This window comes from Pristis pectinata, chromosome 16 (genome assembly GCF_009764475.1).
Source record: "Pristis pectinata isolate sPriPec2 chromosome 16, sPriPec2.1.pri, whole genome shotgun sequence".
Taxonomy (NCBI): Eukaryota; Metazoa; Chordata; class Chondrichthyes; order Rhinopristiformes; family Pristidae; genus Pristis; species Pristis pectinata.
Genome location: NC_067420.1, coordinates 8,019,214 through 8,163,392, shown reverse-complemented (window position 1 = coordinate 8,163,392; position 144,179 = coordinate 8,019,214). Strand labels below are relative to the sequence as shown.

The window sequence follows — 144,179 nt, the reverse complement described above, 5'->3', positions numbered from 1 at the left end:
AGCTACTCAGTCAATTCTGCTGGGCTGACCACGTTGATCACACACCCAACACAGGACTCCCCAAAGGGACATTCTATTCCCAGCTCAGTGGTGGGAGGAGATCCCCAAGCGGGCAGAGAAAGAGGATTGAATGTTCAAAGCCTCCTTGAAGAAATGCAACATTCCAAAATTCTCCTGGGAATAGCCAGCATAATCAAAGACCCCACCCACCTAGGACATTCTCTCTTCTCTCCCCTTCCATCGGGTAGGAGATACAGGAGCCTGAAGGCACGTACCACCAGACTTAAGGACAGCTTCTACCCCACTGTGATTAAGACTATTGAATGGTTCCCTTATACAATGAGATGGACTCTGACCTCACGATCTACCTTGTTGTGACCTTGCACCTTATTGCACTGCACTTTCTCTGTAGCTGTGACACTTTGCTCTGTACTGTTATTGTTTTTACCTGTACTACATCAATGAACTCTGTACTAACTCAGTGTAACTGCACTGTCTAATGAATTGACCTGTACAATCAGTTTGTAAGACAAGCTTTTCACTGTACCTCGGTACAAGTGACAATAATAAACCCGTACCAATGCCAATACAGAATCCCTGACCTGTGTCCACTCAGAGTGGGGAAGGAGCATCCAGGATGGTGCTGACAACCTCCGGTCCACACATCCAGAGCGCGTAGGTGCTCTCCACCTCATGAACTGCACACCCGCCCACCCCACCTACTACCTCTTGCCCCATCCATGGAAGAGTCTGCAGTTCCCACAGCGGCCTTAGTAGCTGCAGCCGAAGCAAGTCGTCCTCCATCCCCAGGGACTGCCGAAGGAGAACAAGAAAAAGGAGAAGAAGACATGAGGGGAAAGAGTGGCATTGGAATCCGTAGCTCAATATGGTGGAGGTAAGGGGTTAGGGATAGAGATGAAGGGGTAATGGGGATCTCAGTGCAGTGGTTAGCTGAAATTCCAGAGTGACACAAACTAATGAAATGATCTTTCCTGAATTTCTTCCCCAGAAAAAGAAAATATCAATTTTCAGTTGCCTAATGCTGAAAAAGCAAGAGTCAATTGAATTTCTAGGCACACGCTTTTGCAATCCATTCTTTGCAATTTTATTATTATTTCCACAACCATTCTCAGACAATTGAAAAGATCACATCTGCCTGTTAATCTCAATCAGCATGTCTTCCTTATCTAACTCGAAAGCAAGTCTAAATCTTTCCACTTTATTTATCTTGGCCTGTCTTCCAGCTGACTGGAAGCTGATTTATCTGATGGGCTAATGTGGAAAGGAACCATTACTGCTTCTTACCTGCACTGCTTCCATTTTTCAGGGATTTCCTGCCTGTGTTTACTCCCCATTGGCTCACAGCAAGCTCTACGCCTGAGTTCTCTATGACCTTCCCTCAGTCCCGTTAATGAAGATTTCCCACAGCTGCCGCTTCATTGTATTAACATCTATTAAAGCAACTCAGGATTAGACACCAAGAACTGGTTTCCATCATCGATCATCTCCCTGACAGCTTCACTGCTGTCTCAGGCTGCTGTGTGTTCCCCTCACCCATTGCCCTACTGCTTCATTCCCTCTGCCTGACAGTAACCATGGTTGGCATGGACACCGTGGGCCGAAGGGCCTGTTTCTGTGCCAAGAACAAATTGACAATGAGATGTCTGAATTCAGTGCAAATATACTTTTATCTTTTTGTCAATACGGTGTTCCACATTCCCAAAATGATAACAACCAGCTGCGGCGATCTTGAAAATGATGGTGGGATTACAGTGGTTGGAAGAGCAGAGAACGCAGGTTGCACAGGGCTGGAAGGTCGTGAGGGTTCATGAGGGGGCAGTCAGGGGTCACTGTGTGAAATCCTGTACGAGGAGACGACACAGAGCGGCATACCGGGGGATGCAGCATGCACAAATGAACTCTGGCCAAACCCTACAGAGGAATTGTTGCAAATTTGCATGAGTTATGGTCCTAATGAGGAAGTAATTACTGATCTATAAGGCCAGTAAGTGACAGAGGCACAGCTGGTGGAACTGCTGCCTTTCAGCTTCAGCAACCCAGATCCGACTGTGACCTCGGGCGCTGCCTGTGGGGAATTTGCGTGTTCTTCCTGTGACCGTGCACGTTTCCTCCGGGTGCTCCGGTTTCCTCCCACATCCCAGAGGCGTGCGGGTTGGCGGGTTAATTGACCACTGTAAGTTGCCCCTATTGTGGTAGAATCTGGGGGGGGGGGGGGGGGAGGTGATGGGAATGCGGGGGAGAATAAAAAATGGGATTGCTGTAGGATTAGTCCAGGTGGGGGAATGGGATTGACGGTGCAGAATCAGTCAATTATTGCACATTCATGAATGTGAGTGACAATACTGATGTGTGATAGCACAGTGTGGGGGAGTCTGTGTGATGGATCCCTGCCTCACACAATGGTCTCTGGCTGGGTCACATGCAGAGGAATCCAAAACTAGTCACCATAAACCTGAGGTGGTCACAAGTAAATCCGATGGGGATTTCAAGAGAAATTCCATCACCTAATGAGTGGCTATCATTGGAAAGTATGGAGTGGCCAAAGTGAATATCTTGGGGGCATTAAACAGGCTCGGTAGTGTAGCGGTGAGCGTAACGCTATTACAGCATCGGCGACCCAGGTTCAATTCCGGCCACTGTCTGTAAGGAGTTTGTACGTTCTCCCCGTGTCTGCGTGGGTTTCCTCCGGGTGCTCCGGTTTCCTCCCACATTCCAAAGACGTACGGGTCAGGAAGTTGTGGGCGTGCTACGTTGGTGCCGGAAGCGTGGCGACACTTGCAGGCTGCCCCCAGAACACTCTACACAAAAGGTGCATTTCACTGTGTGTTTTGATGTACATGTGACTAATAAAGAAATCTCATCTAAGTTGGGAATAAATGATAATGCAGGGTTTGATAAAGTAACATAGCAGGAGAGCATGAAATTGGGTACAGGTTAGTTGGGACAACTGGGCCAGTCTTCGAGACAGGAAAGGGTTTCATTCCCTGGTCCGGTGCTCCCAGACAGAGCACTGGTTGAAGAGTGACTGTGCCACAAGCCTTAGCCACCGCACCATAATGGTACTCAGGCAGTGCAGGGGCGGGTAATGAGCCCCATGGCTTGAGAAGCAGTAGGGTGTCTGAAGATGCAAGAGAGTATATAGTGCCCGGCACACAGAACAAATGTTGTGCAGGGCTTGAAGGGCAGGCAGAGGTTGCCGCTGTGAAATCCTGTACAAAGAGCGATCACTCAGCACCCTGAGATGAACAAGTGAGCTTTGGCCAAGTCCTTCCGAGGAATAGTTACAAATTTGCATGAATTATAGTTCTAATGAGGAAGTAATTAACAATCCGAAGGGCCAGTAAATGACTTCAATTACTGCCCATTAGTGGAAGTAAATGGCAATGTTCGTGTGCGATGGCACATTGTGTGGGAGCAATGATGCACCAGCTCGACCCCTACATCATACTGTGACCTCCAGCTGGCTCACCCTGGTCACAGATAATAATCTCCAACACAAATTCATTCAGTCTCTGCCGTGGTTCAGGGACACACCTGCCGGCAACCACGGCAGAGAGATTCCACCTCAGTGGCTTGCTTGTCGCTGAGCTGAAGAGAGAGAGAGAGAGAGAGAGAGAGAGAGAAGGAAAATATCAACCAGGGTTCCTGACCATCCCTTCAGTGGTTCCTGTCACAAAGTGCATGGCTCTGGTTTACACATGTTAGCTCAGGATTCAGCCATGCCAATGGTCTCTTGGCTTCAGTCCTGCTGCAGTCTCAGGATGAACAGTCAGCCACGTAAGAGACTGCACTCTGAGGTTTGTGAATCTTTGGCATTCTCTATTCCAGGAAATCCTGGATGCTCAGTTGATAATTCTATTCACGTCTGGCACCACTGGATTTAAGGATGGTAAGGAAGGTGGAAGTGGCTGTATCATTTCAGCCATAATTTTACTGAATCCCAGAACTCAAAGGATCACGTAGCTTTACTTTCTTAGGAGGTTAAGGAGGTTCGGCCTGTCACCAAACACTCTAACAAACTTCTGCAGAAGTACTATTGAAAGTATCCTGACTGGCTGCATCATGGTCTGGGATGGTAATTTGAATGCACAGGAAGCTGCAGAGAATAGTGGCCTCAGCCCGATACATTACAGGCACATCCTTCCCCGCCATTGAAAGTATCTACAGAAGGCGTTGCCACAAGAAGACAACATATATTTTCAAAAATCCCCACCATCCGGGCCGTGCCATCTTCTCATAGCTACCGTCGGGCAGGAGGTACAGAAGCCTGAAGTCCCACATCACCAGGTTCAAGAACAGCTACTTCCCTTCAACCATTCGGTTCTTGAACCAACCGGCACAACCCTAATCACTACCTCAGTAAAGCAACACTGTGACCACTCTGCACAACAATGGACTATTTCTTCTGTTCTAATTGTGTTCTTTCTTGTAAAAACTGTGTCTAATTTATGGTTTTCTTGTGAATGCTGCTTACATGATGCTATGTGCCTGTGATGCTGCTGCAAGTAAGTTTTTCATTGCACCTGTACGTACATGTACTTGTGCATCTGACAATAAATTCATTTTTTTTTCTTTTCTGGATCTTGTACCTTCTTATATTCCACCTCCATCAGAGCAATCGATGCTGCCCACACCTCAATGAGCAGTTATCCTGTGGTTGCCATCAGAGCAATCGATGCTGCCCACACCTCAATGAGCAGTTATCCTGTGGTTGCCAGCAAGACTGGCTCTAAATGGGCTGCAATATATCAAATTCAAAATCCTCACCTTCGTGTTCTAACCCTTCCAGGACCTCATCCCTCCTCCTGTAACCTCCTCCAGCCCTACAATCCTGCATCTCTGGTCCCCGTTCCCCATCTCTTTTGTCCCACACTGGTGGTCACACCTTCCACTGCCGACACCTACTCTCTTGGGTTCCTTCCCTAAACCCCTCAAGGTCTCTCTCCCTGTCTTCCTTCTTAAAACCTCTTTGGTGTCTTGGAGTCATAGAGCAATACAGCACGGATACAGACCCTTCAGCCCAACCAGTCCATGCTAACCACAGTGCCCACCCACCTAGTCCCAATTTCCCGCATTCGGCCCATATCCCTCCATGTACCTATCCAAGTGCTCCTTAAATGTTGTACCTGCCTCAACCACTTCCTCTGGCAGCTCGTTCCATATACTCACCACCCTCTGCATGAAAACATTGTCCTTCAGCTCCCTTTTAAAACTTTCCCCTCTCACTCTAAATCTATGCCCCCTAGTTTTGGACTCCCTTGTCCAGGGGAAAAGACTGTTACCCTTCACCTGATCTACACCTGTCATAATTTTAAATACTTCTATAAGGTCGCCTCTCATTCTCCTACGTTCCAAGGAATACAGACCTAGCCTGGCCAACCTCTCCCTATAACTCAGGCCCTCTGAGCTGTAATATCTTGCTTTAATATCTCCATCTCTGGCTGGGTCTGAATCTGCCCTTGGGATGCTTTCTTATATTAAAAGTCACCAATATTCCAAGATGTTGCTGCTTTAACAAACCCAGCCATAATAATCCAATTCAGAACTTACTTCAGTGGACTACACACATCAGTGAGGTGATAAACTTCCTTGAATTTTTCCACTCCCCTCAACCACTCCAACCTCACCCCCTCTGAATGTACTGCTCTCCACTCTCTGTGTACCAATCCTGTCCTCACCATCAAACCCGCAGACAAAGGTGGTGCAGTTGTAGTCTGGCGGACTGACCTCTACCTTGCAGAGGCCAGACAGTAGTTCTCAGACACCTCCCCTTACCTAGCCCCGGACCAGGACCCCACCAACGATCATCAGGTCTCCCACTTCATCACCTCTGGAGATCTCCACTCCACAGCCTCCAACCTCATAGTTCCCCAACCCCGCACTGCCGGTTTCTACCTCCTACCCAAGATCCACAAACCTAACTGCCCCGGTAGGCCCATTGTTTCTGCCCTTTCTACCAAACTCATCTTCTTGTATCTCGACTCCATCTTGTCTCCCCTGGTCCGGTCCTTTCCCACCTACATCCGTGACACCTCACATGCCCTCCACCGCTTCGACAGCTTTCAATTCCCTGGCCCCCACCCACCCATTACACTTCCATTCCCCATCAGGAAGGCCTTAGGGCTCTCCGTTTCCTTCTGGAACACAGACTCAACCAGTTCCCCTCCACCCACACCCTCCTCCGTCTGGCGGAATTTGTGCTTATCCTCAGCAGGCCAGAAGAAGGGTCCCGAACCAAAACGTCGACTGTCCACTTCCCTCCACAGATGCTGCCTGACCTGCTGAGTTCCTCCAGCATTTTGTGTGTGTTGCTCCAGACTCCAGCAACTGCAGAATCTCTGGTGCCTTGATAAGTATTCTTGTTCCTGCATGTGTCAATTTGGCCACAAGGTTGCAAGGTGAAGCTGGGCTTGGAGCTCAGACAGAGGACCTTTAGCCACCGGGATTCACAGCTGACAAGATACTGGGACAGAAGTAGGGTTTTAGGAAGCATCTTTCACAACCTTAGGACATCTGAGGTGCATTGGAGCCAACGTGTGCAGGCGCTCTTGTAAAGCATGTGGTAAAAATGGGGCCACCTCATGTAAAAGACAGTGCCCCCAAAACTGCAGCATGCCCATGGTATTGAACTGGAGTGTCAGCCCAGTGTTTGTCCTCAAGTCTCCGTGTTACTCCCAGTATGGTTTGGCATCGTCAGCTGAAGGGAGAAGGAAACCAGCACCTGCCACTGCTTTGGCCAACAAGCGAAACATTTTCTGCAAGAGAGGGCAGATTAGTATTGGTTTATTATCGTCACTTGTACCGAGGTACAGTGAAAAACTTGTCTTGCATACCGATCGTACAGGTCAATTCATTACACAGTGCAGCTACATTAAGTTAGTACAGAGTGCATTGAGGTAGTACAGGTAAAAACAATAACAGTACAGAGTAAAGTGTCACAGCTACAGAGAAAGTGCAAGGTCACAACAAGGTAGATCGTGAGGTCAGAGTCCATCTCATCGTATAAGGGAACCGTTCAATAGTCTTATCACTGTGGGATAGAAGCTGTCCTTAAGCCTGGTGGTACGTGCCCTCAGGCTCCTGTATCTTCTACCTGATGGAAGAGGAGAGAAGAGAGAATGACCCGAGTGGGTGGGGTCTTTGACTATGCTGGCTGCTTCACCAAGGCAGCAAGAGGTAAAGACAGAGTCCAAGGAGGGGAGGTTGGTTTCCGTGACGCGCTGGGCTATGTCCACAACTCTCTGCAGTTTCTTGCGGTCCTGGGCAGAGCAGTTGCCGTACCAAGCTGTGATTCATCTAGATAGGATGCTTTCTATGGTGCATCAGTAAAAGTTGGTGAGTGTCAAAGGGGACATACCGAATTTCTTTAGCCTCCTGAGGAAGTAGAAGCGCTGGTGATCTTTCTTGGTCGTGTCCGTGAAGTGAAGAAGAGGAGATGGAGGGTGTCAGGTCAGGAGGGAAGCTGAGGGTGAGTGCAGAATGGGGCTGGGTGAAAGGGGTCAGGTTATAACCAGGAATAAAGCAGCAGTGGAGCAGCTCCCACCTCACTGGCCGATTCCTGTCTGTCACATCCCCCCTCACCAGCAGCACAGCACAGAAACAGGCCCTGCCACCTATGCCCACCAAGTTGCCTGTCGAAGTTTTTTCCTGCGTTTGGCCCATATCTCTCTAAACCTTTCCTATCCATCAATCTGTCCAAATGTCTTTTAAATGTTGTAATTGTACCCGCCTCTACCACTTCCTCTGGCAGCTCATTCCACATATCCACCACCCTCTGTGTGGAAAAACTTGCCCCTCAGGTCCCCTTTAAATCTCTCCCCTCTCAACCTAAACATATGCCCTCCAGTTTTAGACTCCCCTACCCTGGGAAAGGACTGTCAATATCCACCCCATGTTCCTTGTGATTGTATAAACCTCTATAAGGTCACCCTCAACCTCCATCACTCCAGGGAAAAAAGTCACTGCCTATGCAATCTCTCCTTATAACTCAAGCCCTCCAATCCAGGCAGCATCCTTGTGAATCGTTTCTGCACCCTCTCTAGCTTAGTTACACCCTTCCTATAGTGTGGCAACCAGAACTGCACACAATACTCCAAGTGCGGTCTCACCAATATCTTGTACAGCTGTAACAAGGCTTCCCAACTCAATGCCACAGCCAATGAAGGCAAGCATGCTGCATGCCTTCTTCACCACCCTGCCTACCTGTGACGCCACTTTAAGGGAACTATGTACCTGTACTCCTAGGTTTCTCTGTTCTACATCACGCCCAACCGTGTACGTCGTGCCCTGGTTAACTTCCCAAAATGCGTTACCTCGCACTTGCCTGAGTTTCAGGCTGGTGACTCACAAGCATTCCCCAGGTCAGTGAAATAACCCAGCATGAAGTTTCAGTCAAGGAACATGCCTCTTCCCCGAACAGAGTCATTGGCCTCTGCTGAGACCTCTGCTGCATTCTCTGAAACCATTCTTATCTCAAAAAATTCCCGTCTTCTTCCATTGGATCTGAGAGCTCAACAACCTGGAGTGGAGCAGGACTGGGAAGCAAACTAAAGGTGGTGTACCACCCAGTAAAGCCCAGTTAGTAAATAGAGCATAGAAGCAGAGCCTCACTGATCCTTCTTTCAGAAGTTTGCCTGTTCCCAATGCTCTTGGTCCAAATGTGCCCTGGGCTGAATCAAAAGCGGCTCTATTGGTGGGGCTCTTGCCTAAAGCAGTAGGTCGTAGCTTCAAGATACTTGAACACTAAATCTAGGTGACAGAGTGGTGAGTGGGGACAGCCCTCCTCAGCGCTGTTTTACAAATGAGATGTTAAAGAGTATCTGTTCTCTGAACAAACATAGAAGATCCAATTCCACTACTTTCAAGGGCAGGGATGCTCTTCCCAATACTTATCCCGCAAACAACATAACTAAGAGTGCAATACCTGTTCATTATTTCAATGCTGCTTTCAAAATGGCTGTTGTGTTCCCCTCATTTCGATGGTAACTAAACTTCATTGCCTGTAATGTGATATTCCCAGATCACGAAAAAAAAGTATTTTATGAATGCCCTCCTTCCTAAATGATAATTTGAATTAAGCCGAGACCCACAACTGGCCACAACCAGCCAACTGGAAAATCAAGAGGACACTTAGAGCCCATATTCGTCCTTTGCCCAGCACTACTGGATGCCCACAGGTGAAGAGTGGCTGGCTTTGTGTGACACCAGCTCCACCTGCTGGGCAGAAGTCTTTCTGCAAGACTCACACCATTTCACGAACAAAGACACAGTCCTCAAACCCACTCCATGGCATGGAAGGCACGCTGAACAGCTAAGGACCAATATCTGTACTGTGGGCAGGCCCTTCACCGCAACGTTCACCGCGGCCTAACAGATCAGATCAGATATCTTTATTAGTCATATGTACATCAAAACACCCCGTGAAATGCACCTTTTGCATAGAGTGTTCTGGGGGCAGCCCGTAAGTGTCGCCACGCTTCCAGCACCAACATAGCACGCCCGTAACTTCCTAACCCGTACGTCTTTGGAATGTTGGAGGAAGCCGGAGCTCCCAGAGGAAACCCACACAGACACAGGGAGAACGTACAAACTCCTTACAGGCAGCGGCCAGAATTGAACCCAGGTCACCGGAGCTGTAAAGCATTACGCTAACCGCTACACTACAGTGCCTGCCCTCAGATCAGGGTTTGCAGAAGCAAATCCACACACCAGTCTCCCTTCCACCATTTTCTTTGGGGTCATGTAATCAGGCCAGAGTCAGGTGGTGGCCCACAGCAGACACAGATATGTGGTAGCAAGGGGTACATGATAGCAAAAGGGGTAAGCAGATAACTGAAAGGGAGATAGCTGTCTTTGGTTCCAAGTGTTAGTCTCCACGATCTTAATGGACCAAGTTCTATATGAGTGGCTTGTGCTGATAGCATTTCATGTATCCACACACGAATTTTAAGTGAGTGTGATCCAAACAGATAAAGAATGTTGCTGTGTCTGTCTGGATGCCTCTGCCTCAGATGCTGAGAACTGGGAAGCCACTTTAGTTAAAAGGGAAAGTTAAAGGTGTTATTTCTTTCTGCATGCAACATTTGCAACAAGGTCGATGAATTAATGGAAAAAGTAGAAGTAAATTCATGTGATCTAAATGTCATTTCAGAAACAAGGCTGCAGGTGATCACAGTTGGGAGATTTATATTCAAGGGTATCGAACATTTAGGCAGGAAAAGCAAAAATTACAAAGAGGTGGGCTGGCAGTATTAATAAAGATAAGGTCAGCGCAATAGTGAAAAATGATCTCAGCCTGGCAGATCATAATGTAAAACCAGAATCAGGAATGGAGCTTAGAAACAGCGAAAAGCAGAAAACATCGATGAGAGATAGCTTTTCAGGTTGTGTTTCAGATTGGAGACCCATGACCAGTGGTGAGCTGCAGGGATCGGTGCTGGGTCCACTGCTGTTTGTCATCCATATTAACGATTTGGATAAGAACGTCGCTGGCAGGGTTAGTAAGTTTGCGGATGACACCAAAATCGGTGGTGTAACGGACGGTGAAGAAGGTTGTTAAAAGGTTACAAGAGGATCTTAGATCAACCGGGAAAGTGGGCAAAGGAATGAGATTTCACCAAGTACAGTGCGTGTGCTGTTGTATTGTACAAATGGAGTCAATGACCAAAGACAAACAACTTCCCATTGTCTCATAATGCAGATGCTGCCCCAGAAATGCAGACCCAGAAATGCAGATGCTGCCATCTCAGACACACACCATCAGTGAGCCTGCATTTCGTGACTGGAACATCTTGATAGTGGTCTGTGACTGCCCTCTGTTGGTGATCAAGGGACTGTGACACCGCACTGATCCCCGACTATACTGGTGTCAAAACTATGACCGTGAGAAAATATTATCCCCGTGTAAAAAATACATTACAAAATAATATGCAATATGTGGAGGGGTTCACCATCATCAGACTTCAAATTACCGTGCCCCACATTCCTTTCACTGCATGACTGAATATGCTAAGCTAAGCTGGTGGGCACTGATCACAGATTTCCATATGAACCCTGGAATTAGAACATAGAAGAGTACAGCACAGTACAGGCCCTTCAGCCCACAATGTTGTGCGAACCTATATAAACCTACTCCATGATCGACCTAACCCTTCCCTCCTACACAGCCCATAACCCTCCATTTTTCTTACATCCATGTGCCTATCTGAGAGTCTCTTAAATGTAACCGCGATCTGCACCTCCCCATTGCCAGTCATCTCAACTCCCCCTCCCACACTATCACTGATACGTCAGTCCTCGGCCTCCTCCACTGCCAGGAGGATTGCAAGTGCAAACTGGAGGAACAGCACCTCATTTTCTGTCTTGGAACCTTGCAGCCTAATGGCATGAACATTGAATTCTCCCACTTTAGATAATCCCCACCCCCCTTCCCCACAAACCCTCCCCCCCCCCCCCCGCCACAACCAGGCTTCTTCTCTTCTTCCCTTTCCTAGCCTCTTTTTTCCCTCTCTCTTCTTGCCTTTGGCCCATCCCCCAGTGGATCTGCTCTCCCCTCCTCCCCCACACCTGCCCATCACTACCTCTTACCTGCATCTACCTATCACCACCCTGTGCCCACCCCACCTCCCCTCTTTTGTCCACCTATCACAGCTCTGCTTTTCCCTCCCATATATTGGGCTTCCCTTTTTCCTATCTTCAGTCCTGAAGAAGGGTCCTGACCCAAAATGTTGACCACCTGTTTTTTCTCCACGGATGCTCCCTGGTCTGCTAAGTTCCTCCAGCATCATGGTGTTTTTCATCTTAAATGTCCCTATTGTATCTGCCTCTACCATCACCCCCGGCAGTGCGTTCCAAGCACCCACCACTCTCTGTGTAAAAAACCTAACCCTGACATCTCCCCAAAACTTCCCTCCTCTGACCTTACACTGATGTCCTCTGGTATTGTCAGTTGCCGCCCTGGGGAAAAGGTGCTGGCTGTCCACTTGATCTATGCCCCTCAGAATCTTATACACCTCTATCAAGTCGCCTCTCATCCTGCATAGCTCCAAAGAGAAAAACCCTATCTCACTCAACCTTTCCTCATAAGATAAGATACTTTTATTAGTCACATGCACATCGAAACACAGTGAAATACATCTTTTGTGTAGAGTTCTGGGGGCAGCCTGCAAGTGTCGCCACGCTTCCAGCGCCAACATAACATGCCCACAACTTCCTAACCCGTACGTCTTTGGAATATGGGAGGAAACTACAGCACCCGGAGGAAATGCACGCAGACACGGGAGAACATACAAACTCCTTACAGACAGCAGCCGGAATTGAACCCGGGTCGCTGGCGCTGTAATAGTGTTATGTTAAGCGCTACACTACTGTGCCTGCCCATGTTCTCTAATCCAGGCAACATCCTGGTAAATCTCCTCTGCACCATCTCTAAAGCTTCCAAATCCTTCCTATAATGAGGTGACCAGAACTGAAAACAATACTCTAAGTGTGGTCTAACCAGAGTTTTATGGAGCTGCAATATTACACCTGTCCATCAGCGAGAGCTGTTGATCCCAGGAATTACCCTCTGCTTCACGGATTGGCAGTGTCACAGGAATTTCCCTGTTCGTCACAGCCTCCTCCATTCCCTCCTGCTCCATCACACAGAGCGAATTCTGACTGCGCCCACAATGCTGGCGAGTGAGGTGCAGGAGTTCTTCTGTACCACACGGTTTGGGGTCAGATGTGACTGGGGGGGGGGGGGGGGGGGGCTGCAGTGGTCAGGGCAGCCAATGTGGGTACACACCTGGGGCAGGGACTGTCCAAAGGAACGGAGGTGGTGGATACAACAGGACATGAAGACCTAGCAGGGGTGGTTAGACAGAAGCAGCCACTCTCCAGCACAGAGCAGAATCAGCAGGAACCCTCTGGGATTGACTGGTCTCCAGTCATTTATGAAACAAGTCAGGTCGCTAGAGATTAATCCCAAGTCAGCGTCAGGCATGCGGGGACCTGTGTCTTATAACCAGCTCTCCGTAAAAATTCCCAGCAGGAGTGAGATAGGATCAGGCAGAGGAACAAAGGACTGCAGATCCTGGAATCTAGATGAAAAACACGATGATGCTGGAGGAACTCAGCAGGCCAGGCAGCATCCGTGGAGATAAGCAGGCAGTCAACATTTCGGGTCAGGACCCTTCTTCAGGACTGAAGATAGGAAAAGGGGAAGCCCAATATATCGGAGGGAAAAGCAGAGCAGGACAAAAGAGGGGAGGTGGGGTGGGCACAGGGTGGTGATAGGTGGATGCAGGTAAGAGACAGAGATAGGCAGGTGTGGGGGAGGAGGGGAGAGCAGATTCACCGGGGGATGGGTCAAAGGTAAGGAGAGAGAGGGAAACAAAGGGTAAACTAAAAGAGAGATAGGCTAGGAAAGAAGAAAAGAAGCATGAGGGGGGTTTGTGGTGAAGCGGGTGGGGATTACCTAAACTGGGAGAATTCAATGTTCATGCCATTAGGCTGCAAGGTTCTAAGAGGGAAAATGAGGTGCTGTTCCCTGCCTATCTCTGTCTCTTACCTGCATCTACCTATCACCACCTTGTGCCCGCCCCGCCTCCCCTCTTTTGTCCACCTATCACTGCTCTGCTTTTCCCCCCTATATATTGGGCTTCCCCTTTTCCTATCTTCAGTCCTGAAGAAGGGTCCTGACCCGAAACGTTGACCGCCTGCTTTTCTCCACGGATGCTGCCTGGCCTGCTGAGTTCCTCTAGGATCAGGCAACCTTGGGGAACAACCACAGAGGTAAGGGGGAACAATCCTCCAGTCAGCTTATCCACTGCCATTTAGTGAATATATATTTATCTAAGTTAACTGATTGACAACTGATCCCAGTCAGAAAATGAATCATTCCACTGAGGCAGATAATTATTAAGTTAACCCATCTAGCTATTGATAAATTCATTATTTATACAAGATAAACCTATGTATTCTATTCAGCCAGAGAAGATCTGATTACTTATGCATGTATGTGGTTGCTTCTCCCTACAAGGACACACTGCGTTTAGAATCCAGACAGTTCATTAATCATATTATTAGAATTTACACATTAATTTGAGTATTTATTTCCATGTTTGTTAAACAAACCAGGCTTCACTGAGGCAATTATCAGTGAGGCAGCTTGAGTCATTATTTCTCAATTTCAGGTGGTAAGTATCCCAGCTCTGGAGGCAGTAATGAGGGACCAGACCTGAGGTTAGATCTCGGGCCTGGAGGTTGGAGCTGGGACAGAACTGAGGAAAGGTCTCAGGCCTGGAAGTTGGGACTGAGCCTCAGGAAAAGTTCATTGAAAAGGGGAAAATAGAGGTACGTAAATGATTGGAAGAGGTAGCTAACACCAGAACAAGAAATGACAGGTTGTTACACAAGGGTTAGAGAGGGTATTAATTTTTTTTTTAATTTTATTTACAGCGTGGTAACAGGCCCTTCCGGCCCAATGAGTCCCAAATTAACTTACCCTTACGCCTTTGCAATGTGGGAGGAAACCGGAGCACCCGGAGGAAATCCACGCAGACACGGGAGAACATACAAACTCCTTACAGACAGTGACGGGAATCGAACCCTGATCGCTGGCGCTGTAATAGCTTCGTGCTAACCGCTACGCTACAGGTTGTTACTCTCTAGTCCAGCATTCTGAGGTCAGGCAGCTCCTGTGTTTCAAATCTGCAGAACAGATCTGTACTAATTAACTAATTCTAACTAAAATCTAACTAAGATCTGTAATTAACTAAGATCTGTACTCGTCTATAGCTGATTAATCTACCATTGCAGCTTTTGCAATCTCAGCCGAGAGTGCTTCTGACTTATTGAAACTTTGGGCTACCTACAGTGCACAACCCTGGAACCCTGACGTGACCCGGGGAGTGTCTGTACTTAAAAAGACAGTTCTTCTGCTCAGAGGAAGATGATCAAGGGGAAATTTTTGTGGTCCGTATTTTCTGTGGCCCAGTACCAGTGAGGTCCGAAGGGTGCCAGATGAGAGAGTTTCAAGCTGTAGAAGATCTAAGACTGGTTTACAGTGCATGTATGTTAATGGAGGAGGCATATTAAATAAGGCTAATGAGCTACAGGTGAAAGCAAGCCACTGGGATTTTAAAACTGTGGCAATAACATTGAGACCAGAGTAAACACCAACAGCTGGAATGGGTTTCAAGTATTCTTGGATATAATGCGTTCTGGCAGAGGGAGTGGTACTATTGGATATACAGTAACTGTGGTGGAAAGAGAGGATATTCTGAATCAATCAAGCACATAGTCTATCTGTGAAGAGCTGAGAAAGAATAGAGATGGGATTATGCTACGGGGGCTATTTCATGGCTGCCAACTAGTGGGAAAGATATTGAGGAGAACATTTTCAGGGCGATTGCAGGGAGATGCAAGAGCCATAGAGTAGAGGTAACAGGGGACTTAGCTATCCAAATGTAGACTGGAGTAGCAATAGCATAAGAGATAAAGTCGGGGAGGAGAACCTTCTTGATCAGGGCAGGCACGGTAGTGTAGCGGTTAGCGTAACACTATTACAGCGCCAGTGACCGGGATTCAAATCCGGCTGCTGTCCGTAAGGAGTTTGTACATTCTCCCCGTGTCTGCGTGGGTTTCCTCCGGGTGCTCCGGTTTCCTCCCACATTCCAAAGACATATGGGTTAGGAAGTTGTGGGCATGCTATGTTGGCGCCAGAAGCATGGCCACGCTTGCGGGCTGCCCTCAGAACACTCTACGCAAAAGATGCATTTCACTCCGTGTTTCAATGTACATGTGACTAATAAAGATATCTCACCTTATCAATATCTTTCTGCCTGGACGTGTTTCTGGGAATAAGCCAGGCCAAGTGGACCAAGCGAGGAAAATGTGATCATAATATCATAAGGATTTGAATAGATATGGAAAAGAGGATATGGATCATTCGCAGGTAAAAATAATCAATTGGAGAAGGGCTAGTTTGAGAGCAGGTCTGAGCAGAGTAAACTGAAGACAAAGGTTGGCAGGCATAAGAATAAGATGCCTTTGAAGTGGAGATGTTGCAGCTACTGTGTGGGCAGAAGGGGAGGGAAACTAATGCCAGAGCTCCCTGAAGGAGCAAAGAGAGAGATCAATGCAGAGAGAAGAGCATTTGACAGATGCTGGATTGTTAACATAAATGAGAACCAGGCTGATTACAGACAGTTCAGGGGGGAAAGTAAAAAAGGGGCAAGGATAGTGCATGAGAAAAGATTGGGAGCAAAGGAATAAAGAGATCATAAAATAAGTTGTGAGCACATTAATGGGAAAAGGCTTACAAGAGGAGGGGGGGTGGTGGTTGAGCACAGACAAAAAGGAAGTCTGCTCCTGGGGCAGAGACAATGCTGGGGTACAGGGGGGGGTTGTTACATCAGTCTCCACCAAGGACAAAGCTGCTGGAGTCTTAGTGTGGGGTGGTATCATTGATATTGCGGAAGGGCTAATAAAGAGCAGATACCAGCTGCACTGAGAGGGGACAAACCAGGTGGCTGAGATAGGACATGTCCTACATTGCTGAGGGAAGGGTGGAAACTGCAAGGCCCTGGCCATGATCTTCCAAAGAGATTCCGGGTGGTTTTGGGGGAATGGAAAATTGCAGACGATACAAGAGAGGGTGTAGGGGTAAACTCAGTAACTATGGACCAGTCTGTCTAATCTTGGGAATGTCCTAGGAACACAAACCAGGAACGGAATGAGCACTTAGACAAGTGTAGATTAGAGAAAGCCAGCGCGGATTTATTAAATGCAAATTGTGTCCAACTAATTTGATAGAGTATCAAATTCTCTTAAGTATCAGAGAAGGACATTGAGGGAAATGCAGTTGACGCGATATATATATGGACTTCCTAAAAGCAACCGATAAGGTGCCGCCTGGTAGGCTTGTTGTCAAAACATAAGACCAAAGGAATGTAGCAGCACAAATAGAAATTGGCTAGGTAACGGGAAACAGAGAGGTAACGAAGGTTGGAGGATTCTTATCCACCTCTTCTCTTCCAGTATTCCTCACCTTTCCACATAGGTAATGAAATCATTTTGCCAGCTCTCTTCTGCATCCTCTCCAAAGCATTCTCATCTTTCCTAAAGTATGGCACTCACTGTCAACTGGAGAGGAGAGCATAGCACGAATCCCCTGGGCTCGATACCAACCTCACAACTTTTCGGTTGATGGCTTTTACTTGAGTGTAATGTGAGGCAAAAGGGAAGCGAGAAATCGTCAAGAATTTGGTTCAGCCCCAAATGGAATACGGTGCCCAGTTCTGGGCTCCACAGTCAGGAAAAATGTGAAGGGACGAGGGAGTGGAGGTCAGTGGGTAGATGGAGAAGCTGGGATTGGTTTCCTTGGAACAGATCTGCAAGGGGATCTGATGGAAGGAATTCAAATCATGAAAACGTTGGGTAGAGAGAGACCGTTCCCATTGGTGGAGGGGTCAGGAATAAAGTCCCATAGAATAGAGGCCATTGGAAAAGAACCAAATATGACTTGAAGACAAATTTTTTCATTCAGTGAATGGTTAAAGCATCAAGTGCACTTCTAGGGATAGGATGGGAGGTGGGGAGGTTCAATTGCCCTGCTCCAAAGGGATCTAGAGGAGTATCCGGGAGGAAATAATTTTCTGGGCTGTGAGGAGAGGGTGAGGGAGTGGGACTGACAGGATTGTTTTTCTGTACTCAATAAAGGGACGGCCACCATCCATACTGTGACCATCCTGTACTTCTGTACTTCTGATTAGCATCTGGGCTCGAGGCCAGACCTCAGGACTGGAGGAAGCCATTAACAGCTGTCCTGCATGTTGAGATTAGTGACAGGGCCCAAGGAAGGTGCTGTGATTAGTAACTGGGTCTGGGGGATGGTCTCACCACCGGAGGCAGCCATTCGGGACTGAGCCTGGGGGAAAGATCTCTACCCTCATGGTTATGATTAGGACCTTGGTCTCAGGAAGGCTCTCAGTTCTGGAGGCACTGGTAGGGGGCTGGGTCTGCTATATTGTCCTGCTCTGGATGTTGTGATTGGGTGCTGGGCCTAAGGAGGGGCCAGCCCCATTAGAGACTGAGTCTGAGACCTAAAAAGAAGCTAGTCAGTAATGGTGAACATCAAACTACTGGCTGGTCATATATACCCTGACCACCCTCAGAGAAATGATCTGCCACCATTAGCTGACTGGCCTGGGTTACATGTGGCTCAGGACCAGCAGAACTACTCTCAACTGTCCTCTGAAATATCCCAGCAAAACATTCAGTTGGTAATTGGTAATTGGTTTATTATTGTAGTGTACGTAGTGTAGCAGTTAGCATAACACTATTACAGCGCCAGTGACCCAGGTTCAATTCCGGCCACTATCTGTAAGGAGTTTGTACATTCTCCCCGTGTGTCTGTGTGGGTTTCCTCCAGGTACTCCGGTTTCCTCCCACATTCCAAAGACATACGGGTTAGGAAGTTGTGGGCATGCTATGTTGGCACCAGAAGCGTGGCGACACTTATGGGCTGCCCCCAGAACACTCTATGCAAAAGATGTATTTCACTGTGTGTTTCGATGTCCATGTGACTAATAGAGACATCTTATATGTACCGCGATACAGTGAAAAACTTTGTTTTGCATCCTATCCATACAGATCTTTTCACCACATCAGTGCACTGAGGTAGTACAAGGGAAAAGCAATAACAGAACACAGAATGTAGTGTTACAGTTGCAGAGAAAGTGCAGTGCAGGCAGACAATAAGGTGCAAGGCCATGACGAGGTAAGTTGTGAGGTCAGGAGTCCATCTTATCATACAAGAGGTTGTGAAAAAAACACTATGTTTAAACAAAGTACAACCCTCACTGAGAGACCTGCAGAGGTTCAAGGCCAATCACCACCAACTTGTTTGACCTGCCAGCAACACCCACATCCTGTAACTCGACAAAATCCATGTAAATCCAGAACCCCACTGACCTTGGCAATACCTCAGCTGGCTGCTTTAGATAAAGCTGCTCCAATGGAAAGCAGCAGAAATAAAAACCTGATGGACCATGGATCATAGATCAATATACAAACAGCCGAAGATGCATTAACGATGTAAATGGATCAGTGAACAACAGCCCTGATGTACAGCAAGCTTACAGCAATTCTCAGTGGAAGGGTATACTTGAAGAAATATTGTGCCTGCCACATTTAAACTTTAGACTAAAAGTATAATAACATCCCCTTAACGTTACTACCTGTGCTGCCTTCAACCAAGTCTGCCACTCATGTCTTTCACTGGGGTAGACTTAGGAGGGACTTCTGACGTCTTTTGATTTAAACAAAAAAAGCTAAAGGAATAAATCTTGCTTCCAAGTTGATCCACCCACCTAATCTCTACTTAAAATGGCACGTGTACAAATTGAATAGCTTCCAGGGAATAAATAACTGATTTGTTTCCAATCCTTGGGAGAAGCTTCAAGGCCTTTCTCCCACCGAGATCATTACAGAAGCAATTAAACCAGTCCATTGATAGTAAGTTTGAAAATGCTGATCATAGGAAAGCAGGCAGCTGGGTACTTACACATGTCAGTCTGCTCAGTGGCTGGAGAAGACCTCCAAAGATCTGGGCCTGTCCCTGTCAAAAGTTTTGTGTGAAGAACCTGGTTTTAACAGTCTCCAAATAATAGGACTCTCTTGCTGCTTCCAGCAAGTTCTGGGCCACCCTTTGTGGAGAAAAGAAGCTTATTCTTAATCATTTAGACTGAGGAAGGGTCTTCAACCTGAAACGTTAACTTTCTCTCTTTCTATAGAGGCTGCCTGGCCTGCTGAGTATTTCTGGCATTTTTTGTTTTGATTTCAGATTTCCAGCATCTATTTATTTTTGTTGCACCGTATTACACAGGAACAGCATTATACGATGTGTACCATTCTGCCAGTGACCCTGTTGCCTTGGGAAGTAAGACTTGCATTTCTATACCACCTCCCAAGACCACAGGATGCACCAAGTGCTTCACAACCAATTACTTTTGAACTGTGATCAGTCCTGTATTTTAGAAATTACTTCAGCACACACTTGTGCACAGCAAGCTCCCACAACAATGAACCAATGCCAAAGAACTGTGTCCGTCTCTCACAGTCGCAGAGTTGTACAGCACAGAAACAGACCCTTCGGCCTGCTATGTCTATGCCGCCTGTTGCACCTCTCTACACTAATTCCATTTATCCACACTAACTCTGTAGCCTTCTTGGCCTTGGTGTAGACTTCTAAGTATGTGTCTAGATCCTGTTTGAATGTTCTGGGAGTATATGCCTTCACCACCTCTTCAGGCAGCCTGTTCCATACTCTAACCAACCCCTGTGTAAATAAAACTCTCAGATCCCCTCTACACCTCCTACCTCTCAGCTTAAACCTATGCCTTCTTGTCTAAAAGCCCCACCGTGGGAGAAAACAAAGTTACTATGTCCACCTCTATCAGGTCACCCCTCTGCCTTCTCCGCTCCAGGGAAAACAAGCCCAGCCTATCGAGTCCTTCCTTATAACTGAAATGCTCCAATCCAGGCAACATCCTGGTGAATCTCCTGGGTGCTCCAGGTTTCTCCCACATCCCAAGGACATGCTGGTAGGTTAATTGGCTGCAGTAAATCACCCCTAGTGTAGGTTAATGGCAAAACAATCAAAGGAGGAATTGATAGACAAGTCTTCGGGCTCCTGTACCTTCTCCCCTCTTCTCGTTGGAAGACCCACACTTAACGATTCAGGAACAGATTCTTCCCCTCCGCCATCAGATTTCTGAATGGTCCATGAAACCATAAACACTATCTCAATATTCCTTTTTTATGGCACTATTTATCTTGTAATTTATAGTAATTTTGTGTCTTTGCACTGTGCTGCCGCTGCAAAACTACAAATTTCACGTCATAAGACAGTGATAATAAATCTGATTCCAATTGTGAAAGATGCGTGTGAGAGAGAGTAACTTGCAGGAGTACAGGGGAATAAAGACAGGGGGAGTGGCATTAATGGGATCATTCCCCTGGGGGTCAGCATGGATCTGTTAGGCCACATGGCCTCCTTCTCTCTAGGTGTTCCTGAGGATGAATCGCAGAAGGTTTGGGGGCGGGTGCAGGAGGTGGTTAAGGTAAGTCACATACTAGCTTTTATTGTAAAAGGGGTAGGAGTTTAGAAATGGTAAGTATTGTCACAAGTGCTGGTGAGGCCACACCTGGAATACTGTACACTGGTCTGGTCCCCTTACCCAAGAAAGGGCATAGCAGTATTGGAGGCGGTCCAAAGGAGAGTCACCAGGCCAATTCCTGGGGATGAGAGGGTTGTCTGATCACAAATAGTGCAGAAAATGCAGCTATACTCTTCGGAGTTCAGAAGAATGAGGGTTGATTATATTGAAACATACAAGGGGCATGACTGGGTAGATGGCGAGATGTTTCCACTAGTAGGAGAGCCACAAATGAGGAGACATAGATACAAGAGGGTGGTCATTGAAAACTGAGGTGTGTAGGAATATCTTCTCCCAGAGGGTGTTGAACCTCTGGAATCTCTACTCCGGAGGGTTGTGGAGGCTGGATCTCTGGAGGCATTTAAACAGCAGGTAGATACATTTTCGAGGGCAATGAGGGTTATGGGGAACTGGCAGATATTGAATGGTAAGGCAGGCTTGAGGGGGATGACCTGCAGGGATCAAGCAGCAGTAGCCAGGTCTCTGGCACTGGGACCGGTCCTGCTGCTCAGAAGGGAAGGGAGGAGAAGAGGAAGGCAGTAGTGACAGGGGACTTGATGGTCAGAGAAACAGATAGGAGGTTCTGTGGCAGTGAGCATTAATCCCGGATGGTATGTTGCCTCCCAGGTGCCATGGTCCGGGATGCCTCTGATCGGGTCCACAGGATTCTTGAGCGGGAGGGAGAACAGCCAGAAGTCGTGGTTCATGTTGGTACCAACAACATAGGTAGGAAGAGGGATGAGGTCCTGAAAAGTGATTTTAGCGAGCTAGGCAGAAGGCTGAAGAACAGGACCTCAAGGGTAGCAATCTCAGGATTGCTGCCAGTGCCACACGATAGTGAAGATAGGAATAGGAGGAGATGGCAAATAAATGTGTAGCTGAGAAGTTGGTGCAGGAGGGAAGGTTTTAGATTTTTGGATCATTGGGATCTCTTCTAGGGAAGGTGGGACCGGTACAGAGAGGACGGGTTACACCCGAACCTGAGGAGGAGCCAATATCCTCACAGGCAGGTTTGCTAGGGTGGTTCGGGAGGGTTTAAACTAGTTTGCGAGGGGGATGGTTACCAGAGATGTAGGTCAGAGGAAAAAGGGGATGGGGAAAAATCAGACCTAACAGGCAGAAAGGCTTTGAGGAAGAAGCAGAGTACAGGGTAAAAAAATAGTAAGGCAGATGGGCTAAAGGGCATTTACTTAAATGCAAGAAGTATCAGGAATAAGGGTGAGAACTGAGAGTACGTGGGACTACGATATTGTGGCTCTTGCAGAGACTTGGCTGACACCAGGGCAGGAATAGATATTGAATATTCCTGGTTTTCAGTGTTTTAAAAGGGATAGGGAGGGGGTGAGAAGAGGAGGAGGGGTGGCGTTACTGGTCAGGGATACTATTACAGCTGCAGAAAGAGTGGATAATGTAGAAGGATCCTCTCTAGAGTCAGTATGGGTGGAAGTTAGGAACAAGAAAGGAGCAGTTACTCTACTGGGAGTATTCTATAGGCCCCCCGGTAGCAGCAAGGATACTGAGGAGCAGATTGGGAGGCAGATTTTGGAAAGGTGCGAGAATAACAGGGTTGTTATCATGGGAGACTTCAACTTCCCAAATATTGATTGGCACCTGCTTAGTGCCAAAGGTTTAGATGGGGCAGGGTTTGTTAAGTGTGCCCAGGACGGATTCCTGTCACAGTATGTTGACAGGCCGACTAGAGGGAATGCCATATTAGATCTAGTTTTAGGTAATAAACGAGGTCAGGTGACAGATCTATCGGTGGGAGAGCATTTGGGGGACAGTGGCCACTGCTCCATAACCTTTAGCATTGTCATGGACAAGGATAGGAGCAAAGAGGACAGGAAGATATTTAATTGGGGAAAGGTAAGTTATGAGGCTATTAGGCTAGAACTTGAGAGTGTAAATTGGGATGACATTTTTGAAGGGAAATGTACTATGCAGATGTGGTCGTTGTTCAGGGATCTCTTGCAGGTGTTAGGGATAATTTGTCCCAGTGAGGCAGAGAAGGAATGGCAGGGTGAAGGAACCGTGGGTGACAAGAGAGGTGGAACAACTAGTTAGGAGGAAGAAGGCAGCATACATAAGGTGTAAGCAGCAAGGATCAGATAGGGCTCATGAGGAATATAGGGTAGCAAGGAAGGAACTTAAGAAGGGGCTGAGGAGAGCAAGAAGGAGACATGAAAAGGCCTTGGCGAGTAGAGTTAAGGAGAATCCCAAAGTTTTTTTCTTGTATGTGAAGAGCAGAAGGATGACGAGAGTAAAGGTAGGACCGATTAGAGACAAAGGTGGGAAGATATGCCTGGAAGCTGTGGAAGTGGGTGAGGTTTTCAATGAATATTTCTCTTCAGTATTCAATAAGGAGAGGGGTCTTGATGATGCTGAGGACAGTGTTGGTAAGGTTAATGTTCTAGAGCATGTAGATATCAAGAGAGGATGTGTTGGAGCTGTTAGAAAATATTAGAACAGATAAGTCCCCGGGGCTTGACGAAATATTCCCTAGGCTGCTTCGCGAGGCGAGGGAGGAGATTACTGAACCGTTGGCTAGGATCTGAGTCCTCGTTGTCCACGGGAATGGTACTAGAGGATTGGAGGGTGGCAAATGTTGTTCCCTTATTAAAAAAAGGTAGTAGGGATAGTCCAGGGAATTACAGACCAGTGAGGCTTACGTCTGTGGGGGGCAAACTGTTGGAAAGGATTCTTAGAGAAAGGATCTATGGGCATTTAAAGAATCATGGACTAATTGGGGATGGCCAGCATGGCTTTCTGAAGGGAAGATATTGCCTCACAAGCCTGATAGGGTTCTTTGAGGAGGTGACCAGGAAGATTGATGAGGGTAGTGCAGTAGATGTGGTCTACATAGATTTTAGTAAGGCGTTTGACAAGGTTCCACATGGTAGGCTTCTTCAGAAGGTCAGAGGGCATGGGACCCAGGGAGGCTTGGCTGTGTGGATTCAGAATTGGCTTGCTTGTAGAAAGCAGAGGGTTGTGGTGGAGGGAGTGCATTTGGATTGGAGGGCTGTGACTAGTGGTGTCCCACAGGGATCGGTTCTGGGACCTCTACTTTTCGTGACATTTATTAATGACTTAGATGAGGGGGTAGAAGGGTGGGTTGGCAAGTTTGCAGACAACACAAAGGTTGGTGGTGTTGTGGATAGTGTGGAGGGCTGTCGAAGCTTACAGAGGGACATTGATAGGATGCAGAGCTGGACTGAGAAGTGGCAAATGGAGTTCAATCCGGAGAAGTGTGAGGTGGTACACTTTGGAAGAACTAACTCCAAGGCGAAGTACAAGGTTAATGGCAGGATTCTGGGCAGTGTGGAGGAGCAGAGGGATCTGGGGGTTCATATCCACAGATCCCTGAAAGTTGCCACACAGGTGGATAGGGTAGTTAAGAAAGCTTATGGGATGTTAGCTTTATAAGTCGTGGGATCGAGTTTAAGAGCCGCGAGGTAATGATGCAGCTCTACAAAACTCTGGTTAGACCACACTTGGAGTACTGTGTCCAGTTCTGGTTGCCTCATTATAGGAAGGATGCGGAAGTGTTGGAAAGGGTGCAGAGGAGATTTACCAGGATGCTGCCTGGATTGGAGAGTATGGATTATGAAGAGAAACTAAAGGAGCTAGGGCTTTACTCATTGGAGAGAAGGAGGATGAGGGGAGACATGATAGAGGTATACAAAATATTAAGAGGAATAGATAGAGTGGACAGCCAGCGCCTCTTTCCCAGGGCACCAATGCTCAATACAAGAGGGCATGGCTTTAAGGTAATGGGGGAGAAGTTCAAGGGAGATATCAGAGGGAGGTTTTTCACCCAGAGAGTGGTTGGTGCATGGAATGTGCTGCCTGGGGTGGTGGTGGAGGCTGATACATTGGTCAAGTTCAAGAGACTGTTAGATGAGCATATGGAGGAATTTAAAATAGAGGGATATGTGGGAGGAAGGGGTTAGATAGTCTTAGAAGTGGTTTGAAGGTCAGCACAACATGGTGGGCTGAAGGGCCTGTATTGTACTGTATTGTTCTATGGTTCTATGGTACTACACCTCCATATATAGTAGTGGCAATCAGACCATACTTACTTCTATTTGAAGTGCATATTGTTTCTTAAATGTTTGCCTTGTTCATCACCATCACGTCATTTGATCAAACTTCCCGACTGTAATATCTCCAGAAATGCACTCAGACACAGCACATTTATGAATCCAGGAAGTGTAAAGGTTTATTGAAAAGGCTACACAAAAAAAAAGACACTATTCACATGTTGAGTCTTTAAGACATGGTGCAGGCTGAAGATTCCAGCCTGTGTGTGACAATGTTACGTTGTTGTTGCACAGGCAGCACCAAGAATGTCTTGTCTAATCAAGACCACAGTAAGAAGATGCATATCGGCATGTCAGAAAACAACATGACTAAATATACATTACACCAGTCTACCTCTGGCAACCCTTGTTACTTCGTTACTGGCTTTTTTTGAACTTAGAGCTTAGTTACTGGCTTAACCACGCCAATCAAATTTAATATGAAAACCTACTATATTAGGATCCCAGGATAATTCTTTATATAAAGATTTTTTTTAAACTAACCCTAGTCAACACACAAAATAGCATGCTCCTTGGTTGGTTGATCGAGGGAACTGTCTCTAATCCATAAACTTTTCTTCAAGCTCCTTTTGCTAATTTGGTTTGTCTGGACTTTGTGAAGTTTAAAGCTGCCCAAGATTATGTTCTTTCTGATATGCCCCTCCAATTTCCTGATTTATGCTTTGTATAAAGCAATGATTATATTAGTGTGTCTATCAACTATTCCCACCAGCATTTTCTGTCTTTTTTCTCTTAACTGACTCTACAACTTAATTTTCCAGCCATCCATTCCACACAATGGCTTGACTTTATCCATTGTTGTCAAGGCGACCTCCATGCTCTTTACAGTTTATCTACATTTTTAGAAGTCACACCTTGGTCACCCTGCAACCAGATATCAGTGAAGGCAACTTAATCAATATCATTTATCTCTGGTAGTGACATTTATACATCAGACTGAAACGCCCCCGATGTCTGGCTTGTTGCAATGATTGCACTTCAGACTCAAGCTCAGCAGTCTCTGCCAAAGTTGGAGTTGCAAAGACTCCTTGCAGATTCGATTACAATGCTTCAAACATTTAGATGCAGTGCTTCCAATTTTACTATTTTTCCATGTGACCTCTGTCATTAATATCTGATTAATGTTGTTAAAACACTTTGGCTTTTCTAACTTGCTTGACTTTACTTCACTTACAGACTCTTCGCTTCTGATTTATCACTCTACCCCTATTCACCCTTGAGTTTCCTTTGGTTTAGAGCCCTGTCTCCAATCTGGATTAATTCAATTTTGCAGGAGATTGGCCCCAGTCCAGTCTAAGAGGAGTCTGTCCCAATGCCCCAGTAAATAAAGCACCTTGTCCCACTCTGCCTTTATATTTACACCTCTAGTCTTTGTCAATGTCAATTAATCTATAGATTTATTACCTTGCTTTCAAATTTGTACCAAAGCTCCTCAAATTCCCACAACAGAGCCTAAATTTTAGCTCGACCTGCACCTTGATTCCAACATGAATGACAAATGGAGCCTTTTTCTCCAATCACAGCTCCAGCTGCAACCCTGGACCATTGTTGCAGAGGCCAGTATCTATCATCCTGAATATATTATGCTCAACCACTTCCTTCTTTTATTCCTTTAACATGGTGCCTGTTGTATCACACCATGGTCTTTTCAGTCACCAGTAACAGAGCAGGAGTTGGCAATCTTGCCTCTTGGGTTTGCTTCTTCATTCAGGTCATGGCTGGTCCATTTTCCTCGCATTCGTGATTCTCGGCCAGATACAGCAAGTACCTTAAGGATCTCAAACAACGGCCATAGGTGAAGCTCTCCCAGCACTGCTTCTGCTTCACTGGCCTGCTGAGCACATCACAAACTCCTGTCACGTAGCATGAACCAAACCTAACCTATGTGACTGGCCCTTGGCTCTAAGTGTCCAGGTTACACCCCACCATCCCTGATACATGACAACGTCTGCACTTCAGACTCAAGTTCAGCTTCTCTGAGCCCAAGCTCCTCAAAGCACGGACACTGAAAATTTGGGTACCCAGGATCTTCAAACACCCACATTCTGAAAAGTGGAACCCATCTCCTGTGCTGTCATCCTTGCTTTGATTATTCAATTAATGTTCATTTAATTAATTATTTAATAAATTCAATTTGTCTTCTAGCTAATTAGTTTAAGTTTATTTAACTTAGTAAGGTTTTAGTTTTGGTATACCAGTTTAATGCTTGAAGCTTAAACAGACCACGATGCACTCAAGACACCTCACGGCCCCTCTGCTCCAAGCTCACAACCTGCCTCAGTAACAAGAGCCTTTGATCAATGTTTCTATGTGGCTCCCCCAACAAAAAAAAATGCAAAATCATGCTATTTATAGTTGTAGTAAACTCAGACTAATGTCATCGCCTCCATTATAGCAGCTGAAAAATCTTCAGTGAGATATGTAAAAGAAGATTGCCATTATTGTGAATTATTTAACCAATCAACCAGTGAAATCATAGAGATGTGAGTTTGCAAGTGGTTTCAATGCAATGAACAGCGATGAAGTTCGAATGGCTTCACTCTCATCCGATTTGGGGTTATGTTCTTGTCATTGTTCCAGCTGTATTGTTCTCCCCTCCTCTCCTGCTGAATTTAGTCCTTGCTGGAGGACAGCTCCACCTAGCACAGTCCCTCAGGAGACTAAGAAGCACTGGCAGTCTCGCACTGGCCGATGCCCTGTGACCACTGGCGGCTTCTCTGAGACCTCAGCCACTGACAGTTCATTCCATATCTTTATCCCAAGCCACAGATGTTGAGAGATCACTGTGATGATGAGCTCAAACCTCTTTCCTGCAACACACACCTTACCTCAGGTGGAGGTCAACAACCGGACTTGGTCCAACCCCGCTGAGCCCATTCCCGAGCACTAATCGGCAAGTCTCTGCACGAACCTTGAACAGTCAATGGAAGAGATTTGTCATGGATAGTTGCAGCACAAAGGACTTTAGAGCAGGACAATCAATGTCTGTGGACTTGTCTGCATCGAGAGTGACCACTTTGTAGGTTCAATGCTGTTATTAGAAAAGGAATCCCTTAGTACGCTGATCCAATGAGTAACATTACTGGTGATTATACTGCATGGGGTTCATTGGGTACAGCATTATAGAAATAATGTGTTGAAGGCAAAATAAAATGCTCTGGATTAAAACAAAAGCCACAATATTTCAAGGGAAACCTGTTGAAGTCTGAGGGATATTGTTTCAGCCACTGATTCACGACAATTCAAGTTCTCTGCCTATCCACTGCCTTCCTGCACTCCCGTTAGCATCCTGTCCACACATGAAGTCTTCCCTCGCCATCGGAGTGGCAACATGATTCTGCTCCTCCTCAGAGGGGTGGCTGTCCTTGCCCTCTTCCTGGATCCCTGCGTGCAGCCCACTCTCTGGTGTGGGCAGACCATGTAGCAGCTCGGCTTCGGGGATTCCATTCTCAGGGTCCTCCTCTTCATTTCCTCTCGTCATCTAAAAGACACAGAGGCCACGTGAGACAGATCTCATCCTATTAACCACGAGGCGTTTCCTAACCCTGCCTCCTACAGCGAGAATCCAGCAGATCGCCACTGCAAGTGGATCCCATCATGTAGTCACACAATATCCCAGTTCATCCACAGGAGATGAAGTGCAATGGAAGTCCACTAGAAGGGTTAACAACCAGGCAGCATAAATATTAGGTGAGGGACAGGGCTAGAAGGGAATTGATGAAAAGAAACTTTATCTAGAGTGGCAGGGCTTTGGAGCCCATTGCCTGAAAAGGTGAGGTGAGGTGAGGTGAGGTGAGGTGAGGTGAGATGAGATATCTTTATTAGTCACATGTACATCGAAACACACAGTGAAATGCATCTTTTGCATAGAGTGTTCTGGGGGCAGCCCACAAGTGTCACCACGCTCACAGCACCAACATAGCACGCCCACAACTTCCTAACCCGTACATCTTTGGAGACATTTAGAAAAGACTTGCATGAACACTTAAAGGCCAGCATTTATTGCTCATCCTTAACTTCCCTTGAGGGGCAATGTCATGCTTCAGAACAGGGCTACATTCTGGGAAGCAATATTGAGTTGGGTAGATCTTTATCTGCTAGTATGGACACAATGGGTTGAATCACCTCCTTCTGTTATAACTCTGTGTGAGTCCACTCTGTCAGCTGGCAGAGGGAGGCCCAGGACAGCTGGGACTGTGGCCCTTTGTGCTGACCAGCTGGGATTAGCTGGACTCGGACCACAGTTTGGGAATCTCCCAGATACACCGGCGTCTGGGTCCTGGAGGATTGGTGTGCTGTGGACGGGGTGCGAGTCCCGAAGCGGGGGAGCCCTGGACAAGCTGGGCTGGCTGGATGGCTGGGATACCTTTGAAAGGCTGGGAATACTGGAACCCTCTCCAGTAGCTGGGAGTTCTGGGCCTTAGTGCTGTGGATGTCCTGGTAGGGCTGAGATTCCGGTGGTTGGAACTATCCTGAACAGCTTGGTGTTGCTGGATCCCTGGGAACGTGTCGGACAAGCTCAGATCACTGGGACATCCGTTGGCTCAGTGTACCAGCCAGACCAAGTAAGTGGGGTACCCAGTACTAAAACAAAATGGTGGTGCCACCTGTCAACCACTCAGCTACAATCCCCTGGTACTGAGAATGAAGGCATTAAAGTGTGAGATGCTCATAGCAGATCAGCAGGAGCACCATCTCCCTGTTAGCCACTACTGGTCCCCGCAGAATAATACTCACCCGCCTTCGTATGGCATCCTTTACAGTGTTCAGATAACCTGCAGAGAAAGACAAGCCACTTGTTAGTGGAATACGAGCACCTTCATCCATTGCTGCACACAAGTTGCTTCTCTTATCAACGCACTGAAGGTTTTTATGTTTTCTGATCGATACCAGAGACAATTTTATTTTTATTTATTCTTTATTCAGGACCTCTGTGTCACTGGCCACACCCATCCATAGATGTCCTTGAGGAGGTGGTGATGGGTCACATTGGAGTTACTTGGAGTATTGTGTTCAGTTCTGGTCGCCTCATTACAGGAAGGATGTGGAGGCTTTGGAGAGGGTGCAGAGGAGATTTACCAGGATGTTGGCTGGATTGGAGAGCATGTCTTATGAGGATAGGTTGAGTGAGCTGGGGCTTTTCTCTTTGGAGAGGAGGAGGATGAGAGGTGACCTGATCGAGGTGTACAAGATGATAAGAGGCATAGATCGAGTGGACAGTCAAAGACTTTTTCCCAGGGCGAGAATGGCTAACACGAGGGGACATAATTTTAAGGTGACTGGAGAAAGGAATAAGGGGGATGTATGGTTTAAGTTTTTTTTACACAGGGAGTGGTGGGTGCGTGGAACGCACTGCCAGTAGAGGTTGTGGGAGCAGATACATTAGGGACATTTAGACACATGATCTTTTTTCAAGCTTTTTTTTAAGCTTTTTTCACTTATGTGAAGAGCAGCAGGATGACGAGAGTAAAGGTAGGACCGATTAGAGACAAAGGTGGGAAGATGTGCCTGGAAGCTGTGGAAGTGGGTGAGGTCCTCAATGAATACTTCTCTTCAGTATTCACCAAGGAGAGGGGCCTTGATGACGCTGAGGACAGTATTGGTAAGGTTACTGTTCTAGACCATGTAAATATCAAGAGGGAGGATGTGTTGGAGCTGTTAGAAAATATTAAGACAGATAAGTCCCCGGGGCCTGACGGAATATTCCCCAGGCTGCTGCGTGAGGCGAGGGAGGAGATTGCTGAGCCGTTGGCTAGGATCTTTGAGTCCTCGTTGTCCACGGGAATGGTACCGGAGGATTGGAGGGTGGTGAATGTTGTCCCCTTATTCAAAAAAGGTAGTAGGGATAGTCCAGAGAATTACAGACCAGTGAGCCTTATGTCTGTGTGGGCAAGCTGTTGGAAAGGATTCTTAGAGATAGGACCTATGAGCATTTAGAGAATCATGGTCTGATCAGGGACAGCCAGCATGGCTTTGTGAAGGGCAGATCATGTCTCACAAGCCTGATAGGGTTCTTTGGGGAGGTGACCAGGCAGATTAATGAGGGTAGTGCAGTAGACGTGGTCTACATGAATTTTAGTAAGGCATTTGACAAGGTTCCACATGGTAGGCTTCTTCAGAAGGTCAGAGGGCATGGGATCCAGGGAGGCTTGGCCGTGTGGATTCAGAATTGGCTTGCCTGTAGAAAGCAGAGGGTTGTGGTGGAGGGAGTGCATTCGGATTGGAGGTTAACATTTGGGAGGGAAGGGTTAGATAGATACTAGAGCAGGATAAAATGTCGGCACAACGTTGTGGGCCGAAGGGCCTGTACTGTGCTGTAGCGTTCTATGTTTTTGAACCACTCCAGTCCCTCTTCTCTGCCAAGTGGGTCGGTCCCAGGAGTGCACACTGAGACAAGTACTACCTGCTGCTGAAAGATATCAACTCAGTGAAAGCCACCCTCTGGGTAGCCGGAAACTCGCTGATATACCATTGCAAGGAATCATCCACGAGTAGATAATGCTGACTGGCACGTTCCAGGGTGCAGGAGTACGTACTGAGGCTCAGATCAGCTCTGTGGGGAAGAGGTCACAAAGCCTTCCCACCACTGGGCACTGAGGGGCTAGAACCCTTGCACACAAAGGAAAATTGATGTTACGCTGCTGTGATGTAATCATATGGCCTTCACTGATGACATCACATCAGCACTGATCATCTTTACAAATAAAGTAACATTTCTGAATTTCTTTTTAAAAATTGTCCAGTTGAAACGTAAGTCACTGGGGAAACGGGATAATTTAATTCGGATATCCGGCTATGGGAAAGGCTGAAGGACTGGAACATACAAGCCTCTCAAACCAAGTGGGAAGGTGACCAGCTTGTATGACATATACGTGTATTCAGAAATTTATCATGTGACAAGAACAATTGCAAAAGGCAATGAGGACTTGCCAACTGGTAAGTAATGGTTGATTCTACTAACCAAGTTTGGTGCTGATAGAGATAACCAAAAAGTCATAACATATTATGAGGCAAAGTGCTGTGGCTTGGTATTTACTTCACCTGCATTTGAAACTCTCCGAGCCAGAGAATAGTAAACCTCAATTAAATGTTTGGCTGATTAAAGGTGACTGGGTACAATGTAGACCCTGCTTTAGTTACAAGAATGCAAAATGCTGGATGCACTCATCAGGTCAATCAGTATCCATGGGGAGAAAGAACAGTCTCTCTCTCCCCACAGCTGCTGCCTGACCTCCTCAGTGGTTCCAGAATTTTGTGTTTCTGTTTCGCATTTCCAGCATCCGCTGCTTCCTGACTCGCTTTGGTTACATTGCGAGCTTAACAGGTCTTATTGTAAACCACCACAAGAGGCAGGGTAACTGTCAGAGCAGAACACTCACCCAACTGGCTGCAGACAAACAGAGCTACGAAGATGACAAGAATCAGAGCCAAGGGGATAACTGCACCTTTGCAACATCCATCACCTTGTAACGGAACGCCTGAAATAAAAAGTCAACCTGTATTAACCTGGTCTTGAAATGTACATTGAAACCTGTCAAAGTTCTTCTCAACAGCCAGAGGCTCTTGTGAGATCACCGTGCCTAGACCGTGGACTTGGAGGAGGGCTGCTGCCCACTCCCTATCCTTGTGAAGGCTTCGTTCTGAACGGCTGCAGTCCATGGGGGAGAAGGGGCTGTGGGGTGGGCCTTTCCAGGATTCTAACGATGATGGAATGGCAGCATGTTTCAGCGTTAGGGCCTTGTGTAACTTGGAGGGAGTGACAGAATCATGAATGGTTACAGCATAGAAAGAGGCCACTTGGCCCATCAGGCCCATACCGGATCCGTGCAAGGCCAATTCACTTGGTCCCACCTCTGTGCCCTCGCCCCAAACCCTGCTTTCCTATCAGGTACTTGACCAGCTGTATTTGAATCTGCCCCAATACTGCCCCTGGCAGTGCAATCCTGACCCGAAACACTTGCTGTATACACTCACTTCCCCACTACGTCTTTGGCCAATCAATTTCCTTCTCTGTCTCCTGGTTCTTGACCTCTCTACCAGTGGCAACACTCACTGTCTACCTGTTTTTACTGTCCATGATTTGAAATATCTCTGGATCCCCTTATAACCTTCTCTGTTCTGAGGTGAACAATCCCAACTTCTCCAGTTTGACTGACTCTGCCAAGTTAGCGAGACACAATTTGCCTTGCTGGCTTTCTCTGATCAATCCACACAAGCACCTGCAAAGTCTGCAGCTGATTATTATTTGTGGAACTTTCCCCACCACTGAGGCCCAATCAGTTTTTGACTATTCTCTTTTTTAATCAAGAGTGTAGCATTTATAATTTCCTAATCTTCAGGCACCTTCCCCGAATCTGCAGGTGTTTGGAAGATTGTGGCTGGGGTCTCTGCAATCCCCTCCTTTCCTTCCCTCAACAACCTGAGCTGCATCCCATCTGGGCCAGGTGATTTATCCAGCTTTCCATCACCCTCCTCTTTGTCAATTTCTGGCCCCGTTGCATCTTCCTTTGCTGAGGCTCGTAGCATCTCCTTCCTTGATGAAGTGTTCATTCAGTACCTCAGCCTTGCCCGCTGCTTCCATAAGTAAGTTCGATTTCCAGTCTTCGATCAGCCCACCTTTCCTTTTACAATCCTTTCTCCTGTTCCCATAACAGTGTACCAACATGACCTGCCATTCAACAGGTTTGAGAAGTTCTGCAACAATCTTAATGAGGTCACTCTCCCTCTTACCTACTCCCCTCTCTGAACTTGCAGCACTCCCACTCATGAATGACCAACCATGCATCTTCAGCAAACCTACGTTGCTGTTTATGAACTGATCCTATCTTCCAAATGCCATAATCAGCTCTCAGACACTTCCTCACACCACATTCTGGACCATGACCCTGCCACTAATATCAGGACATTACCTCCAGACACTCGGGAGATCTTCCCTCTGCAGTCGCCAGCCTAATAGTCCCCAACGCGTACATCCCCCTTCTAGCCTCTCCCTGAGATCAGGAAGACCTATTGTCTCAATGTGCTCTTGCCCAGTAGAATTTATTTTCCCTGCTTTAATTCCATCCATTTTCCCCTTGTTCTTATAGTGAACTTCTCCTTTTCTCCAAGTCAAAGGTGTAGCTATGGGAACTCACATGGGCTCAAGCTAAGCCTGTCTCTTTGTGGGATAGTGGAGCGGTCCTTGTTTCAGTCCCACTGCCTCACCTCTTTGTCCAACACATTGATGACTGCATTGGTGCTGCTTTCTACACTTGTCCAGAACAAAAATTTCACTACCCTTGCTGCCAGTTTCCACCTGCTCCCACCTTCGCATGGTCCATCTCTAACTCTTCCCTACCTTTCCTCGACTTCTCCATCTCCATCTCAGTGAACAGGTCCATGACCAATACCCATTGCAATCCGACAAACCCCCACAGCTACTCTGAGTACACTTCCTGCCCGTTTCTGCAACTCCATCGTATCTGTTCTAATGATGAGGCTTTCCACACCAATGTCTTTAAGATGCGTTCTTTTTTCCGTAACCATGACTTCCCTTCTACCATTGTTGAGAGATGTCCCAATCCAGTTTCCTCTGTTTCCCACACTTCTGCTCTCATCCCTTCTCCTCCCAGACAGCAAGGATAGGGAACCATCTGTCCTTAACTTCCACCCCACCAGCATCCACATTCAATTCATCATCATCCATTAATTTCCATCACATCAAGATGCTGGTCTCTTTGTGACCTCCTGGTCCCCTCTTCACCAATCACCCCTTGTCCCACTGCGCTTTCCCATGCAATCGCAAGAGATGCAATACCCAACCTTCAACCTCTTCCCCTTCCCACCATCCAGTGACCCAAACAACTCCTTCTGGGTGATGCAGCGATTTACTTGCAGTTCTTTCAAATGAACTGCATTTGGTTCTCATGATGTGGTCTCCTCTGCGTTGGAGATCAGGCAACCCCTTTGCAGAACATCTCCATTCAGTCATAGGGGTGACCTGGAGCTTCCAGTCCCCCATCACTTTAATTCTCTATTCCACTGACCTCCTACACCATCTCAACAAAGCTCAGAGTCAACTCAAAGAATATCACCTCCTCTTCTGACTAACCCCCGAAACTCGATGACGAATTCAACAGTTTCAGTTAACCAGCCTTTCCCGAATATGCCAGAACTGGCCAGTAACATTAATACAGTTTCTTTCTCTCTCCACAGATGCTGCCTGATCTGCTGGGAGTTTCCAGCATTCTCATTTATTTTGGATTTCTAGCAGCCGCCATGTTCTGTATCTCACAGTTCAGGTTTCTTTTCCATCTCCACTGCCTTCACTTACACCTTTCCAGACAGATGAGCTGTGATTAAAAAGTATTTGGTCATTTCCCTCTCCAGTAATGCAGCACTCCTGCACCGACTGTTACTTCCCTCTCCTGCACAACACCAAAAGCAATTGCTTCACCTGCTCTACACTCTGCAATAGATCCTCCTTCCCTTCTCCACACCCTCCCCCTCTCTGCAACATGCCTCACTTTTCCAGTTTTGATGAAGGGTGCTTAACCTGAAGCATTGGATAAGATATCTTTATTAGTCACATGCGCATCAAAACACACAGTGAAATGCATCTTTTGCGTAGTGTGTTCTGGGAGCAGCCCGCAAGTGTTGCTACGCTTCCGGCGCCAACATAGCACGCCCACAACTTCCTAACCCGTACGTCTTTGGAATGTGGGAGGAAACCAGAGCACCCGTAGGAAACCCACACAGACACGGAGAGGATGCACAAACTCCTTACAGACAGCAGCCGGAATTGAACCCAGGTCGCTGGCACAGTAAAGCGTTACACTACCCGCTACACTACCGTGCCTGCCCTGTGTCTCACTCCACAGATGTTGCCTGACCTGCTGAATATCCCCCGCATTTTCTGTTTTTATTTACGATAACCAGCATCTGTAATTTTTTTTGTATTTTAAATACTAGTTTCTTGACTCAGGTCCCAATTATCCAGAAGATCAGACCCCTTCTGCCAGAGAATACTCACTGCATACAACGTCGGCCTCTGAGCTGCCAGGTTTGGTTTCAATCAATCCGAGTGCTGCACAGCTGAAAGGGAACAAACAGCCTTGAGACAAATGATGACTGCTCCCACACCCCAACCCACAGGTTAATCAGCACTCTCCCGTTCCCCCAAACACGGCACGATCAATTAAAGTGTGGCTTAGGGTTGGTAGACCTGGCCTCAGCTGAGACCACTGTCTAAGGGAAGGGGGTATCCAGCTACAGGAATGAACTCAAGTAAGACCTGGGATACTCCCGGCTGCAGGGAATTCTTCAGTTTGATTCCTCGGAGGTGGCCGAGGTGAAGCGTGTAGATGGATACAGGGGGACGCTGGACAAGGATATATGGGAGAAGGGAATGGGAGGGATTAGATGAGGAAAGACAGGAGTGAGCCTCGACTGGTTGGGCCAAGTGCTTTGTGGCAGCAAATATCCCACCTAGTCCTCTCCTTCTTCTCTCCCAACTCCCCCTGGAATCCATCAACACCGAGTGCCAGGCAATAAAAGAGGACATCGCAGCCAAACCCTATCTTACTCGTGCCCAGTAACTGCACATCAATTTCCAAGCATGTTGTCGGTTGGCAATCAGCGATACTGGTCCCAGGGTCCAGCCCGAGGACAGAGATCTGCTGAAGGCAGATAACTCAGCACAAAGAGCAAACCTAATCTTACTGTGCAACAATATTTAACTACCACATTGTGTTTGTAACTGGTAATTGGTTTATTATTGTCACATATACCGCGATACAGTTAAAAACGTTTTGCATGCCATCCAGACAGATTATTCCGTACATAAGTAAGTTCTGATTAATTTAGGATGGTTGAGGTTGTTACACGTTATGTTAGTTGAGCGGTATGCTGCAGGGATGTCAAAGGGAACAGTTTTGCTAAATGAACCCTCTTTCTGAATGGGTCCCAAGCTGTTCCCATTGCTGGGACAGGGGTGAGCAATACTACCATTAGTCTCATGATGGCAGCAAAGCTCAGCTGTTATAAACTTGGCACCTTTTACAAAAATGCAGTTGTTTTCCCTGACCTGTAGTATATTTCGATTCTTACAGATCTACGGAATGGGAATATTGCAAGATCTCTACATTAGCTTCATTCATGGTGGACATTTAGCAAATTCCAGCTCTGCAGGATTCTGTAATATGCTGTGAGAGACACATACATAAAGCACATTCATATACACACTCAGTCTAGATCAATAGGCGACTGGCTCTGTAAGACAGGAGCACGTGACAGCAAATTATCTGAAGAAGGGCACTTCAAAATAATAACCAGCTGTGAGCAATGTCTATGCATCCAATACTGTCTAATAGTGTGTGTGTGTGTGTGTGTGTGTGTGTGTGTGTGTGTGTGTGTGTGTGTGTGTGTGTGTGTGTTTATGGGGGGGTTGCGTGTGTGTGTGTGTGTGTGTGTGTGTGTGTGTGTGTGTGTGTGTGTGTGTGTGTATGGGGGGGGGGGTTGCTGCGGGCAGTGGGCAGTGTGCCTATGCTTGGTTCCTGCTCTAATCAGACACAGCAGACAAGCTCCAATCAACTGAGGGAACTAGTCCTGGAGAGAGAGCTGCCTGTGGTTGGACAAGCTCCTGGGAACGGTGGATATGACAGTCAATTTTAAAAAGAATATCAATGAAAGAATTAAACGAGAGGCCCAGACCAAGGTCTGTCCCAGCTCAGAACATCATTGTAATTCTCTTCGTCCACCATCACTTCCCAATCTTTTGGTATTTCCCATTTTCCAATAGCCCGCACAATGTATTCTGCAATTTAATGGCTCAGGAGTGGCCTGATAACTGGACATGGGTAGTCTTATACACCAGGTGTCTGGAAGGACACCATCCCATTGTACAATGCAACTTTCCAAGATCGCCCTACAGTCTCTATCAATGAAAGACAAATTTCTAAGATATTACTACAAGCAACTGAGAGAAACATCATAAGGAAATTAAAAGTCGGTGCTTTCTAAAAAAAAAGTAATCTTTTTAACCTTTAGATTATTGGATAAAAAAGAAATACGAGATACTTTCAATATTTCCAGTTTACTTTCGACATCACCACTGAACACTTCTGGTGTCCCCATTCAACAGCCCAAAGAGTCAGCCCCTCTGAGTGCTCTATCTCCAGACACATCATTCCCCTTCCCACGGCACCTTCCTGTGCATCTGCAGCAGGTAGAAAGCCCACCCTTTCCCCTCCTTCTTTCTCCCCATTAAGAGCCTCAGACACTCTTTCTAAGTGAATTTGTAACAAATGTGCCTCCTTCAGTGTAACAGCTACATTTTTTTTGCTCATAATGAAGTCTCTCTGACATTGGGAAGACTAAACGAAGCTTGCTGAACACCTCATTGCCAAGTATGATCCCAAGCTTCAGATCGTCTGTTAAGTTAATCAAATTAATTCCCCACCTCACTCTGTCCTCAGCTTCCTACACTGTTCCAATGAAGCTCAGCAGAAACTTGAGGAGCAGCTCTCAAAAAAGACTTCCAGAATCAAATTCAAAGCTTTTCAGATCATAAATCTGACAATCCCTTAATTCCTCCTCTTGACTAAATGTCCTTTTAAAAATCAAAACCTGCAGTTTTCTTTTGATTGCAGTGTTTGACCAGAGATATTAACTCGAATTCTTCGTAGATGATGTCTGATCTGCTGAGTATGTCCAGAATTCTCTATTTTGTCTGAGAAAGGCTTTTTAACAATAATCAAATATAATATGGAAAAATATCCCTATCAGTGCACAAAAGAGAAGAGCAGAGTATCTTTTAAATCGTGACCGACTGGAAAATATTGATGTTCAAAGGGACTTGGGTGTCCTTGTACACACCTCACTGAAAGCCAATGAGCAAGTGCAGTAAGCAATTAGGAAGGCAAATAGTACATTAGCCTTTACTACAAAAACATTTGGATTTATGAGTAAGGCAGTCTAATTGCGATTGTTTCAGGCCATGGTACAACACACCTGGAGTATGGATTATAGTTTTGATCTATTCACCTAAGAAAGAACATACTTGCCCGAGAGGGAGTGCATAAAAATATTCACCAGACTGGCACCAGGAATGGTGAGATTGCCACATGATAAAAGATTGGGTAAACTGGGCCTATATTCTTTAGAGTTTAGCAGAATGAGAGGAGATCTTAATGGTGTACAACGTTCTTACCGGGCTCAGCAGGGTGGAAACAGGGGATGTGTTTCCCCTACCTGAGGAGTCTAGAAGCAGGGGTCACAGAATATGATAGCATAGGATATAGGATATCTTTATTGGTCACGTGTACATCAAAGCACACAGTGAAATGCATCTTTGCATGGAGTGTTCTGGGGGCAGCCCGCTAGTGTCGCCACACTTACGGCCCCAACATAGCATGCCCACAACTTCCTAACCCGTACGTCTTTGGAATGTGGGAGGAAGCCGGAGCACCCGGAGGAAACCCACACAGACATGGGGAGAACGTACAAACTCCTTACGGACAGCGGCTGGAATTGAACCCGGGTCGCTGGCGCTGTAATGGTGTTACGCTAACCACTACAGAGTACTTAGGACTGAGGTGGGGAGAAATGTTGTCACTCAGAATCTTTGGAGTGCCCTGCCCAAGAAGGCTTCATAGGCTCAGTCACCACGTTTGTTGAAAACAGAGATCGATAAATTTCAGGATATTAAGGAAATCAAGGGATATAGGTAGAGTGCAAGGAAATAGCACCGAGGCAGAAGATCACCCATGACCTTGAGGCTCAGTCATAAATTGGCCAACTCAGTTCCTAATTCTATGTTCTTAATTGGGAATCTTCCAACAGAGATCATGGTTGAAATTTCCAGAAATACATCTAACTAGATTTGGCCACCCTGAATCACAAACATAGAAGTACCTTAGAGATTACACATGTAACCAGGATTGTGTGACCTTGGTGATGGAATATGAGGCAGCAAAGGGTCAAGTATGCTGCCAGTGTTGTGAGGATGCGTCTCTGAACCTGGCTACTTAGAGATATAAAGTCATACAGCGCAGAAACAGGCCCTTCGGCCCAACTGGTCCATGCTGACCAAGATGCCCCATCCAAGCTAGTCCCATTTGCCAGTGTTTGGTCCCATAACCTTCTAAACCTTTCCAATCCATGTAGCTGTCCAAGTGTCTTTTAAACGTTGTTATTGTACCTGCCTCAACCACTTCCTCTGGCAGCTCATTCCACATGGGTGTAAAAAATTTGCCCCTCACGTTCTGATTAAATCTTTCCCCTCTCACCCTAAACCTTTGCCCTCCAGTTCTTGATTCCCCAATCCTCGGAAAAAGACTGAGTGCATTCACCGTATCTGTGCCCCTCAAGATTTTATATGGCTCTATAAGATCACCTCTCAGTCTCCTGTGCTCCAAGGAATAAAGACCTAGCCTGTCCAACCTCTCCCTATGACTCAGTCCCTCAGGTCCTGGCAACGTCGGTGTAAATCTTTTCTGTACTCTTTCCAGTTTAATAACATCTTTCCCACAATGCTCCAAGTGCGGCCTCACCAGCGTCCTGTATATCGCACCATGACCTCACAACTTTTATATTCAATGCCCTCACTTATAAAGGCTGACGTGCCAAAGGCCTTCTTCACCACCCCGTCAACCTACCTCATCCATTTCTTGCAGGGGTCGGTGGAGGACGACACATTTGAATAGAATCCTTCTTTGCATTTCTCACACACTGTTCCATTGTATTTTCGATCACCTGGCCAAGAGATTAGAGAAGATACTGTCATTACAATTCGCCAACAGCCACTGTCAGACCAAGCCCGTTGGTCCATTATCCAAAAGCTTCAAATTTTAAAAAGTCAACAAAACTCCAGGGGATCTGACCAAAATGGTGGACGGGCTTATAGTCCCACCAAAGACGTCTCCAGCTCTGCCCCCGCCCCCTGCAATTATGTTTTTCTCTTTCTTTTCGTGTATTTATTCAATTCCCTTTTAAAGTAATTACAGTAAGACTCCAATAATCCACTACCTGACCACTCAGAAATTCTGATGATTCTGCAGCTGGCTCACCGGGTAACATTCCCCATACTCCCTGGGACTAACTAGGGCCTCAGTCCCCGCACTGCCCCGGGACTCACCAGGACTCTGATCCCACACTCCCCCGGGACTCACCAGGTCTCCGATCCCACACTCCCCCGGGACTCACCAGGAATCCGGTCTCCACACTCCCCAGGACTCACCAGGGACTCAGTCCCCGCACTCCCCCAAGTCTCAACAGGGCCCCGGTTCCCGGGTACCCCAGGACTCACCGGGGCCCTGGTTCCCATGTACCCCAGGATTCACCTGGGGCCCAGTCCCCACACTCCTCCAGGACACTGGGGCCCTGGTTCCCATGTATCCAGAACTCACCAGGGCCCTGGTTCTCACACTACCCCAGGACACTGGGGACCTGGTTCCCATGTATCCCAGGACACTGAGGCCCAGTCCCCACACTCCCCCAGGACACTGGGGCCCAGTCCCCACACTCCCCCAGGACACTGGGGCCCAGTCCCCACACTCCCCCAGGACATTGGGGCCCAGTCCCCACACTCCCCCAGGACACTGGGGCCCAGTCCCCACACTCCCCCAGGACACTGGGGCCCAGTCCCCACACTCCCCCAGGACGCACCAAATTCAATGAATACTGTGTGCCATCACAAAAAGAATAATTTAAAAATGTGTTAGGGAATTAATGAATAACATCCAGTGGTCCTGAAAATCCACCAAAGCCCTGAACATGCCAGATTATCTGAGTTTCACTGCATCTGCTTCAACCAACCAGTTAAACACTGCATTCGTGATCAAACTTGTTGCTCAGTGGAAGAAAATGATTCTCCTCATCTGTCACTGCTTCTTGTGGTAATTATCTTAAGCATCTACCCTTTTGTTACCAACCGACTGCCAGTGGAAGGAGATAGCATCTTACTCTTTGAGGATCTAAAATAAACTTGCAAATCTCACACTTGATAATTATCTAAAAGAAGTGCTGCAGAAGCTTTTCTCTCATGTCAGAGGATTTCTGGTTTGTAAGCAAGAAGTTCCACTAACATTCTGGTCTCTATCGGATGCACGACCTACAATGTGATGATCCCAAAACATACTGGCTCCCAGGAGACCCAAGCTCTGACAAACAGTCTCTGGTGGGTTGGGAAGGTGGACAGCTGACATTCCTGACCCAAATAACAAGCCAATGGAACTACTCAGTTGGAAAGATTCAGTCAACAGGATTGAGAATGATTGGCTATGCTCCCCATGGTTTTTCCCAAAACCTAAACTCACATTTGACCATTCAGCACATCGTTACAAAAGGGGAGTGTGGGGCCCCACACTAGGTAGTGGGTGGGAACCAGGGTCCTGATGAGTCTCAGGGGATATGGGAGGGACCCGAACCCCAGTGAGTCTCGGGGGAGCATGGGTGCAGTCAATAAGGAAGAGACACAGTGGATGACGTGCTCTCTGAATGACCCAACAAGGTCATTTCATGATCAACTGACGGTGAGTGTTATTGGCTGATGTAATCACCGATAGCCACATCATATTAACAAATACATTTTAAACAACTAGGACACCATGAAGAACAATAATACGTCGATCTCATTTCACCTCAGGTCAAGTACAACTGCTGCATTCTCAGCATCAACAGGGACCCATCACCAGCCACAGCTTCTCCTCTCCTCCTGTTCCCCCCCCCACCCCCCCAACTTCCCAAGGAGACCACTCTCTCCATGACTCCCTGGTCCACTCATCTGTCCTCAATGCAAATCTCAATGCATTTCAACTCCCCTTCGCATTCCGACATCGATCTGTCTGCCCTCAGCCTTCTCCACTGCCACAATGAAGCCAAATGCAAACTAGAGGTACTTCATGCTGTACCTGGGTAGTCGATGACCCAACGGCATAAACAATGAATTCTCCAGTTTCAGGTAACCCATACGCCCCCCCCATGTTCCTTTCCCACTCCCACCTTTCCACCCTGGGTCTCCATCACTTTTTTCATCCCTCCCCCGTCATTACCTCGACTCTCACTGGGTCCTACCTGCCCATCACCCACCTATCTACCCGAGTTTCCTCTCACCTTTCCCATCCGGTCCACCACCTGGTTCGATCTGCCCATCATCCCCCACCTCACCTGGTTCCACCTGCCACCTACCAGCCCGTCTCAGCCCTCCCTCTCGCTTCTATATACTGGCTACCTTCCCTCCACACTCTCCGTACTGATGCAGGATGCCCGCCTGAAATGCCGACCATTTCCTTTGCATCCGCGGGTGCTGTGTGACCCACTGAGTTCCTCCGGCAATTTATTGTTTGTTCCGGGTTCCGGTATCCAGTCTCGTGTCTCCTCCACGGTTTTCACCTTTGGGACACAGAGGTGAAGACCTTCAGTTGGAGATGTTGATTGCTGGATTATGCTGGATGATATAAGGTAATCCCTCCTACCATTCCAATACGATTTTAATCCATGCTCTCACTGGGCCCCACTTGCTAATAAATAAACAAGCAATTTCTCCCAATGGCCTTTAACAGATCGCTCAGTGCCAAGAGATGAGCTGTGGTGTAGGAGAAGCCTTGAGCATATTTAACTTACTTATTTTAACATACTTAGTGTTCCCTGCAAAGCAAACCCATCAATCCCATTCCCCATTCATTATTTCTCTGTAGATTCTCTCTCTCTCTCTCTCTCCCTCTCTCTCTCTCTCTCACATGCTCATCAACTCCCATTAGATTCCTTGTGTCATTTACCTACACTAGAGGTAAATTTTCAGCTTCCAGTTATCCTACCAGCACACTTAGGGATGTGGAAGAAACCAGAGAATCCCAGGGAAACCCACATGGTCACAAGGAGGACGTGCAAACTCCACAGAGACAGCACTGAAACTGCAGAGAGTTGAGGGCACGGCCCAGTGCGTCATGGAAACCAGCCTCCCCTCCTTGGACTCTGTCTTTACCTCTCGCTGCCTTCATGAAGCAGCCAGCATAATCAAAGACCACACCCACCCAGGTCATTCTCTCTTCTCTCCTCTTCCATCCCGTAGAAGATACAGGAGCCTGAGGGCACATACCACCAGGCTTAAGGACAGCTTCTACCCCACTGTGATAAGACTATTGAACGGTTCCCTTATACAATGAGATGGACTGTGACCTCACGATCTACCTTGTTGTGACCTTGCACCTTATTGCACTGCACTTTCTCTGTAGCTGTGACACTTTACTCTGTGCTGTTATTGTTTTTAACTGTACTACATCAATGCACTCTGTACTAACTCAATGTAACTGCACTGTGTAATGAATTGACCTGTACGATCGGTATGCAAGACAAGTTTTTCCACTGTACCTCGGTACAAGTGACAATAATAAACCAATACCTATACCAATACTCAACGTCAGGATTGACCCTGGGTCGCTGGAGTTCTCCAATATGCCACTCAGTGGGTGAAGTCAGTTGTGTGAGTGCTTCACTCTCTGCCACATCGCCAATACTTTGGGATTGAGGGCATGTCACACTTGACAAGAACATTAAGCATGAAATTAAACAACCTATTCCCGCTGCACACTACAAGGCAGCACAGCGCTGCAGCAATTAGTGCTGCTGCCTCGTACTCTAGCAACTCAGGGGTCAATCCTGATCTCCGGTGCTGTCTGTGTGGAGTTTTCATGAGTTCCCCACCAACCCCCCAACCTCCCCGGAGTTTCCTCCCACATCCCAAAGAGACATGGGTCGGTGGATTAACTGGCCGATGTAAACTGCCCTGAGTGTAGATGAGTGGCAGGTGGGGGTAAGGTGTGGAGTTAATGGGAATGTGAGAGAGCATAGGTTACAGTGGGGGAATGGGATTGCTCCAAGAGCCACCATAGACATGATGGACTGAATGGCCTCCTCTCACATAGCACAAAAAACATGAATTGTTATTTAATAAGCCCATCAAAGATTGCCCTGGTCATTCAACCTTTGCAAGTTAAATTGCCCCTGAGATCTTTTGCCATGTTGGGATTGGTTCAGCTGTTGCCTTTTAGCGCCGCGTCTCACCTGGGGTTTTGACTCCAAATCCTGGCAGACAAACGTCATCGTCCCTGCAGACCTCGCAGTCTCTGTTAGGGCAGTGCTTCCCTTCTTTACACAAGCACACCACATCATTGACTGAGTCACCGGTTTTTATGACTTCAAATTCACCTGAAAAATAGACATCAGCTTAGACAACACATCTCAGAGAAAGAGGACACGACTCTCTTCAACTCCCGAACCTACCCTAAAAAAACCTGGGCCTCATTGCCTGCACAGGACCCAGAATTAATCCGCGTTCCTTCTCTTTATTTATTTGTTCGCTAGATGTAGATGACAACTTGGAATGCCAGTAGTTCTTGTCCATCCCTAATTGCCCCTGAACTGATACTAAAACTATTTTGTAAATCCAAATTCATTTAGTTACTTGAATTAACATTCCACAGATGTTTCTGGATCTATGGGTGCAGAATTCTGACTGCTAGTCCAGTAATTTAACCAGTAACTACACTGTAATAGGGTGGAATGAGGAGGCTGTGTGCACTTGCCATGGATTCTAATTCCCTCCAAGCTGCATCTCATGAAGATGTCTGAGCACTCCTCTCAAATTCTCCACACGTACTGATCTTTGCCATCAAGGGATGGCCGTCTCTTGCTGAAGTATCCATTGCATTTGCCACTCTCTCTGTCCTTGGGGCACTGGCTGCCTCTGCTAACCTAGGACACAGCTTTGTTGAATGTACCATCCTTTCCCTCCACCCAACCGCTAAGCCTCCCGATCCTGACATCCTAGTTCAGGGTTTCAACCCTTTTCAAAATGGCTTTGAGCAAAGCTCATCACCGTGATCATTAACATGGTAACACCAGCTGAGTCCATCTGTGATAAGCAATCGAGTACATCTTTAAGTTTAATTCAGTTGGAATCTTCTTTAGCTCGTCAAAGGGGTTGGCAACATTGGTTCTCAAAATTAAAAAGCATTTTTTCATGATTAGTTAGTGTGCGAATGTGTCCTCCGGCTAAACTGTCTAAACATTGGACAGATTTCAGGGGACTTCCAGCCATCTCCCAATATCCTGCTTTGAATCCAAACGCAACGAACTGCAAATGCTGGAAACCTGAAATAAAAGCAAAAAGCATTGGGAACACTCAGCGGGTCAGGCAGCATCTGTGGAGAAATAAACAAGAGTTATTGTTTCAGGTCCGAAACCCTTCATCAGATCTGTAATCATGAAAGGTCATTGACCTGAAACCTTAAATCTCTTTCTACCTTCACTGATCCGCTGAGTATTCCCAGTGTTCTATCCCCTGCCTGGAAATGACACCAAAAGATTCCCTGAAGGAAGCTGAGAGCAAAAAGTGAATTTTGGCCTCAGTCATACACCGGGATAATTTATTCAATGAATAAGTTAGTTTGGCAAAACATCGTAGACCGAAGGCCCTCCTCCTATGCTTTATTATTCTATGTTCTACCTTCTATGATAGCAGGCTTATGTAGCAAGACACTTGATGGACCAGACCAGCTTTGTGTGGTGTGGCAGCCCTTGCCTACTCAAACTTGGATTGGTCTACTTTTTTGTTAACATTTTCCACAGGCTAAACCAAACAAACAATGCTGGCAGATAAAAAAGACAGTCCCCTCACCAAACAACTCAACTCGGTAGTGAGATGATCAAGCAAGATGTGCAAATTGATTTCCTCAAGTTAACAGGGCAGCAACTTGGGGAAAGAGACATAAATTCCAAGTCGCTGCTCCTGGTTCAGTGATCTTATCTCCGACCTAAACCATTTTACAGTGTGCTAAAATAATGCAGGCTTCAAGCCCTCTGGTTGCGGCTGGGGAATGTTCCTCATTCTCATTGGCTTAAGCAACACTTGAAAATTCCCACGTTCAGAAGTCCACATTTGAACTGAGTTAGAAGGACACCTCACCCCTCTATATATAAACAAAGAGTGGGGAATTCCACCTGTAATTACTGGTTGGTGTTATAATTTTGGCAGGAAGCTCTGAATTAACTTGGGCGGAGCTTTGGTGTGACTTAAGTATTTCTGGACATTACTGGAAGGAGGTCCTTTACCAGCAACATCAGTCTAATGAGACAAGATGCAGTCACACACCCTTTCTCTGCTTAGTTCTGCACTCACAATAGGCAGCTTTTACCTACACAGACAGCCCAGGTGCCCGGGAACCTGTAACCGAAGGTGTCCCTGGTAGCAGAATGCATCTCAGAACTGCTCCCACACTTCACAGTCTGTACACTGTCCCCATCGCACCCACAATTCACCCTGACCCCACGGCAGTTCTGCAGGACCCCAGCACCTCCCAGTCAACACTGACTCTCCTCCAGCAGTTCCTATTGACTCCCACAGTTTGAACTGCTTCTAGTGCCTCTCACTGACATCTCACCCCTAAACTTCACAATAAGCCTTCTCCTCAAAATTCACCCTGACTCACCCCAAAATGCACTCCCTAAATTTGTACTTACACATCCCAAAATATCTTCCAATTACTGGAGAATATTCTTAGAGGATTTATGGGCATTTGGAGAAGCATAGGCTGATTAGGGACAGTCAGCATGGCTTTGTGAGGGGCAAGTCAGGCCTCACGAGCCTGATTGAATTCTTTGAGGATGTGATAAAGCACATTGATGAAGGTAGAGCAGCGGATGTGGTGTACATGGATTTTAGTGAGGCATTTGATACAGTTCCTCATGGAAGGCTCATTCAGAAGGTCAGGAGATATGGGATCCAGGGAAACTTGGCTGTGTGGATTCAGAACTGGCTTGCTCATAGAAGACAGAGGTTGGTGGTAGATGGAGCATATTCTGCCTGGAGGTCAGTGACCAGTGGTGTTCCGCAGGGATCTGTTCTGGGACCCCTGCTCTATGTGATTTTTATAAATGACTTGGATGAGGATGTGGAAGGATGGATTAGTAAGTTTGCTGATGATACAAAGGTTGGTGGTGTAGTGGATAGTGTAGAAGGTTGCTGTAGATTACAACAGGATATTGATAGAATGCAGACCTGGGCTGAGAAGTGGCAGATGGAGTTCAACCTGGAAAAGTGCGAAGTGATACACTTTGGGAGATCAAATTTGAAGGCAGAATACAAGGATAATAGCAGGACTCTTAGCAGTGTGGAGGAACAGAGTGATCTTGGGGTCGACGTCCATAAATCCCTCAAAGTTGCCACGCAGGTCAATAGGGTTGTCAAGAAGGCGTATGGCGTGTTGGCCTTCATTAGTCGAGGTATTGACTTCAAGAGCCACGAGGTAATGTTGCAGCTCCATAGAACTCTGGTCAGACCACACTTGGAGTATGGTGTTCAGTTCTGGTCGCCTCATTATAGGAAGGATGTGGGAGCTTTAAAGAGGGCGCAGAGGAGATTTACCAGGATGCTGCCTGGATTATGATGTCTTATGAGGATAGGTTGAGTGAGCTAGGGCTTTAGTCTTTGGGGAGGAGGAGGATGACAGGTGATTTGATAGAGGTGTACAAGATGATAAGAGGCATAGATCGAGTCGACAGTCAGAGACCTTTTCCCAGGGTGACAATGGCTAACATGAGGGAGCATAATTTTAAGGTGATTGGAGGAAGATATAAGGGGGATGTCAGGGGTAATTTTTTTTTCCACAGAGTGGTGGGTGCATGGAATGCACTGCCTGCAGAGGTTGTGGGGGCAGATACATTAGGGACATTTAAGAGACTCTGAGATAGACACATGAATGATAGAGAAATGGGGGGCTATGTGGGAGGGACAGGTTAGATACATATTAGAGCAGCATAAAATGTCGGCACAACATTGTGGGCCGAAGGGCCTGTACTGTGCTGTAATGTTCTATATCCTAATTGTCTTTATTTATTCATTTGCAGGCTCTGGGTATCACAGACAAGGCCAGCATTAACTGCCCATCCTTACTGCCCTCGAGAAGGTGGTGAGCTGCTGCCTTGAGCCACTGCAGACCCAGTGACGATGAAGGACCAGAGGTATATTTCCAGTTCAGGGTAGTGAGTGACTTAGAGGGGACCTGCAGGTGATGGTCTTCCCATGTCCTTCTGGGCAGGAGAGGACATAGATTTGGGAGGGGTCATGTTCTCGAACCCTTAATTCTGCCTCTTCCATTATTGTCGCTTTAGAATTTCTTTCTGCACTACCTCAGTTTGCACCACTGTACTTTCCCCCCTTCTGCTATTTTGTGCTCATCGCTCCATCTACTGCTGTACTTATTATTTACTACCATGTATACACCGTGACCTTCACGTGAGCAAGGGATTTCATTGCATCCTGGTGTATATAACAATGAACTAATCTGAATTTGCTGTCAGAGTAACCTGGGGAACTACTAACTGCATTGCATTTTGCAGATGCTGCACATTGCAGCCACTATATACCGGTGTGAATGTTTAGGGCAATTGATTGTCCTGGATGGCGTTGAGCTTCTTGCGAGTATTGTAGTTGTGTTCATCCAGGCAAATAGAGAGTACTTCATCGAGCTCCTGACTTGCTTTGCAGACGGTGGAAAGGCTTTAGGATGTCATGAGTTGAGTCATTCACTGCAGGATACCCAGCTTCTGACCTGCTCTTATAGACAAGGTATTTCTATGGCTGGTCCAGTTGAGTTTCTGGTTAACGATGACCCTCAGAACATTGATGGTGGGGATTCAATGATAGCAATACCACAAAATGTCAAGGGCAGGTGGTCAATCTCTCCCTTGTTGGAAATTGTCATTGCCAGCAGTTTTGTGGCATGTATGTTACTTTATAAGCCCTTGCCTGGACTTTGTCCAGGTCTCGCAGCATATAAGCATGGGCTGCTTCTTTTGCTGAGGAGTTGTGAATGGAATTGAATATTGTGCAATCATCAGCAAACATCCCCACTTCTGACCTTATGATGGAAGGAAGGTCCCTGATGAAGCAGCTGAAGATGGTTGGGCCCAGGACACCAACCTAAGGAACTCCTGCAGGGACATCCTGGAGCTGAACCCAGAAAGACAGAAACATAGGAAGTAGGATTGGGAGTAGGCCATTCAGACCAACAGGCCTGCTTCTCAATTGAACAGATCACGGCTGATCATCCATTTCTTTATCTTTCTCCTCACATTCCTTGAACCCTTCAGCACTGATAAATATATCTATCTTTTTGAACAATGACTTGGCCCTCACTGTTATCTGTGGGCAAGGATTCCAAGGATTCCCAACCTTTGGATGAAGAAATTTCTCCCGATCTAGGTTCTAAATGGCACACCCCATATCCTGAGACTGTGACTCCAGGTTCTGGTCCCTCCGGCCACAGGGAACACCCTCCAGTTTCTAGTCTGTCTAGTTGTGTTAGAGCTTTCTAGGTTTCTACAAGATACCCTCTCATTCTTCTAAACTTCATTCAACATTGGCCTAACCGACCCACTCCCTTCCCTCATTCACCAATTCTGCCATCCCAGGGATCAGTGTGGTGAACCTTTGGTGCCTGCCCGCCATGGGTAGAGCATCCTTCCTCAGATAAGGAGACCAAAACTGTACAGGGTCTCACCAAGGCCCTGTACATGGGCAGTAAGGTATCCCTGCTCCTGTATCAAATCCTCTTGCAAAGAAGGCCAGCAGTCCATTTGCCTTCCTAACTGCTTGCTGCTTTCAGTGACTGACGTACAGGGACACGCAGGTCGTGTTGTAGCTTCCTTTTTCCGCAATCTATCACCTTTGAGATAATACTTTCTTTCTGTGGTTAGAAACAAGTGCATAACCTCACATTTATTCATGTTAAACTGCAACTTTTGCCTTCTTAACCAACTTGTTTAAATCACATTGGAACAGTGCTTTTGGTTCCTTCATCCAAAGTATTGATAAATATTATGAATAACTGGGTCCCTGTAACATCCACTAGTCACTGTCTGTCACTCAGAAAAATACCTGTTTATTCCTCCTCTGTTTCTTGCCTGCCAACCAATTCTCAACCACAAACCCCTTCACATGTAACCTTCTGTTGAACTGTTTCTTTTTCTACAAATGCTGCCTGACCTGCTGAGAGTTTCTAGTCTTTTATGTCTTTATTCCATTGTACTTAATCCTTCCTCATAGGACCCCACCATTCTCTCTTCTCCCCCCTCCTATTGGGCAGAAGATACAAAAGCCTGAAAGTACGTACCACCAAGCTCAAGGACAGCTTCTATCCCACTGTTATGACTATTGAATGGTCCTCTTGTACAATAAAATAGCCTCTTGACCTCACAATCTACCTCGTTATGGCCTTGCACCTTATTGTCTACCTGCACTGCACTTTCTCTGTAACTGTAACACTATATTCTGCATTCTGTTATTGCTTTTAGCTTGTACTAGCTCGGTGTACCGATGTGATGAAATAATCTGCGTGGATTACCTGCAAAACACAGTTTTTCACTGTACCTTGGTACATGTGACAATAATAAACCAATTTACCAACCCCACTTCATCGCAGGAATCAATCCAATGAACTTTCTCTGCACTGCATCCAACCCTTCCTTAGATAAGGAGACCAAAACTACAGGCATTACTCCAGGTGTGCTCTCACCAAAGCCCTGTAGAGTCGTGGACTCTAGTGTGTCTTAACGCACAGAGCATTCGCAATAACGTGGATGAATTAATTACGCAAACGTATGTGCTCGGGTATTAGATTATTACAGAGGCTTGGCTGCAGAGGGTCCAGGGATGGGAACCGAACATCCAGAGGTATTCAATGCTTGGGAAGGACAGGCAAAAAGGAAAAGGCATTGGTTAGAGACAAAGGATATCAGCTTGGATGACAGGGACCCTGTGTGGACACAGCTAAAAAATACAAAGGGGCAGGAAACGCTCATGGGGACTGTAGAAAGAGCCCCAAACAGTAGTGGTAACGTTGCATTAAACAAGAAATTAGAGACGTGCAGTCAGGAGGATTTCCTGGGTGACTTTCTGGACCATTTCATCAAGGCACCAAACAGGAAGTGGGTTATCCTAGACTGGGTATTGTGTTATGAGAAACGACTCATTTGCACTCTTGAGCAAGACCCCATTGGGGAGTTGTGACCACAAAATGATAGAATTCATTAATAAGGTGGAGACTGAGGTCGTGCATTCTGAGGCTTGGCTGCTACATCTGAATAAAGCAAACTACGATGGTAGGAGGTGAAAGATAGCCAAGATAGTTGGGAAAACCTCACTTATGGGGTTATTTGTTAATCAGCAATGGCAAACATTTAAGGAGCACATGGATTGTTAGAGTCTTGGAGTCATGAGGAGATACAGCACAGAAACAGGCCCTTCAGCCCATCGAGTTCATGGTGGTCATCAACCACCCATTTACAATAAGCCATCCCACATTCCCAGCTAAGACAGAAGTAAAACAGGAAGGTTATTCACAATATATAATAACGATTTAGATGACAGAATTGAAATACAACAACTCCAAGTGTGGGATGACACAAAGCTGGGTGGAGTGTGGACTGTGAGGAGGATGCAGAGAAGCTCCAAGGTGATTTGGACAGGATGAGGGAGTGGACAGATATATGGCAGATGCAGTGCAATGTGGGTAAATGTGCGGTTATCTGTTCTGTGGCAATAACAGGAAGGCAAATTATCAGAGATTATAGATTAAGAAATGGGGAGGTACAACGAGACCTGGGTGTCACAACAGTCGTTGAAAGTGAGCATGCATGTGCAGCAGGCAATTAACAAGGCAAATGATCTATGCAAGGGAGAGCATTTGAACCAAGGAGCAGAGATGTCTCACTGCAATTGTACACGGCCTTTCTGAGACCACTCCTTTGTGAGATCACCCCTTGAGTACTGTGTGCAGTTTTGCTCTGTTTAACTGATGCTCTTGCTATGGAGGGAGTGCAGTAAAGATTCACAAGGCTGATCCCAAAAAGTACCCTGACTGGCTGTACCGTGGTCTGGACGGCAATCTGAATGCGCAGGAACGTAAGAAGCTGCAGAGAGAAGTGGACTCTGCCCAATACATCATGGGCACATCCCTCCCCACCATCGGTAGTACCTACAGGTGGCGCTGCCTTAAGAAGGCAACATCCATCATCAAAGATCCCCACCATCCGGGCCATGCCATCTTCTCGCAGCTACCCATCGGGCAGAAGGTACAGAAGCCTGAAGTCCCACACCACCAGGTTCAGGAACAGCTACTTCCCTTCAACCATCCAGTTCTTGAAGCAACCAACACAACCCTAATCACTACAGTTTAGCAACACTATGACCACTTTGCACTAAAATGGACTTTTTTTGTTCCATTTGTGTTCTTTCTTGTATAAATTGTGTATAATTTATGCTTTTCTTGTGAATGCTGCTTATCTGATGCTATGTGCCGTGATGCTCCTGCAAGTAAGTTTTTCATTGCACCTGTGCATAAATGTATATGCATATGACAATAAACTCGACTTTGACTTTGATCTCAGGATGACAGGATGAAGGGAAATTGAGACAATTGGGCCTATATTCAGTAGATTTTAGAAGAATGAGAGGACATTATTGAAAGTGGACAGACGAGATGCAGGAAGGATATTCCTGATAGAGTCACAGAATCATCCAGAGTGGAAATAAGTCCTTTGGCCCACCAAGTCTGTGTTGACCATCAAGCCCCCATTGACATTAATCCTACACTAATTCCATCTGAACACAAAGGCCAATTTTACAGTGGCCAATTAACCAACCAACCCGTACATCTTTGAGATGTGGGAGGAAGCTGGAACACCCAGGGGAAACCCATGCAGTCACAGGGAGGACGTGCAAACTCCACACAGAGAGCATCTGAGGTCAGGATTGAACCCAGGTCGCTGGAGGTGGTAGGCAGCAGCTCTACCAACTGCACCACTTGTGCCTACCGATGATGGGAAGACCAGAATCAGGGGTCACACCCGATTGATATGGGGTAACCTAATTAGGACTGAGATGAGGAGAAATTTCTTCACCCACAGAACCTGTGGAATTCTCCACCACAGAAAACAACTGAGGTCAAATTATTAAATACATGAATATATTTAAGATGGAGTTATGGCCGAAGAGATCAAGGAATTAGAGGAGAAAGCACCAACAGGGTACTCTTTGATCAGCCTTCCCTTCACCACCTCCCTACAAGTTCCTTCCCCATTTATCACTTCATTGTCACCAAAATTGGATACACTACACTCAGTCCCTTTACCTTTTCATTGTTATAGACTGTAAGCTGTTGAGGCCCCAGCATTCATCCCAGAGGCACCTGTCTCGTTACAGCTTGACAACCTGAAAAGTGACCAGTTTATCCCTGCTCTTTTTTTTCCTGTCTGTAATCAATCGTCTATCCATACTAAACTATTACCCTCAAAACCATGAGCTCTTATCTTGTGCAACAACTTTTTTTAAGTGGGACCTTATCAAACATCTTGTAGAAATCTAAATATTTCCTGGCTTCCTTTTATCAACCTCTTCAAAGAATTCCAATAGGTTTGATAAATTTCATCTCTCTTTCATGTTGGTTCTGCCTCATCGTATTTTCTGTTACCACAGCCTTAACAATGGATTCCAGTGTTGTCCCATGAACTAATGATAGTCTGGGCCAAAATTAATATTGACCTTCCCATTCCCAGTATTCACATTGACTTCCAGTCCAAAGTAAATAGACCCTCCCTAAAGTTCTTACTGACTCACACCAGAAATGGAGGGTAGTGCAAGAGCTCACAGCTCCAACCCACTCCACTTCCAATGAGGCTAAGGGTTAATTTGCACACCAGAGCTGGTCACTTGGTAAGGGGTAAGCAGGGTTGGAATCAAGGAATCCTAGCATAAATCAACACTTTCATTTTTTATTTGTTTTGTTTCATCAGACATTACAGATTAGTGAAGTAACACTGTCCTTTCTTCACCATTAAACTTCCAGTGTTTTGCTCTGTGATATATCAAAGGCATTTATATAGGAATCAAAACAATTAGACAGAACTAATTGTTAAAACTTTAGCATGGAGACTTACTTGCATCAAGTCCCTGAAGGTGAAATAAGTGGCCAAAGACTATACTGAAAAGATTTTGAAAAGGTGTTTAAAAAAGCACTTTCATTTAGCACCTTTCACAAGAAGCACTTGGATTGCCAGGGCAGAGCATGCTATGGACCAAGTGCTGGTAAATGGGATTAGGATAGATGGGTATTTGATGATTGGAACAGACGAGGTGTGCCGAAGGGCCTGTTTCCATGCTGTAGGACTCCATGATCATCTCAGGAGATACCCATTTGCTTTACAGTTAATAAAGTACTTCTAAAGAGCGGTCACTACTGCTGCATAGGGAGCCAGTACACCTGTGGGAAGTGCTTAGGACAAGTAGACAATGCTTTAAGGTAGACAACACAGCAACCAGGTTTCTCATGGCCATCTCTCAATACATCAAATTGACAATGGCCATATATATTGCATCAGCAATGTTGACTGAGGAGTGAATATTTGTCAGGATGCTGGGATACTCCTCTGACCTTCTTCCCTCTGTTGAGATGTTTTCCTGCCATTTGAAAGGGAAAAAGGAGACTGCCTTTAACACCTCCTCTCCATCTAACCTAAGGCTGCCCCACCAACACCTTCTCCGCATTGCAACAGAGTGACGGCTTGGATTACGAGCTAAGGTCTTTGAAGAAACTCTTGATCCCACAGCTGTCAAAACTCAAAGTCATCGGAGCTATCAACTGAGCCTCAGCACACCACGTGCAAGATGGGGGACAAAAGAGAGATTAGGGCAAGTCAGCCATATCAGACTAGGTGGATAACAAAGCCCAAGCAAACACTAAAGAGACAAACACCACAATGACAGGGGTGGGAAATTATTAAACACAACTTGATTAATAAAAGTAAAAGACACTTGCCAGAATCACAAGGTGAGTGTTTTTTGCAGTGAGCATCCCTGTTCCACTCCCGCTGGTAAAAGCCATTTTCACAAGGCTGACAAGCGGGGTATTCTGTTTTATTGCATTCCTTCTTCATGTACGAACCTGGAAAAAAATTGAACCCATTTTAGTTCTCCCACATTACATCAGAAGATAGAAGCCTCATAACCTTACAACAGTGCAGGAAGGGTTATACTACTGTAGGAATCAAAGGAGCATTAAATTTAATATCTCACAAAAACAAGCGTGGGAATTTCAATTAACCCACACCCGTGAACTGCAGGGCAGACAACATAACCATCTCATGTTACCTACTTATTCAATGATAGCTGTGTGCAGCCTGTGCATACCGTGTTGTTGACTGGTTACATTCACCAGAAGGGAGCCCAGTCTAAGGCCAGCCAGCACAATTTAAAACCAGCCTTCACCTGTTAAAGGGGAGATGCACTGGGACTGCCTGAAATTCTGTCCCGACCCGAGAGACTTTGAGCTCTCTAAAGCCTCGCTAGTGGGCGTCCTTTATCCTCAGAGGGCTGGGACACTCCCCAGACACATGTAGTGGGGGGAGACCCTGGGAACCTTGATGCAATGCTGTGCAAAGTTCAATGACTCCACATAAGCAGTTAAGATCAGTAAGTACGGCTCCAAATGCCAGATCCAGACAACCAGCCTCACAGGCAGTTGAATGCATCATCAATCACTAGCAGCGGGGGATACGCTGAGCACACTACCACACCCTCACACACTTACACTTCCTCAAGCTCATTCCTGAAAACACTGCTCTTCCAGCATGACCAGAACATCACAGTGCACAACACTCAGTTGTACACAATGCCTACATGCAGATGCAGCAAGTGATCAGGAAGACAAGTGGCATGTTGACCTTTATTGCGGGAGGATTTGAGTAGATAATTAAAGAAGCTCTACTGCAATTTTATAGGGCCTTCCTGAGATCATACGTGGAGAAACACGTACTGTTTTGGCCTTCTTAATTGAAAGAAAAATATATTTGCTATAGAGGTAATGTGGTCCCAAGGCAGGTTTGCCATTTAGGGAGAGATTGAGTAGACTAGGGCTGTATTCTGGCACGGTAGTGTAGCGGTTAGTGTGACGCTTTACAGCGCCAGTGACCCGGGTTCAATTCCGGCCGCTGTCTGTAAGGAGTTTGTACATACTCCCCGTGACTGCGTGGGTTTCCTCCGGGTGCTCCGGTTTTGTCCCACATTCCAAATAAGGTGCACGGGTTAGGAAGTTGTGGGCATGCTGTGTTGGCACCGGAAGCGTGGCGACACTTGCGGGCTGCCCCCAGAACACTCTATGCAAAAGATGCATTTCACGGTGTGTTTCGATGTACACGTGACTAATAAAGATACCTTAAAAGAATGGGGGGAGATTCCCCCCAAAAGGCTTGACAAGCTGGATGCCAGGAGAAAGTTTCTCCTGGCAGAGGATTCCAGGATCAACGGGCACAATTTCAATAAGGAAGGGGTGCTGTTTAAGACAGAGTGGAGGAGAATTTTCTTCAAGTGGTGAATCTCTTGAACTCTCTACCCAGTCATTGAGCTCACACAGCTTCAAGTTCCTAGGAGAGAGCATCACCAATAGCCTGTCCTGGTCCAACCACATAGACACCACAGCTAAGAAAGCTCACCAGTGCCTCTACATCCTCGAGAGGCTAAAGAAATTTGGCAGGTCCCCTTTGAGCCTCACCAATTTTTATCGATGCACCATAGAAAGCATCCTATCCGGATGCATCAAAGCTTGCATCTGGCAACTGCTCTGCCCAAGACTGCAAGAAACTGTAGAGGGTTGTGGACACAGCTCAGCACATCACGGAAACCAGCCTCCCCTCCGTGGACTCTGTCTACACTTCTCGCTGCCTCAGTAAAGCAACCAACATAATCAAAGACCCCACCCACCCCAGACATTTTCTCTTCTCCCCTCTCCCACCGGGCAAAGATACAAAAGCCTGAAAGCATGTACCACCAGGCTCAAGGACAGCTTATATTCTGCTGTTTTAAGACTATTGAATGGTTCCCAGTTATGATAAGGTGGACTCTTGACCTCACAATCTACCTCATTATGGCCTTGCATCTTATTGTCTGCCTGCACTACACTTTCTCTGTAGCTGTTACACTCTATTCTGCATTCTGTTATTGTTTTACCTTGTACTACGTCAATGTGTAATGAATTGATCTGTGTGAAGAGTATTGACCCATATATCCCCTTTAAGCTTTCCTCCTCTCACCATAAATGCGTGCCATCTATTATTCGACATTTCTATCCTGGGAAAAAGATTCTGACTGTCTACCCTATCTATGCCTCTCATCATTTTATAAATTTCTATCAGGTCTCCCCTCAGCTTCCGACATTCTAGAGAAAACAATCCAAATTTGTAGCTAATACCCTCTAATCCAGGCAGCATCCTGGTAAACCTCTTTTGAACCCTCTCCAAAGCCTCCACATCCTTCCTGTAATGGGTTGACCAGAGCTGTGTACAATACTCCAAGCACAGCCTAACCAGATAAGATATCTTTATAGTCACATGTACATCAAAACACACAGTGAAATGCATCTTTTGCATAGAGTGTTCTGGGGGCAGCCCACAAGTGTCACCACGTTTCCGGCGCCAACAGAGCATGCCCACAACTTCCTAACCTGTACGTCTTTGGAACGTGGGGGGAAACCCGAGCACCTGGAGGAAACCCACGCAGACACGGGGAGAACGTACAAACTCCTTACAGAGAGCGGCTGGAATTGAACCCGGGTCACTGGCACTGTAATAGCGTTACGCTAACCGCTACACTACCGTGCCTGCCCTAAGTTTTATACAATGACAACATGAGTTCCTGACTCTTAACCTCTATGCCCCTGGCAATGAAGGCAAGTATGCCATACGCCTTCTTTACTGATCTATCTACTTGTGTTCCCACTTTCAGGGACTATGGACTTGGACCCAAAGATCCCTCTGTACGTCAGTACTGTAAAGGATCCTGCCATTAAACTGTGTACTTTAAACCATTTAATGGGGCCACAAAGAAGGTTGGTGGCTCCATTAAATGGTGACCTCCCTCCCCCCCCCCCCCCCCACCACCATACACCAGCCACACCTGGCATTCACATCCAAGCCCTCAGTCCAGGAACCATGTACACCACACCCCACGTCCAGCAGCAGGGTGAGAGGTCCCAGCTTCAGACCACAACCCCACCACCCCAATGTGCAGGCAGGGGAGACAGAAGCGAGCTAACCCACAGTCTGAAACCGGCTGGAGGCTCCCTTTCCTGTACCCCTGCAACTTACTCTCTCTCTCCCCCACGTGCCTATCAACTTCCCTTTGATTCTACTGCCTCTCACCTAATGTAGGGGTAAGTAGCCAGTTAACCTAGCAGCACACTGTGCGGGAACAATTTACAAGGATGCTACTGGGACTGGAGGGTTTGAGTTACAAGCAGAGACTAGATAGGCAGGAACTTTTTCCCCTGGAGCATAGGAGGCTGAGGGGTGACCTTCTGGAGATGTATAATATCATGAGAGGCATAGATAAGATGAATAGCCACAGTCTCTTCCCCAGGGTAGGAGAGTTCAAAACTAGAAGGCATAGGCTTAAGGTGAGAGGGGAAAGATTTAAAAGGAACCTGAGGGGCAACTTTTTCCTCACAGAGGGTGGTGGGTATGTGTAACGAGCTACCAGAGAAAGCGGTAGAGGCAGGTACAATTACAATGTTTAAAAGACATTTGAACAAATATGAAAGCTTTAGAGGGATGTGGGCCAAATGCAGGCAAATGGGACTACCTCAGTTAGGCACCTTGGTCGGTATGGATGAGTTGGGCCAAAGGGCCTGTTTCTGAGCTGTACAACACTGTGACTCTATAACTCTACGTTAGGAGGTGAGAGCAATCGCTCTCTCTCTCTCTCTCTCACCCTCCCTCTCTCTCCCCCTCACTCTCCCTTAGCCACAACTGTATTGAGAAATGCATCACACTTTGGTTGAAAGCTGCTGTAAATGGAGACCTCAGCACTGACCAGCTGTGACACAGCGCATTTTGTAATCAGCCACAACCCCAAAATCTTTGGGTCCACTCGAACGTGCCGCTGCAGGGTCTGTGAACTGACCGAGTTCCCAGAATGGTTTCTGCATGTTAGACATGTGGCCAAAGGCTTGTATTTATATAAAGACACTTTCTCTCCCAGAAACAAGTCTTGGGGCTTCACTATCAGATTTGCGAGAGTTACACAGGCCAAACGGTCTGTTCTCTGAAATGGAGGTACAAGTGACAGCAGATGCTGGGATCTGGATTAAAATATAAACTACAGGAGGAACTCAGCGGGTTGAGCAGCATCTGTAGAGGCGGAGGGACGGTCAACGTTTTTTGAACTAGATTTACAATTGTCGGTTGCTGTTTTGCTCCCTGCTGCTGGGAGCTTGTTTTACTCATCCATGCCTACAAAGAGGACATGGGTGGCCAATTATAGAGATTCTCAGCTAAACCAACAAATGCCAGAATAACTTCACACAGCCATCTTCAACTCACGAGGGTGTATGACCCCACCCTCACTGACAGGTTAAAACAAAGTGTTATGTGTTGCCATGCAGAGGTATACAGTATGTGATTGGATGAGGCCAGTAGGTAGGCACGGTAGTGTAGCGGTTAGCGTAACGCTATTACAGCGCCGGCGACCCAGGTTCAATTCCGGCCACTGTCTGTAAGGAGTTTGTACGTTCTCCGTGTCTGCGTGGGCTTCCTCCCACATTCCAGGTCTGCTAGGGTGGTTCAGGAGGGTTTAAACCAGATTGCGAGGGGGAAGGGAACCGGAGGAGTAGGTCAGAGGAAGAAGGGGATGGGGAAAAGGCAGATCTGACAGGTAGAGAGGCTTTGAGGAAGGAGAAGCAGAGTACAGGCTACAAAAGTATTCTGAGTGGAGGTTGGTGACCAGTGGTGTGCTGGGACCCTTACTATTTGTGATTTTTATAAATAATCTGGATGAGGAAGTGAGGGGTGGGTTAGTAAGTTTGTGGAAGACACAAAGGTTGGGAGTGTTGTGCATAGTTTGGAGGGCTGTCAGAGGTTACAGAGGGATATAGATAGGATGCAGAGTTGGGCTGAGAAGTAGCAGATGCAGTTCAAACCAGATAAGTGTGAAGTGCTCCACTTTGATAGGTCAAATATGTTGGCAGAATATAGTATTAATGGTAGGACTCTTGGCAGTGTGGAGGATCAGAGGGATCTTGGGGTCTGAGTCCATAGGACACTCAAAGCGGCTGCGCAGGTTGACTCTGTGGTTAAGAAGGCATATGGTGTATTGTCCTTCATCAATCGGAGAATTGAATTTAGGAGCCGTGAGGTATTGTTGCAGCTATATAGGTCCCTGGTCAGACCCCACTTGGAGTACTGTGCTCAGTTCTGGTCGCCTCACTACAGGAAAGATGTGGAAGCCATAGAGAGGGTGCAGAGGAGATTTACAAGGATGCTGCCTGGGATGCGGAGCATGCCTTGTGAAAGCAGGTTGCGGGAACTCGGCCTTTTCTCTTTGGAGAGACGGAGGATGAGGGGGGACCTGATAGAGGTGTATAAGATGATGAGAGGTATTGATAGGGTAGATAGTCAGAGGCTTTTCCCCAGGGCTGAATTGGGGGCCACAAGAGGACATAGGCTTAAGGTGCTGGGGAGTAGATATAGAGGAGATGTCAGGGGTAAGTTTTTCACTCAGAGACTGGTGAGTGCGTGGAGTGGGCTGCCAGAAACGGTGGTGGAGGCTGATACGATAGGGTCTTTCAAGAGACTGTTAGATCGGTATATGGAGCTGAGTAAAATAAAGGGCTATGGGTAAGCCTAGTAATTTCTAGGGTAGGGACATGTTCAGCACAGCTTTGTGGGCTGAAGGGCCTGAATTGTGCTGTAATTGTTCTATGTTCTAAAAGTAGTAAGGTGGATGTGCTAAAGTGCATTTACTTGAATGCGAGAAGCATTAGGAATAAGGGAGATGAACTGAGAGCTTGGATTAGTACATGGGACTATGATATTATGGCTATTACAGAGACATGGCTAACATCGGGGCAGGAATGGATATTGAATATCCCTGGTTTTCAGTGTTTTAAAAGGGATGGGGGGGTGGGGGAGAAGAGGAGGAGGGGTGGCGATACTGGTCAGGGACACAGTTACAGCTGCAGAAAGGGTAGATAATGTAGAAGGATCCTCTCTAGAGTCAATATGGGTGGAAGTTAGGAATAAGAAAGGGGCAGTTACCCGGTTAGGATCTTTGAGTCCTCGTTGTCCATGGGAATAGTACCAGAGGATTGGAGGGTGGCGAATGTTGTCCCATTATTCAAAAAAGGTACTAGGGATAGTCCAGGGAATTACAGACCGGTGAGCCTTACATCTGTGGTGGGTAAGCTGTTGGAAAGGATTCTAAGAGATAGGATCTATGAGCATTTGGAGAAACATGGACTGATTAGGACAGCCAGCATGGCTTTGTGAAGGGAAGATCTTGCCTCACAAGCCTGATAGGGTTCTTTGAGGAGGTGACCAGGAAGATTGATGAGGGTAGTGCAGTCAATGTGGTCTACATGGATTTTAGTAAGGCATTTGACAAGGTTCCATATGGTAGGCTTCTTCAGAAGGTCAGAGGCCAAGGGATCCGGGGAAGCTTGGCCGTGTGGATTCAAAATTAGCTTGTCTGTAGAAAGCAGAGGGTTGTGGTGGAGGGAGTGCATTCAGATTGGAGGGCTGTGACTAGTGGTGTCCCGCAGGGATCAGTTCTGGGACCTCTACTTTTTGTGATATTTATTAACGACTTAGATGAGGGGGTGGAAGGCTGGGTTAGCAAGTTTGCAGATGACACAAAGATTGGTGGTGTTGTGGATAGTGTGGAGGGCTGTTGAAGCTTGCAGAGGGATATTGATAGGATGCAGAGCTGGGCTGAGAAGTGGCAGATGGAGTTCAATCCAGAGAAGTGTGAGGTAGTACACTTTGGAAGGACTAACTCCAAGGCAGAGTACAAGGTTAATGGCAGGATTCTGGGTAGTGGAGAAGAGCAGAGGGATCTGGGGGTTCATATCCACAGGTCACTGAAAGTTGCCTCGCAGGTGGATAGGGTAGTTAAGAAAGCTTATGGGATGTTAGCTTTCATAAGTCAGGGGATCAAGTTTAAGAGCCGCGAAGCGATGATGCAGCTTTACAAAACTCCAGTTAGACCACACCTAGGGTACTGTGTCCAGTTCTGGTCGCCTCATTATAGGAAGGATGTAGAGGCGTTGGAAAGGGTGCAGAGGAGATTTACCAGGATGTTGCCTGGATTAGAGAGTATGGATTATGAGGAGAGACTAAGGGAGCTGGGGCTTTACTCACTGGAGAGGAGGAGGATGAGGGGAGACATGATAGAGGTATGCAAGATATTGAGAGGAACAGATAGAGTGGACAGCCAGCACCTCTTTCCCAGGGCACCAATGCTCAAAACAAGAGGGCATGGCTTTAAGGTATTGGGTGGGAAGTTCAAGGGTGATGTCAGAGGGAGGTTTTTCACCCAGAGAGTGGTTGGTGTATGGAATGCACTGCCTGGGGTGGTGGTGGAGGCTGATACATTGGACAAGTTCAAGAGATTGTTAGATAAGCATATAGAGGAATTTAAGTTAGAGGGATATGTGGGAGGAAGGGGTTAGATAGACTTAGGTGTGGTTTGAAGGGCCTGTATTGTGCTGTATTGTTCTATGGTTCTATGTACGGGTTAGGAAGTTGTGGACATGCTATGTTGGTGCCAGAAGTGTGGCGACACATGCGGGCTGCCCCCAGAACACTCTACGCAAAAAGATGCATTTCACTGTGTGTTTCAATGTACACCTGACTAATAAAAACACCTTACCTTACTAGGGCATAAAGCTTCTTTCTTTAGGGAATGGGGTTGGAACCAGCAAGGGAAGAGTGGATAGGACTGATCACCTGCACACTTTGAAGACTAGTTCATATGGCTGGTCATGGGGTATAGACAGTTTGGGTTTAAATAGACAAGTATAAATGTATTATTTGTAACATGTAATATCGAGAATGAATCACAGGGTTTTATTTAACTGAGCTAGTGTGCAACTATCCTGATTCAATGCCAGCAAGGTAATAGGGTCATAAGTCCATTAGCCTGAGGTACAGTCTGTGAGCCACAGCCTACACACACATTCTGTACGTCTCTGTCCTTGACCAGAAGGAACCAGAACCCTTGTGATGGCTGCACTGGAGGTTCTGAAGTTCACATTTGCCCAAAAATTCTGTGAACAGATGCAAGGGTGCTTGCCACGCTTTGCCCCAAATAGCTGCATTAACACAAGACCGCATGTGGGGAGGGCTGTTCCTGAGGGAACACACCGAGACAAGTACCAACTGAGGCTCAAAGGCCATCGAGTCAGTGAAAGGTGCCTCTGGTCTGCCTCCAGACCAAGGTGTTGCCCAGAACCAAATGTTACAACTGGCAAACCTTGGTCCAGGACTACATGCTGAGGAATACTCTGAAGCTTGCAAGACCACTGTGACAAAGGACCACAGATGAAGGATCCCAGAGGATCATGACCATTAAGTGACAGTCTATTAATTGGCAGGTTTGGATCATATTATAGTGTGTATATCATTTGAATCTTAGGTGAGGCTTTGGTTGAAGAAATTGGGTTTCCACTCAGTGGACTCACACAGTCACTGGGAAGCTCAACATGTTGAATAATTGCCTCATAAATCCATCTGGCCGCTTGTGACTGTGGACACAGAGCCACGTTATTAGGATCAATCTGTCGCTTCTCTGCAAAGGAAGTGCTGAAACACAGTTTACAAGCTGAGCAGGGTCTGAACATTCCTTTCCACTGAAGCAGTGAACTTGCAAGCTTGAGAGAAATAAATGCATCATCGAATGCTTACAACAGACTTACAACATGCAGATTGTATTCACTGCACGGAGAAGTGCATAACAAAGGCAGTCCTTTGGAACTTTATTGGATTCTCCTGTGCAGTATGTGCCAGTGCTTGTCAGTATCTGGGCACCTTGTCAAATCGTATTCCAAAATATAATCAGGCATTCTGATGACAGCTTGTGACATCAATGAATAATTCACAAAGTTCAAGAACATCATTGTCAATTCCTTTCTGAATACATCAAACACCCTAGATAAATAATCCAGATGAAGTATACTAGCAGATAGAAGAACTCCTACAATGGGAATCTGTTTCTGAATCCACTGTGCTAACCAGGAATATATCTGTGCTTCACAAAACTTCCACAAGTTCAAAAGGTACCGTGTTTTTAAGCAACACAATTCCCAAAACTGAGATGAAACATGTATGCATGTTTGCTTTTGATATCATATTGGATTCAACTTTGCGATTTATATTTTGACAGTAATCTGATTTTTGTATGTCCATGGACACACTGTATGACTGTGGGCTAACATCTCACTGCAGACTGTACAAAGCAACTTTTCCCCATCAGCATGTGTTTTGTTGGAATACTGCCTGGTTTGACCTAAAGCATTGATAAATGTAACTGCTTTTGCCATTTTACCACACCTCATGTACAGTAACTACAATAAGTGAGCAGGAAATAGTTGCAACTCACAAAATGGATTCAAAATTATTGATTGTACAATTCTAATTAAATGATTCATTCATTCAGATCACACTGTGCAGAGTTTTAATGCAGTAACAATCACATTTTATCCTCGTACACATCTCTTCATGCTCATTGTTCCAAGGACAAGATTGGCTTGGTCATGGGTCTGCTACAGAAAAAGGCAAGTCTGATAGACGTTATCAAAGCCCTCAGCTGTTTCCACATTCCCCATTGTAAATTATCCCATCTCTGTCTGTAAAGGACCCTCATTTGGCCTCACTGTTTTTTTCCCTTTTTACACAACTATAGAAGCTCTTAAAGCATTGGCAGGTGACAAGAAGGAGGTTGGAGACTCCAAGAGCAGCCTAGGGGGAGACTGAAGATCCCAGAAGCTGTCAAGAGGGAGAATGAAGTCCCCTGAAATGGCCAAGAAAGAGGCCTGTGACCACAGGAGCAGGAGCAAATTCAGGTTTAACCATCTGGCCCACTGCAGCAGAGCTTTGAACAGCCCCACAATTTCCACTACGTTGCCATTTAGATAGGGCCTTACGCTTGACATCTGGTGTTGACCATTGACTGGCAGCAGCACCGACTGTCAGCACAGTAACTGGTTTGAGATTAGCTCAACTCCGGTTCCGTATATCAACTCACTGGGTTTGGTTTTCAATTCCAACCACCCACTTCCTCAAATACAAAGTGTTCCCTACCTCACACCAACACTGGCCTCGTCCTCAAAAGTGTACAGTGCATGAGGAAGAAGCATAAATCTGGGAAGTGCAACCAGCACAGGTCATTTACACTTCACTCCTATTGTGCAGTGATACATTTGGGTCAGAGAATGAGGAGACACAACATGTACTAAATGGGAGAAACTTAAGAGGGAACGAAGGAATAGATGACCGGTAACATACACAGGCTGAGATGCAGGTCTCATCATGATATACGGAGATGGTTCAGAAGTCTGAGCAGTGAAAAGCAAGGAAGTTATGGTAAATCATAATAAGATATACTTGAGGCTTCAGTTAGGGTACTGTATTTAATTCTAGCCACCGTACTTTAAGGAAATCCAGACCTTGTACAGCACATAAAACAAACCCACTGGAATGGAGCCAGCGTTGGTGGAGAGAGTGGAGAAGGTAGCAACATTCCAAGCAATAGGGGGAATAGTACATCTTAGAGCCGTCCAGCAGAGAAACAGGCCATTCGGCCCACCATGTCCATGACACCATCATGTACCTATCTCTACCAATCCCATTTACCAGCCACTTGGTCTGAAGCAGTCTATGCCTTGGTGATTCAAGTGCTCATCCAGATGTTTCTTAAATGTTGTGAGAGTCTCTGCCTCCACCACCCCTTCAGGCAGTGTGTTGCAGATTCCAACCACCATCTGGGTGAAAAATATTCTTCCTCAATACCTTTTAAATCTCCTGACTCTAAACCTATGTCTTCTAGAACATAGAACAGTACAGCACAGGAACAGGCCCTTCAGCCCACAATGTTGAGCAAAACTAATTAAACTAGATATTAAAAGCCAAAATAAACTAATCCCTTCTGCCTGCACAAGTCCATATCCCTCCATTCTCTGCATATTTATGTGCTGATCTACAAGCCTCTTAAACACCTCTATCGTATTTGAGTCCACTACCACCCCTGGCAGTGCATTCCAGGCACGCACCACTCTCTATGTAAAAAAAACTTGCCCTGTGAATCCTTTGATCTTACCCCCTCTCACCTTAAATGCATGCCCTCTAGTATTAGACATTTTGACCCTGGAAAAAAGATACCAGCTGTCTACTCTATCTATGCCCCTCATAATCTTCTGTCAGGTCTCCCCTCAGCCTCCACCACTCCTGAGCAAACAATTCAAGTTTGTCCAACCTCTCCTCATAGTATATGCTCTCTAATCCAGGCAGCACCCTTTCCAAAGCCTCCACATCCTTCCTATAATGGGGCAATCAGAACTGAATGCCAATCTCCAGACGTGGCCTAACTAGAGTTTTATAAAGCTGCAGCGTAACTTCCCAACTCTTGAACTCAATGCCTCTAGTTTTATACATTCCTGCTACCGAAAAACAAGTTATTTACTCTCCGCCCTATCTATGCCCCTCCTGTTGGATGTTTAAAAAAATTGTAAACTTTTTTGATAAAATAAAGCCCGCTTCCTGCAGCAGCCCAACTCGGGAAGAGAAACTTAATGAAAAGGATGTGGCAAGTAGTGATCTTCAGAGTATTGCCTGGTGAAAGCAGGTTCAGCGGTAACTGGCAAAACAGAATGGATAAACAGAAGACTACGAGCAACAAGGGGTAGTTCTAACTGAGGCAGCAAAATGACAACGGGCTGAGAGGCTTCTTGCTTCAACGTATCATTGCACGATTCAATGAATATTCCGTCACGTTGTGCATTAACTACACCGCAGCTTTAAGTCGACGATGAGGGCATTGAGTCGAAGATTAAAATTATTTCTTTCTGTTAATATTTGGGATTTAGGTTTCACTGGCAAGCCGTTTAAAATGAGATTAAAGGATTTGAGATCATAGATCGAGAGCCAAGGCATAAAAGGGTATAGACCAAATGACAGTAAATGGGATTAGTATAGATAAGTACAACAGTCAGCATGGACATGGTGGGCCAAATGGCCTGTTTCTGCGCTTATACAACTCTATGACTCTAGAACCATCTCCTGTGGCGGGAAGTGCAGAACAAAGTGACATAGTCTTAACATTTGCGCGCAGCCATTCAGGGAAACACTGGTGAAGGACAAGAAGTGAATTGTCCCGGACTGTGGCAACGTGGAGTTCGTCTGAAAAGATGACAGAAACCAAGTTCAGTTGAAAGCTTCTAGCTTAGTGGGACAGTGCATGCTTTGCATGTATGATGTCCCGGGTTCAATCCCCGGCATTTCCACGCTTGTGACAGTAAATTTGCAGGCATGTTTGCAAATTTGTAGCACTATTAGAGCACCAGTGATCCAGGTTCAATTCCGGCCACAGTCTGTAAGGAGTTTGTACATTCTGCCTGTGTCTGAATGGGTTTCCTCCGGATGCTCCGGTTTCCTCCCACATTCCAAAGACGTACGGGTTAGGAAGTTGTGGGCATGCTATATTGGCGCCGGAAGCATGGCAACACTTGCGGGCTGCCCCCAGAACACTCTACGCAAAAAGACGTACTTCACCGTGTGTTTCGATGTGCATGCGACTAATAAAGATATCTTATCCCTTATCTTAAATTCAAAAGCTTCAAGACAGATAAGATTATGATGGGATGTGGAACCACAGTGATTCAATGGAATCACGATGCAGAAGAGCTGAACTCAGAGTTGCGCGGCAGAATGGGCTTAAGGACTGAATGGCCTTAATGCTGATCTTCTGCACCTTTCTACCACTAAAGGCACAGAATCCTAAACAGGAAAACGACGAATAAATCATCCAAGCAAACAATGTTAGTGGCCTGAAATAAAACATGCTGGAACCATAAAGCAAATCCATCAGCCTTTGAGGAAAGACAACTTAATTACATCTTTATCAAATAAGAAAAGTATATTTTAACAATAATCAACATTGCAGAGGCTGGAAGCCTGAACTAAAATGGAGAATGCTAGAGATACTCAACGGGCCAGACAGCATTGGTGTAGAGGGAAACAGAGACAACATTTCTCTTTCTATTTGCCCTCCTTGAGGGAGATTATGAAAAGGATGTGGCAAGTAGTGATCTTCAAAGCATTGCCCAGTGAAAGCAGGTTCAGCAGTAACTGGCAAAACAGAATGGATAAACACTTAAGGGGAAAGAAGCACAGGACTACGGGCAACAAGGGGTAGCTCTAACTGAGACAGCAAAATAACAACGGGTTGAGAGGTTTCTTGCTTTGACGTACCATTGCACGATTCAATGAATCGTCACATTGTGCATTAACTACACCGCTGCTTTAAGCCTACGATGAGGGATTGAGTCAAAGTTCAAAATCATTTCTTTCTGTTAATAAACAAGATTCCACTGCCATCTCTCGGATAGCACCACCGCCACATCTGTCATTCAGCCTTTCTTCATCTCCACCCTACCACAGACATAGAGAGGGAGCAAAGGCAACCTTATTATTTAAAGAAGCTGGGAGAGAGAAAATGGGAACCAGAGGCCAATCACCCGAGATCAGTAGCAGGGACAACGCTAGGATCTATCATTAAGACTGTGGCAATGGAAAACAATAATAGGATTGTGTAGAGTCAACACAGATTAATGAAAGGAAACCCAGGTCCGATAAATTTGTTAGAGATTTTTGAGGTTATAACCAGCAGAATGGATAAGGGCAAATCCATGGATGTGGTATATTTGGACTTTCAGAAGGTGTTTGATAAGGTTCCATACAAGCGGTTATTAAACAAAATTAGAGCACACATTATCAAGAGAAATGACAGACATCAGCATTGGATAGCAGAGAGCAGGAATAAAGAGATATGTTCAGATTGGGAACTATGACTAGTAGGATAATGCAGGGATGGTGGTCACAACCTATATCAATGATTTGGATGGCAGCTGGGGAGTTGGGAGTGGGGGGGATGGAGGGGTGTGGGGACGGGAGGTCAAGTGTAATATATCCAAGTTTGTAAATGATCCAGAGCTAGGTGGTAGAGTGGGGTGTGAGGAGGAGGCAGGGAAGCTCTAGGGGGATATGGACAGATTAGGTGAAGGAGAGAGAACAAGGCAGGTGGAATATCATGCGGGGTAATTTGCATCGGCAGAAAAATTAGAAAAGCAGAATGTTTTTTAAATGATGAAAGATTAAAAGATATTGGTGTTCAGGGGGACCTGGGCCTCCCTGCACACAAATCACTGGAAGTTAATGATCAGGTACAGCAAGCAACTAGAAAGGCAAATGGTACATTAGCCTTCACTGCTGGAGTTCTCCAATTATACATGGTCATAGTGAGACCACACCTGAACATTACATACAGGTCCGGTCTCCCCAGATAGGGAGAGGTACACCTGTGATACAGGGAGTGCAACAAAGGTTCAAAAGATGGGTTCCTGGAAAGGGAGGGAGGAGATCCTTTGAGGAGAGATTAAGCAGACTGGGCCTGTGCTGAGTGAAGTTTAGAGGAAGGAGGTGATCTCATTGAAGTGTACAAAATTCTTCTGGGGCTTGATGGTTTAGAAGCAGAGCTGGTTTTCTCTGCTGGGATGAGTAAAACCAGCAATCAGAGTCTCAGAAAAAAAGGGCTAGGTGTCCAAATTTGAAGTGAGAAGAAATTTAACCCAGGCGCACTGAAACTTTAGAAATCTCTTCTCCAGAGGCTCAGTTGTTGAGTATATTCAAGAGAGAAATCAATAAATATTTAGATATTTAGGGAATGAAGGGAAATGGCATTGGTGCAAGAATGTGGTGCTAAGGTACATGATCAGCCATGAACTTACTGAATGGTGGAGTAGACATGACGGGCCAAATGGCCTACTTCTGCTTCTTACATTCTCACATTCAGTTTGTTATCTTCACTCCCACCCTTATTTGCAGCTTAAACATGTTTAATTTATAACTTTTCATAGTTCTGGTGAAAGGTCATTGACCTGAAATGTTTAACTGTCATTCTCTCCACTAACATACTGAGCATTTCCTGTTTTTATTTTACACTTTAAAAAGGTCGCCATTGTGCCAAATATGAATCTCTCTTTCTTTGTATCAGTTCTTAAGTAAAGCTTATTTTTGCTCCTATCACTTCTCCCCCTCCAATCTCACTGTGGTTAAAACCCACGCTCGAGGTACTTACCAGGACCACATTTGAAGCAACACCGGCCATCCTTTAAGTACTGGGTCTCACTGTCACAGTTGCTGGAGGAAGCATAAACGCAAAACTGAAAATAAAACACAGACACAAAATGTTCAGACTAGGAGTAGGCCGCCTTCATGCACCTGCTTCTTAATTAAAGTCAGCCCCTTCAACTCATCCACTGACAAAGACCATCACTGAATAAAAGCATAGAACCTTGCAGGTCAGCAGGAGACTGTTAAATACGCCTTGTGTCAGTTTTTGAATGGGCTTTTAAGCTAATCACAAACCCATAGCTGTTCAAGTTATTCCTTTCAAGTATATATCCAAATCCTCTTTTGAGCTTACAAATGCATGGTTTACAACTGTATTGCATTGAGTCATAGCACATAAATTCTTCACCACTGTGTCCTGCAGTGTTCATCCTTCATACAAACATGTGTCCATCTTTTTTTTCACCTGACCCAACACATCTTTCTTTCTCCCTCACGTTAGTCTGAGTGGATTTATGCTTCTATACTCAATGTAGTGTGTTCACTTTCTGTTTTCTAGTCAGGACGTTTCTCCTGAAATTTCTTATTTATCAGTGATTACCTTTATACAAGAACAGAAGAAATAGAAGGAGCAGCAAGCTTTGCCATTTTATAACATCACAGCTGATTTGTTTAGATATCTGATAATATATTTATGGTCTCTTGTCCCTGTCTCACGATGTGAAAACATTCATTTCAGTTCTACTCTGTTTAGGTACTTTATATTCACTTTTCAGGATGTGGGCGTCACTGGCAAGGTCAGCATTTACTGCCCATCCCCTGACTTCCCTTGAGAAGGTGGTGGCAAGCTGCCTTCTTGAGCTGCTGCAGTCCTTCTGGTAAGGCGCTCCCACGCTGTTACGGAGGAGGGAGACGCAGGATTAGGCCCAATGATGAAGAAGGATCGGCAGTGTGTTTCCATATCAGGATGGTGTACCACATGGGGAACCCACAGCGTGTGGTGTTCCCCGTGCATCTGCTGCCCTCGTCCTCCTTGGTGTTAGAGATCACGGGTTTGGGGGATGCTGCTGGAGAGGTCTGTACGTTGATGGACACACTGCAGCCACTGCGTGCTGCGATTGGAGGGAGAGAGTGGGCAGGGTGGTTAATGGGGTGCCAATCGTTGGCTCTTTTAAGTTCAAGTTCATTTATTGTCAATGGGCACACACACCCAGGGTAAAAACGCCATGGGAATTACCTTTTGCAGCAGCAGCACAGTACATTACAAACATAAATTACGTAAACTTAACATTAATTATAAATAACATGCACAACAAAATAAACAAAAACAAACGTAACAACATCAGTGTACATTGAGGGAAATAAAGTTCGAGGTAGAATTAGGGTTTTTCAGGTGGGTTCAGGAACCTGACGGCAGTGGGGAAGAAGCTGTTGTTGAACCTTGAGGTGCGGGTCTTCAGGCTCCTGTACCTCCTGCCTGACGGCAGCAATGAGATTACCCTAGCTGGTGTGGTGTTTATTGAGAGCTGTTGGAGCTGTGCATTTAGGCAGAATATTCCTGCACATTCCTGACTGGCAGCCGGTGGAAAGGCCTTGGGATGTCAGGAAATGGGTCACTTGCCACTGGATGCCGGGTCTCTGACCTGCTCCTGTAACGCTGGCATTTATATGGTTGATGCAGTTGTTTTTCTGGTCACTGGTGGCCTCCCAAGGGTGTTGATGTCAAGGATTCAATATTGGTAATGCCACTGAATGTCAAGGGTAGGTGCTAAACCCTGTCTTGTTGGAGATGGTCATTGCCTGGCACTTGCCTGGTGTGAATATTACATTGTGCGCATCAGCCCATGCCTGACCATTGTCCAGGTCATGCAGCCATGAGCTGCTTTGTTTGCTGAAGGAATTTACAAATGGAATAAATATTGTACAGTTATAAAGACTCTATCAGGTCACCGCTTTAAGTCTTCTACTTTCTGGAAGAAAAGCCCCAGCATGTTCAGTCTTTCCTGAGAAGTATACGCTCTTGGTTTTGATATCATTGCGCTAATTATTTTGTACCTTTTCTAGTTCCCCTAAAATGTGGAAAGCAGAACAAGACTTCAGCTCTGGTCTAACCAAGTTTCCACACAAGTTTCACATTACTTCTCTGCATTCCATTTTTCTCCCCCTGTACTTTGATTGCATTTTTATACCTGTAGAAGTAGAACTTTATTCAAAAGGAGAGACAGTAGTAAATGTTAATTTTTTGGGGAGGGATTTATGTGTCCTCAAACACCTAGTCCTCATGTAGCTGACACACCACATGGTTCTCTGGTCTGAAGGAATCAGGGGTGCAGCAAACGGGAAGAAAATGCTGCACTGGCTTTTATTGCAAAGGGTTTGAAAAGCAGAATCTAATAAGTTTTATTGGTAATTAAATAAGACTTTCAATAGAGCACAGCCTTGAAATTAGATAACGGAGTTTAGTTTATTTCAGTTACACAACTGAAAACGCATTTATCATGGATGTGACAAGCACCCTGCCTGGGTCACCAGACGTTATTCAGAAATTCAACATTGCATTTTCCAGTGCGAGTCTCACTTGGAGAGATGGATCAGGTAACGCAGCAGGTACAACATTCCCATGCACAGCCAGGAAATTGGACCAGGTTTTCACAAGAGTGACTTGGTCACTCCCAGGACAACTAGGTCATCCGACCAGGACCTCACACTCATAAGTCCCTTAGTTATTGCCTTATCATTCAGGCTTTCACACTGTTGTGTCAATCCCTGCCTTCCCAATAACAAAGTTTTTAATGTCTACAGAGAAGTATTAATGCACTATATATATTTTGAAAAGTGGCACAGGTTTACTGGCAAGGAAACACGTAAACTATTTCTCTGACTGCTTGTGATGTTGCCAAAACCAAGCAGGCATACCATGTGACTCTCTAGTCCAATAGGCTCACACATAGATACAAGCCAGCAGCATGTTCATGCTTAAGGATTACGACAATGTTCCCTTTGTTTTTAAAGAGAAAGATATTTTTGTCTATTCCCTTTTTATATTTTCAACAGTGAAATACAACTTCCTCCAATAATCTGGCACCCTCAGGAATGTGGTGTACTAGACTGGCAGATTTTCCAGACAACAAGATATTCCTCTTATTACTACACCAACATGCTTTTAATAACTTTTTTTAAAGATGTTATATAGTATAATATTTTTTCAGCAAACCCAGTGAGTTTTAAGGGATCATGAGAAACAAAATAAACCCCAGTGAGATTAAAAGTGATGGAACGAGGCCTGGGTGTGTTTAAAGGAAGAGTGGGGACACAGCATCGATTAGTTTAAAAGGAAGGGCAAGAAGTGAATTCTCCGAGGTTGTGGCAATGTGGAATTCATCTGCAGAAACCAAGTTCAATTGAAGCATCATTGCTTAGTTTGGCAACTGCTCTGCCCAAGACCACAGGAAATTGCAGAAAGTTGTCAACACAATCCAGTCCATCAGGATAACCAGCCTCCCCTCCATTGACTGTGTCTACACTTCTTGCTGCTGAGGGAAAGCAGCCAACATAATCAAAGACCCCTCCCACCCTGGTCATTCTCTCTTCTTCTGGCTTCCGTCAGACAGAAGATACAAAAGCTTGAGACCACAGACCACCAGGCTCAAAGACAGCTTCTATCCAGCTGTTATAAGACCCTTGAACAGACCTCTTATACGATAAAGATCTCACAATCTACCTTGCCATAGCCCTTGTACTTTATTTGTCCATCTGCACTGCACTTTCTCTGTAACTGTAACACTATATTCTGCATTCTGTTATCGTTATTTATACGACCTTGTTGTACTTATGCACAAAAGGATCTGCCTGGATGGCACACAAAACTTTTCACTGTATCTTGATAAATGTGACAATAATAAACAAATTCACTGACATCAGTGAAAGTTTCATTTCCTCAGCTCTACACGGGTCAAAGACCGTCTGTCCTTTTAATGTCTGCTCTTAGACCCATTGCAACACTGAGTGCTTCTGGGTTTTGTCTGGGATTTCAGAAGTCCTCATCGTCTGCATTTTACACAACTTTGGGATTCTCTAGTCAAGAGGCCAATTCACAGCTTTGGGATTCTCTAGTCAAGAGGCCAATTCACTGAGCATATTCATGAAAGAGATCCATATTTTTTTTCAGTATTACGGGAATCACAGGTTATTGGGTTAGTGCTGGAAAGTGGTGCTGAGGCAAAAGATTAAACTAGATCTTATCGAATGGCACAGAAGGCACGAGTCCCAAATTCTACTATTTCTTATGTTCTTATTCCCTCCACTACAAGCACACGGTGGATACAGTGGGCACTGTCTACAGAATGCACCACAGTTACTCACCCAGGCTACTCCAACAGCACCTCCCAGATCTCTACTCTCTCCCACTTGGGAGGACAAGTGTAGCGGGTGCACCAGAACATCACTGCCTGTAGGCTTTCCTCCAGGTTGCTCGCCATCCTGACTCGGAAATATATGAACATTCCTTTATCATAGCTGGTTTAAGTCCTGGCATTCTCTCCCAAAAGCATGAAGCAGAAAGACTACAGCAGTTAAAGGAAGTGGCTCACTATAATCTTCTCAAGGGCAATAAACCCTAGGTCCCCAGAAAATACAAATTGTGAAAGCATACAAAACATCCTGGTTTCAAAAGTGCTTCCTTCTGGATTTGTTACCAATTGCCATAAATCCTCATGCAAGTATGAGATCTATTGCACAGATTATCGTGAAGCCTACATCGTCACATACCAGCTTCAACTTGCACATGGTAAGGAATCCTTCATTTGTTAAGCTTTCCTTGCACTTTGTTGTTCCTCACTCTACATCCATTTCATATTCTTTGTCTTTATGACACATGAGCACGATTGCATGCTGCCTCATTCCTCAAAACAGCCTTACCTCTGCTATATTTTCAAGTTTTGTCACATTTATGATGGCCTCTACTTCAGCTCTCACTAGTTGCAGGCCATCAGGTGTATTTACTTCACTTCAACTTAACAATGTTCTCATGTAAATTCCTGAACACGCACAAAAGATTTCCTTCTTCTAGCCATGACATTGAACATACTGTCAAGGTTACACGCAATGATCCATTCCATAGTGACCTGGAAAACTTGGCTGAAGGCATAACTCCACAGGGTGACATTGTGCAGGAGCAGAACACTTCGAGGTCCTGCTAGCTACCTTTGTCAACATTTCATTGTGCACAGGCATTTGCCCTAATACCTGTAAAACATAACCAGCAGAGACTTTCCAAATGCAGTGTTTTTCTTTAATTGTGACTGGCTAAACTAGCTGGTGTTTAGTGTCCTGATTCATCATCAAACTATCTGCAGCAATATCAATTCACATGCCCATGCAGTTAATCAACATCTTCGTATGAAAGTCTGTCTGCTTGCTGCATGGGTACTAATATAATTCCAGTTCATCCTTGTCTAAATAAACTTCAAAATTATGAAGTTCGCCTTTCTATTGTCATTTTGAATTGCCACTGAAATTGACTTTGATGTTTGCATTAGCCTCAGATCTGCAGGCTGTTGAAATGCAACCTTTCCTTTGGAAACTAAAACATTTGGCTATTCCAAACATGCAAGACTAATGATCTCTACAGTCATAGCAACCGACTGACCTAGTCTCACCAATATTCTGGACTCAGTTTGATATCCTTTGATATTACTGCAGCTGACTGTAGACAAAATTCTCTCGCATTCTTGGATGCCATTTCCATTGACACAACAGTTTTACACGGAAATCTGAACATCAGGTTTTGACTGAATTCATACACCTACCAGCCCACACACAAACCTACCATTGAAGGCACAAGCTAAAAAGGCAACAAATTCACAATGCAAGGATGATTTCCTTAATGTACTCACTAATGGTCTCACCTGGATTCTGGCTCCCTGTCCCAAACGCCATGGCCAAGAAAGTTCACCAGCTCCTCTACTTCCTCAGGAGGCTAAAGAAATTTGTATGTCCCCTTTGACTCTCACTCAACTTTTATCAATGCATCACAGAAAGTATCCTATCCGGATGCACCACAGCTTGGTGTGGTAACTGCTCTGCCCGTGACCGCAAGAAACTGCAGCAAGTTGTGGACACAGCTCAGCACATCATAGAAACTAGCCTTCCCTCCATGGACTCTGTCTACACTTCTCGTTGCCTCAGTAAAGCAGCCAACATAGTCAAAGACCCCACCCACCCTGGACATTCTCTCTTCTCCCCTCTCCCATCAGGCAGGAGATACAAAAGCCTGAAAGCACATACCACCAGGCTCAAGGACAGCTTCTATCCCACTGTTATAAGACTATTGAACAGTTCCCTAGTATGATAAATTGGACTCTTGACCTCACAATCTACCTCGTTATGATCTTGCACTTTATTGTCTGCCTGCACTGCACTTCCTCTGCAGCTGTGACACTTTATTCGGCATTCTGTTATTGTTTTACCTTGTACTACCTCAATGTACTGTGTAATGAATTGATCTGTATGAACAGGTATGCAAGACAAGTTTTTCACTGTACCTCAGTACATGAGACAATAATAAAACAATTTACCAATTTACAATAGCTTTCAGTTATTTCTAAGGGCTTAGTATTTAAGCAATCTTCTGGTTTCTGCACCAGGTCTTTTTGCAAGACATCTTATATGTTATTACTGTGAGGGTACTTGTCAAAATGCCCAATCTCCGTCAGCAGTATTGTTTTTCTATGCTCAGTGCTTTGGATGTTAACGTCATCTCCTTCCTCCACCCATTCAATAGCCAGGCATGGTAACCAAGTTGTCCCACTGCTATTCAATAGTTGAACTTAGTGCATGCAGTAATCCAGTGATAGGTAAACACCACTGACTCTTGCCACTGCGGCTTGCAGTGCTTTGCATAGAACATAGAACACCACAGCACGGTACAGGCCCTTCGGCCCACAATGTTGTGCCGACATTTCATCCTGCTCTAAGATATATCTAACCCTTCCCTCATCATTCATGTGTCTATCTAAAGGTCTCTTAAATGTTCCTAATGTACCTGCCCCCACAACCACTGCCAGCAGTGCGTTTCACACACCCACCACTCTCCGTGTAAAAAACTTACCCCTGACATCCCCCTTATACCTTCCTCCAATTACCTTAAAATTATGTCCCCTCGTGTTAGCCATTGTCACCCTGGGAAAAAGTCTCTGACTGTCCACTCGATCTATGCCTCTTATCATCTTGTACACCTCTATCAAGTCACCTCTCATCCTCCTGTCTCCAAAGAGAAAAGCCCTAGCTCACTCAACCAATCCTTATTAGACATGCTCTCCAATCCAGGCAGCATCCTGGTAAATCTCCTCTGCACCCTCTCCAAAGCCTCCACATCCTTCCTATAATGAGGCAAGCAGAACTGAACACCATACTCCAAGTGTGGTCTAACCAGAGTTCTATAGAGCTGCAACATTACCTCATGGCTCTTGAACTCAATACCCTGACTAATGAAGGCCAACACACCATACGCCTTCTTAACAATCCTATTGAACTGCGTGGCAACCTTAAGGACGTGGACCCCAAGATCCCTCTGTTCCTCCACACTGCTGAGTCCCACCATTAACCTTGTATTCTGCTTTCAAATTCGATCTCCCGAAGTGTATCACTTCACACTTCCGGGTTGAACTCCATCTGCCACTTCTCAGCCCAGGTCTGCATCCTATCAATACCCTGTTGTAATCTACAGCAACCCTCTACACTATCCACAACACCACCAACCTTTGTATCATCAGCAAACTTACTAACCCATCCTTCCACGTCCTCTTTCAAGTCATTTATAAAAATCACAGATAGCAGGGGTCCCAGAACAGATCCCTGCGGAACACCATCTTTCATCAATACACATTAAGGGGCTGAGAGTCCAGGCAAGTACTTACAGGATAGCACTGAAAAGTCAGTATAAGTGCCACAAGCTCACCACAACTTGAACCATTGATATCCTCTAACAACTTCAAAGAAAAACTACCTTGCAGCCAATTTGTAATGTCTTCTCCTAGGTATTTTGACTCGGTGCACATATATCCAGAAGGATATATTTACTTGAAAGGCAGCACGCCAAAACTATTCGTATGTTGAAACTGTAAGCTCTTGTAGTTGTTCCAAAGCAGACACACCAATTTACCCTCCTGTTCAGTGGAGTATGAAAACACACCTGAGGAGAATAACCTACCCATGCTTAAAGATACTCTGCCATGATAATTTAGCGCACCCATTAGAGAACACCTTTATCTGGATTAGTGTTTATAGTTTTCATCTTACTCAAGGAAGGATTTATTTAAGACATGTAGCAATGAAAGTTCAATAGATTGTTTCCTGGGACAAAAGGGCTGCTTTTTGAGGAGAGTTTAAATAGAATGGGCCTTTATTTTCTGGAATTTATACGAATAAGTATACCAGTGAAATATATAAATGTATTGGCTCAGTTTTATTCCCTCTCCATTAGCCCACCCTGACCTGCCAACACATCACACTCCTTTGTCACCTTCTAACTGCCCCATTAATGACTCATTCCCAAAGCAATCCTGGTTTCCACCTATCAAAGTTACCTTTTTTATCGTATCCATCCCTCCCCACCTTCTTAGAACAACCTTTTTCTGACTTTAACTCTGTTTCTCTCTCCACAGATGCTGCCTGACCTGCTGAGTGTTTCCAGCATTTGCTGCTTTTGTTTCTAACTTCCAGCATCTACAGGGGTTTTTTTGAAATTTAAATTTATTAAAAGGCTTGAGGGGGGAAAAAGCAAGAAAGTTCTGCCTGCCCAACATCAGGCTTGTGAAAATGACACTCAATTCCAAGGTCTATCATAGGAAGAGATTGCCGTGAACTAAGAAACAGATTCATGAATATGCTCCAAGGCTCATTGAAGAAGGTCACGCTTGGGAGTACTGCGAACAGTTCTGGTCATCCCATTACTGGAAGGGTGTGGAGGCTTTGGAAAGGGTGCAGAAGAGTTTCACCAGGATGCTGCCTGGATTAGAGGTTTTGAGCTATAAGGAGAGGTTGGACAAACTTGAGCTGATTTCTCTGGAGCACCGGAGGCTGAGGGGAGACCTGACAGAGGTTTATACAATTATGAAAGGCCTGGACAGGGTAGATGGTCAGTATCTTTTTCCCAGGGTGGAAATGTCAAATACTAGCAGACAAAGCTTTAAGGAGATAAGGTGAAAGTTTAAAGGAGATGTGCACACAAGTGGATTTTTTTTTTACACACCAGTAGTAGGTGCCTGGAATGCGCTGCCTTGGGTGGTGGTGATGGAAACATACGACAGAAGCGTTTTAAGAGGCTTTTAGATATGGAATGAAAGGACATGGACCACCTGCAGGCAGAAGTGGTTAGTTTAATGTGGAATTCTGTTCGGTACTGACATTGTGGGCCAAAGGGCCTGCTTCTGTGCTGTATTGTTCTAAGTTCAATACCCCCAAAGACACTTGAAAATGGCTGGCCCATGACCAGTCAATGCGGAAGCACATTTAGGATATCAAGAACCTCAAGACCATGCGTCTAGAGTACACAGACAGGCCCTGCATTAGCAGCAGAAAGAGTGCAGTCACCCACCCTCCCCAACTGGCACCTCCTGCCCCACATCTAGAATTGTCTGCAGCTACCACATTGGCCTCATCAGTCACCACAGAACCAGAGTGGAAGCAAGCCGTCCTTGATCCTGAAGGACTGACGAAGAAGAAAAAGTAGGAGAACGTTTCCCCTGGCTAAAGAGACTAGAAGGGTTGGAGAACTGCCTCTCAGAAGTGAGTTCAAGAGAATTCTTCCCTCAGAGGTTGTGAATTGTTGGAATTCTGTACTGCAAAGGACTGTGGATGTTCAGTTGTTGAGTGTATTCACGACCAAGATTGGTAGATTTTGGAGCACGAGAGGACTTGAAGCACATGGCTTTAGGACTGGAAAGTGGAGCTGGTGTAGTTTGGCCAAGATTTGAATTTCTGACCAGGCTGAAGAACCATGTGGCCTTCTCCTGTACCTATGTTCTTATTCACTTATGTTGCTATCACCTACAGTGACTGGTATATCTGCCTCCACTCAGCTACCCAATTTAGACACTTCTTCCAAGGTCTAACTGGCCTCCTTATTCTTCATTCCAAAATATACACCTTATAGTCACAGAATTGTTGACTTCAGACAGAAGAAGCCAGGACACCACACGCCAGTTTTCATTGGTGGGTCAGAGGTGGAGAGAGTTAGCCGCTTCAAATTTCTGCATGTTAACGTCTCGGATGACTTGTCCTGGGCCCAGCATGTAGATGTAATCACAAAGAAGGCGTGCCAGTGCCTCTGCTTTCCTAGAAGCTGAAGGAGATTTGGCGATTCGCCAAACACTCTAACAAACCTCTACAGATGCACTGTTGAATGTATCCTGATTGGTTGCAATCATGGCCTGATACGGCAATTCCAAGGCACCGGAACGCAAGAAGCTGCACAGAGCAGTGGACACAGCCCGGTCCACCAAAGGCACAGCCCTCCCACCATTGAAAGCATGTACATAAGGTGCTGCCGCAAGGCAAGGTGGCGGCATCTATCGTTCTGCTCGCTGCTACTGTGGGGCAGCAGGGACAGAAGCCTGAAGCCCCTCACCATCAGGTTCAGGAACAGCTACTTTACTACAACCATCAGTTCTTGAACCGACCTGCACATCCCTAACCCTACCTCAGCAATGGAACACTACAGACCACCTCTTGTACTACCATGGACTTGTTTCTTATTGTGTTATTATATCCATGTTTTGCAGCCTTCTTCTTTACTGTCTTGTACAATTTATGCATAATTTATGTTGTGTGTTGTCTGAACCAATGTGCCTGTGACACTGCTGCAAGCAAGTTTTTCATTGTACCTGTACCTCACCGAACTGTGCACATGACAATAAGCTCGACTAGACTTGACTATGCTGACAGAGCTTTGACTTTTATATGTGAACTCTTAATGTGTGCAGTTATTAAATAATATAAAAACAGATTGATGGAGTTTATACAGGTATATTTAAAAGAAAATTTTAAAGCTTTATTTCTACAACAGGGTAACAGGCCCTTCCGGCTCAATGAGCCCGTGCCGCCCAATTACACCCTTGTTAACCTACTAACCCGTACATCTTTGGAACGTGGGAGGAAACCAGAGCACCCGGAGGAAACCCACGCAGTTGCGGGGAGAACGTACAAACTCCTTACAGACAGCGGCGGGAATTGAACCCCGATTGCTGGCGCCGTAATAGCGTTACACTAACCGCTATGCTACCGTGCCTGCCCCAAAATGTTGGGGATGCGACTTTGGGGATTAACAATGGAAAATCGAGAAATGGCAGAGCATCCATTATTTTTGATCAGTCTTTACAGTGGGAGACATCAAAAACATCCCAGTAATAATAGATAATCAAGGGGCAGTAGTGAGGGGAGATGCTAAAAAATCTTCATCACTGGAAAAAAGTATTAGGCAAACTAATGTGGCTAAAGACAGGCATCAGTATCTTGATCGAGAATGACTTTCCCCTTTGGACTGCAAGCCAACTATTCTTCATTACACTTTCAGAGTCCAGGCGCTTTTCAATTTCATCTTTGACTGAGGGTTTTATTATATTTCTTAACACTGATGTTCAGCTAATTGATTTACAGTTCTCTAGGCTTGTTGTACTTTCTAAATGTAGAGATAAAGCAAGTTACTTCTCTAGCGTTATTCCATTTTCTGATGTATTTATACATACATACAAACACACATACCACGCATACAAACACACTTCCTTTCTTGAACAGATAAAAGCGAACAAGGCTGAGAGTAATATATTGGCATGGACAGGCCATTGGCCTACTGACTGAAAACAGAATTGAGATAAGTGGCTCAGTTTTCACAAAATGGAAGGAAAGTGGGAGGAAAAAGTCTAAGAGGTGCTATGGTGATGGGGGACGCAACTGTAAAGGGAGCAGACAAGTGATTCTGTGGTCGCCAACAAGACTCTCAAACTGTCTCCTTTTGTTTCCCTGTTTTTGTCTCCCTGGCCTCAGGGTCAGGTATGTTCCAAAAGGGCTGCAGGGCATTCTGCAGGGAGAGGATGAACAGCCAGTAGTCATAGTGCACACTGCTACCATGAACATGCATCGACAAAGAGGATGATGTCCTGCAATGTGAATTTAGGGAGTTAGATAGCAGATTAAAGAGGAGGGCATCTAAGACTATAATCTTTAGATGACTTCCAGTGACACATGCTTCTGAATTTAAAATTCAGTGGTGTTGTGGATAGTGTGGAGGGCTGTTGAAGCTTACAGAGGGATATTGATAGGATGCAGAGCTGGGCTGAGAAGTGGCAGATGGAGTTCAATCCGGAGAAGTGTGAGGTGGTACACTTTGGAAGGACTAACTCCAAGGCGGAGTACAAGGTTAATGGCAGGATTCTGGGTAGTGTGGAGGAGCAGAGGGATCTGTGGGTTCATATCCACAGATCACTGAAAGTTACCTCACAGGTGGATAGGATAGTTAAGAAAGCATATGGGATGTTAGCTTTCATAAGTCGTGGGATCGAGTTTAAGAGCCGCAAAGTAATGACGCAGCTTTACAAAACTCTGGTTAGACCACTCTTAGAGTACTCTGTCCAGTTCTGGTCGCCTCATTATAGGAAGGATGTGGAGGCATTGGAAAGGGTGCAGAGGAGATTTGTCAGGATGCTGCCTGGATTAGAGAGTATGGATTATGGGGAGAAACTAAAGGAGCTGGGGCTTTACTCATTGGAGAGGAGGATGAGAGGAGACATGATAGAGGTATACAAAATATTAAGAGGAATAGATAGAGTGGACAGCCAGCGCCTCTATCCCAGGGCACCAATGCTCAATACAAGAGGGCATGGTTTTTAAGGTAATGGGTGGGAAGTTCAAGGGAGATGTCAGAGGGAGGTTTTTCACCCAGAGAGTGGTTGGTGCATGGAATGCGCTGCCTGGGGTAGTGGTGGAGGCTGATACATTGGTCAAGTTCAAGGGATTGTTAGATAAGCATATGGAGGAATTTAAGATAGAGGGACATGTGGGAGGAAGGGGTTAGATCGTCTTAGGCAAGGTTTAAAGGTCGGCACAACATGGTGGGCCAACAGGGCCTGTATTGTGCTGTATTGTTCTATGGTTTCTATGGTTCTAATAAAGGCATTCAGCAAGGAAACAGGCCCTTTGGCCCAGCTGGTCCATGCCGATCAAGACGCCCCATCCAAGCTAGTCCCATTTGCCAGCGTTTAGCCCATAATTTTCTAAACCTTTCCTATCCATGTACCTGTCCAACTGTCTTTTAAACACTGTTATTGTACCTGCCTCAACTACTTCCTCTGGCAGCTCATTCCACATGGATATCACCTTTTGTGTAAAAAAGCTGCCCCTCATGTTCCTCTTAAATCTTTCCCCTCTCACCTTAAACCTACGCCCTCTAGTTATTTATACACCAACTCTGGGAAAAAGACTGAGTGCATTCACCTTATCTATGCCCGACATGATTTTATACACCTCTATAAGATCACATCTCAGTCTCCTATGCTCTAAGGAATAAAGTCCTACTTAGAATAAGAAGATAGGTCATGGTGGAATGGTGTAGGTGGGAATGCTTTAGATTTTTAAATCTCTGGGAATGTTTCTGGGAATAGGTGGAAGCTGTACATGCAGGACTCGTCGCGCCTGAACCAGAGCCAGTCCAATGTCCTTGCTGGGAGTTTGCTCATGCTCTAGGGGAGATTTAAACCGATATGGCAGGGAGATGGGACACAGAGTTGATATACAACTGGAGGGGTGATGTTCAATCAAAAACAGAAGAAAAATTAAGTCAGTGCAGTAGGCATAGCAGATATGGGCACGATTGCAGGCTAAATTGCATCTATTTTAATGCAAGGACCCTGACTGGTAAGGCAAATGAACTGAGAGCATTGGTGATACTGTTGCAATCACAGAGACATGGCGAAAAGAAGAGCAGGATCGGCAACTCAATATTCCAGAGTATCTAATCTTCAGGCGTGAAAGGGCGATATTAAAGAGGAGGGGGCATTGCATTATTGATCCAGCAGAGAATCACTGCAGTAATGAGGCAGGATGTCTTCAAACGCTCTTCACATGAGGCCATCTGGGTGGAGCTTAGAAATAAATTAAAAATGAGCAATCACTTTGTAGGGTGAATATTACAAGCCCCCAACAGTCAGTGGGAGACACAGGAGCAAGTATATAGGCAACTCACAGAGAGGTGTTAGAAGAATAGTGTTGTCGCAGTAGGGGATTTCAACTTCTTCATTAGTAACTAGGATTGCTTTAGTGTGAAATCCTTTCAGGGAATCCATTCCAAATTGTGAAAACTCTGGCATTTAAGAGAGAACAAAAAACTTTCCTGCCCTTGTTCTTTGGCCAACTATCCTAAAGGATCGCCTCCAACTTCAGCCACCAGTCGCTGGAAGCCGATCCTCCACATTTACCCCGGTAAGATCGTTTTTAATACCTTTATTAAATCAGTCTCCAACTTTCTCTGTTCCAATAACATTCTTATCTTTTCCAGCCTCTCCATGTAATTGAAGCACCTCATTCCTAGTCTAATTGAGCTAGGTATGGACACAAGAGATTGCAGATGCTGGAACATGGAGCAGCAAACAAGATGCTGCAGGAACCTAGCGGATCAGGCAGCATCCGTGGAGTCAACATCAACTGTCCGTTTCCCTCCACAGATGCTGCCTGACTCGCTGAGTTCCTCCAGCATCTTGCTTGTTGCTAAGTACGGATAGTCCCTGGAATCCTTCCTGAAGTAGACACAATACTGTGAAAGGGATTGTCCACTGATTCATAAATGTTCAGCATAACTAACTGACTTTTGTGCTCTATGCTTCCATTTATAAAGCCAACAATCCAAAATATAATGTTAACAACCTTTTCAAATTTGTCCTGCCGGCTTCAAAGTCATATTGAACTGTATTCGCACATATTAAGTGCCGTACCGTCATTACATAGCAATAGAATTTCCATGCCTCAATATCATCCAGTTTCAGGGAACTGAGTATGACTGATGGCAGAGAGAATATGGAAGTCACCCATCGAGGCAAAGTGCATCGATCAGATTTAGGGGAAGCAGGATGTTACACTTGTGGGGAAGAAATGAAAAAAAAATAAGATTAAGGAAATGAAGTGGAGGAGGTTCATAATTACCAGCAAAGATCGGTGAGGTCTAGAGTCATGTTTCTGTGCTGTAAAATTCTAAGTAATTCCATGGTTAAATCGGAAGAGAAAGGCCAACCTACCACTGGCAACGCCCTGCCAATGTAGTGCTGTCTAACACCATTATAACCATTGTTGGTAGAGCAATTTTAATGTGGTTAAAAAATCCCAAGGCATAATCATTATTCAGAAGTTGACCAAGAATCACATATTAGGGAAAAACAAAGTTTTAAAGCAGCCATCTTAAAGAGAAGAGAGGGGCAGAGACATACAAGGTTGCTCTGTACCTAGTATTTATCGCACTAGCTTTTGAGATCTAGGAGAGAAAAGGATTTAATTGCCAACAGCAGGGAACGAGGCAAAAACAACTGACCCATTGAAGGAAGTGCTTGTCTGAATTTGTAAAGACAAAACTATCACCTTCCATTTAAATGCTGCCAATAAATCCTTGGTTCTCTGAACGTTGGTGCATATTTGTGGCAAATACTATTGCAACAATAGTAGGGAGTGTGGATGACTGTAACTACACTACCAGGGCTGGACAGCCAAATGTACAAGTGACAGTACAGAGAGAGCCACTATTTCATAAATTGACCACAAGTGCAGTATCCCAGTGTGTTTCTGAGAGAACCAAGGCTTTGTGAAAGACACAAACAATGATGTTACAAGAACAGAGACAGAGACAGAGAAAAGACAGCAACATCTCTGACCTGCTGTGGATTTTGATTATCCCAGAATGATCCCAGGAATGAAAGGCTTAACATATGAGGAGCGTTTGATGGCTCTGGGCCTGTACTCGATGGAGTTCAGTAGGATAAATGGGGGGAATCTCATTGAAACCTACCGGATACTGAAAGGCCTGGATAGAGTGGATGAGGAGAGGATTTTCCATTAGTGGGAGATTCTAGGACCCGAGGACACAATGAAGGGACGTCCCTTTAAAACTGAGCTAAGGAGGAGATTGTCACAGAGGGCTGGGGAGGCCAAGTCATTGGGTGTATTTAAGGCAGAGATTGATAGGTTCTTGATTGGTAAGGGAGTTAAGGGTTACAAGGAGAAGGCAGGAGAATGGGGTTTAAAAAAAAACAGCCATGATCGAATGGTGGGGCAGACCTGATGGGCCGAATGGCCTGATTCTCCTCTTATATCTTATGGTCTTTAGGTCTTACTATCAATAGAACATAGAACAGTACAGCACAGTACGGGCCCTTCGGCCCACGATGTTGTGCCGAACTATAGGAATACCTCCTCCAGGATCAATCTGACCTTTCCCTCCTACATAGCCCATAAACCTTAATCTTTCTTACATCCATGTGCCTATCCAAATGTCCCCATTGTATCAGCCTCCACCATTATCCATAGGACGAAAGTCAAATGTTTAAGAGGGGCTTAGATGGGCACATGAATGAGAGGAAAATGGAGAGATATGGGCATTCTGTAGGTAGGAAGGATTAGCTATGTCGGCACAACATTGTGGGCCGAAGGGCCCGTTCTGTGCTGTACTGTTCTATGTCCTAATAGGACTAAAGCTTTGTCATAAAATGGAAGATCAAAGTGTAAGTTTCATTGCAAGAGGATTTCAGAAAAGCTGACATGCAGTAGCTGTCTATTTGTTCAGTGGGAGCAGCAACAGAGAACAGGTTTTAAACTTTTATTTCTCCACCTAAGATGTATCCCACTGTGAATGTGCAATCTGCTGCACTGTGCTCACACCTGCTCTTGTTAAAATGTACTGTAAGCACTGAGGCTGTGTTAAAATGTAATTCCAAATTACGATTTCGTAATGTTAAAGATTCTATCAAACAGCTACTGCAGGTGCCAAACAAGAAAGGGGAAGAGAGCTGAAGCTGAGGGGAGGGACATGCAAAACTTTGTGTTACATCAAAGGCAAGCGATGATCACACTTCCCTGGCCAGCTACAGAGCTGCTGCAGTCAGGGAACTGTGACCTGGTCAATCAGCAGCTGATGTCAGTGGGTGGAACAGTAAGGCAGGAAAGGAGTGACTTGATCAGTCATTGGAACTCAAAGAATCAGCAACAGACTGTTGTTCAGCCAATAGCAGGGAGGGGTAGTGCAAAAAGGAAGGATATCCTGCCATCAACTAATACATAAAGGTTCCCATGATTGCCATATTGCAACAAAGGATATCACAATGGTATATCTTGTGATATGAATCACATCGTGTTAATTAATTGTGGTATGAATTACATCGCGTTACACGTGACAGGTAGAGAGGGTGCTGAAAAAGACGTTTGTCACGCTGGCCTTCATCAGTCAGGGCATTGAGTATAGGAGTTGGGACATTATGTTGCAGTTGTATAAGTCATTGGTGAGGCTGCACTTGGAGTATTAGGTGAGCAAAACTACACATGTTATAGGAAAGATGTGGTTAAAGAATGCAGAGAAGATTTATGAGGGCGTTGCCAGGACAAGAAGGCCTGAGTTATAGGGAGAGGTAGAGGGTGGTGAGTATATGGTACGAGCTGCCAGAGGAAGTGGTTGAAGCAGGTACAATGGTGTCATTTAAGCACTTGGATAAGTATATGGACGGGGCAGGGCTTGGACAGATATGGGCCAAATGCAGGAAATTGGGACTAGCTGGTTGGCATGGGCTCGTTGGTCCAGAGGGCCTGTATCCGTCCTGTATTACTCTATGACTCATGACTTTAGTAGGAGAGTCCAGGAGCCGAGGGCACAGCCTCAGAATAAAGGGACTTGAGACTTTTTCCCAGGGCAACAATGGCTAACACAAGGGGACATAATTTTAAGGTGATTGGAGGAGGATATAAGGGGCATGTCAGGTTAAGTTTTTTTTTTACACAGAGAGTGGTGGGTGCATGGAACGCACTGCTGGCAGAGGTTGTGGGGGAAAATACATTAGGAACATTTAAGAGACTCTTAGATAGAAACATGAATGATAGAGAAATGGGGGGGCTATGTGGGAGGGAAGGGTTAGATAGATCTTAGAGCAGGATAAAATGTGGGCAAAACATTGTGGGCTGAAGGGCCTGTACTGTGCTGTAATGTTCTATGTTCTATGTTAAACTGAGATGAGGAGGAACATCTTCAGCCAGAGGGTGGTGAATCTGTGGAATTTATGGACATCTGTGGAGGCCACGTCACTGGGTGTATTTAAGGTAGAGGTTGATAGGTTCTTGATTGGTAAGGGGGTTAAGGGTTACGGGGAGAAGGCAGGAGAATGGGGTTGAAGAAAAAAATCAACCATGATTGAATGGCGGAGCAGACTTGATTGGCTGAATGGCCTGATTTGGCTCCTATATATTATTATCTTGTGGTCACTCCCATACACTACACAAATGCTGTTCTTTGTCTGCTTAATGAAAGGAATTTGCACATAAGGTTCCACAAACAGCAACATGATAATGGATAGATCATCTATTGATTTCTAGCCAGGACACCAGAACATACCTGCTCTTCTGCAAAAATATGCTGTGGTTTTTGTTTTACAGCTAACTGAATGATAGATAAAGGTCTGATTCAATAGGACAGTCCTCCCCTGGCACTGCACCGGATTATCACTCTGGTCTGTGCACTCAGACCTTTAGAATGTGACTCAAGTCCTGACCTCTTTAACTCAGATGCAAGCGTGCTAACACTGAACCACAGTTAACACTGAGCAGCAAACCCTCACCCGCTTGCTGCATATAGATGCAAGGTCACAAATTAGAGAATTATGCAGTCAAGCAGGTCACAGCGTTAACTTCCTGTCTGTGCTGAATTAGCTGCTCTCAGCTGGGTGAGCAGTTGAAGGCGAGCCTCATTAATTCTCTTGAATTTAGCACCAGAAAAGTCTCACTTAGAATCCAGCAGATGCAGCTGAAAGGCGTATGCCTGATAATTCCTTGCAAGGGCTGAGGCTCAGCTCTGACACACTCAAAGGACCTGACTACTTTCACAGCTCTCACATGTGATAGTGACTGCACTGAGGACTAACCCTAAAGCACAAGGAGCTCCACTGGTGCCCACAGAATTGAGTCACAGCAATAAGTCAAACAAGTAAAAGAACTCCTTTGACCAATACTGGACAGGAGTGTCCAAACTGTGCAACCAGGCTCCAAGAGCAAAAGAGTGGCATATTTCACGACTACTTCATCTGAGAGGCAAGGATCCCATGGAGGCACCTCCAACAGAAGCACTCTTTCAACAAGATTGAAGGTGGTGTGGGAAATGTATTATAAAATCTCTGCCCACTGAACCAATCACTGGGGATTCTGTTCTCCAGTTGCTGAGGTCAGCACCTGAACCAGCGCTCTGTCCCCACAATCCAAGAGGTACAAATCCCATCATAAACATCCTTCCTACCACAAGAAAGGATCCTTGTCCCAAACAACATCAAATCTTCTAATTAGTGGGTTTAACAGAAAGAACTTATCTTCCTGTTATTTTTCTGTGACTCAGGCTTAATAGTTGTTAACTGTAAGTCAGGTGTCTGAATGATGAAAAACAATCAGACTTGTTTATTATGTTGAATTATGAAGGTAATCTTCCCTCTGGCACTTGAAGATCTACCAGCTTTGGATGAGAACTACTGTTCTGTGATATAACTCTTCCCCACAACCCGAATTTGTCCAAACAAGCTGAAAATCCTTGCCACACTTGACACCAGGCTGAGACAGTGAATGGGTCCCAGTAACTCTGGGACCCAATCACTGTCCAGTTGCACCAGGATATTTTGGCAGAGCTGGAAGGCAAATGCCAGGAACAGCCACCAACACAAAGGCTGTGAGACTCCACCTCCCATTGGCAAAGCAAAGGACCAGCTGTGCCAGCAAATGGGCAGACAGAAGATGGCCAGCTTAGCGATCGTTGTCAAACTACTGCATCGACCTGGCCCTTCCAACCAGAAACAAAGGTAAGTGCCCTAACTGCGGGTCAGACAGTGGGCCGGTTTATCCCAAGGTAACCACAGCCCCCAAAAGCACACAATAATCCCCACAGAGATCAGCAAATTCCATGCTACCAAAGAGGTAACCAAAAGACGTCTGTTCCACTTTGAAGCCAGGTGCGGGAGCTGGTTTGGGATCAAGCCCCAGTGCCAATCCTGGGACAGTGAGTTGAGTTATTCTGCACTCACTCCAGCACTGGTGACCACAAGCATTGCTTAACAACCCCTTTCCCGGATAACTTGCTTATACCACCACAGTCGACCCAAGGGAAGCTGGTCACTTTTCAGAGTTAGCTTGTGGCAACAGAGTCGTACAACAGAGAAATGGGTCCTTCAAGTCTGCACCAACCATCGGGCACCAATTTACACCAATCCTACACTCATCCCATTTTATTCCCCCCACATTCCCACACTCAACTGCATGCTAGGGGCAATTTACAGAGGCCAATTACCCTACCAACCTGCACATCTTTGGGATGTGGGAGGGAACTGGAGCACCCGGAGGAAACCCACACATTCAAAGGGAGAACATGGGAACAGAGGGAGCACCGGAGGTCAGGATTGAACCCGGGTCTCTGGAGCTGGGAGGCAGAAGCTCTACGAGTTGTGTCACTGTGACAGCCACTGGAGCCTACTTAAGTTATTATTTTTAACATCAAAATGTTTTGGGTATATCAATTGATCACACCTGTCATAATTGTTCTTTTACTCTGAGTAAACTCTGAACTCTGCAAGTATGCTCAAAGTATTTATTTCCTTTGGTACTAAGGCCAAAGCCTAACAGAGTCCCCCTGGTGAGGCCTCCCAGCTGCTCAATCTTGCCCTCCCGCTTCCTCATGAAGAAGTTCAGAAATCCATTTGCCGTCCTACTGGGTCCCACCAGCACAGCAAGATCCCACAGTAGACCACCATTTACCTGTTTCTTTTGTTCTATTTTTCCCACCACAGTGAGTGTCTGTACACTTTCCCACTCAGACTCCACCCGTCACCTTCTTGCTTCTTGCCTTCAAAACAATGCATCTTCCTCACTTTCCAACCTCGCTTTGTATCACCAGAAAATCATGGATACGTAACGCTCTGCACTTCCACATACAGCTTCTTTCGTCTGACGTGAAAACTTCACTTTTGGGTGTCTACTTTCTCAATCCAGCCTCCTGAGAGATGAAGTGGAGGTGTGAGATGCCCCCTGCAACAGATGTTAACGGGCAGTTTGATGTGCCACACTTTGGGACTGGTGCTCACAGCGGGCCTCTGGATCACCCATGTTCCATTGGGGAACAGATGGCTGTGTGGTCCGTGGTGTGCGAGGGCTCTGCTGAGGATTGTCCGCTGTCTCGGAAAGACTTTGGTGACAGGGACTCTGCTCTCGGGTCAGTGAGGAGGTATGTGTTCCCTACATTGGATGCGACCAGACGATGGGTGTGTCTCCGTGGCACAGATGTTGCCTGCCGATTCCCAGAAATGGCTGGTTTTAGTTATTGGTTTATCATTGTCACATGTACTGAGATATAGGAAAAGCTTTGCTCTGCGTGCCATCCAGACAGATCATACCATACGCAGGTACGTCGAGGTAGTAAATAGAAAAATAGAATGCAGAATATAGGGTTGTAGCTACAGAACAAGTGCAGTGCAGACAAACAAATAAAGTGCAAGGGTCATGATGAGGTAGATTAGGAGATCAAGAGTTCATCTTTTATCATACCAGAGGTCCGTCAAGACTCTGATAACAGCAGGATAGAAGCTGTCCTTGAGTCTGATGGTACATGCTTTCAAGCTTTTGTATCTTCTGCCCGTGTGCTTTTAAACCCCAACATAGAGGTTTTACTCAGGTTTTTGTGAGGGAGGAAGCCAGCATTGTTCATGATTTATTCCACCCTGAGAGTTATGTGACACTGAATATAAGAGTTTTATGACACTACTTGCTGCAAGTACCCATGACCTCAGCACCCTGAGTGACAAGTTGTACAATGGTTTTGTGACTTAAGAGGTTGTAAGTCTGAGTTTCTATCAACTGATTGAAATAACAAGGCCGTTTTGACTCATTTCCTGATTACTAACTTAAGTTACTGCCCTGCAAGCACTTGGTTAGCCATCCCTCACCAAGGACGCCTTCCTGAGCAATAAATCTTCATACGTAGCCAGCATCTACGAGCAGAACATTTTGACAGTTCTGCTTTGTGTTATATTAATGGGCCATCCATTTAATGGGCCATCCATTTTGGAGAACCAACAGTTTCATAAGTTAAAAATAACTGGGTGTGACTTTAACTGGTCATATTATTTATATTTCTGAAGGTCCTATATATGGGCATGAAAAAGCAAGCTGACATGACACCTAAAACTCAGACAAACCTTCCTGTTCACTAGTGATAACTGGCTTTTCGTGGTGGTGGCACAGTGGGTTAAGCTACCAGACTACGAACCAAAAACATGGACTAACAATTCGGATACCAGAGTTCAAATCCCACAAGGGCTGTTGTGGAATTTTAAATCAGATTAATAATCCAGAATTTGGGGGAGAAACCCTCATATAACCAGTCTTATTCCTAATAACCATGTTACTACGGGATTGATGTAATGGTCTTCAGGACAGGAAATTTGCCATCCTTACCCAGTCTGGCTTATACAGTATGTGAGTCCAGACCTACCCCAAGTCCGAAATAGCTTAGTAAGCCATTCACTTATACCAGTATCCCTACATATAAATAGGGAATGAAAAACAAATGAGCCATCTGCCATCAAATTCGGACACGGTGAAGTCACTGCCTTGGTAAGGTCGACCTTGCAAAGTCCTCCTCACAAACATCTGGGGTCTGGTGTGTAAACAGAGAGAGTTGTCCAAAGGTCTAACAGAACGTTACTCAGATTTATCCATCACAATCCCTGAATACGTCCTGTTCCACTGGCAGAGCAGATCCACTAAAGGAGGTGGCACAGTGGTACACAGGTGGGAGATGTAGTCCTTCAACGTTATCTCAGATCCATGAAGCCTCATGGCATCAGGTGAGACATGGGCAAAGAAAGCTCCTCGCTATCACGGCCTGCTGCCCTCCATCAGCTGATGAATCGGGCTCCTCCATGTTGCTCAACACTTGGAGGAAACACTGGGAGTAGCAAGGGCACAGAGTATACTCTGGGTGGGGACTTCAATGTCCGTCACCAATAGTGGCTTGGCAGGACCATCACTGACCAAGCTGGCCAAGGCCAGAAGAGCACGGGTGCTTTATGATCAGGATGGACTCGGTGTGCCAAAGGGCCTGCTTCCATTCTGACTGATTTTGTGACTATGACCTAGACCCAGTTTGGCAGCTATGGCAAGTAGCGAGTGAACCACCGCGAGGGATAAACCTGTTGAACCACGTCCTCAGCAACCTGCCTGTGGAGACACATTGACCATCACACTGTCGCTGTTGAGTCAAAGTCCTGTCTTCACACCCAGGATACCTTCCGTTGTGCAGCCGGGGCATTAAATGGGATGGACTCAGAACAGATCTGGCAGCTCAAAATTGGGCATCCATGGACCAATAGCAGCAGTAGAAATCTATGACCTCATGGCCTAGCATTTGATAAAGTGCCGCACAGGAGATCGGTGGGTAAAATTAGGGCTCATGGAATTGGGGGGCAGGTATTAACATGGATAGAAAACTGGTTGGCGGATAGGAAACAAAGGGTAGGGGTGAATGGATGTTTCTCAGAATGGCAGGCCGTGACTAGTGGGGTGCCACAGGGCTCGGTGCTGGGACCGCTGCTGTTTACGATCTATGTTGATGATTTAGATGAAGGCATTGTGAATAACATTAGCAAGTTTGCTGATGATACAAAGTTGGGTGGCAGTGCAACATGCGTAGAGGAAGTTAGGAGAATTCAAGGTGATTTGGATAGGTTGGGTACGTGGTCAGATACTTGGCAGATGAAGTTTAATGTGGATAAGTGTGAGGTTATCCACCTTGGGAGCAGGAACAGGAAGGCGGATTATTATCTGAATGGTGTGGAGTTAGATGAGGGGGAAATACAAAGGGATCTAGGAGTCCTTGTTCATCAGTCACTGAAAGTGAATGAGCAAGTGCAGCAGGCAGTGATGAAGGCTAATGGCATGTTGGCCTGTATTACAAGGGGAATTGAGTACAAAAGCAGAGATTCTTTTGCATTTGTACAGGGCCCTGGTGAGACCACTCCTGGAGTATTGTGTACAGTTTTGGTCTTCAGGGTTAAGGAAGGATATCCTGGCTATAGAGGGCGTGCAGTGTAGGTTTACGAGGTTAATTCTGGGGATGTCGGGACTGTCTTATGCTGAGAGGTTGGAGAGACTGGGATTGTACACGCTGGAATTGAGAAGACTAAGAGGGGCTCTGATTGAAACATACAGGATTATTAAGGGATTGGACAAGATAGAGACAGGAAATATGTTCCAGATGTTGGGGAAGTCCAGGACCAGGGGGCATGATTTAAGAATAAGGGCTAGGCCATTTAGGACAGAGGTGAGGAAAAACTTCTTCTCCCAGAGGGTTGTGAATTTGTGGAATGCACTGCCTCAGAGGGCAGTGGAGGCCAATTATCTGGACACTTTCAAGAAGGAGCTAGATAGGTTTCTTATAGATAGGGGAATCAAGGGATATGGGGACAAGGCGGGAACAGGATATTGATTGTTGAGGATCAGCCATGATCTCAAAATGGCGGTGCAGACTCGAAGGGCCGAATGGTCTACTTCTGCTCCTATTGTCTATTGTCTATATTGTCTATAGTCCTCACCCTATCATTACTGTCATCAAGGGATTTACACTGATTGGCTAAGTAGCACAGAAGGACACGCCAGGAACAGCACCAGGCATACCAGGTACCCGCTGAATAAAGCAGCAATACAGGACAACTTCCATGCAAAAATAACACGCAGTAGATGGAGCTAAGCAATCTCACAACCAACAAATCAGATCAAAGCTCTGCAGTCCTGCCATTGTTTTGAATGGTGGTGGACAAGTAAACAGTGAAGAGAGGGAGGAGGCTCCAAGGACATCCTCAGCCTCAGTGATAGTGAGACCCAGCGTGTGAATGCTAAAGAAAAGGCTGAATCATTCACAACCAGCTTCAGCTAGAAGTGAATGATCCATCTCAGTCCCCTCCTGAGATCCCCACCATCAGAAGCCAGTCTTCAGACAATTCAGTTCAGATCACTGTGTGATATAAAGAAACAGTTGAGAGCACTGGACACAGCAAGAGCTGGGACCAGACAATGTCCCAGCTGTGGTACTGAAGACCTGCACTGCAGAACTAGCTACGTGTCCAGTCAAGCTGATCCAGTACAGTTATACCTACCAAAACAACGCGGAACATTCCCTATCTATGTCCTGTCCACAAAAAGCAAGGCAAATCCAGTCCAGCAAAATACCCCCCAATTAATCTACTCTCAATCATCAGTAAGTGATGGAAACTGTCATCAGCCATGCAATCAATGACCAATGACCATGTCACCGGTGCCTCGTTTGTGTTTTGCCAGAACCCCTCATTTCTTGACCTAATCGCAACCTTGGTCCAAGCATGATCCAATCTGAAACCTCATCAGCTCAAGGGGAATTAGGGATACACAGTAAGTAACAGTTGTGTCCTGGATATGAATTTTTTACAAAACAATTTTAAATGCTTCTTCTCCATAGTGGGATTTGAATTCACGTTCCTTGGATTATTGCAAGTCTTAGATTGCTGTCCTAGTTATATAACTAATTTATTATCATAAAAATATTTGCTACTGTGTAGGATGGAATTTATTTCCTCCAAGCTCTCCTTCTACGTTCTGAATCATGCTAGACGTTGATCCATAAGCACCAGCCATTCTTGCTGGCCAGGATCCATTTGTGAAAGTGTCCCTGCAAGGCATTCATCTGGGGAAGCCTTCCCAGCAGGAATGTGTGGTAGTTATCAACAGGGGGAATTCAAACTGACCTTCCCTCTCCCCTCACCCAGGACATGGAAACCAACTGCAGGTTGCCTATGACCATCCCTCCCAAGGTCAAGTGACTCAGGATTCGACCTATAATGTTGTTGCCTATGGCTCTTTCTTTTCACAGACCCGTGCAATTACCATGCATCCGATGTGCCACACTAGGCCTAACACTCTTGCATATAACATTGCACCTGGGTGCTGCTACTTTGAACAGTCCATTCAAACCAGCTTACAGTTACACTACATCATAGTTTTAAAATATTTAGCTTGTTGAATGAGTATGAAGCAGTGAATAACATAGCTTTTCACATGGACAAACGTTGAAGGCAGAAAACATCTTGCAAAAATTTAAATTATTTTAATTTCCAACCACCATTACCAAATTAAAATACATGGACTGTTGCAGTAACTGGCCCAAGAATGTCAGTATTATATACAGTATATAATGTCCAAGGTCAACCAACGCAAAGCAGCATTGGAGAGATATTCTGAGGCCTGGACAAGTCCATGTTCCAAGTGTACATGGAACTCAAGAGGTTGCAGGGCCCTCTTTGAGTATTTGAAGGCTTTTCCTCAAGTTCTGGTTGCACTTCAATCCAATGCTGGTGACCTTTGGGAACCTGGTGCAGAGTGGGTCAAATTGGTCAGGGGAACTCAACACCTGACATTGCCAGGGTGCACACTTGTAGAGTCTGTCCATGCCAAATGTCTGCCCCTCTTCCTAGGTTACATCCATGTCAGGGTATTCCTGGAGAGGGAGCAGGTAATGTCTGCTGGCTCACCAAAGACCTTCTGGGACCACTGGGCACTGCAGGGGCTGGATTGCATCCTGAACACAATCCAGTTTAAGGGTTGTTGTTAATGTTATAAATGAAGTTATTTTAAAACAAAATGAGTGTCTGGGGATAAAGGCCAAAAGAGATGTGAAAGCAGGAGTAGGATTAAACAAAAAGTAATGATAGGGTTAAAATGTGTTCAAGAGAAGCCAAATTATCTCACACAAAACATGTTTAATGTGGGAATAATAGAAGATTTTGCAAGGATCCTAGAGAAGCAACAATCAACCGTGAAGAGAACAACAAACACTCTGCTGTATGATCAGTGTTCCTTAGAGATAGCAAGTCGACACAGAGCAAGTTCACTACAAAGTCTGCCTACTTGCATGACAAAGTCACAACATGTTCATCTCAGGAAATAATTAAACTTCCTGTAGCACTCAACCAGTTGGTAGCATTTACATTTACGTTGTCAGGTGCTCCCCATCCCAAGCTGCTCAACTCAACACCTGGAAGTGATCTACAACAGAGTACATCTCCCCTCTCTGGACACGTGCATCAGGAGCAACTCTTACGCCACACCCCAGACTAGTTCAGGCCTACTCTTGCGAGGCTGGCTTCTGGCCTTCTCTTCCACTTCAGATCTTCCATAGCTCTAATTCTGCAGCAAGATGGCAGCCAACTCTAAAGAGCCTGCAGCTCCATGTAATTGTGTGTGTGTGTTGGGTGGGCAGTGTAATATCACTTATTACACTCTGACAAGGAACTGATTGTATTGATAAACACAAGCCAAGCACATCAATGTAGGTATTCACAATTCCTGCAAAGCCTAGCAGGCAGGAGACCTTGTGAAAACTGGGCCTATGAAAGTGCATTGGTTTGCATTGAAAGAAATCACGGGAATCTATTCAAGAGTGTGGAGTAGCAAGATCTCAGGCATTCAACTGTGAAACAGCTGGAAGCCTTGAGCACCAAGGGATGTGGTTGGCAGGAGGGTATGAAATGTTGAGAGCTGAACCATCACCACACACATGGGCAGGAGTGTGAGATGGGCAATGGGGGTCACTGAAAGTGAAGGCCTGAAAATAGGAGAAAGAACAAGGCCCCAGGGATAAGTCAGGATGAGGAACTGACATACAAAGTAATTCAAGAGAAAATAACCTCTGAATTGCTATTCAGTATGTGACATGTCAGAACAGGGACTAGCAAGGGCTCCTTGGTATTGGTATTGGTTTATTATTGTCACTTGAACCGAGGTACAGTGAAAAGCTTGTCTTACAAACCGATCGTACAGGTCAATTCATTACACAGTGCAGTTACATTGAGTTAGTAGAGAGTACATTGATGTAGTACAGGTAAAAACAATAACAGTACAGAGTAAAGTGTCACAGCCAGAGAGAAAGTGCAGTGCAATAAGGTGCAAGGTCACATCAAGGTAGATCGTGAGGTCATAGTCCATCTCATTGTATAAGGGAACCGTTCAATAGTCTTATCCTGGATCTTTAATCCTGAATTCCCATTATCACAGCTTACTTTGGCAAGCTGACAACCAAACTCTTTCTAACTTTAACATGTCATCCTCAACAAAACCTGAATAAATAGCGACAAGAAGGTTGCTAATTCAAGGGATAACTCAGTAAGATCAGACAATTAACGATCACAACTTCATCCTGTTCAACTTTAAACACCTGCCAGACGTTGGAATGGGCTGACCCACCAGCCCAGCTCCTCAGCTGGGAGGACGAACCGTATCACTGCCATCCGGACTGAGTCAGGAGAGATCTACGCCTGTGGGCAATGCTGGATCTGATCAGTAGCGCCATCAACCAGCCTCGGCTTGATCCCTACCATGCAACAGTTGTTCTGACTGCAAAACCTGTTGTGTAACCATTCAGTGTACAGTGGCGTGGAGTGGTTGGAAGGCACAGGCTGGCACTTGCAATGCTTCCTCACAACTTCTGATCTCAGCCAAGACTGGGCAATCAGTGAGCAAAGGCCAGCACCTCACAAAGTGCAGAGTTGTCCCACCATCTACCCCTCAACACCCCGTTTGCTCTAGATCAATGGGGGAGGCTTTGGAGTGCCTTTATGAGATACATAGGACGAGGTCACTCTTTACTTGATGTGAACAGTGCCAGTACATGGGAAAGCATTAAAATAAGATGGTACTAGATGACAGGACGTGGGGTTGGTCATTTAAAACCGAGGTGTGCAGCAATCTCTTCTCAGAGGATGGCGAATCTCTGGAATTCACTAACCTGGAGGGTTATGGAGGTTTGATCACTGGAGGTATTTTTAGAGAGGAGGTAGATACATTTTTGGAAGATCAGGGAATTGAGGCTATGGGGAACTGGCACAGAAGAGGAGATGAGGCCTGGGGCAGATCAGCCATAATTGTATTGAATGGCTGGCAGGCTTGAGGGGCTGAATGGCCTAGTCAGCTCCTATTTTCTTACAAAACTAAAGGGGGGGGGGGGGGGGTGGTAACTGATGCTGAGATAAAGCAGCCATGATCCAAACAAATATTGGAACTGGTCTGAAGGCTGAATAAACTCCTGGTGTTGCTTGGAGTGTGGTGCTCCTGCTACCATTTCAACATGCTGTGTCGCCAGTGGCAATGGCCAGCATCACACACCAGGGAAGCAAGATTCAGACCATAAGATAAAGGTGCAGAATTAGGCCATTCAGCCCATTGAGTTTGCTCCGCCATTCAGTCATGGCTGATTTTTTTTTCCAACTCCATTCTCCCGCCTTCTCCCCATAATCCTTAAACCCCTGACCAATCAAGAACCTATCAATCTCTGCCTTAAATGCACCCAATGACTTGGCCTCCACAGCCCTCTGTGGCAACAAATTCCAAAGATTCACCACCCTCTGCCTGAGGAGATTCCTCCTCATCTCACTTTTAAAGGGACGTCCTTTTATTCTGAGGCTGTGCCCTCAGATCCAAGACTCTCCCACTAATGGAAACATCCTCTCCACATCCACTCTATCCAGACCTTTCAGTATCTGTTAGGTTTCTTTCTTCTTTAGAACAATTTCTTTCTTTATTCTTTATTGGTTACATGTACATCGAAACACACAGTGAAATGCGTCTTTTGCGTAGAGTGTTCTGGGGGCAGCCCACAAGTGTCGCCACGCTTCCGGCGCCAACATAGCATGTTCACAACTTCCTAACCCGTACGCCTTTGGAATGTGGGAGGAAACCGGAGCACTCGGAGGAAGCCCACGCAGACACAGGGAGAGCATACAAACTCCTTACAGACAGTGGCCGGAATTGAACCCGGGTCGCTGGCGCTGTAATAGCGTTACGCTAACCGCTGCACTACTGTGCCTGCCCATCAATGAGTTTCAATGAGATCTCCCTTCATCCTTCTGAACTCCATGGGGTACAGACCCAGAGCCATCAAACGCTCCTCATAGGTTAAGCCTTTCATTCCGGGGATCATTCTTGTGAACCTCCTCTGGACCCTCTCCAGGACCAGCATATCTTTCCTTAGATACGGGGCTCAAAATTGCTCACAATATTCCAAACGCGGTCTCAACAATGCCTCTTAAAGCCTCAGCAGTTCATCCTTCCTTTTATGTTCTACTCCTCTCAAAATGAATACCAGTGTTACATTTGCCTTCTTTACTACCAAATTTGGCTGCAGTGGTCTACAGAGCTTCAGTTTGGGCAAATGAATCTGGGCATATGGATACAGGGAGAGGAGAATTAAAGAGTGTATAAGAGATGAAATAAGAAAAAAGGGAATGGTTTGGATGAAAGGCAAGGACAAACAAGTGGAGTGATAAATCCAAAAGAAAGCAAAATTTCTGTAAAACGGAAAGTGAAATTGCCATTGAAGTAGGAAGGGAGGTGTGAGATAATATAAACGAGGCGGAGATGCTTCCCAAAGTGTATATCAGATGTTTTGTGTAGTTTCCTCTTGAGTGTTGTGGTTTTGCAGGTGAGATGGTGTTAAAGTTTGTGGGAGATGAATGCACATTGAACTCCTGAGCAAAAAAGCATGGTTTCTACCTTTACATGTAGCATCTTGGAAGGGCCTGCGTTTAATCGCAAATCCTGTAACAGCACCAAATTTCTTTAACCACCTGTGATCCATCACACGGTGACCTTGACTCTCCTCCCTGTACTGTCTGACAACCACCTTCAGATTAGGTATAAAACCAAGGCCCTGCTGCTCTCTCATAAGGATTCCACAACAATTTTCAAAACAGAACAGGGATGATCCTACTTGCGTCTTGGCCAATATTTATTCCTCAACTACCTGCAGTAGAACAGATTATTAGCTCATTGCTATTTTTCAATCTTGCTGTGTCCATTTATCCCACTGTGATAAGACTATTGAATGGTTCCCTTATATGAAGAGATGGACTCTGACCTCACAATCTACCTTGTTGTGACCTTGTACCTTATTGTCTACCTGCACTGCACTTTCTCTGTAGCTGTGACACTTTACTCTGCACTGTTATTGTTTTTACCTGTACTACCTCAATGCACTCTCTACTAACTCAATGTAACTGCACTGTGTAATGAATTGACCTGTACAATCGGTATGCAAGACAAGTTTTTCACTGTACCTCAGTACAAGTGACAATAATAAACCAATACCAACACCATTTCTGCTACATTGAAGTGCCAATGTTTGGAAAGCATCTCACAGAGCGTAAAGCACTATGAGTTATCAAGAAAAAAGTGCTGCATATTGAAGTTCCTTTGTTGTTTTTTTACTCTTCCCTGAAATTGGGTGGGATGGCATTGGAAAATATTGGGAAGTTTGGGTAGCGAGGCCTATCACCACTTCAACACCTACCACAGATTTTCATCTTCTTGTCTCCGTCACTACAGTCTCTACACGTGTGTAACTAGTGGCCAGAATCTGGAATAGAAAGGAGTGCTGGACCGGAATCCACAGATTTCTCTCTGCTCTGCCCATGTCAATTCCACGTTCTTGGAGTCATTCGAAGATGAACATATGCCGTGGAGTCAAAGAGTTATACAACATTAAAACAGGCCGACCAAGATGCCTTTCCGAGTTAGTCCCATTTGCCTGCATTTGGCCCATATCCCTCTAAACCTGCCTATCCATGAACCAGTCCAAATGTCTTTTAAACGCTGTAATTGTACCCCCCTCTGCCACTTCCACTGGCACTTCCAGCACCCTCTGTGTGGAAAAACTTGCTCCTCAGGTCCGCTTTACGTCTTGCCCCTCTCACCGTAAACCTATGTCCTCTAATTTTAGACTCCCCTACCCTGGGGAAAAGAATGTGACCATCCACCTGTATGCCCCTCATGACTTTATAAACCTCTGTAAGGTCACCATGAAGTCTTCTCAGGGACAGATTACGTGCTCCATCAGCTTTTGGTTTGTTCTCAAAGTGTCATCCATGATTGTGCTAATTGCCAAGGTATCTACAAGGTTGCAGTTCAATTATTCTTGCCATTCAGCCCCTCAAGTCTAAGCCAGATCACAGCATTAGTCCCATAAATCCAATTTATCTCCCTGAAACCTCTTTTCTCTCTCATATGCCCATCAACTTCTCCTCATTCCCTCCCCCGGTTCACTTACCACCACCTACATTAGGGGCAATTAAACTACCAACCTGCACGTGGGAGGAAACCGAGGGGAGCCCATGCAGTAACAGGGAGAACATGCAAACTCCACAGACAGCACCTAAGGATCAAACCTGGGTCACTGGAGCTGTGTAGCAGCACAAGCGGTTCCCTCCAACCTGTTTAAAAGAACGAACTCTAGAACTGTGTTCTTCAGTCCTGAGTAAGGTGACCTACAATATAAATAGGTCTTGATTTTTTTTTGAGTTTTAATCAAGAATTATTGGGAAAACACCTCCAAAGATGTGCTTAAGGAATTCTGTTTTAATTTTACAACCATTAACATTGTATTACAATAAATTTTAGGATATCAACGTGCATTTTGATTGAAGATTACAGCTTTCAAATTGTGCCCAGTCACAATTTTTTGAGATACATATTAAGAAAATATTAATCTGTGACATGACTGGGACAACTTGGGGAACACAAACCAGGAAAAGACAACTTTGAATGTGCAGGTATCACCACTGTCTTCTTCATTTTAATTGCAATTTATCACAAAAATTAACATATTTATTTCTTTTGCAAATAACCACAATGGGAGCCAATGATAAGCATTCTGAAATGGGCTATCACATGACTATCACCACCCAGCTATACTATCCCCTTTTACTAGCACTTGGTCTGTGATCTTCTCTGCCTCGGTGAGCATCCAATGAGATACATCCAAGCCTGCTGCACACTGGGATGGAAACAGCAAGTGCGGTAGGCTGGAACTCACTGCATCACAGTCCCATCAAGGATCACAGTCACATTACATGCACTTAATCAAAAATAACTAAACATACTTTAACCTTTGCCACACAATAACCAAAAACAAAATGTTCCCAATCAAAACCAAAAATAAGAAGCAATTCTAACTCTAAATACAGATCACAGAAGCCCAACCAGCCTGTCGAATTCAGCAAAAGCGTGCTTGTGAGTATCATCGACTTTAGTCCATTAGGTTTATTTATCAGCCTCTAGCCCCAACTATGCCACATTCTGTATGACAATGGTCAACTTTAGTTGCTGCTCTCTGCTTTATGCTACAATGGTCAACTTTTGTCCACTTGGTTCATGTATTTACCTCTGGCCATGCTAAACTCCTCTTTGAACAACCTCAAAACTGTGCTTGGCGAAAACACAGTGCTTCTAGATCAGCCACACAAAGACGTAAACTAAAGACATGACACAAATAGAGAAATGCAGTGCAGTGGTTTAGTCAGATATAATCATCTAAAGACATGAACTTAAATCTCACCATCGCAGCTGTGGAAATTAGATTCAGTTCATAGTCAATATGCCAGAATTTGCAAAAGAGAGGTGGTAACTGAAAGACTGTCCATGAAACCACCAAATTATCAATAAAAAAATCTACCTACTACCAGGTTGGCTGGTTTGAGACCAATGTGTTCACGTTTAACCTCTGTCTGAAACTGAAGGTAGTTCATCACAACCTTCTCAAGAGAAATCTGGGTCAATGAACATTGAGCTTGCCAAGGTAAAAGCAAGCCCTGTGGGATTGTCTTGGAATTTCCTGGATAATAAACAAGCTCCTGCATGATGAATAACCTTCTGGCTTCTGCTGTGAATTGCGGAGGAAAAGTTAAATACCCATTAAAAAAAAGTTTTCATTTACTCTGTTGTATAACTTCAGAGAAGTATTCCCAGTTGAAGAAACAAGGCGATTTGGCTGTGTAGGACAGCTGGAAGAGGGAGCTCAGTTTAGAGCCAGTGCCAGGAATATCTCCAGCCACAGCTGCAACACTGTGTTGATGAGAGTACAGCAACAAGCAGCTGAGTGAGCACTCCCCACATCCCACAGGGTGTCCACTCTTGCATTCCCCTCAAGAGATCCAAACTGAATCCTTGTTTTTAATGTGTTCATCCTGCGTTTCCTCATCAAATCCTGGCCGGCCAGTGTGCCTGGAGCTTACACATGGGCAGACATGCTCACAGGATGATACTTCAGCTCATCTGTGATGCCCACTATGATCGACTAGTCCAGCGGCAATTTTTTTCACCATGGTGAACTAGTCTGAGGTACTAGACAGATCTTCATTTAACCCCAATCTGAGAATGCTCATAGAGTTACAGAGCAATACGACATGGATACAGGCTCTTCAGCCCAACGAGTCCATGCCGACCACGGTGCCCACCCGGCTAGTCCCAATTTCCGCTTTTGGCCCATATTCCTCAAAGCCCCGCCCCTCCATGTACTTCTTAAATAATACTATTGTACCTGCCTCAACCACTTCCTCTGGCAGCTCATTTTATATACTTACCACCCTCTGGACGAAAAAGTTGTCCCTCAGGTCCCTTTTAAATCTTTCCCCTCTCACCCTAAATCAATGCCCCCTAGTTTTGGACTCCCCTACCCTGGGGAAAAGACCGTTACCCATCCACCTTATCTATGCCTCTTATCATTTTAAATATTTCTCTATGATTGCCCCTCATTCTCCTACATTCCAGGAAATGAAGACCTAGCCTGGCCAACCTCTCCCTATAACTCAGGCCCCCTAGTCCTGGCAACACCCTCAAAAATCTTCTCTGCGCTCTTTCCAGTTTAACCACATCCTTCCTATAACAGGGTGACCAAAACTGTACACAGTACTCCAAGTGCAGCCTCACCAACAACTTATACAACTGCAACATAAGGTCCCAACTCCTATACTCAGTGCCCTGACTGATGAAGGCCAGCATGTTAAACGCCTTCCTCACCACCCTGTCTACCAGTGAAGTCACTTTCAATGAACTCTGCACTTGTACTTCTCAGTCCCTCTGTTCCATTGCACTCCCTAGTGCCCTACCATTTATAGTATAAGTCCTACGCTGAGTTGACTTTCCAAAATACATCACCTCACACTTATCTGTATTGAAGTACATTTGACACTCCTCGGCCCATTTCCTTAACTGATCTAGATCCCCCTGCAATCTACGATAACCTTCTTCAGTATCAACAACACCTCCTAATTTCGTGTTGTCTGCAAACTTACTCATCAAGCCTTGTGTACTCGCATCCAAATCATTTGTATAAATAATGAATAATAAAAGGTCCCAACACTGACCCCTGCGGCACACCACTAGTCACTGGCCTCCACTCTAAGAAAGAACCTTCCACCACCACCCTCTGCTTCCTACCTCCGAGCCAATTTTGAATCCACGTAACTAGCTCTCCCTGGATTCCATGGGACCTAACCTTCCAGACCAGCCAACCATGTGGGACCACAAAGGCTTCGCTAAAGTCCAAGTCCACTGCCCTACCCTCATCTACCTTTTTGGTTACCTCTTCAAAAAAAAACTCCAAAAGGTTCGTCAAGCATAACTTTCCACGCACAAAACCATGCTGACTCCTCCTAATCAGACATTGTCTATCCAAATGCTGGTAGATCCTGTCCCTCAGAATTCCCTCCAGTGACTTCCCCACAACTGACATCAGGCTAACCGGCCTGTAAATCCCTGGCCTGTCCTTGCTATCCCTCTTAAACAACGGAACAACATTAGTCACCTTCCAGTCTTTAGGAACTTCACCAGTGGCTAACGATGAAGCAAAAATCTCCATAAGGGCTCCGCAATTTCTCCTCTAGTCTCCCATAAAGTCTGGGGATCCACTTGGTCAGAGATTTATCCACCTTAATGTGCTATAAGGCTGCAAATACCTCCTCCCTGGTAATATGAATTTCCTCCAAAACATCTTGACTTGTTTCCCTTATCTCTTGAGCAACCATGATTTGCTCCTCGTTAAACAGAGGAGAAATATTTGTTAAAAATCTCAACCATCTCCTGTGGCTCAAGACATAGGCGGCCCTGCTGACCTCTAAGGGGACTTACTCTCTCCCTAGCCACCCTTTTACTCTTAATATAGCTATAGAATGTCTTGAGATTTTCCTTAACCTTACCTCCCAGATCCATCTCATGTGCTCTTTTCCTTCCTGATTTCCTTCTTAAGAGTATTCTTAATCTTTTTATAATCATCAAGGGCTTCACTCATCCCCGACCTCCTAAGCCCAATGTTTGCTTCCTTCTTTTTCTTGACCAGAGCCTCGATATCTGTCATCAGCCAAGGCTCCCCAAACTTGCCAGGTTTACCCTTCACCCCAACAGGAACATGCTGCCCCTGGGTTCTTGATGTCACACTCTTAAAAGCCTCTCACTTGCTATTCACTCCTTCCCCTTCAAACAGGCTCACCCAATCAACTTCTGCTAGATCCTGTCTAATTCCCCCAAAATTAGCCCTGCTCCATTTTAGGACCCTGACCTGTGGACCTGTCCTATCCTTTTCCATCACTATCTTAAAGCTAATAGAATTAAGGTCACTAGAGCCAAAGTGCTCCTTGACTGCCACTTCAATTACCTGCCCTACCTCGTTCCCTGAGGGAAGGTCCAGTATTGCACCCTCCCGAGTAGGTCCCTCTATATATTGACTCAGGAAACTTTCCTAGAGACATTTCACAAATTCCACCCCATCCAGGCCCTTAACACTCTGGGTGGCCAAGTCAATATCAGGGGAACTAAAATGTCCCACTAATGCAATCCTATTATTCATACAACTATCAGCAATTTTTCTACACAGCTCTCCTCAAGTTCCTGCTGACTACAGGGGGGGGTGGGAGGGGGGGGTTCTATAATATAGCCCCACTGGAGTGACCCTCCCCTTCTTGTTTCTAAGTCCTACCCACATGGCCTCACTGGACGATCCTCCAAGAACGTCGTCTCCAAGCACTGTTGTTACGTCCTCCCTTATCAAAAAGGCTACACCCCCTCCTCACTTACCGCTACCTCTGTCACATCTGTAGCATCTGTATCCTGGAATATTGAGCTGCCAGTCCTGCCCTTCTCTCAGCCATGTTTCTGTTACAGCTATAACATCACAGTCCTCAAGAGCCAATCCACGCTCTGAGTTGGTCTACCTTCCCTGTTAAACCTCATGCGTTGAAACAAATGCAGTTTAACTAGGTATTCCTTTCCCTGCCGTTCCTGTGCCCCTGGCTCTCCTGATTACTAAACCTGCTCTCGCTGGCTACTCCTTTATCCCATGACTTGCTCCTGCTCAGAGTCCCACCTCCCCGCCAATCTAGTTTAAACCCTCCTAAGTAGCATTAGCAAATTTCCCTGCAAGGATATTAGTCCCTCTCTGGCACAAGTGCAATCTCTCCCTCACGTACAGGCTCCACAGGATCTACACCCTAACTGCAGTTGGTTGGAACCAGCTGGTGTTCCTCTTCCAGGAATACACTTGAATCACATTTCACTGTCAAGGTTTTTTAAATCTTGCAAAACTTATGAAAAGTGGAGCTGGAGTTTAAGATAACGTTAGCTTCAAAACTTCACAGAGATGAACGTGAGGAGAGGAACGAGTTCAGGGGAAATTCCAGGCTCTGCCATCAGAGGCAGCCACAGTTCAGTTGTTAGCTCTGAGTCAGAACGTAAGTCACAAGACTTAACTACACTGTCTCACTCCAGAGATCCAAGCACAGAAGTCTCACCTAACACATTAATCTTTTGGATCAATAGTAAACCAAGACCCTGTCTGGTCTCTCAACTGGATACTAGGAGATCGTGCAAGAGTAGCAGAGATACACACAGTGTTGTGCTGATGTTTACTCAACCACTATTAATGACACTGAAGATTGTCTTCCTTATTGCATGTTACTGTTTATGGAATGTAGCTATGTGAAATATTGTGCAGCGTGTGTGTCACAGAGTCATGCGGCATGAGAAACAGGCCCTTTGGCCCACAGAGTATGTGCCAGCCCTTCCGACATCTCCCATTTGCAGCATCTGCAGTTTGTTGATTGTCATTTCCAATGTGAAATGCAGCTGGCTGATTCCTACATTACAGCAATGACCTCACAGTACTTCACTGACTTTACAGCACATTGAGATCTGCAAATGGCCAATAAAAGAAGCTAGATAAATGCAAGTCTTTCTTTCATTTAATCATGGTCAGCTTAAGTAAAATATGTAAATCACAACCATTCCTTTTACCAAGTACTCTGTTACTTGTCTAGAGAGATGCTTTCAAATAGTTTCCAGCAACACTCAAAGTGCTGGAGGAACTCAGCTGGTCAGGCAGCATCTATGGAGGGAAATCAGCAGTCGATGTTTTGGGTCTCCCAAAATGTTGACTGTCCATTTCCCTCCATAGATGTTGCCTGACCTGCTGAGTTCCTCCAGCACTTTGAGTGTTGCTCCAGATTTCACTCTCTTGTGTCTGCTCTGAAATCTTCCATCCACCATAGAGAGTCACCACATAGCATGCATCAGCAAACCTGTGTGGAGTTTGCATGTTCTCCTTGTGACCACATGGGTTTCCCCCAGGCACTCCAGTTCCCTCCCTCATCCCAAAGATGTGCAGGTTGATAAATCAGTTGGACACCATAAATTGCCTCTATTATGTAGTTGAGTAGCAGAATCTTGGTGGTGGTGGTGGTGGTGGGGGGGGGGGGGGGGGGGGGTGGTTGTTGAGAGAGTTAATGGGAATGTGGGGAGAATAAAATGGGTTAGGGTAGGATTACTGTAACAATGGGAGATCAAAGGTGGGCTGAAGGACCTGTTTCCATGTTGTATCTCTCTATGATGTTACTGGGACTGGAGAGCTTGAGTTATGAGAGGCTGAGACTTTTGTTCCTGGAGCATAGGAGGCTGAGGGCTGACCTTATGGAGCTATATGAGGGGCATAGATAACGTGGATGGATGGTCAGTCTTTTTCCCAGGGTAGGGGAGCCTAAAACCATAGAACATAGAACAGGAACAGGCCCTTTGGCCCACGATGTCTGTGCCGACCATGATACCAAGTTAAACTAGATCTCTTCTGCCTGCACTTGATCCGTATCACTCCATTCATGCATCCATTAAAAGTTAGAGGTCATAGATTTAAGGTGAGAGGGAAAAGATTTAAAAGGGACCTGAGGGTGGTGGGGGATATGGAACGAGCTGCCAGAGGAAGCTGTAGAGACAGGTACAATTAAAAAGTTTAAAAGACATTTGAACAGGTCCACGGAGAGGAAAGGTTTAGAGGGATATGGATCAAACACAGGCAAATGGGACTCGCTCGGAAAGACATTATGGTCAGCATGGACAAGTTGGGCCAAAGGGCCTGTTTGTGTGCTGTATAACACTATGACTACGAGTTCAGCACAGTGTGCACATACAGCATATTGCATGGTAATGTTAGGACCAGGAAATGGCCATCCATCCCTCAATCTGGTCACCATTCAACTACATCATTGCTGAACTGCCTCTTAACTCCTTTGTTCCAAACCCCTTTACACTCTCACCCAACACCAATCTAACGATGCTAGTTCTGAAAGTTCCAATTGACTCAGCATCACTGACTCCAGGGGAGAACGTTCAACATTTCCTCTAGTTTGAATGATAAAGTGCCTCAGACCTTGTTGCTGGTCCACTCACTCGAACTGCATTACGCAATATTTCCTTTGAAACATAGAAACATAGAAAAACTACAGCACAATTCAGGCCCTTCGGCCCACAAAGCTGTGCCGAACATGTCCCTACCCTAGAAATTACTAGGCTTACCCATAGCCCTCTATTTTATTCAGCTCCATGTACCTATCGAACAGTCTCTTGAAAGACCCTATTTGCTTCTGGCTCCTTCAACCAGAGGAAGTTGGTTTACCCTAACCACCCAATCCTTCAGAGATTTTAAATACCTCAATCAGATCAGCACTAAAAATAATACTCAACGAAAGGACTATTGTTGGCATGCATTATTTAACCTTCTCTAAGCCCAGTGTCATCCTGGTGGGCCCTCCATCTCTGAAATATCTGTCCTGAAGGTGCAGTGCCCGGAACTAAACACAATATTCCACCTGTGGTTTGACTGAGGCTTCAAATGAAGCATTAATTCTAACCAACGGTTTTTCTGACAGTCCCAACTGATGCCAGCAGTGGCAAATACAATGCTATGCCAGTACAAACAGCTCAAGCCATAAGCATCAATAACAGTGGCCATCATTCGTCAATGCCTCACTCTGCTCTTATACAGTTCACACACCACTGTTCAGACACAAGTCCAGAATACAAAAGGTAATATCATGGGCCACTTGTTGTTGAACTGGGCACAAGAAAAGAGCAATACTTTGGTCTTGCTGTGATCCTACTGATAACACAGAGTGGATAGACTAAAAATGGCAGGACCACCACAATGCTTGAAGTTTACAGATATTTCCTTCTTTCTAAGAACAGATTCTATGGAGTCACAACCCACTTTCCCACCTTCAATAGTATCCACACTTCCCACAATTCTGACCAGCAGCTGAAGGATCTCTGAGGTACATCAATAACCCGTTGAGGGTCCTCTCTCTCCAACCAATGTAACGAGGTAGAGAAGCTGAGATATTGGGTTGGAAAGATGTGGAAGGAGCCTTTTGTTTTAAAGACACCAGTCCTCCAAACAAAATACAGGTAACTAAAGCACAAGATCAATATCAAATGCTCAAAACAAGTCTAAATTTGTTCAAACTTCAACAGTTTCAAAGGTTAAAATGGTGAGAGGGTGAAGCTGGAGAAATTCATCACTCTAACTGTGAGTAAAAAGCAAACTGCTGGAGGACCTGGTATCTTGACTCTCGATCCAAAACACTGACTGCCCATTTCCCTCCACAGATGCTGCCTGGCCCGCTGAGTTCCTCCAGCAGCTTATTTTTCACTCCAGATTCCAGCATCTGCATTCTCCTGTGTCTCCGTTCTTCACTGTGAGTTTGGGGTTCAGTGGATTCTACTCGAGCTTGCTCATCTGGTTTTGCAGAGGAATGTGCTTCTGTTGAAGCAATGGGTGGGCCATTGCCTTTTGATCCCTGGTTCATATTTTGGGCTTTCTCAAAATGTTTACAATTTCATAGGAGGTTTCATAGGGAGATAACAGGTTTCACCATATATTGAATGGTATTTTTATAATGAGAGTAATGACATATTACTATTCAGCCATGGCCCTGACTCTCTGCTTTCTTCTTTTGCATGCTGGAATTGTCTCTGCAACAATTGTCAGTAATTTCCCATAAACTCATTCAGCCAGGTGTTTGATCACAAGATCACAAGACAAGGGAGCAGAAGGAGGCCATTCGGCCCATCGAGTCTGCTCCAAGGAAAAGGGAAAAAGAAATGGGGAATGGGGAGAAAAAAAACCATTCTAATCCCAATTTCCGGCCTTATCCCCATATCCCTTGATACCCCGACTATTTAGATATCTATCTATCCCTTCCTTGAACGCCCCCACTGATCTGGCCTCCACTGCTGTACGTGGCAAGGAGTTCCACAAATTCACCACCCTCTGGCTAAAGAAATTTCTCCTCATCTCTGTTTTGAAACTGTACCCTCTAATTCTAAGATTGTGCCCTCTGGTCCTGGACTCACCCACCAAGGGAAACAGCCTAGCCACATCTACTCTGTCCTTTCCTATCAACATTTTAAATGTCGCTATGAGGTCCCCTCTCATTCTTCTGTACTCCAGTGAGTACAGTCCAAAAGCCGACAAACGCTCATCATACGTAAGCCCTTTCATTCCTGGAATTATCCTCGTAAATCTCCTCTGAACTCTCTCCAACGTCAGCACATCCTTCCTAAGATGTGGGGCCCAAAACTGTGCACAATATTCCAAATGAGGCCTCACTAGTGCCCCGTAGAGCCTCATCAACACTTCCTTACTTTTATACACTATACCTCTCGAAATGAATGCCAACATAGCATTCGCTTTCTTTACCACCAATCCGACCTGGTGGTTAACCTTTAAGGTATCCTGCACGAGTACCCCCAAGTCCCTTTGTACTTCCGTGCTTTGGATTTTCTCTCCTCCTAGATAATAATCTGCCCGCTTATTTCTGCTTCCAAAGTGTACAGCTGCACATTTCCCTACATTGAATCTCATCTGCCATTTCCTTGCCCATTCTCCTAAACTCTCTAAGTCCCTCTGCAACCTTCCTATCTTTGTGTCATCCGCAAACTTAGCCACAAAACCATTTATTCCATTATCCAAATCGTTGATGTACAAGGTAAAAAGGAGCGGTCCCAACACCGACCCCTGCGGCACACCACTAGTAACCGGTAACCAACCAGAACGAGATCCTTTTATTTCCACTCTTTGCTTCCTGTCAACCAGCCAATGCTCCACCCGTTCTGCTATCCTACCCATAATTCCATGACATCTCATCTTATTAATCAGTCTCTTGTGAGGCACCTTATCGAAGGCCTTTTGAAAGTCTAAATACACAACATCCACCGCCTCTCCCTTATCCACCCTACCTGTGATTTCTTCAAAAATCTCCAATAGGTTGGTCAGGCAGGATCTTCCCTTCACAAAACCATGTTGGCTAGGACCTATCTTGCCTTGCACCTCTAGGTATTCCGTAACCCCATCCTTGAGGATAGATTCCAATAATTTTCCCACCACTGATGTCAGACTAATAGGTCTGTAATTTCCTTTATGCTGCCTCCCACCTTTCTTATACAACAGAACTACATTTGCGACCCTCCAATCCTCCAGAACCATGCCGGAATCTATCGATTCCTGGAAAATAATCGCCAATGCCTCCGCTATCTCTAAAGCCACCTCCTTCAGAACCCGGGGATGCACCTCATCCAGTCCAGGAGACTTATCAGTCTTTAGCCCATTTAGTTTTCCTAGCACCTTCTCCCTAGTAATCTTAACTGAACTCAGTTCCATTTCGTGAGACTCCTGACTAACTGGCACATTGCTGATGTCCTCCACGGTGAAGACCGATGCAAAATATTCATTCAATTCCTCTGTCATCTCTCTATCGTCCGTTACAATACCTCTTGCACCGTTATCAATTGGTCCTATATCAACCCATGTCTCTCTTTTACTCCTTATGTATTTAAAAAAACTCTCAGTATCCTTTCGAATGTTATCCGCCAACTTCCTTTCATAATTCATCTTTTCTTTCCTAATGACCTTCTTAGTTTCTCTCTGCAGGTTTTTAAAAGCTTCCCAGTCTTCTGTTTTCCCACTAATTTTTGCTTCTTTGTACGCCGCCCCTTTTGCTTTTATTTTAGCCTTCACCTCTCTCGTTATCCACATTTGTGCCTTTTTTCCATTAAAAACCTTTTTTCTTGGAATATATCGATCCTGCATTTTCCTTATTTCCTGCAGAAATTCCTTCTATTTCTCCTCCACCGTCCCTCCAGCTAGCTTACTCTTCCAATCAATTTGGGCCAACTCTTCTCTCATACCATTGTAATTTCCTTTGTTCCACTGAAATATCGATACACCAGTTATCAGCTTCTCCTTCTCAAACTTGAAACTGAACTCAATCATATTGTGATCACTGGTTCCCAGTGGTTCCTTTACCTTTAGTTCCCTAATCACCTCCAGTTCATTACACAGCACCCAATCCAAAACAGCTGATCCCCTGGTGGGCTCATCAACAAGTTGCTCCAGAAAAACGTCCCTTAGACTCTCCTGAGTTCTACCGCCTTGCTGGATTTCCCAGTCCACCTTCATGTTAAAATCCCCCATAATTATCTTCACATTGTCACTCTGGCATGCTTTTTCTATCTCAAACTGCAACTTATCGTCCACTTGCTGACTGCTATTAGGGAGCCTATATATAACTGCTACTATTGTCCTTTTACCCCTGCTATTTCTTAGCTCCACCCATAAGGATTCCACCTCCTCTGACCCAATGTCCTTCCTTTCTATTGATTTTATATCACTACTAACCATCATGGCCACACCTCCCCCTCTGCCTACCCGCCTATCCTTCCTATACACTGTGTACCCCTGGACATTCAGTTCCCAATCACATCCGTCATAAAGCCATGACTCGGTGATTGCCACAATGTCGTATTTATTAACCTGTAGTTGTGCCACTAGGTCATCTACTTTATTCCTAATGCTACGTGCATTTAAATATAGTACGTTTAGTCCGGTATCTGCTATTGATTTTGTTGTACTTCTATTGTTCAGCAGATTATCCTGACTTTCCACCTGTCTATCCTTCTTAACATCTTCACTACATACTACCTTAGACATGTTCCTATATACCTCATCCCCTTTCCTAACATTCTGTATCCTAACATCCTGACTTGTTGTACTTCTATTATTCAGCAAATTATCCTGACTTCTCACCTGCCTGTCCTTCTTGCCATCCTCATTGGACTTGTTTCTATAAACTTCCTCCCTTACCTTACCATCTTGTAACCTAACATCCTGGTTTCCATCCCCCTGCCAGATCAGTTTAAACCCTCCCCTACAACTAAATTAAACATTCCCGCCAGAATATTGGACCCTTTGGAGTTTAGGTGCAACACATTCTTAGCGAGTAGGTCATGCCTCCCCCAAAAAAGGTCCCAATTATCCAAAAATCTGAAGCCCTGCCCCCTGCACCAGTCACTCAGCCACGCATTCATCTGCCAGAGCTTTCTATTCTTCCTATCATTGACACGTGGCACAGGTAGTAAACCTGAGATTACTACCCTTGAGGTCCTACTTCTCAACCTTCTCCCTAATGCCTTGTATTCCTCCTTCAGGACCTCTTCTCTTTTTCTACCTATGTCATTGGTACCTACATGTACCAAGACTTCTGGTTGCTCACCCTCTCCCCTCAGAATATTCTGGACCCGGTCCGTGATATCCTGTACCCTGGCACCAGGAAGGCAACACACCATCCGAGACTCATTGTCGGTATCGCAGAATCTGCTATCCGTACCCCTTACTATAGAATCCCCAATAACCACTGCATTTCGCTTCCTCCGCTGGACCACAGTACCAGGCACGGTGCCAAGGTCCCGGTTGCTGAGGTCTTCCTCTATCAGGTCATCCTCTCCAACGAATCTAAAATGAGATATCGGTTTTTGAGGGGGACCGCCACTGAGGTGCTGTCTACAGACTCTTTATAACTCCTGTCTATCTCCTGCTCGCTCTCCCTAACCAACCGAAGGTCATTGAGCTGCTGCTCCAGACTCTCAATCCGTTCCTTGAGGAGCCGCATCTCGGTGCACTTTGCGCAGATGTAGTTATCGGGGAGTCTCGTAGTCTCCCAGGGTCCCCACATCTGACACTCCAAACATAAGACCAACCCCAGATGCATACTGCTGGGGTTTGCTTTGAGTTAATTAACTTATTTAAACATTTGGACATAGGATTTGCATGCAGATGCTATTTCAGTTAACACTTATTTCCTTCAATAAAATAACGTGCCAAGGTCTGGTGAAGCTTCAGAGACTTGTTCTTAGATCCAAAGCAAAGATTTACTTCCACAGATAAAATTGAGGAGCAGCTGAACACACAGCATTCCCCAGGACAGCAAGCTACGTTGAGCTTGGTTTGGAATGGCAAAGAGTTATATTATGGGTCTATTAGGCAGCAAAGTTCATTCAAATTGTTTGTCCTTGTGACCTATACAACTTTCCTGTGCTTTGATAAAACGTAGCTGGTGTTGCCATTGTAGGAATGTTCCAGTATTGTTTGACAATATTTTCCTTCATGGGTGTGTTCTTTAGGACAGGGAAACACGTTGAGGCTTGTCATCTGCCCCTCAGATCTTTTGTGATCAGTAGCTTTATCTATTTCTAAAAGAAGGGTGCTGATTCTACTTTTGTCTCAGTTCAGACCTCAAAGCAAGATATACAGTAATTCTGGGCAGTACAGAGCTTTCTCCACTGCAGCCTCAGTGGTTGTTCAGTTTCCTGTACAAGCCTTGCACATTTGATTTGATCCAAACAAAGGATATTTTATTATATTGAAACAGAAGCTGCAAGTTATATGAAAGTCTGCCAAATTTGACCTTTTCCTTTAATAAATGTGAACTGGAGCTTATAAACCGAGTTGCAGTCTGTCAGAAAATTAATGGCTATTATTTGGATACAACTGTGGATACTGGTGCTAACTATTGTATTTTCTGTGTACATCTTATCACACTCAAACTGGTAGACAGTCTAACCCACACCCACCCTCTGTTATCTATAGCGTCACAGTGGGACCAAAGAACAGCAAAATATGGGAAAACATAATTCTTTACCATTACAAACTAAGCTTCATGTAACCCTCAAGGTTGCCACGCAGGTCAATAGAGTTGTTAAGAAGGCGTATGGAGTGTTGGCCTTCATTAGACGAGGTACTGAGTTCAAGAACCGCGAGGTGATATTGAAGCTCTATAGAAGTCTGGTCAGACCACACTTGGAGTATTGTGTTCAGTTCTAGTCACCTCATTACAGGAAGGATGTGGAAGCTTTAGAGAGGGTGCAAAGGAGATTTACCAGGATGTTGCCTGGATTGGAGAGCATGTCTTATGAGGATAGGATGAGCGAGCTGGGGCTTTTCTCTTTAGAGCGGAGGAGGATGAGAGGGGACAATAGAGATGTACAAGATGATGAGGCATAGACTGAGTGGACAGTCAGAGGCTTTTTCCCATTGCGACAATGGCTAACACGAGGGGGAATAATTTTAAGGTGATGGGAGGAAGGTATAAGAGGGATGTCAGGGGTGAGTTGTGTTTTTTTTTACACAGAGAGTGGTGCGTGCGTGGAACGCACTGCCAGCAGAGGTTGTGGGGGCAGATACATTAGGGACATTTAAGAGACTCTTAGATAGACACATGAATGATAGAAAAATAGGGGGAAATGTGAGAGGGAAAGGTCAGATAGATCTTAGAGCAGGATAAAATGTCAGCACAACATCATGGGCCGAAGGGCCCGTACTGTGCTGTCGTGTTCTATGTTCTATAATGGTCTCCAAGTTAGTTCATGCTGGACGTGCACTTCCTTCTCAGACTTCTCTGTAGAAGTGGATGTGAGAAGTCTCCGGAGCACAACCACACTTCGACAAGGTTCTGCCACGTTGTTTTAAGCCATCTACCTCCACACAGGTCACTCCTTGGCACTGAAGTGCTACTCACCAAGGGAGTGCTGCACACCGAAGGAGTGCTGCACTGTCAGAAGTGTTGCTTTATACCTGACACATTAAACCACAGACCCCCCTCCAGTGAACTTAAAAGACACTAATGCACGTTGTTTAGGCAAGGATACTTCAGAGGACAGTCATTGATGCAATTAACAGCAATGTTGCAACATTGGCAGCACAGTAGTGTAGCGGTTAGCGTAACGTTATTACAGCGCCAGCGACCTGGGTTCAATTCCCACCTCTGCCTGTAAGGAGTTTGTTCATTCTCTCCGTGTCTGCGTGGGTTTCCTCCGGGTGCTCCGGTTTCCTCCCACATTCCACAGACGTACAGGTTAGGAAGTTGTGGGCGTGCTATGTTGGCGCCGGAAGAGTGGCGACATTTGCAGGCTGCCCCCAGCACATTCTCAGTAACACAAAAAGATGCATTTCACTGTGTGTTTTGATGTACATGTGACTAATAAATATTTTAATATCTTAAGAAGTGGCCAAATGATCTGATTGAAGGATACTTAATGGCAGGTAGGTACCCTGCCTTTCATTGAAGGATATTTAATGGCAGGTAATTTTCGCCCTATGCCATCCTTTAAGTCCATAGAGACCTGGTTCCAACCCAGGGACCCCTGTCACCCTGGACTATAGACATGCTTTGACTAGAGACTGCAGATTCTGGAACCTGGAGCAACAAACAAAATTCTCGAGGAACTCAGCGGGTCAGGCAGCAACCATGGAGGGAAATGGACAGTCGACGTTTTGGGTAAAGACTCATCTGGACTGAAAGAGAGGGGGGGATAACCGGTATAAAGAGGTGAGGGGAAGGGACAAAGGGAAAAAGAAGCAAAAGCTGGCAAGTGATAGGTTTATCCAGGTGAGGAGGGGGTGAAGTTCAAGTTTATTGTCACAGGCATGCAGACACAGGGTGTAAATGCCGTGAAGGTTAGATTTCTGCAGCAACAGCACAGTACGTTACAGGAGGAGGAAGAGCCGGGAGATCTGCGGAGACATTATCAACAAGTGGGGAGCCACAGTGGAAGCAGCCTGACTGCCAGTGTGGCCGTGCGACAGGACTTGCACTGTTCACGGTGACGGGGGCGGCGGGAGCTGGTGAGGAGGAGAGTCGAAAGTGAAAGCGGATTATTCCCAACAAATCCCTCCAGCTGGGCCCGGTGTCCCACAACCACCGCCGCCGCCACCACCACCACCACCACCGCCCCCCCCCCCCCCCCACTAGAAACATGGACACAACAGACCGATGTGGCCCCTGCTGTAGAGGGGCGGGGAGAAATGAAACAGTCCGGGACGGTGGGTCTGTTCCCTTCCTCTCTCTCTGTCTGTCTGCCCCCCCCCCCGCCACCCTCTCTCCCTCCCCCCTCCCCATCTTTTCGCTATCCCGTCTCCCTCCCCTCTCCCCCCTCTGCCCCTCCGTCCCCTCTACCTACCTCCCTCCCTCTACCCCTCCCTCCCTCTACCCCCGCCTCTACCCCCACCTCCCTCTACCCCCCTCCCCTCCCCTCCCCTCTACCCCCACCTCCCTCTACCCCCCTCCCCTCCCCTCCCCTCTACCCCCCTCCCCTCCCCTCTACCCCCCTCTCCTCCCCTCTACTCCCCTCTCCTCCCCTCTACTCCCTCCTCCCCTCTACCTCTCCCCTCTACCTCTCTTTCTTCCCCGACCCCGTCTCCGTCTCCCCCCTCCCCCGCCGCCTCTCGCCCCCACTCACCGGCAGGGCAGCGCTGCAGAAGAAGGCGACGAGCCAGTCCATGTCGGCGGGCCGTGTCGCCGCTCCGACCGTGCCCGCTCCGACTTCCGCCTCCTCCTCACTCTGCGAGCAGCCCCGGGGGGCGGGGAGCGATGTCCCAGCCCCGCTGCCCCACCTCCCCGTCCACCTCCGCTCCCTGGCGGGACAACGATATGGAGCAAAACACACTGCCGCAGGAAGAAACACCAAGCCGAACGTTTCCCACAGCTCAGCGGGTCGAGCGGAGGGATTGTTTTTATATTTAGAAATAAATGTAATTCGTAAAAAAAATATATGCAAGAAATACAAAACGAACGCCGTGCGAGACTCTCTTTACATTTGTTGCTTGATACTGGTCTTTACTGAGGTTGTTCATTCCACTATTACTGGTTCTATGCAATGGTAGTGTGTGTACATTAGAGTCATAGAGGCCCTTCGGCCCGACTCGTCCATGCCGACCGAGACATTATGTGTGCAGAGCACCAATTGCCCCTTATGTGGCCTCCTGGGATGATACAAGCTTCTGGTGTTTGAGGGGCTTCTGCAACAGGGCTTAGCAGTAGCAGAAGGACCCTAGACTCAGTCTCTTCCCCACAGAGCCTTGGCGTTGGCTGCACCCAGCTTCAGTGCGTTCCCTCAGCCCGCGCTCCTGCAGCCTGGAATATGCCAGTCAGCAGCATTCCCTCACGGACATCTCGCTGTGCCGGAAGACCAACTGTGCAGGATGGATTGGTTGGAATCTCATTCCCAACCCACACTAACGTCAGGACAACTGTGATGAGGATGAGACGATCGCTCCCATCTTTGTGGACTATAGGTCTGGAGAGGGATGCAAGAGTCCTTGTCGAAGTTCACCCCAAGCAACCGCATAACAGAGGACTCTCCAATCAATGGGCTGTTCCCGGGGCTACATACCAATCATCAAGTGCTGTTGGAAGATCAGCAATTCACCAAAGAGACAGTCAAGATTCTGCATCAGGACTGAGACTCTAGAGCGAAGGTAGCCAGTAAAAAGTGGTGAGAGGGAGGGATGAGACCGGGGCCGACGGGTGATAGGTGGAACCGGTTGAGATGGGGGATGATGGGCAGATGGAGCCAGATCCAGGTGGGAGAGTGTAACAAAGCTAAGTGGTGGGGGGAAAAGAAAAGCTGAACAAAGCTGAACCTAGGTGGACTGGTAGACATGGGTGTGCGTGACCTGAAAATGGAAAATTCAGTGTTCATACTAGTGCGTTGTGGGCTACCCAAGTGAAATATGAGACAATGTTCTACTAGTTTGCATTTGGAATGTAGCTGGTCAGGTGGAGGGAGTGTCAGTGGGGGAGCACTTTGGAGATAGTGACCATAACCCTGTACGTTTCAAAGTGGTTATGGAAAAAGATGGGGATTGATCTGGGATCAAGGTCTTAAATTGGGGGAAGGCTTAATTTCATTAAAATAAAGCAGGACTTGGCAAAGGTAGACTGGGAGTATCTACTTGCAAGTAAGTCTACATCTGCACAGTGGGAGGCATTCAAAGGGGAAATAGCAAGAGTTTGGGGCCAACTTGTTCCTGTAAGAGTGAAAGCCAAAGGTAACAATTACAGGGAAGCCTGGTTATTGAGAAGAATCAAGCGTTCGATAAAGAGAAAATGGAAGCATATAGCAGGTAGAAGGAACTAAAGATGGGGAAAGCCTATCAAGAGTTTAAAAAGTGTAGATAAATGCTTATAAAGAACATTAGGAGGGCAAAGAGTAGGGCCCAGAATGGACCACAGGGGCAATCTGTGTGTGGAGCCAGAAGGTGTAGGTGAGGTCCTAAATGAATAATTTTCATTGATATTCACAAAGGAAAAGGACTTTATAATTGGAGAACTCAGCAAAGAACAAGGTGAAAGCCTAGCATAAATCATCACAGATAAAGAGAAGGTGATCAATGCCTTAGCAGGCTTAAACATGGATAAGTCCTCAGGACCAGATGAGATTTATCCCAGGCTGCTATGGAGGGCAAGGGAAGAGCTTGCTGGGGTTTTGGCTGAGATTTTTATATCTCCGCTGGCCACGAGTGAGGTAACAGATGACTGGAAGATGGCAAATGTGGTCCCCTTTTTGAAGAAGGGCTGCAGGGAAAACCCTGGCAATTGCAGACCTGTGGGTCTCGCATCAGGTAGTGAGGAAGTTATTAGAAAAAAGATTCCGAGGAACAGGATGAATGGAAAGGCAGAGATTGATCAGAGATGGCCAGGCATAGTCGTGTCAAGGGCAGATCTTGCCTGACTAATCGGACTGAATTTTTTGAAGAGGTAGCAAAGTGTATTGATGAGGACAGTGCAGTAGATGTGGTTTACATGGACTTCAGTAAGGCCTTCAACAAGATCCCACATAGGAGATTGGTCCAAAAGGTTAGGGCCCATGAGAACCAGGGCAAGTTGGCAAATTGGATCCAAAATTGGCTTGACAATGTGAGGCAGAGGGTGATGGTAGAGGGTTGTTTTCATGATTAGATGCCTGTGACGAGTGGTGTTTCACAGAGATTGGTGCTGCGACTCTTGCTGTTTGTAATATATATGAATGATTTGGATATGCATGTAAGTGGCATAGTCAGCAAGTTCACAGATGACACAAAGATTGGTGGAGTTGTTGACAATGTGGAGAGTAGTCTTAGGCTACAGGGTGATATCGATGTGTTGGTGAAATGGGCTGAGAAATGGCAGATGGAGTTTAATCCTGATAAATGTGAGGTGATTCATTTTGGGAGTACTAATGAGGCTAAGGCAGACACTATGATTGGTCTGGTCTCAGGGAACATTGAAGAAAAGGGAAACTTGGCGTGGAAGTCCAAAGATTCCTGAAGGTGGTAACACAGGTAGATAATGTGGTTAAGCATACATATGAGGTACTGGCCTTCATTAGTCAGGGCATTGAATACAAGAGCAAGGAGGTTGTGCTCCAATTTATAAAACATCGGTCAGACCTCAGCTGGATTACTGGGTGGAGTTCTGGTCACCACAATATAAGAAAGATGTGATAGAGACGAAGAGGGTGCAGAGGAGGTTTACTAGGATGGTGCCTGGAATGAAGTGTTTCAGTTATGAGGAGAGACTGGAAAGGCTGGTTCTGTTTCTCCTGGAGTGCAGGAGGTTAAGTGGGGACATGACTGAGGTTTATAAAATTAAGAGGGGTACAGATTGGTAGACTACATGAAACGTTTCCCCTCATCAGAGATAAATTAAACTAGAGGACATGGATTTAAGGTAAGGGGTAAAAGATTTAGAGGGGATCCGAGGGGGACTTTTTTCACCCAGGGAGTGGTGAGTACCTGGAGTACACTGCCAGAGAGAGTGGTGGAAGCAGAGTCGCTGACAGCATTAAAGAAGTGCCTAGACGTGCACTTAAATCACCCAGGCATAGAAGGTTATGGGCCAAGTGCTTGGAGATGGGATTGATACAGATGGGTTCCCACTGGTCAGCATGGACGTGGTGGGCCGAATAGCCTGTTCCCCTGCTGTGTGAGTAATTGCAGCTTTTCTGGCCTTGTCTGGTGAAAATTTGTAGCTGCATTTTTCACGGTTCAACAGCCACATCAAGTTACATCAGAGAACTAGGAAGTTTGTCCAAATGGCCTATGCCAGTGTGCATTCTCTAGGTGAGCCTCTTCACACGCCTGTGACCTTATGTCAAAGGTCATTGGCTGTGATGGATAATGTGAGTTCTTTGGATATGTGGAGGTGTATTTGTACCTCAGAGGAAGGTTTTTGATGGACAGGACTAGGCATGGCCCAAGGTACAATCCCTGTCACAGTACAGTCCTTTGAAGAGGAAAACTTGTGTTTAGCTCCTTATGTGTTCTCTTACAGGCCCGTAGCTCTGCCATCTACTCTTAGTTCCATTGTGTCTGTAAACCTGTGAGTAACACAGAGCTGCCAACGAGTTCATCTGTTTGAAGTGGTATAAAATGAGTGAGAGGCAATGCCCGGGATATTGTTGTTTTACCTGAATTGTGAGACAAGGCCTTGGCGTAACATCTCATTCAAAGGACAGCGGCCCCCCATTCTGCATGGGTTATACATCCAGCCTCTGGAGTGGGGCAAACTCATGACCTTCCGACTGATAGTTGAGTTATACAATAATAAGAGCCCTTGCTGGATTGTATTTATAGCAGCTAATTTCTCTGAGGGAAATAAACTCCATTTTGTTGGACTGTGGGTTTTTCCTTCTTCAGAAGGAAATTCCCCCATGCATGAATCTTTCTGTTTCATTTCCAGTTCCTCCATGTACGTAGTGAGGGACGGAGGATGAGCCCTGTGGATTGTCAGAGAGTCATTAGCACATTTTTAACCTTCATAGTTTCTTAGTTACACCCTAGTTAATGCACCACAGCGATTTCAAATCTCAGTTCTACAGCACTCCCAGTTCGATCTCCAGTAGGATTTATATGGTGTAAATATGTGTTTCTTTCAATTTTTAGGATCTGGGCATTGGAGGCAAGGCCAGCATTTATTGCTGTTCATGAATCATTGTTTGAAATTGCCGTGGTGAGCTGCTGCAGTCTTTCTGGTGAAGGTGCTTTCACGGGGCTGTTGAGGAGGAAGTTCCTAGATCTAGACCCAGTGACAACGGGACTAGCAACATATTTCCGTGTCAGGATGATTGCAAAATTCAGCAGAAGTCATCGTTCACCATCTGATCTCATCAGGCATTGTCTCGATTACTTTGTCATTGCTTTGCTTCTGTGCTCTTCCCCTGTGCTATCATTTCATGGGCCCAGTCAGTCATTCCTTATGCAACACACAAAAAGCTGGAGGAATTCAATGGGTCACGGAGCATCTGTGGAGAGAAATGGATAGTTGACATTTTAGGTCAAGACCCTTCATTTGGACTGGAGTCAGATGAAGGGTCTCAACCCGAAACGTCGAGTGTCCATTTCCCTCCACAGATGCAGCCTGACCCACTGAGGGTCAGCCTGCTCCGACCATGGACGCAAACAGCTTTTTGGCACATTCAGAGAAAGAGAAAAATATTTAGTACCAAAAAGAGAAAAAGGAAAGATCTACGATAGGCTGAGGGACAGGTATGCTTAAATAACAAAATGGAAGAATGGTCAAAGGCAAAAGAAATACCTTTCGCCTTTTGAGGCCACAAGAAGGTTAAATGGTTTGTCTGGAGTCAGACCCTTCACAAAGGAAGATGCCTGTAGTTGTTAGAGGTCAATCATCCCAGCCCCAGGACAGTCCTGCTGGAGTTTCTCAGGACGGTGTCCTAGGCACAGCCATCTTCAGCTACTTCATCAATGACCTTCCTTCCATCATTAGGTCAGAACTGGGGATGTTTGCAGATGACTGCACAATGTTCAATTCCATTCACAACTCCTCAGCAAATGAAGAAGCCCAAGCCTGCATGCAGCAAGACCCAGGCATGGGCTGATAAATGGCAAGTAACATTCAGTCCACCAAAGTGCCAGGCCAATGACTTTCTCCAATAAGAAGGAGTTTAACCAACTGCTCTTGACACTCAGTGGCGATTCCAGGACTACGCCCCCCCACTATTAATATCCTAGGGGGGTCTCCATCGACCCAAAACTCATTTGGACCAGCCACACAAATACCATGGCCACAAGAGTAGGTAAGGGGCAGGAGGTATCTTACGGTAAATAACTTAACCCCAAAGTCTATCCATCATCTGCAAGGATCAGGTCAGGAATGCAATGGAATACTTTCCACTTGGATGGGCACTGCACCAACAATTCCCAAGGAACTCGACACTATTCAGAGCAAAGCAGCCCACTAGGTTGGCGTTCCATCAACAACTCCAATTGGGCATTCCCTCCACCACTGGCACACAGTGTGGACTATCTACAGGCTGGGGCTACCCTGACAGCCCCTCCAAAACCCAAGACTTCTACCACCAAGAAGGACAAGGGCAGCAGGTGCAGGGAAACACCACCACCTGCAGGTTCCCCTCCAGGTTGCACACCGTCCTGATTTGGAAATTGAGACACAAGAGACTGGAGCAAAAGAGAAACGGCTGGGAGAACTCAGTGGGTTGAGCTGCACCTGTGAAGGCAAAAGGATGGTCAAGATTTTGGGTCTCAACTTGAAACATCGACTATCCCTTTGCCTCCTCAAAAGCTGCTCAACCTGCTGAGTTCCTCCAGCAGTTTGTCTTTTGCTCCTGAGATGGAAATATATCTCCAGTCCTTCGACATCACTGGATCTCCAAACCAATAGCAATGTGGGAGCACCTTCACCAGAAGGACTGCAACGGTTCAAGGCAGCAGCTCACCACCGCTTTCTTCAGGGCAAGTAGAGAGGGGCAGTAAATGCTGGCAGTACCATTGATGACCAGGTCCCAAAAATGATTTTTGTTTAAAAGTGGTAAGAGAGGAAAGTCTGCGATGAACTGACAATTTTGTTTCGAGTTATGTAAAATACTAATGGTATTTCTAAACCAGAGGACATTTCTGTTGGGGGAAAACAAATCAGATTCCATTAGCAGCCAAGAGACACAAGAGACTGCCAATGCTGGAATCGGAAGTAAAAAAACAAACTGCTGGAGGAACTCAGTAGGTCAAGCAGCAAAGGGATGATCAACGTATCCGGGCATGACCTGAAACATCGATCATCCCTCTGCCTCCACAGATGCCGAGGGACCCGATGAGTTCCTCCAGCAGTTTGGTTTTTGCTCCATGAGTTGCCTGATTTGAATACATTGTCTTCAAGGATCAGAAACACCAGGTTTCACTGTCATCTGTGGCTCACTTGCTATTGCTCTTGCCTGAGGCTGAAGATGCAGCTGCCACTTCAGTGTAATTCTGATAGAGCTGTTATCTTTCAGATCTTTTCACCTTTACCCCAGGGCGGCAATGGCCAATACCAGGGGACACCGGTTTAAGGTCAGAGGAGGAAAGTTTAGGGGTGATGTCAGAGGTGGGTTCTTTACGCAGAGAGTGGTGGGTGCCTGGAACGCACTGCCGGGGATGATGGTAGAGGCTGATACAATAAGGACATCCATGCGCTCATCTAAGAGTCTTTTAGATGTAAGAAAAATGGAGGGTTATGGGCTGTGTAGGAGGGAATGGTTAGATTGATCACGGAGTAGGTTTATATAGGTTGGCACAACATCGTGGGCCCACACTGTGCTGTACTGTTCTATGTTCTATCCGATGTGCAATTGGCTGTCCTCTCAGACAGATGTTGAAGATTCACAGCACCATTTCAAGGAAAAACAAGAAACTCCTCTGCAGTGTCCTGGCAATTATCCATCTTTCAAACAACCTCTAAATGAAAATTCCTCCTCATTACTTCAGCAGTGTTTGAGGGATCTTGCTGCATACAAATTGACTGTCACTACCACTGACTGTACTTGAGAACGCAGTTCATTGATGTGAAGCCCTCTGCCTGTCCTGAGTGTCTGTCTTTGTTCTCCTCTTTCAGTGAAACCGCAGGAAAGGGTGACAAAGATGTCGCAGTACAGCTCCTCGTCCGTGAGCACTGGCCTGGCTCCTCACTCTATGGCCAGCCTTCAAGACTCAGCTTTGTATCCAAATGGAATGGGGACAGGAGTCTCAGCTGAACTAATTCTGTCCTCATCGAACAGCCATGTACTATGAACTATTCCCACTGATCAAATTGATAGAAGAACCTTGCTGATTGCACTCTCAGCAACCTCAGGGGTGGTTGTCAGCAGAGTATATTAATTCAGCTCCCTTCCTGATCATCTGCAAACCTCTTTCTCAGCGCCACACTAGGCTACATGTTTACCGATCCACTAGAGCCTTATAAAGCTCCATAAATCATCGATAACCAACAGACACGTTGAATAGTTTATATTTAACAACACACAGCATTGCAAGAATGGCACAAAGTAATTGCTACCAGTGAACAGCCATTAGAACATAGAACAGCACAGGACAGGCCATTCGGCCCACAATGTTGTGCTGACCTTGATGCCGATTTATACTAAATGTCCTCCTCCTGTGTATCATCCATATCCCTCCGTTCCCTTCATACTCATGTGTCTATCTACAAGCCTCTTAAAATCCACCAAGCTACCTGCTTCCACTACTATCCCTGGTGACCCATTCCAGGCACCCACCACTCTCTGCGTAAAAAATTTGCCCCCACGTCACCTTTAAACTTCTAACCTTAAAAACATGTCCTCTGGTGTTTGACATTTTTACCCTGGGGAACAGATTCCTACTGTCTACCCTATCTATGCCTCTCATAATTTTAAAAACCTCTATCAGGTCTCCCTTCAGCCTCTGACTCTCTAGGGAGAACAACCCAAGTTCATCCAACCTGTCCTTATAGCTCATACCCTCTAATCCAGGCAGCATCCCAGTAAACCTCTTCTGCACCTTTTCCACAATCTCCACATCCTTCCTATAATGTTTTCTGAGGAGGACAATTTAACTTGGTAACTGGATGACACCAGGCAGTGATGTAAGGAACAAATGAGGGCTGCATTGGTCGTAAATAATCCTGAATCTCTGGGGGCAAGATCCCCTGCCTCCAAACGCTTCCTAAAATATATGGCCTTCCCCACCACCCACCCCCATCCTCCAACCTCACCACCAACAATGTATTACCAATAAACAAATCAAAGCAAATTCACAAGCCACGTCTATTTTCTCTCTGACGTGCTACTCAAAGTCATGTTTGGGAAGTCAGTCTTCAGTTTCTGGAAACTACTTGACCATCATAGATTGAGTGCCTTTTACACCTTCCCCTGAAACCTTATCACTCAGTTCCTCCTGAAGCGTTAAGTAGTGGCAGAGATGTGCACGGACTCAGGACGACCAGCTTTCTAACCCCTTCATTCATCTTTGGACCTGCTCTTTGACATCACTTCCTCAGGAGCTGAAAGTAAAGAAGATTCAAAACAAATAAAGCTAATTCAGAAGGAATCTGTCTCATAAAGCCAAGTGGGAAATGTCTCCATGCGTAGAAATGTTGCGTGTTGGAAATCACATGATGAACAAGCTAGGCAGGTGGTATTGGGGAGATCAGGTTGGGTGGTACCCTTGAGGTGGAAATACTGCCTGAAGATAGGACACAATAAGAGGCTAAACTAAGGCAATTCCTGCCCTCCCTGGTGAATGTGAGGATCCCCCGGTTCTATTCAGAGAAGAGCAGGGAGTTCACCCCAGTGTATTGCCAATATTTATTCCCCAATCATCATCAACTAAATAAGATTATGTGATCATTCTTCTTTCTAGGCAGTGCCTCAGGATCAAGGCTTCTACTCCAGTTTTCTAGGTCGTGATGAGGCCATTGTGTGAAGTCCCACACTCCCCCGCAGATGGGGCAGGAGGTGGAGGGAGGGGTTTGAGAGGTTATGGTCGTGACCACATTGTTGTCTGCATGAACGTACACTGTGAAGGTTGCCCCTATGTACACCCTGCAACTGTGAGTAAGCTTCAAACTTGCATCAATGGTTTTCAATCATCCTGAGGTAGTGATCATACTGACATTAATTGAACAATCACACACTGTGACGGATGGTATTGAACAATATTTGACTGTATCACCTATTTTCCTTACAAGTTACCCATCTCCGTACACAATGCACCAAGATGTGGTCTCACCAATGCCCGATATGGCTGAACCATAACCTCCCAACTTCTGATTTAACTTTCCTACCAATAAACACTAACATTGTGATTGCTTTCCTAATTGCATGCTTCACCTGCAAACTAGGCTTTTGTGAATCATGCACTAGGACACTCACCTCCCTCTTAATCTCAAAGTTCTTACAATTTCTCACCTGCTGCTCAGCAACAACGTTTTAAAAGCAGGAGTGAGTGACCCCCCACATCGCCAACGCTCTCCCTACTAGTCCCGATGCAGGCTTTCAACCCGAAACGTAGACAGTTTCTCTCATTTAACATTTTTTCTTCCCTACTTTGATGAGAATTCAGCTCAGTCCTGACGTCGATAGATTTACTCCTCCACCAGAGGGCAGCGATCAGCAGAGGAATCCTCAGCTTACCTCCTCCAGACCTCTCATCAGTGGAGGGTCCCGTACAGCTAAAGTGTACGCACAGCTCTTAACACTGAACAAGGACAGCACGGTCTTCCTCCTGTTCCATCCCTCACTATCCCTCACTATCCCACCTGAGTACACACTTCCATGCCTAGCTTCTTAGTCAATAAGGCCCAGAAATGACAAGAGAATGCCATTGGAAGGTAAGGTAAAATAAGGTAAGATTTCTTTATTAGTCACATGTACATTGAAACACACAGTGAAATGCATCTTTTGTGTAGAGTGTTCTGGGGGCAGCCCACAAGTGTTGCCACGCTTCCGGTGCCAACATAGCATGGCCACAACTTCCTAACCCGTATGTCTTTGGAATGTGGGAGGAAACCGGAGCACCCGGAGGAAACCCACACAGACACAGGGAGAACGTACAAACTCCTTACAGACAGCAGCCGGAATTGAACCCTTTATTGTACACTTTCCCCTTACATTTGACCTCCCAAAGTACAACACCTCACACTTGTCTGGATTAAACTCCACCTGCCACTTCTCTGCCCACATCTGCAACTGATCTATATCCAGCTGTACCCTTCGACAACCTTTTTCATGATCCACAGCTTTAACAACTTCTTGTATTGACAACATCAACTCCACGGCGCAGGAGTACACAGAGGCCCTGTGTAAGCTGTGGAAGGAATGTACCACCTCAAAAACTATCCACACACCTGTCCCATCAACCACCTCTAGCCCCATCTGTGGAACAGTCTGAGGTTCCAACATTGACCTCTCAAGCCACCTCAGAGTCCATTAAACCAGAGGAGAGGAAAATCATCCTTGATCCCAAGGGCTACCTAAGATGGGAAAGGGGAAAGGGGTGAGATTGGGGCTTAAGTAGGACTGATTGTTCTATGTATCTCAGGTAGAGAAGCATATCTTGGGCCCGTGTGAGCTTCCACAATTATACCTTTGATCTGGGGAAAGTGAGCAGAGTTGAAGGAGAAGTTGTTCTGTGTAAGAACGAGCTCAGCCAGGTGAGGGAGGGGGATAATGGAAGAGAACCAGTTGAGCCTCCATTCAAGGAGGAAGGGGAGGTGTAGAGGGTTTGGGCTTCGGTGAGGAAGATGAGCCAATTGAGATCAGGAAAAGGCAAATTGTCAAAGCTATCACATATAAGTGGGAAGGAACTGGACCAAGAGAGAAAGAATAGAGTCAAGGTAGGAAGAAATGAATTTGTCGGGGGAAAGTGGCCTGAGACAATAGGTCTAACGGGACAGCCTTCCTGGTGGATCTTAAAGAAGGGTTAGAAGAGGGCTGGGTGAGGTTCAGGACTGTGAGGTTGGAGGCTGTGAATGGAAGATCTCCTGAGAAGATGGGATCAGGGAGAGAAGAAAAATCCAGCCTTGCTTCTTGTTCCAACCTACTTCAGTGGTCACGTTCAGAGAACAGGATCAAGCTCAGCTATTGTTTAGGGAAATGGAGTAGTCACCACTCAATGGATAGTTTCCCACATGAAGAGCAACCACTTGTACATAGGAATGGAGGAGTTATATAAACTATGCTGAATAACAAATGATACAAGCTCATACTGACATTAGTTGAACAATCACACACTTTAACGGATGGTATTGAACAATATTTGACATTATCACCTATTTTCCTTACAAGTTCCCCATCTCCGTACACAGTGCACCAGATGTGGTCTCACCAATGCCCGATATGGCTGAACCATAACCTCCCAACTTCTGATTTAACTTTCCTACCAATAAACGGTAACATTGTGATTGCTTTCCTAATTGCATGCTTCACCTGCAAACTAGGCTTTTGTGAATCATGCACTAGGACACTCACCTCCCTCTTAATCTCAAAGTTCTGCAATTTCTCACCTGCTGCTCAGCAACAACGTTTTAAGAGCAGGAGTGAGTGACCCCCCACATTGCCAACGCTCTCCCTACTAGTCCCAATGCAGGCTTTCAACCTGAAACGTCGACAGTTCCTTTCCTCCCACAGACGCTGCTTGACCCACTGAGTTCCTCCAGCAGATTGTTGATTGACCCTCCTGCACCAACTCCCATCTCACCCCCACTCTTCTGAACTCTGCATTAAGTGAAATTATTGAAAATCACGTCAGTGAAACACAATTCCTCCGTCCAGCATCAAAATGCTAAAAAGAAAAGAACTTTGCCAATTATTACAACCTATTAGAACATGTGAAGCAACATGTATCAGTAGTTAGAGTGAAGGTGCTCTTGCGCTTTGGGACGATCCATTCCCTGGTCACTGTGCTGTCTACAGTGCAGTGTTTCCTGTGGGCTTTTCCTGTAATACATGCCTTTGGAAGGTCCATTTGTCCTTCAGCAATTTATCAGAGAAAGCTGTGCAGTCAAAGTCAAAATTTGTTTGCACAAACAAAACAACCTTCAGTGTCGAAACACTGAGCTATGAATTCAGGTGAGCAGAATTGTGTTCATTATTGAAAAGCCTCATTTAAGTGTGCTGCCCTGTAGACACAATACAAACTTGGGTCTGAGTATTCCACCACATTATTGGTTGTCTCTTGAAAAACGTCGCACCACCTTTCAGTCACGGTACTTCCTGTCCATCCCAGTCAGACTTTTGGCGGGAGATTATTGGTTTTGCAGTTGCCCGTTCATCAAAAAGGCAATTCTCATCTGTTGGCTGTAGGGTGGCAATTCTCGTTCAATAAATGGCAAGGCTGTTTGTTATGTAATTCCACTCCAGTCTGTTCCCCAGAAGGATCCAGTCAAACTGTTCTGTGCACTCAAAGACTGATTTCCACAGATCCAGGTAACTCAGTGCTGTGAGGAAAAACTCCCCTTTACTAATTTCCCCACTCTCACCAAACACTGCAGGAGTATCCTTGTGTCGGATGTGACAAACCTTCCTCTGAGCCTCTCTGCCAAGCTTTCTCGAATGGCACGAAAATGCAAGGTAACCTCAGTCACTGATGATTCACTTTTCTCAATATTCAAGCCTTCTGAAGGGGACTGTTTACTAACAAAAGTTAACCATGGCTTGGTATAAGGGGTGCTATAGATATTCTTCAACAGCAGTGGGAACTTGTGATAGTCCCATAACAATGAACAACATTCTGCCAAGTACTAGACACGAGACAGGAAGTGTGCCATGTGTCAGCGATTTAGAGCACTCAAAGTTCACAAATCAGCTAAAGTATTTCAGTTCTTCTACACAGACCATGTAAATGTGAGAGTATTTGTAAACTTTCACTGCAAACCACTCCAAGACAGTTGGGTGTTGTTTGTAGATGGTTGTGGACAATGTAAGCACCCACAACCAATACAAAACCTGCGATCTTTTTTGCTGATGTATCCCAGCTCAGTGAGATAAAGGAACACCCCTTTAAATAAGCCAATGGTTCGTTGTCTGACACCGATGACAATATGCTGCAAGTGATTGCCCAGGAGTTTTGTCTGTGTGAATGAAAAGTTTGGTTGGTGAAGTTATCCAATCAACTGCAATGTACAGTCAGTAGATCTGAAGCCATGTCCATGGGGCACTGAATGGTAAGTAGACAGTCCCTCTGTCACACCAACATGGCCACCTGTGTATCTTGCTTTACACAAAATATGGAAGGCTTTTTGAAATGTGGACTCGGTAGGCCAAAGGGCCTGTTTCTGTGCTGCCTGACTCTATAGCTAGGAGTTGCACACTCCGCTCACTGTCTCTGTGCTATCTGATGCAAAGGCGCTGACTTAACATCCCTTCAGCTGCCAAGGGAGATTCCAAGTGTCCTCCACATCCCTGACAAATTACACAGTTGTTGTAGCAACCGGTAGATCTTTCTTCAAACATTTCATTTCCCTTTGAAGGTCCTCATGAAAAGAACAGACCTGCTTTTGTGACGTGTCTGTGGTGTTAACGAGGTTTACTCTATGACTCTAGAATGCCCGGGACTTGACGGACTGTGTTATGGAGAGAGGATGAGCAGGTTGGGAATTTTTTCACTGGAGCATTGGAGAATGAGGGATCTTATAGAAGGGCATAGATAGGGTGAATGCACACTGTCTTTTTCCCAGGGTTGGGGAATCAAGAACTAGAGGGCATAGGTTTAAGGTGAGAGGAGAGAGGAAACTGAGGGACAACTTTTTCACCCAGAGGGTGGTCACTAAATGGAACGAGCTGCCAGAGGAAGTGGTTGAGGCAGGTACATTAACAACATTTAAAAGGTACTTGGACAGGTACATGGATAGGAAAGGTTTAAAGGGATATGGGCCAAATGTGAGCAAATGGGACTAGCTTAGATGGGAATCTTGGTCGGCACGGACCAGTTGTGCCTGTTTCCATGCTGTTTGACTGACTCTACAATGTCCAGTGCTTGCCATACTATGGACATTACTACACATTTCAACAGCCATCGCTCCACATGTCATGAGATTGACAGCCTACTTACACTATTGTGAATGCAACAAGATTTTACTTTATGTGCTGTAGCAGAATTTACCCCAAATACATCGTCAGTTTCGTTTCAGGAACATTGGCGTTTAGCAAAATGGAGTTGTGCTTTATTGTGGAATGTCAGAAACCATGGGAAAACTTGCCACTTCTTAAGAAAAAGCCAAGACACCCACATAATGGCTTAAGAACAGGATTGACCAATTAAAAACAGAGCATGTACTCACTGGTTGTAGGAAATGCAGCAGCCAAATTGAAATAGAGAATGCTTGGGAAATGGAAAAGTGTCCATTGTGGCAGGAAAAACAAAAAAAGGAATTGTGTTATTGAAATTGTGAGAGATTGCAGAGCTCTGAGATGCAGGGGGAAACAAAGGACTGCAGATGCTGGAATCTCGATGAAAAACATGATGATGCTGGAGGAACTCAGCAGGCCAGGCAGCTATTCTCCACGGATGCTGCCTGGCTTGCTGAGTTCCTCCAGCATCATCGTGTTTTTCATCGAGGTGCAGAGGGATCTGGGGATCTAAGTGCATGATTCACAAAAAGCTAGTATGCGGGTAAAGTCAATAATTAGAGAAGCTAAGGCAAATGATTATTTACTGTGAGGGGAACTGAATAGAAAGGTAGATTGGGAATGGGATGCTACCCAACCTGATGGGCAGCTAATGTCAAAGTCAAAAATGTCAAAGTCAAGTTTATTGTACATGTGGTACCATGCAGGTTGATAGGATTGTTAAGAAGGCGTATGGAGTGTTGGCCTTTATTAGTCAGGGTACTGAGTTCAAGAGCCGCAAGGTGATGTTGCAGCTCTGTAGAACTCTGGTCAGACCACACTTGGAGAATTGTGTTCAGTTCTGGTCGCCTCATTATAGGAAGGATGTGGAAGCTTTAGAGAGGGTGCAGGGGAGATTTACCAGGAGGTTGCCTGGATTGGAGAGCATGTCTTATGAGGATAGGTTGAGTGAGCTAGGACTTTTCTCTTTGGAGAGAAGGAGGATGAGAGGTGACTTGATAGGGGTGTACAAGATGATAAGAGGCATAGATCAAGTGGACAGTCAGAGACTTTTTCCCAGTGTGACAATGGCTAATGTGAGGGGACATAATTTTAGGGTGATTGGAGGAAGATATAAGGGGGATGTCAGGGGTAAGTTTTTTTTACACAGAGAGTGGTGGGTGCGTGGAACGCACTGCCGGCAGAGGTTGTGGGGGCAGATACATTAGGGACATTTAAGAGATTCTTAGATAGACATATGAATGATAGAGAAATGGAGGGCTATGTGGGAGGGAAGGGTTAGATAGATCTTAGAGCAGGATAAAATGTCGGCACAACATTGTGGACCAAAGGGCCTATACTGTGCTGTAGTGTTCTATGTTCTGTGTTCTATGTGTGCACAGATGCAATGAAAAACTTACTTGCGGCAGCATCACAGACACAGAGCATCATATAAGCAGCATTCACAAGAAATACATAAATTAAACATAAATTAGACACAATTTTTACAAGAAAGAACACAATTAGAACAAAAAAAGCAATGTCGCAGATATCGAGGAATGTGATATCCTATCAACTAAAAGAGTCATTCAGATATCCTCGGGGGGTCCTGTGCCAAACTTCACTGGGTGCAGGTTCCCAGAATGGCTGCCTGCTGTGATCACCCTGCCACTCATTTAACAGATCGTGCTGGCTTGTGTGTATCCTGAAACACTCAAGCCTTCAATTCAGAATAGCAACTTTGCGATACCAGTAAGTTTCAGCAGAAGGAATTAGACGATGAGGTTTTAAATTATGTGCTATTCTCATGCCTTGGATCTGATGAGTTAGGTCCCTACAATTTTATGTAGCAGACAAGCCTGCTCCAATCAACAAGGGGAGGAGAGGAAATTTTAAGCAACACAGCCCTCCTGGCTATAAGAGAAATAAAAGCCAGAATGTGTAGATCAGAAGCCTTCAAAGTTATATCTTTTTCTCCGACAATCCCAAATAGTGCAGTCAAAAGATTAAGTTTAAAATTTATTTTGGAAAGTACAGAAAAAGTTTGAAAGACCTCTGTCCAATATTTTTTTAAGACTCTGACACATCCAGAACATGTGAATTAAAGAAGCCTCTCCGTTATTGCATTTGTCACAGTAAGGAGATATATCAGAATAAAAACGGGATAGTTGATCTTTAGACAAGCCATTGTGCTCTATGGACCACTTTAAATTGAAGGAGAGAATGACAGGCACATAATGACGAAGTATTAATCAATTTAAAAATTTCATTCCAAGTTTCCTCAGAAATTGACGCCTACAAGTTACTCCGCCTACACATGCTCAATGGTTATGGGATGTTATGTCATACCTGAATCTAGAGAAGATCCATTGTTCAGTTTTTGAATCTAATTTAGACTTTCAATTTTTTGAATTATTTTCAAAACCTTTGATTTGGTGACTAAAATACAGACATTGGCTGACATTGTTACATTTCAAGGGTTTTTCCTTTTTTTTATTAAACAGCTTCAGTTTTTGGTAGTGGGAGTAGATTCTTTTTATAATAAAATATTCCAATTTTTCCTTTATTAACTAACTATTACATGTGATTATTAATTTAGAGTATTGTGATCCTAAGTATGGTTTAACACAACGTATTAAGTAGTATTTTTACTCTCTTTTTTGATGCATATACTCTGTATTTTTTTTCGTGGATTTAATAAAAATGTTGTAAAGAAGAGGAGAGGGAATTTTTGAATTTATGGCAAAGTGGAATCACTTGCTTAATTCCCAGAGAGCTGTTCCAATGTCCATCGCCATGGTGACAGTGGAAAAGTTAAGCAGGTTGGCTGAAAGCCTAGAACTATTTGTACTCATCAGGTTCCACTTGAAGCTTTCAAATTGTTAGTAATTGCTCTCTGTGTTTTGCCTGTACTTGACCATGGATTACATTTGCAAGTTTCTTGGAAACATTTACTATTGAATGCATGGGAAATGGGTACTTTCTTGAATTTCCACAGACTGCGGGTAAAGGTATTCTCAACAATGTTTTTGGTTTGGAGTTTTAGCATCTTAATCCAGCAATGATGAAAGAACAGTGATATATTTCCAAGTTGTGATACTAGATACATTGGAGAGGAACTTGGTGCTGATGTTCCTGCACACTTCATGTCTTTGTCCTAAAGAACACAAGAAACAGAAACGGGGGTAGACCATTCATCTCCCCCATGACTGCTCCACCATTCAATAAGACCGAGGCTGATCTTTTACCTCAGCACCACTTCCCTGCACTAATCTCAATTCCTGAATATCTACAATCTATCAATTGACACCCTGAATATACTCAGTGACTGATCTGCTTGGGTAGAGAATTCCAGAGGTTCATTACCGTCCATGTGACGAGATTTCTTCTCATTTCAGTCTCCTTATTTTGAGATAGTGACCTCTGGTTCTAGACACTCCAACTAGTGGAAACATCATCCCTGCATCTGCCCTACCTTCCCAAGGAGAACCTTGTGCTTCAATGAGATTACTTCTTCTAGATTTACTTAATCTCTCCTCATACAGCAAATCAGCCATCCCAGAAATCAACCCCGTGAACCTTCACTGCATTACCTCTTTCGCAAGTATTACCTTCCTGAGGTAGGAAGACCAGACCTCTCTACCTCAGGGTGAGATTGCTCCTCCAGGGCTCTGCATAATTGCGGTGGACATCTTAATTCTTGTACGCAGAGCTTCTTGCACTAAAGTCCAATGTACCATTTGCCATTGTAATTGCTTACTGGGCCTGCACATTAACTTTTTGTTTCCTTTTCCAAAGGAGGCTTATTCAGTGATTACAACATCACATTATTACAATACTACAATATTCCATGATTCACACTAATTACAGACAATAGCTTCAAATTACTACACAGACATCACTATCCAGAACACACTCGAGCCCCTGTGGTGCCCACCGGTCCCAGAAGACCCTCCGTGTATCCGTGGACACCACATGCACCTTCTCCGGGGACACATGGGCACAAATGTAACCCCGGAAGAGAGGCAGGCAATCAGGTCAGGGCAGAACCCTCCACTGCCCACCACCTGGACCCATGAATGGCCACCTTAGGCAGGCCCAGGAACAAACCAACCAGGAGATCCCCTGCCCCTGACTGACCCGGGTGACCGAAGATCAGGAACGTGGGGCTGAGGTGCAGCCAATGCATGAGGAGCAGCCCCTTCGGAGGCTGCAACGTCTCACACTCCACGTAGACATGATACACCAATTACTCCCGGCTGCAGAGACGGCAGGTGGCTGGGCAGTCTGTAAACCGACTTAAGAATCTGTTACATGGTACTGCTCTGTGTAACACACTCCACTCCAGGTCCCCAGTGCAAAGGAGGAGGGCACATTAACTTTCAGTGATTTGTGTCCAAGGACACCCAGGTCCTCTGAACACAAACACCATTCAATCTCTCACCATTAAAAAAAACTACACCTTCCACCTTTCTGCCAAAGTGGATGACCTTGCGTTTTTTCACATCATATTCCATCTGTGATATTGTCATCCATTTACTTAACCTGCCTATATCCCCTTGAAGGCTCTCTATATCCTTCTCACATCCCACGTTGCCACAACTTCATACCATCAGGAAACCTGGATATGTTGTATTTGATCCCCTCATTGAAATATTTGATAGATTGGGAATAGCTGGGGTCCCTGCTCTGGTCCCTCAACACCCTACTGGTCAAAGACTCCCAACACATTTATTCTCACTCTGTTCTCTGTCCATTAACCAACCCTTAATCCCCACCAGCATGTAACCCCAATACCATGCAATCTAATTTTGTCGAGGAATCTCATACATGACATCCTGTCAAAGTGATGGTGAGGTTAAGATGCCCCAACCTCACCCTCTCCCCAACCTCGCCGTCGCACTAACCTCACCAAAGTCCAGCTTCCACGGGCACTGCACTCAGGAGACAGACATACCATGAACACGCTGTAGCCAAGGCTGAGCCCACAGAATTACTCTTCAGGTACCACTACTTTTATGACCTTTTCCAGGCTGCTACCCAATTACCTGGGAGATTAAAAGCTACTTTATATCATGCCAACATAAACCACAAATTTAAGAGATTTCAGTTTTTAAATTTCCAGCACTGGTCGTGTTTGCTTTTGGTTTAAATAAAATTATACTTTGAGGACTTTAATATATCAATTGTTAAAATATTAGAGACTGGGTAACTGGCTGGGGAATGACCAGAATCAAACAATCAACTTATTTTTCTTAGCATGGGGTGATGGTGGACTTTTCTAATTCATGGATAGGTATAGGGGGGGATCAATGGCCAGGCCAGAATTGATTGTCTATCCACAGCTAGTCCCTGACCTGAATGAGTTGCTGGGTCATTCAGAGGGCGGTTAAGAGTTACAGAGCAGGGAGTTGGCTTTTACTGTAAAATGATGCTCCGAAGATAGATGAAGCTGCAGAGCAGGGTTATTGGGCCGTTTTCATTCATCACACCCAGTTATGTGGCTGCAGAGCTTTAAAAGTCTCTCAGTGCTGTTCTCCTTCCAGCCAACAACCACACTGTTGCAGATACTGGACAAACATAACCTCACTAATCTGTTGACACTTGCTAATGCCCATGAAAAGCAAGTTTGTACCTTCCTGAAGCTCCCCCACTCTCCAGGTATTGCAGGTAGAGTCCTCTGCACCTGCCCTGAGCCGCCCAATAAAAAAATCACTGATGAGATATCTTTATCAGTCACATGTCCATCGAAACACACAGTGAAATGCATCTTTTGCGTAGAGTGTTCTGGGGGCAGCCCACAAGTCTCACCACGCTTCCAGTGCCAACATAGCATGCCCACAAATTCCGTACATCTTTGGAATGTGGGAGGAAATCGGAGCACCTGGAGGAAACCCACGCAGACACGGGGAGAACATACAAACTCCTTACAGGCAGTGGCCGGAATTGAACCCAGGTCGCTGGCACTGTAAAGCGTTACGCTAACCGCTCCACACTACCATGATCACCTCATTATAGGAAGGATGTGGAAGCTTTAGAGAGGGTGCAGAGGAGATTTACTAGGATGCTGCCTGGATTGGAGAGTATGTCTTATGAGGATAGGTTGAACGAGCTAGGGTGATGATGAGAGGTGACTTGATAGGGGTGTACAAGATGATAAGAGGCATAGATCGAGTGGACAGTCAGAGAATTTTTCCCAGGGCAACAATGGCTAACACAAGGGGACATAGTTTTAAGGTGATTGGAGGAAGATATAAAGGGGATGTCAGGGGTAAGTTTTTTACACAGAGAGTGGTGGGTGCATGGAACTCACTGCTGGCAGAGGTTGTGGGGGCAGATATGCTAGGGACATTTAAGAGACTCTTAGATAGCCACATGAATGATAGATAAATGGGGGACTATGTGGGAGGGACGGGTTAGATAGATATTAGAGCAGGATAAAATGTCGGCACAACATTGTTGGCCGAAGGGCCTGTACTGTGCTGTAATGTTCTACGTTCTAAAAGTTTCCATGTTGTAACAATATTGGGTACAGTTTGACTGGAATCAGGTTAAAGCCCTGATCGTCACAGGGGAGGATGGACCAGGAGGAAATACCATGGTCTCAAAACCCTTGGCACTTAACAGAGCCCAACAGCGAGAAGGGTGGGGGTGTGAGGAGAGCTTGGAACAGGATACTCCAGAGGCAGCTGCTGATCGCAGAAGCAAGTAAGGGACCAGATGAAGTCTTTACTGAGGGATCCGGACTAGGGATGCTGTTCCTCCTGGTCAATGAGGGGTGCATTGAAATGTCATTTGTTTCTTCATTAGGCTGCTGAACTGGCATTAATTCCTGGAGCCCCGGGAATCCGACCCACTATTAAAGTTTAATCCAGGCTCCCACCCACATACTGCAAAGCCAGGTGGCCAGCTGCTGTTCCTTCACAAGAGTCCAGAGGAACCTGCCAGCTTCTGATGGCAATGAGCCCATTATTGAAGCAGCCCGTGAATCCTTAAAAACCACCAGTTAGACTGCACATGAGACGAAAGTACCTTGGATGTTCATCCATCATAATCTTTGGGCAAAGTAAACAAGCCTAACAATTTAGATTAGATCTTATAGGCATTATATATCAAATGAGCTGTTCAGGTGGTTACCAAGTACAGAAGAATCACAACTCTAGAATTACTGGAATGTTTTGCAGATCAAACACTGACCTGTGTCTTCCTAAACTGTCAGTCAGGCCCAATGACGTGAATACAACAATGTCAACACTAGACTGCATTGAAGGATTATGCTACCTACTTCATGTCAGAATCAGCGCAACCTCAATTCATTGTTTGTTGGAGGGTGCAACTCAGTGAACATTGTTTCCACCACAACCACCCACAGATACCTGGCTGATCACCACAAGTACCTCCAGCTTCCCACAGTAAAAGTGATGGGGAAGTTTCTTTGATGTTGTTACATGACATTCCATCACTGTCAATGAATTCCAGTATCTGCTGAGGTCCAACCCTAATACAAAAAGCACTGACTGAGCAACTGGTAGTTCCCCTGAGGTGAACATGACGATGGGAGACCTGGAGTGTGCAAGAAGTTGCTTATCTCTTAACCTGATCTTGCAGTGGTTAAAGATTTATATCAAAAGGAAACAAATGGTTTTCAGAACTGCCAGACACCCATACAGAGGTTGTGAATGTCCTAGGCGGATGATATCACCAGCCGCCAATGCAGTGGGGGGCAGGGTATTTACACTGGGTACAGTGCCGGAATTGTGGCATTCCCAGAGATAGTTATCTCAGTCTCCCCAGTGTTTAGCTGGTGGTATCTAGTGCTTATCCAGTGCTGGTTGTTAGACAAGACCCTCTGAGTGCACACCAATGATATTAACAAGACACTGCCTCAGAGTTACAACAGCAGTAGGGTGAAGGGGCAGTTTCTCAGAAGGAGGGCTGATCAGAAGATGCTGGGTAATCTCAGCAAAGATGGGAGTGTGAAGGAAGTCACAGCAAGAATGCCGGTCTGAGTTTTGGGAGGAGGGAGATTTCTAGAAAGGGCTTTCCTTCCAGTGAATTGAGGAAGTCTGTCTATATCACTTAGTTCTATGTTTACTGAGGAGCTAGCTCACTGCTGAGCCCCATATTTTTTTAAATATATTTTTATATTATTTTACTTTAATTTTGTTTTCATGTATTATATATAATTATGTACAATAATTATATTTTGATAAAAATATTTTAAAATTATTTTTTTTTAATTATCTTAATATGTTAAAAACATTCTCCTCTTCCTCTTCTTCCCTCGCTATGAATGAACCCAAACTGAAGTTGAGCTTGAATGCCATGCTGGCAGTTACTGTTAACACTTGGCCCACTTCCATTGTGTGCTTCATCACTGGATTACTGATTAATGATTATCTTTCATAATGCTCCTTTATTAAATGTAGATCACCACACCCCGTAAAATGGTGGATGAATAGACATTGACTCAGAGTTCACAAATTGCTCTTGCTCAAGTGGGAGAACTTGTAGCTACATTGCCCCCCCCCCCCCCCCCCACAATGTCCCAAAGTGCTTCACAGCCATTGTAAAGTATGTCAAATAGGAGACACTGTACATTGTGGGAACATGGAAAATAATTGTTGGGAAATAGATGTTAGCAAATTCCTGGTTTCATTTCAAAATTGTTACATGGCTTCCTTTACAAACATGAGAGAGAGCAAACTCCCTCACAGTTGGACTGTTGCAATTTATATAATAACGAATTACCACATGGTCAATGACTGTAGCACATCACAGCAACACCCCAGCATGGAATGGCCATGAACGAGCAGGACTTGCTCCACAGGGAGAGCAAGCCGATCCCAAGAAGCCAACCAGGAAACGGGCAAAACCTAACTCAACCTCAACAGGTCCATGGCACACTTGCACCCATTTTATTTCAACACCTGCAGCATCTATTTATACAGCCTCTTTAACATGAAAACCTCTTGCACAGCACTTAACAGTAACAGAATAAAGTGTATAAAAATAGCTCAAGGCAAGAAAGGAGAGTTTATGATTTGCCCAGAGGAATGGTCAATGATTGGTTTTGCAAAGGACTTTAAACCAGGTGGATAGGCAAAGAAGACCGAGCGGCTCTCCATAACTGATGAATAAAAGGGAATGGAGTGTACTTGGGTTTAGGGAAGAAGGGCTGCAGGGAGTTGCAAAATTAAGATAGAAATAAACCGTAGAGGAATTATTTCACGGCAATTTTTAA

General features: G+C 45.6%; 1 protein-coding gene across 1 annotated transcript; it reads right to left on the bottom strand.

Moving 5' to 3' along the window:
• Positions 1-25,423: 25,423 nt before the first annotated feature.
• Positions 25,424-120,778, bottom strand: LOC127579065 (tumor necrosis factor receptor superfamily member 5-like). The gene is made up of 9 exons (XM_052031700.1): positions 120,536-120,778; positions 71,535-71,619; positions 56,176-56,301; positions 45,365-45,508; positions 40,960-41,056; positions 36,336-36,397; positions 32,704-32,802; positions 30,062-30,099; positions 25,424-28,805 (listed from the first exon to the last, which is right to left on the bottom strand). The coding sequence occupies exons 1-9, from the start codon at positions 120,575-120,577 to the stop codon at positions 28,557-28,559; spliced, it is 942 nt and encodes a 313-aa protein (XP_051887660.1). The 5' UTR covers positions 120,578-120,778; the 3' UTR covers positions 25,424-28,556.
• Between the last annotated feature and the right edge of the window lie 23,401 nt (positions 120,779-144,179).

Coding starts and splice junctions, on each gene's coding strand:
- LOC127579065 (XM_052031700.1), bottom strand. CDS start 120,577: ATGGACTGGCTCGTCGCCTTCTTCTGCAGCGCTGCCCTGCCG. Junction 32,803..36,335: donor AGAGGCCGACGTTGTATGCA/GTGAGTATTCTC, acceptor TTTTTATTTCAG/GCGTTCCGTTACAAGGTGAT. Junction 30,100..32,703: donor GTTTGTCTGCAGCCAGTTGG/GTGAGTGTTCTG, acceptor CTTTCTCTGCAG/GTTATCTGAACACTGTAAAG.